At 40.1% G+C, this 131,466-nt stretch overlaps 4 protein-coding genes across 4 annotated transcripts; 3 read left to right on the top strand and 1 right to left on the bottom strand.

The window, feature by feature from the left end:
- The first annotated feature begins 6,532 nt into the window (after positions 1-6,532).
- On the top strand, positions 6,533-64,484 carry ccdc175 (coiled-coil domain containing 175). The gene is made up of 19 exons (XM_028821281.2): positions 6,533-6,714; positions 6,928-7,013; positions 7,108-7,219; positions 10,611-10,746; positions 16,157-16,385; positions 21,821-21,943; positions 25,716-25,825; positions 25,942-26,023; positions 42,413-42,549; positions 43,510-43,620; positions 44,423-44,494; positions 48,176-48,311; positions 52,261-52,392; positions 59,661-59,799; positions 60,196-60,275; positions 60,397-60,549; positions 63,744-63,846; positions 64,126-64,169; positions 64,260-64,484. Exons 1-19 carry the CDS (start codon positions 6,648-6,650, stop codon positions 64,431-64,433), a joined length of 2,226 nt encoding a protein of 741 aa, XP_028677114.1. The 5' UTR covers positions 6,533-6,647; the 3' UTR covers positions 64,434-64,484.
- A 177-nt stretch (positions 64,485-64,661) lies between these two features.
- On the bottom strand, positions 64,662-81,824 carry jkamp (jnk1/mapk8 associated membrane protein). The gene is made up of 7 exons (XM_028821283.2): positions 81,674-81,824; positions 79,474-79,565; positions 77,390-77,544; positions 74,967-75,173; positions 74,444-74,625; positions 72,989-73,065; positions 64,662-65,538 (listed from the first exon to the last, which is right to left on the bottom strand). Exons 1-7 carry the CDS (start codon positions 81,675-81,677, stop codon positions 65,320-65,322), a joined length of 936 nt encoding a protein of 311 aa, XP_028677116.1. The 5' UTR covers positions 81,678-81,824; the 3' UTR covers positions 64,662-65,319.
- A 112-nt stretch (positions 81,825-81,936) lies between these two features.
- Positions 81,937-100,308, top strand: LOC114666424 (trans-L-3-hydroxyproline dehydratase). The gene is made up of 5 exons (XM_028821282.2): positions 81,937-82,712; positions 89,689-89,858; positions 92,702-92,824; positions 94,902-95,039; positions 100,100-100,308. Exons 1-5 carry the CDS (start codon positions 82,232-82,234, stop codon positions 100,223-100,225), a joined length of 1,038 nt encoding a protein of 345 aa, XP_028677115.1. The 5' UTR covers positions 81,937-82,231; the 3' UTR covers positions 100,226-100,308.
- Positions 100,309-113,520: 13,212 nt separating this feature from the next.
- LOC114666630 (G-protein coupled receptor 135) lies at positions 113,521-116,163 on the top strand. Its single transcript, XM_028821556.2, has one exon. The coding sequence runs from the start codon at positions 114,061-114,063 to the stop codon at positions 115,453-115,455; it is 1,395 nt and encodes a 464-aa protein (XP_028677389.1). The 5' UTR covers positions 113,521-114,060; the 3' UTR covers positions 115,456-116,163.
- Positions 116,164-131,466: the final 15,303 nt, after the last annotated feature.

Here is a 131,466-nt window from a genome sequence, read left to right on the forward strand (position 1 = left end):
ACAGTTTTAATCGCGCCCCCCTAAGGTTTTTTTGAAAGGAGCCCACTAATACCAATTTGTCCTTTTTTAATTAATGATATATCATAGATGTATATTTTATTATACCTACTTAACTTTTATCAACATTTAACTAACTCTATATTTATTTTTCTAGTATCAGAATGTAGTTTAAGTTAATTTGTTTTGGTTTCAATAGATGTATTTTTCATATTTTCGATTCTTGTTTTCTTTTTTTCACATCTTTGCGCCCCGCTTTTTGTTACTTTGCGCCCCACTAGGTGGGCCCGCCCCACAGTTTGAGAACCACTGGTCTAGCGGCTGTTATATTTACAAAAGGAGGCTCATCTAAGTATTGATGTCATATCTCTGTTGGGGTGCCTAAATTTATGCACCTGTCTAATTTTGTTATGATGCATATTGCATATTTTCTGTTAATCCAATAAACTTAATGTCACTGCTGAAATACTACTGTTTCCATAAGGCATGCCATATATTAAAAGAAAGTTGCTACTTTGAAAGCTCAGACAATGATAAACAAAAATTCAAAGAATTAAGAGGGGTTTCCAAACTTTTTCATATGATTGTAACAAACTGATAAGAGCCAAATGTTATAACTCTCCTACAGATAATGAATATGACCAAAGGTGCCTCAGTCAGTTTTATAAAAATAGAAATATAAACCTGGTCAACCAGAATTGCCATTTTTGGTCAAACTACAGTGAAGTGATACACATTTAATATATTTAGTTCTTTCTTTATTTCACAAAAATATACAATTAATCAAATAGAGAGATGATTTTGTTTAACCTTGTTTTTCCACTGAACAGTCTGACTGTAAATTCACGTTGAGGTGGGAACGGTAAATGTCACAAGTTGCAGTAACATGTGAGTGCATCATTTGTGTTGCTGAATTCACAATGTGGTGAGCTGGTATTCACCTGAGAATAACGGCAAAGCCAGCGTTATTTCAGATACACAGAAGTCCATCCATCCATCCATTATCCAACCCGCTATATCCTAACACAGGGTTACGGGGGTCTGCTGGAGCCAATCCCAGGGCACAAGGCAGAAACAAATCCCAGGTAGGGTGCCAGCCCACCGCAGGGCACACGCACACACTAGGGACAATTTAGAAGTTCCAATGCACCTAAACTGCATGTCTTTGTACTGTGGGAGGAAACGCACGGGGAGAACATGCAAACTCCATGCAGGGAGGACCCGGGGAGCGAACCCGGGTCTCCTGACTGCAAGGCAGCAGCGCTACCACTGGTGCCACCATGACACAGAAGTGTAAATTGTAACTCTCAGCATCATTATCTGGAATAATTAAAAAACAAAATAAAACCCAAATAATGAAATGTTAGACTCCTATGTGTTATATAGCATGGGGAAGGCACTATATAATTAAAATGTATTATTTATTATTACAATGTATGAAACAAGTGCTCAAATTTTTTAACGTCTTGGAAAGGTAAAGCATACCCTGCTCTGTTCAGTATCACTGACTCTTAAGACTGAGATCAAGAATGAGGTCATTAATTTAATTAAATCTAACTGCAATAAGTAAAAAATCAGTGAATAGCTCAGTTAAATGAATTAACTCAGTTCTTGATGGTGTTGTGAAAGTCTGAAATGTTAAAAGCACTTCATAGAGTAAAGATTGGAGTCACTGACTAACACTGACTGATTGATAACTGTGACTCTTGTGTTTCTAAGAAGCGGTACAAATAGAATACAATATCACTAAATAAGATTTGAACTAGAATTTGGACAAAGCAGTTTTTGAATAAATGACATGTCATTTTTCTAAGAGCTCACTAGAGGGCAGTGTCGCCTTTCTTCCACTAACACCAACGCTTCGTTCCAAATTCTTTGTCATTTTTTTTAAGTTACCTTTCAAAAACTGACATTTTAAAACGTTTACTGTGAGATTTTATTAGTTAATAACGCTTAGCATGCCCATTACCATATTAAACACCTGGCTAATTCCTACTGCTGTTATATGAGAGTTTATTACCACAGGGCACCATGGGGCTACAATGACAACTTTGCATAAGTCTGATGTGCAGTTTCAAAAGTGAAAAATATGAGTATTGAAAGTAAAAAAAAAAAAAAAACTTTAAAGATTTTAAAACTCTAACTCCGACTTTATTTTATACTGACTTCCAAAGGTCAGAGTCAATCCAAATAACACCAAAGCATCACAGAGGTAACATGCAGTAACGTAACAGAACATTTTCAAAGTGGCTTAATACAGTTCAGGGTTACAGGGGTGGGAGTCAAACCCAGCAAGATCAGGTGCAAGACTGAGACCCTCATCGAGATGGGACACCAGTACATGACAGGGTACCGATGAGTGGTCAGCTTTATTAAACAGAGACTGGCGCCCCATCTAGGGATAGTTCCTGTGTCACAAGCAGTTCCTGCAATACAGGCCAAAGATGTCCAAACAGCACAGAAAAGGGTGGCTTACTTACAAAGATAAAGCACACAAGGAGTGAGCAGTGCAAAAAATAACAAGAAGAAAACAATAAAACTTCTGCCTGTCTTGGTGTTACTAACAGGTCCTGAGCCCCGGGCTGTGGAGTGGGCTGTCTTGAGAACTTACTGTTCTGAATATTCAGCTTCTTCACAGGTCTTCTGCTGAGATTGAAAGAACCTGTTGGAAGGCCAACCATCTCAGCAGCATTCCATCAATCAGGCGTTTATGGTATAGTGGCTACGTCCCGCTTGGGGTTTCATTCATTCATCCATTATCCAACCCGCTATATCCTAACTACAGGGTCACAGGGGTCTGTTGGAGCCAATCCCAGCCAACACAGGGCACAACGCAGGAAACAAACCCTGGGCAGGGCGCCAGCCCACCACAGGGCGCATACACACACACCAAGCACACACTAGGGACAAGTTAGGATCACCAATGCACCTAACCTGCATGTCTTTGGACTGTGGGAGGAAACCGGAGTACCCGGAGGAAATCCACACAAAAACGGGGAGAACATGCAAACTCCACACAGGGAGGACCCAGGAAGCGAACCCAGGTCTCCTAACTGCGAGGCAGCAGCATTACCCACTGTGCCACCATGCCACCCCACTTGGAGTTTGCCAAACTGAATTTTAAAAGGCTCTGAGAGCATGAAGAAAACGGTTCTCAAGTCTGATGAGACAAAAATTGAATTCTCTGGGCAAAACTCCAAGTATACGAGAAACAGCTCATCACCTGCTGAAGGCCTGTGCATCGGAGCTGGGGAGTCCTCTACAGCGCATCTTAAACCTTAGCCTGGAACAGGGGAGAGTCCCGAGGTTTTGGGAAACATCTTGCATCACCCCCATCCCAAAGGTATCGCGTCCTAGTGAGCTGAACAACTTCCAGCCTGTCGCTCTGACGTCACATGTGATGAAGACCATGGAGCGGCTGCTGCTTCACCACCTGAGGCCACAGGTCCGCCATGCCCTCGACCCTCTGCAGTTCGCATACCAGGAGAAGGTGGGAGCGGAGGATGCCATCATCTACATGCTACACCGATCCCTCTCCCACTTGGACAGAGGCAGTGGTGCTGTAAGAATTATGTTTCTGGACTTCTCTAGCGCCTTCAACACAATCCAACCTCTGTTCCTTAGGGACAAGCTGGCAGAGATGGGAGTAGATGCATACCTGGTAGCATAGATCGTGGACTATCTTACAGACAGACCTCAGTATATGCATCTTGGGAACTGCAGGTCTGACATTGTGGTCAGCAACACAGGAGCGCCGCAGGGGACTGTACTTTCTCCGGTCCTGTTCAGCCTGTATACATCGGACTTCCAATATAACTCGGAGTCCTGCCACGTGCAAAAGTTCGCTGACGACACTGCTATCGTGGGCTGCATCAGGAGTGGGCTGGAGGAGGAGTATAGGAACCTAATCAAGGACTTTGTTAAATGGTGCGACTCAAACCACCTACACCTGAACACCCGCAAAACCAAGGAGCTGGTGGTGGATTTTAGGAGGACAAGGCCCCTCATGGACCCCATGATCATCAGAGGTGACTGTGTGCAGAGGGTGCAAACCTATAAATACCTGGGAGTGCAGCTGGATGATAAATTGGACTGGACTGCCAATACTGATTCTCTGTGTAAGAAAGAACAGAGCCGACTATACTTCTTTAGAAGGCTGGTGTCCTTCAACATCTGCAATAAGATGCTGCAGATGTTCTATCAGACAGTTGTGGCGAGCGCCCTCTTCTACGCAGTGGTGTGCTGGGGAAGCAGCATCAAGAAGAGGGACGCCTCACGCCTGGACAAACTGGTGAGGAAGGCAGGCTCTATTGTAGGCATGGAGCTGGACAGTTTGACATCTGTGGCAGAGCGACGGGCGCTGAGCAGACTCCTGTCAATCATGGAGAATCCACTGCATCCACAGAACAGGATCATCTCCAGACAGAGGAGCAGCTTCAGTGACAGACTGCTGTCACCGTCCTGCTCCACTGCGACTCTTCAATTCCACCTGGGGGGTAAACGTTAAAATTATACAAAGATATTGTCTGTCTGTATACCTGCATTGTTATCACTCTTTAATTTAATATTGTTCTTTATCAGTATGCTGCTGCTAGAGTATGTGAATTTCCCCTTGGGATTAATAAAGTATCTATCTATCTATCTATCTATCTATCTATCTATCTATCTATCTATCTATCTATCTAATACCATCCCCGTGGGAAAGCATGGTGGTGACAGCATCATACTATAAAGGGGATGCTTCACAGCAAGAGGGACCAGGAGACTGGTCAGAACTGAGTGAAGTATGAATGCAGCCAAGTACAGAGAGGTCCTTGAAGAACACCTGTTTCGGAGTGCACACAACCTCAGATTGGGGTGATGGTTCGCCATTCAGTGCATCAATAACATGAAGTATACAGCCAAGACAACACTGGAGTGACTTTGGGACAAGTCTCAAATGGTTCTTGCATGGCTCAGTCAAACCTCAGGCTGAAACCCAACAGGACATCTGTGGAGGGATCTGAAGATGGCAGTTTACAGATGCACTCCATCTATTCTAATGGAGCTGGAGAGGATCTGCCAGGAAGAATGGGATAAACTGTCCAAATCTAGGCGTGCAAAGCTTGTAGAGACTTAAGAATCCTTAAAGCTGGCCAAAAGGGTTTCTACAAAGGACAGAAGAAAAGGTCTGAATATTTATATGAATGAGGGCATTTGATTTTTGATAAATGTGCATGCCTTTCTGAAAACGTTTTTACTTTGTTATTTGGGAAGTGTAGATTAATGGGCAAAAAAATCAGATTTATCCATTTCTAATTAAATCTACAACACAATAAAGAGTAAAGAAAATGAGGTGTGAATACTTTCTGAATCCACTGTATTCCTCATATATTGGAGCTTTGCTATCAAGGGGTGGGCAGTCCTGGTGGTATAGGCAGGGCAGGTGCCACCATTAAGGTGAATTAGGCCTTCATCTAGAGCATAGATCATATGGGGGCAAAAACCCAGCCACACGGGTTAACTACCGAACAAAATAACCTAGCACCAGCACTGGGTACATGATGTCCACACATTTAAAATAATTTCTTACTTTAATGTCGATCCGGATGTTAACTGAGTACTTAGAATAATTAAAGAGTTTGTTATAGCTCTTCTGTCTCAGACTTTGAAATTCAGAAAGACGCTTGTTCTGGCTGTGTTTTATTATTCATGTGGGTGTCAAAATTGACTTTGCTTTTACAACTTTGTAAGAATTTTAGGTCTTTATTGCCTTTTTTCTTTAAAGAAAATTAATCTCAGGATAGAAATTTTAAGGAAGGAATGCCACCAGAATGTGTGTTTATTACAAAAAAGACAACACTTTAGAACAGCAGCTGTCTGAGTTCATTATTAGTCGGTTATGCTGCGTTTTGGTCTTATTAGGACATAATTAAGACACCAATGACAACTTTAAAACGGAGCTACCTATAAAACATCCATTAGTTGGTTACTTAAAATTGTGTTAAGCAGCAGTAAGTGAGTAATAAACGTACTAGATCAAGTCCTTTAACGCCAATGACCTAAAGTGTATAAAATAATAATAATAACAACAACAACAATGAGGGCTGTGAGCTTTCTCATTACATTTTGTTTGTTGTGCTCATGTGAAAAAGTATAACATACCTGGGGAGAAATGTTGATACTACAGAATGACAAAGAGGAATTGAATTTCTAAATATTGTACACGTGATGTTCCATAAACCAGAAGGTCTCGTTTCTAATTGAGAATCTGGTGTTGAAAAATGCGTGCAGCACAAGCTGGCCCTCTCGAACAAGCACTCAGTAATCTAACTCCATAAATGAACGGTAACGTAAAACGTGACTAATTTGAGCGGGCAGTGAAGCGAGTCCGAGTGCCTACACCAATCACCAACTTAACGCATACAATGGCTTTCTTTGGAAACGTGTTAACTGATTGCGCCGCTCCATCGCAGTCACTCCACTCGTCTCTGTCGCCGTCTCAGCCCTGCGCGTCAGAATGCGTCGCGGTTGCCAAGACAACCGTTCAGTTCCGGTTTGGGAAACGCCGCTGGACGGCCATAATCTCCGTGGAACTGATTAGAAGTTTTAAATTGTGTCGTTTACTGTTATGATTTCTTAAATAGCAGGTTATATACACTTCCTAAGGTATGACTTCTTGCATCGTTCCCGATTTTCCAGCCGTTTTAGTGGCATTGGAACATCTACACGAGATTGGTAAGCCGATAAAGTGAATTCGTCTGACGTTTTCCCTACTTCATTTCATAAAATGACTTAAAGTTGTAGGTTGCACTCGTGTTCCAAAAGCTATCTTGTCAAGAAGTTTTTGCGATCCCGACGTTTCAATCCTCTAAGCGATGGTAGAATTTACATGTCTACTAAAATGACAATAACACGATAGTGCTTCTGTATTTATTGTCATATTTGCAGAGAAACAACTTCAACTTGAAAGAGTCGGCTTGAGCGACGATGCGTCCCAGAGCTTCGCGCAAATCGCGGCGGCGATCGACGAGCTGGTGAGTGGAGGTGTTGTGTCGGCACTCTGCAGCTGCTCAGTTCACAGTATCATCATCATCATCATTCTCATCATACTCTGTTCATTTTGTGCAGGAGCGATCCAGGAGAAGTGTGCGCGAAGAACTGGAAGTGGAGACAATTGAGACGAGCAAGTTAAGACATGGCCTGCAGAGCCACCCCAGTATGATAAAGGCAGAGTTGGCAGGTATTGTTAGTAATGAAGGGCTCATGTCCACCCTCGCACTGACCATGAATGTCTTATGGTTGCCATTTTGTTTGGTGAACTCCCAAAGACTGAGTGTGTTTGTCTTTCTGACTGAAGGACTCCTGGTCCACACACAGTGTGAATGCCTGATGGAGGATATCCTTCAAGAATCAGACCTGCTAAATCCATTTCAGGTCCGCAGAACCTGGAAGTATTGGGAAAAGACAGGAAAGGGGTGGCACTACACTCGCACCAAGTCAAGGCAGACCACAATTAACCATCCCATCTATTAAGTTTCCAAATCTGCTTATCCTGAGCCTGGTCCCGGGAGAACTAGAGCCTATCCCAGAAAGCATTGGGTGCAAGACAGGGATAATCTATGGACAGGGTGAATACACACACACACAATAAGGCCAAATGAGCATCACCAATTTACCTAACCTGCATGTCTTTGGACTATGGGAAGAAATGAGAACACCCCTACGAAACCCAGAAAATCACCATGAGAACATGTAAACCCCACACAGGGAGCCCTCGGGATGTGAACCCCAGCAGTTCTACCTCCGCAGCACAGCTCCCCAAATTAATCCATCCATCCATCCATTTTCCAACCCGCTGAATCTGAACACAGGGTCACGGGGGTCTGCTGGAGCCAATCCCAGCCAACACAGGGCACAAGGCAGCAACCAATCCTGGGCAGGGTGCCAACCCACCGCAGCCCTAATTAATCCAATACACAAATTCTGGAGTACCAGGAGAAATCTTGATAGGCACATAGGGAGAACATGCAAACTCTACACAGGCAATGCCCGGGTCATGCTGTGAGCCTACAAGTCTGGAACTGTTAACCACTGTGCCACTCCTTTGTTATTTGTTGAATAATATTTCCACCATTTTATTAATCCCTAGTAAGATAGTTTAATAGGTTATCCCAGGGGTCTCCAACCTTTTTTCCCCAGAGAGCTACTTTTACAAAATGAAAATGGCAGAGAGCTACTCCTGTTTTCTAACGTTTATTCTCATAGCTTATTTCAACCAAAACTAACTGAATATGCTTATTTTGCCTGAACATTTACAAAATGTTGGTGTCTACAACTCACATTCTGCATTAAAACATCACAAAAAATATTTAGTTCACCTGCAAGTGCATTTTGTATGTCTGTATCTCATACTATTGAATTAAAACATGAATGCTGTCAAAACAAAACAATGCAATTCCAAATACACAGATATGACTTATTCATTTGTCATTTTGTTCCATGTCACTGTGTCACTTTATTCACATGTCCAGTTGCATGTGTGATGTGTTTTTTAGTTAGTGAGACGACTGGCACTGCATGGAGTCAACTAGAGAGGCAGGTATCTGGTGGAGTGGAGCCACTGAGGTTCACTCTTATGGAGTCATTTAAATGTTTGTCTGTCAGTCTTGTTCTGACATTCACGTCAGACTCACAGAGGTATGGAGACCCAAACAAAGCAGACATTTTCATTGCAGCTTGGTGAAGATCCTTATAGTTATCTCACTCTACTAAGCAAAAGAAATGCTGAGAATGCTGTTGAGACTTTAACTGCACATTATTTTGAAGGTTTACTAACATATAACATACTAGTTGATTACCCAGTAGCTTCGCTCACTGAGTGCAAGGGAAAAAAATAAAATGTAGTCTATAAGTTATTATACAGTAAAACATTAACATTTAAGAAATAAAGATACATTGAGCACTACTGGAGTGGTTTCAGGTAAACTACATTTTAAAGGCGCTATAACACAACAGGTAAGTAGCAGATCCCTTGTGAAAGGCGCTACACGACCGCTGTGGTATAGAAATTACATTTTCTATGTGATCATCCAAATTTTTGCCTGACAACCTTGCACTACGTGCCTGTGATTTACTTGTTAAAATAATTAATCACAAAAGCAACCTTGAATGTTGTGGGGTTTTAGTGACCCGAACTTACCTTAAGGGACAGTAAGTAGTTGTGCAGGGCAATTTACAAACCGAGTCCTGCTTCGATGGTGCCGATTACACTCATTCGCAAAGATTTCCACTCTCCCAGGAGCCGACGGGGGACCTGAAGTGTCACAAACAGTGCGAGAAGAGAGGACGCTGCCCGAAACTATGAAGCTCTCGACTTGGCGGAGCAGCCCGACATTCCGCGCCTCCCAGCGTCCACTTTGTTCTCACGACCCCTCGCCGCTGAAGGCGGTCTCGTCTTCACATTGTTTACAGCTCAGCGCAGTTAAAAAGTAGAAAGACGCAAAGCTGTTTTCCTCATCTCTTCTACTATCAAGTACTGCCAACTAAAAAAAAAGTTACAATGTGGCAGTTTCAGCGACAGTCACGTGGACGAATAAATAAAACTTCTCTGTCAGAACGTGCCTGGCTAGTTCCTGTATTATAATATGTTCTGTGGTCATAGGTAATTTCCATATCGCGTGGTCATACGTAATTTCCATTTCATACGTAATTTCCATATCACGTGGTCATACGCAATTTCCGTTTCAAACGCGAAAAGAATTTTATATATATAGATAAAATCTAATGTCTGTCTGTCTGTCCACTTTTCACGAGAGAACTACTTAATGGATTTAGATCATTTTTTTTTCTATAAATTGCTTGAACATTCCGGTTGATTTTGCGACTTCTCTCATTTCGCTATGTATCGTAGTTCACTTGCGGTACCAATTTATTAATGCAAATCCAAGATCCACGCAACGAGCTGAGCTCTCCTCACTCACTCACCAGCTTCGGGGCATGGTCCTTAACTCCTCTTAGCTAGCGAACGAGAGAACAATTGAATTCAACTTTGTTTGGTATTTAAAATAAAGTGTTACTTAGGTCTTGATGAGTATGAGTCCGGATAGTCTCTTAAGTGTATGCCACATTGAAAAGATAGCTTGCAATTCAGATTGTGGTTCGTGATTTTGTGTTAAAAGATTGTGATATGATTTTTTGGAAAGATCCCCCACCCCTAATTTCACTAATCAAGTTTTCAAATTTATGTAGGATTCATTAACCCTTTACCGAGCTACATGGAAAGGGGTTGTGAGCTACCAGTCGCTCACGAGCGACGTGTTGGAGACCCCTTGGTTAGCCTAATCAGCGAATTCAAGTTAGCACCTGCCGATGTGTACCTAAGTGGACCCTGCTGGGACTGGCATCCAGCCTTGGTCTGTTTCTTACCTTAAATCCAGTTCTGCTGATAGACTGTGCCCGGCACATACCATCCTGAATTGGTGGAAGATGATGAAGTTGGTTTTATTTCATACTGTCCAGCTTGTTGCCACCCTGACACTCAACAGTGCAAGTGCTAAAGGCGATGGATGGTGTAAGTGAGTGGGAACATCCGTGTGACCATGAAGGGTCATGGACTGTCTCTTCTGTTACAGATGCTCTGGCTGCTGTGCGGGATTCAAACGCAGCTCAGTTGAATCAGTTAAAGCTGGACTTGCAGCGGGTCACGGAGGAGGTGGACATCGCTGAGAAAAGCCTACGTTTTTTAGCAATGCAGAACTCTTCTCTTTTGTAAGTAGCTCTTGATTCTGTTCCCAGTTCCCCTCCTAATTATTAAAATTCCCTATGAACCCATCATCCAGTGCCAGGGGTACAATGCAAGTTGAAAAAGGTCCGTTTTCCAAAGGTGTATGAGCCATCCTGTGAGTCCAAACTCCTTCTCACCTTCCCATCACGGGATGCTGGCATTTTCTTTTTCTTTTTTTAGCCTTTTATTTAAACTGCTTCATCATTACCGTATGCCTCTGCAAACTGATTGTTTCAACAGTTAATGACGTTAGAAGCCTGTTAGTTCATACTGTTGCATTTATGTTATATAACTCTTTTCATGGTGTTTTATTTTTTCTGATTATCTTTATGTAATATTGGACAGAACCTGAAGTTAGTAATTTGTTTAAAAATATTATAGGTTTGGGTTTTTTTGTATCTTTTGGCAATATATGATAGAACTTATTTACAAATGCTATAGTTTTGTTATTTTTTTATCCTGTGCAGCATTTGACAGAACTTTGGGTTTTTACACTATTGTACAGTATGTTAGGTTTTTGTTCTTGCTTGTAGGCCGCACGATTAACCTTACAGCAGAGCAGTTTATGTTTATCCAGACTGTAATGTTCAGGCCCTGTATTTCAATTTTGATTAGTATTTTATTCCCTTTGGAGTCATAGCTTGCATACATTAAGGGTAAGTGCCTGTTTGAAATGTTATCATTATAATAATTTTGTTGGTGTTTTAAGTAAATCCTGCAGGCCACTTTGAAATGGTTTACTCATAATTACACTGTTTGATCTCACTAATACTTTGACTGGTGAATTAAATGTTTTTATGTTGTTTTACTTCAGTTTTAAGTAAATAAATAAGACCTGTTTTCTTTAACTGTTGTTTCCATTAATTTCATTAATAAGCTACAATTAATATCCTATTAACAAGACCAAGCTAGATCAATAAGACTTTTACAAACATGTTTTTAAAGTATGCAAAATATCATCTATCCATCCATCCATTATCTAACCCGCTGTATCCTAACTACAGGGTCACGGGGGTCTGCTGGAGCCAATCCCAGGGTGCAAGGCAGGAAACAAACCCCGGGCAGGGCGCCAGCACACACAGCCACACACACACACGCGCACACACACACTAGGGACAATTTAGAATCACCAATGCACCTCACCTGCATGTGTTTGGACTGTGAGAGGAAACCCACGCAGACACGGGGAGAACATGCAAACTCCACGCAGGTTCAGGAACGTTTTGGAATGGTTCAGAAATGTTAAGTGAATAGTAACGATTTAAGATGTAACAAGATTAAGCTTAGAACTGAACTTTTCTTATTATAAATGTTTCCATTTTTGCTATTTTAATTTTCTTTTTTTTGTGAACTGTTTTACTTTGAAACTTAACTAAACTTTTAAAAACGAAGATATTTTGCCTGTGGAATCATTTCTGCAAAGTCAGGCTTCTGTTGAATCCCATTTTTTAAGTTAGAGCTGCTGAAGTTTGGTACTTTGGGAAAACGCAGCTACATTTTCGTCAGAACCCAGGTCTCTGAACTGCAAGGCAGCAGCACTACCCACTGTGCCACCGTGCCACCCAAAATATCATCTAATTATCATTATTATCAAAGTCCTAGAAAATTCTGAGGAGTAAATTTTGGCTAATATTGCATGCCCCAAACACACACAAACACATACAGGTTTGGTGCCAGATGTTGATGTTGTTGTACAGTCACATCCACATTGCAGACAAGAATCTCATTGTGCTGTGTGTGACTATAAACTTGAACTCCATATAACATAATGCTGTGAAGCCCACTTAGTCCATTTCATGTCGAAGGCTATTGTGGAAGTACTGGATGCAAGGGCAGGAGCCCATTCTGGGCAGGGTTCAGTTCATTGCAGGACTCACTCACAGTTAAGAATGGCCAGTTAGCCCAAAATTCAAGTCTTTGGGGGACGTGGGAAGAAAATTGTAGTACCTGGAGAAAAAGTCAAGGACATATGGGGAATGTGTGCAAACTCTGCACTTACAACAACCAAATGAAGGATTTGAATATGAAATTAAACTGCAAATTCAATATGGATATATAATGATGTCAGTCAGTCAACCCGCTATATCCTAACACAGGGTCACGGGGGTCTGCTGGATCCAATCCCAGCCAGCACAGGGCGCAAGGCAGGAACAAACCCTGGGCAGGGCGCCATCCCATTGCAGCACACACACACACCAAGCACACACTAGGGACAACTTAGGATCGCCAATGCACCTAACCTGCATGTCTTTGGACTGTGGGAGGAAACCCACGCAGACACGGGGAGAACATGCAAGCTCCACGCAAGGAGGATCCAGGAAGCGAACCCGGGTCTCCTTACCGTGAGGCAGTAGCGCTACCATGCCACCCAATATAATGATGTGACTGGTTTAAAACTATGTAATCCAATTCGGTGTCAATGTGTCCTGGCAGCATAGGGCACACGGTAGGAGCCAGCTTTGGATAGGGCACCAGTGTATCACAGGGACCATTCATCTGCACATTGACATGTTAACCACACATGCACCAGCTGTGCATAGCAGTTAAGAAAAATGCACTTCTAACCTGGAGACTTGTTCACAAGTGATGATGGAGAAATATGGTGCCCTGTCATGTCACAAGTAGTACTAGGCCTTAGGACTTGAACAAGAAATCATAAAGTTTTGACGGCTGAGGTTGATTCATTTTATGGCCAATAACATGTGCTTAGCATGCCTTTGTATTTGCAGTATAGAGAGGAGAGAGGTTAGGAGCTGGCACCGATACAGTGTGTTGCTGCACCCACCACATGACGAACCACCTCAGGATCCCAAATTAGGACCTTAGTGCCGCCATGCAATGGGTGACACCTCAGCACCACACTAGTTTGATTGGAATGGAAGATGGTGAGGTTTTGTTACAGTGGCTGGAATGCCAATTCTATCCCAACCCCCAAGTTTTCCCTTGCAAGTTGGAGGACCTGTTTACAGGGCTGGATGAAGGTTAACATCATACCCAAAAAGAAACAATTGCAGATGAAGGGCCTTGCTCGTTTATGGGATTTGAACCGGGAACTCTCTGATTGCCGATATGGATCCCAATCTCACAGCAGCCACTCCACCTAATGCTGTATATACTGTACCTCTGTTAAATATTATACAATTTCTGCTGGGTAGCACAGTGGCACAGTGGTAGCACTGCTGCCTCGCAGTAAGAACATCAGGGTCAGTGTCCCGGGTCCTTCCTGCGTGCAATTTGCACATTCTCTCTGTGTCTGTGTGGGTTTACTCCAGGTGCTCCGGTGTCCTCCCACAGTCCAAAGACATGAAGGTTAGGTGGATTGGCGATATTCAATTGGCACTACACTGCAAAAAATGAAATCTTAACAAGCCAGAAAATCTTGAAAAGAAATAATAGATCTTGTTTTTTTTTATTTTAAGAATAACTGACTTGAGTAGATTTGTATGTATAAGATATATAATCTCATTTTTAGAAAATTTAACAAGTTAAACTTTCTCACTATATTGGCAGATAATTTTGCTTGATTCTAATACCTTTTTCTTGTTTTTCTTGTTAAATCTATTATTTCTTTTCAAGATTTTCTGGCTTGTTAAGATTTCATTTTTTGCAGTGTAGTGTGTGGTTGGTGTGTGTGTGTGTGTGTGTGTGTGTGTTCATACTGCGATGGACTTGCAGCCTGTCCAGGCTTTGATCCTACCTTGCGCCCTATGCCAGCTGGAATAGGCTCCAGCATCCCCCATGACCCTGATCAGGGCTAAGCAGGTTAGAAAATGACTGACAATGTGTGCTTTTGAGATTGTGATGACCGATTGGCATGCATGCTCCAAGAAAAAAAAAGATTAATATGCTCTTTATATTAAGGTTGGTGAGCGTTTCTGCGCATTCCATTAGTAAAGCAAGGCAGTAATGGCCATTAACACCAAAGATGCTATGACTCTCTGTGTGACTTAGAGCAATCATTTAAACCTTAAATGAGTTTTATTTCAAACTTCTAAGTCGCTTTGAATAAAGGTGCCAGCCACTTGTATGCCTTTCCTGAAAGCATCGGGCACAAGGCTAAAACCAATCCTGGACAAAGTTCCAGTTCACAAGCATTCCTAGTCATATGCATACCCTCACTGACTCCTGCTGGGCCAGTTTAAAGTCACCTGTTAGCCTAAAGTCCATGTCACATTACACATCATCTAGTCACTCGCAGTTAGGAGACCCGGGTTCGCTTCCCGGGTCCTCCGTGCATGGAGTTTGCATGTTCTCCCCGTGTCTACGTGGATTTCCTCCGGGTGCTCCAGTTTCCTCCCACAGTCCAAAGACATGCAGGTTAGGTGCATTGGCGATTCTAAATTGTCCCTAGTGTGTGCTTGGTGTGTGTGTGTGTGTGTGTGCCCTGTGGTGGGCTGGCGCCCTGCCCGGGGTTTGTTTCCTGCCTTGCGCCCTGTGTTGGCTGGGATTGGCTCCAGCAGACCCCTGTGACCCTGTAGTTAGGATATAGCGGGTTGGATAATGGATGGATGGATGGATAGTCACTTGCTGATCTTATCACTGGAGTATGTCACATTATCTGACTGGATTATAGGCCAATTCAAATCATGTAACTTTGTGACAACTTTCCAGTGCAGTTTCACATTCCCAAAGTATCTCAAGCTCCCAACTTTTTCTGACAGCCAATTACGTGCTGCATGATGGAGCTGGTGCCCATCCACAGTCTTACTTGTATGGCGAGTTCGGCTACATTCTCAGCCTTTTCTTTTTTCTTCTCCCATTCTGTCGTGTTACGTAAAACATTCAGCATCAGACAGACAAGCCTCTCTTCTGCTTGCAGGATCCAAAACACCCATTTTTCTTATTCCTTGTAGCTACATAATATGCATTGTACTCCTGGGTGAGTGCTCACTGGTTGTGGTCTGTTGCGCAGCACAGAGCCCACGACTTTTTAATTTTGTTGGGGTGAGACGTAGATTAGTTGGGCTGAGTCACTGGTCAATAGGTAGATGAAGTCTATGATTGAAAATAGCCAGAAACGACATGTAATGCAACATGGCCTTAAGCTGAATGGAAAGTCAAAGAAAAATCTGTAATGGTGATGAGAATGTTGTGCAAAGCTGGAACAGAGCACCACGTGAGGCCAATTTAGGGTCACTAATTAACCCTAGCATCTAAATCTGAGGAGAAAACCTGAGAAAACCCACCATGGCGTGGAAAAATGTGCAGACAATACAGAGCCCAGGCCTTGAACTGAGTCCAAGTCTCTGGAGCTGCTGTCCAGTGGAGTAATAATAAAACTGACACAATGACAGACTTTGAGACAGAGAGAGGTAGATGTGCAGTCTTTGAGAACCTTGCATGTATGGTAAATGTGGAAAGATCTCACACGTTATCACTTTCTCTCCATTTCAGCCCGGAAAGAGAGCAAGTCCGAGCTGAACATGAAGGTGTTATTGAACAACTGAATAATCACCTGACAGAAAAAGCCAATAAAAGGATTGTGGTCAATGAGATATACATCAAAATACGGGACACTGAAAAACACACAGCTGGATTGAGAAAAGCTCTGGAAAATTTGGAAAAAGAGATGATGGAGGAAAGAAAGCGTTTTGGAGAGAGCAAGGACACGCTTGAAATCAAAGTCAGTATTCACTGCAGTGTTACTTCCTGATAAAGAGTAGAGTTAAGCTCACGTTTAAAATGAAGGGATTCATATCTAGATGGCATATTAACGTATAATATATTACTCATTTGGATGATTGCTTGCAATTTAATTCAAACTGTGGTTAAATTGTACAAATATTTAGGCTGTCAGATAAGATTACATTGAAGTGTACTCAAAAATAACGAGAATTTTTTTTTAAAAAAATCATATATTTCTCAGAACATTTCCAAAATTTAACCACCTTCAAAATGCAATACAGTTGTCCCACTGCTTTTTCCATTGTTCAAAACTGTTCTGAAGCTCTTGCAAAGTGATAGCCTTCAGTACCTCTGTCATTTGCTTCTTGACCTCCTCTACATCCTGAAAACGCTTTCCTTTCAGGTTCCTCTTCATTCTCGGAAATAAGGAAAAAATTGCAGGGTGCAAGGTCCAGGGAATAGGGGGGATTGGAAACCGTTGTCATCCCGATTTTTGTGAGAAACTCCTGCACACTCAATGCTGTGTGGGTGGGAGTGTTGTCGTGATGCAGAAGCCACTCGCATGATCGCCATAATTCGGGTGGTTTTCCCTGCAACTCATCACGCAATCGCTTGAGCACTTCAAAGGTGCCACTTGGCCAAATGATGCAGAGGGCACTCTAGTACACGCTCCTAGCGGCAAACATCGGGAACTAACGCCCCTCCAGTCTCCAGAAAAAAATTCTCGTTATTTTTGGGCCTCCCCTCGTATACATTTTTCCCTTTTTCTCTCACTGATGTTTAATTACTAAAAGAATTCCAAGAATGGATAAGGCACACCAGAGTCTATAGACACTAACCAGGACCGTAGCATATTGTAGAATATTCAGGGAGAGGTTGATGGCAAGACAGCCGGGGTCATGTAGAATATGACTTGCCAAAGGCCCTTGAGGTTTAATTTCTCTGGAATTTGTGAAAGCTGACATTTAGTTTTGTTCTTATACATCGTCAGCAGCACCAAACTTAATGTATGTGTACATTACTGATTCTGCGTTGGGTTGGCGCCCTGCCTGGGATTGGTTCCTGCCTTGTGCCCTGTGTTGGCTGGGATTGGCTCCAGCAGACCCCCGTGACCCTGTGTTCGGATTCAGCGGGTTGGAAAATGGATGGATGAATGGATAGATGGACATTACTGATTAAATATATTCTCAGTATTAGGAACTTCAAGACACTAAAAGCAAAGGAAAAAAGATGAGAGTGCATGTGTACATACAGTATATACGGTGAATTTGCATCCATCAGTTCATTTTCTGAACTCGTGTTTTCCAGTACAACGCTATGGGTATAAAAGGGGCCCCATTTATAAATCTTTACGTGGATTTGAGTGTGAAAATATGCATACGCCTAAAAAAAACAGATTCATAAAACCTGGCATACGCACATGTTTACGCAATTTTCCCTTTACAAATCACAATAACCTTGTAATAGTGTAGGCATATGCGAATGTGCCTCGACCGCCACCCTTCCATATGTGGATCATGCTAATCAACGTTATGCATATGCAATCACAGTACGGCAGATCTTTATTGGCTGGTAGAGCAGCTTCCCACCTGACTCGCTGAGAATCTGCCACCTGAATTCAAGAGAATCTGGCTGCGCCACATCGGAGAGTAAGATCATATGTGGCATTATAGCGCTTCTCCTCTGCATTTTGATGGTTAGGGTACTGGGCACAGGGCGCAAGGCAGGAACAAACCCTGGACAGGGCGCCAGTCCACTGCAGTGTATGAAGAGTTTCATTCACAAAATGCTATGTAAACATTTTAGCTCTTTCACTTTTTTCAGCTGTTGCTTAATTTCCAATAACTGACAATTTAAGCACACTGTAAGTCTGTTGCAAATTCAGTAAACGTTTGTCGTTAAATACATGCATGTACAGTGTGCCTGTTTCAGGATACACTATGCTAGTGGGAGTTAAGGCTTGCATTCTCTCAGCCATTTCATTTTTATAGAGGAATGGATTACACAGTTGTCATGACAGTACAGGCGTAGAGGAGCAGAGAAAGCTATGGAACACTAATGGCGGGCTTCTGAACTAAAACCAGTTAGTGAGCAGGAGCAAGTCAGACAAGTGAAGTAATTAAGAACAATTCAGGAGTGATGGAGACGGTGGTGGTTCTGATTTCTTAAGAGGCATTGGTAATGGAATCAGTTTAAATTACATGATACAGAAAATGGCAATGAAATATAATAAAGAAATCAACATCTTATTATATTTCTACACAAATTCCCCTTCCCACAATTTCCCCTAATCAATCAATCTATCTATCTATCTATCTATCTATCTATCTATCTATCTATCTATCTATCTATCTATCTATCTATCTATCTATCTATCTATCTATCTATCTATCTGAAACAATGCAAAAGAAATGCACATCTTACTGCATAAGAGATGGATAGAAGTAAAGATCAAATATTTTTAATTTTTTGGAACATTATGGGAAAATGTTTTTCCCATGATTTAATATAATTTTATAGTAGTAAAAAATTCAGATGTAAGTGTCAGTAGGCTTTGTGCACTAGTTACCCGAACTATTCTATAACATTTCAGTAAGTACTTATTGCTCTGATGCTGATCTTTCTGATCATAAAATAGGTCTTTTCAACAGCAATTGACGATGAGAATTAAGAATTAATTGCAGAATTACTGCAGTTGGGGGTTCCTCTAGAGTGCCTCTTTCTCTTGCACAATTTGGCTCAAATACTAATCAGCACATCGTCATCTCATAACATGCTTAAATTTCAAGTTTGGTATTTTCCCATCCAGCCGTTTTAGCTCTAGACCGTCCTCAAGAACGTGACACACAGAGACACACACACACTCCCTTCATCGAGATATTGATGTGCTTGGTATCAGGGGACCCTAAACTGTCGAGATCCATCGAAAAATGAAGATCAAAATTTTTGACGAATTTAAAGCTTTTGCTGCTCTCCCATAGACGAGAGGTAATGGTCGGGGAAGGCGCAAAGCAAAAATATTCCATTTATGGCATCTTTTACCTAGTGTTGATTATTCTCCTTCATATATTTACTGTATATATACATGAATATAAATTGATTCACTCACTCACTCATCAACAAAAACACTATTTTCCTTTTATTAAAAAGTTGAAATTTGGTAGGGTGGTGAATCTAGAGCAGTAGGTATCTACTAAGGAAGGGCATTTTGCTATATAAATGTTTAGGGTTAAACTCCACTCATAGTATAAAAATACCACAAAATGTTAAAAAAAAGTCTGACTGATGTTTCAAAATTTGGTAACTTTTGGTAACAAAAAAAAATAAATTAGCAAATATTTGTCCGTATTAAAGCTGTAGCAAGTGAGGTATTTTTTTTTCTGCCGTGTTCACATGGAGAAATGGGAAGTGCTGCACATGCAAATACGCTGCAAGTATAGAAAATTGTATTCTTAAAATTGGTAATTTACACCTGCTAGAAAAGTATTATAAGCACATGAGAAAGTAAGCATTGTTTTATACTAAGCATTAAGATGTAAGAGTTAGGATTAAAAAGACTTATGCCTACATATTCTTTATTATTTTTATATGAGCTAGAAAACACCAGTTTTGCATAAGCCAAATGTCAGACATGCTAGATAGCCAAAGAATGGACCCCTCGCATAGAGAAGGGAATGTGAACTCTTTGGTTGTAAGTCATGGTAGCAAGCGCTGAGATGATAGGGGGAGAGAATATCCCTTATCAAACAGATAAGACGGACAGAGCAGGGTTTGACACCCCCTCAACTAAGAATTATTGGTGGAATTAATTAGAGGCAGGACTAGAGCAATGGAATGCTAGAAGTCAGATGAGGAAAAATAATGGCTGAAATAATAAGAATTGTAATAAAAGTAAAAGGTGCCCATTGCTGGGGGCTTATTATTCCATCTGAGTTGAGTCTGTATGTGCGTCATACAATAAATCTTGATTCTGCTGTCTGTCCTGAGTCTCCGAACGCCTTCATTGGGGCTAAGGGTGCCTGCCCCAGTCTGTTTCAACACAAGCAGAACAGCGCCTCTGTAAAAGCCGAGGCTGTACAAATGGGGTTAGTACCGAGCAGAGAAGGGCAGCTGCCCTGTAGAGGAAAGAGAATCGAGGTGGCAAGCTGCATGGAAAATGAGATGTGAAATCAATGAAGAAAAGTGAGGCGAAACTGAAAGAAGATGTGGTTTTCAAGTGGCCTCCTTGGGTACACGTAATTCTCCCTATTCTGTCGGGTTCTTCTTACTTCTCACAAGGTGATATAAAGTACATAGAAACTCATGCTGGATTGGATTGTTGAGCACTCTTATATACGTAAACTTCAAAGAGCGTGTTTTGGCAGTAAAATACATGCAATTTTGTGGAGAGCTAAGGTCTGCACATCCAAGGTGCATACATTTTAACATGGTGTAGAGCAGGATATGTCAGGTTTTTCTAAATTATGACTTCACTGTGACATTGGACTCTAAGTCAATAATCTTTCTACACTAGTGCTTCTAAAAATTCAAGTATGGAGGTTATCATATATCTGAAATGTAGAGTTTCACATACTGACATGTTTGTCTCTGCATGTTGCATTATATCTTACTTTAGTTGCACATACTTTGTCATGGGCGGCATCCCAAATGGGATTGAACAATGATCCTTACCCGGCTGGTGGGCTGGTACAATGGAGAACTGGGGGAGATTAGCCCTGCTAAATACTTTTTCCCCCAATGCGCTAGGTGGCAGCCACCTTCGTTTAGGATTCCCACATGGATGCCTGCAGAGCATGCTGGTACTTGTAGTCCCGTGAGGCAGCCAGATGGGTACTGTTGGGGTTTTTGGGGGTTCAGTGATGCCCAGGGGAGTTGATGGTATTCATAATCCCTACTTTGTAGGACCTCTGATTGACCCAGAAGTACTTCCATTGGGCTATGCTCTCCCAGGTCCAAGATAAAGAGACCACTCAACCTCACCTAAGGGGAATAAAATTTGGGAGAAATAGCACAAAACTCACCTGGAAGGAGTGGAGGTGAAGAAAGAAAGAAAGAAAGAAAGAAAGAAAGAAAGAAAGAAAGAAAGAAAGAAAGAAAGAAAGAATTGTGATTGGTTTATGACATTTGTGAAGCCTTTCTGCACATTATTCTGTGTTAATTAACCTTTTATTTTTACCAGAACTTGTGTATATGAGGTTGTGTCTGGGATTTTGAGTGCTGCAACACCCCCTGGTGGGCACAATTGGTAAATGTGGACAGTCCATAGAATCTGTCGATTGTAAATTTTCTGTATAGGAAGATCTTAAATAACAGAATAAACGCAGTTATGATTAATACTCGTATTTTAAATTCGGGACGCTGTCAATTTTTTTTTTGCTGTTTGAATAATGCAAAGAGAACATAGTCATGTTTTTACTTGTGTATTTAAAACAGATAGGTGAACTGCAAATTAAACTGCAGCATCGGAATGAAGAAAAAGAAAAACTCAAAAAAAGAATGGATGACTTGACTTCAGAACTATGTGATATCGAGGACCAAATAAGTGACCAGCAAAAGGTGAGGCTAAAACATTTACAGATTCATTGAAATGTTTGTTTGCCATTGACATCAGCTTGTTTCAGAAGAACTAGAGTACTCTAGAACATGGTCCACTCACTGTATTTTATAATGTGTCCTCCATTTTGGATATCATTTCCATATCTCATATTTTAATGAGTGTGAGTGTAGGTACTGTATGTGTGTAATTGGCCTCCTTATCTACCATGTGGCCAGTGCTACCAGGATAGACTTCATCTCCTTCATGACCCTGAGTTAGATGAAGCAGTTTTAAAAATGTGATGCTATGTTATACCAATTCTGCATATGGATTGCATTTTTGATTTTAGTGAAATGTATATCTAGAATACAGGTAATTGTTAAACTTACGACCTATGTGTCTTTTGACTATTTGACTTATGACTGCTACCACATCTCACAAGCGAATGACAGTTTTTGCCACGCTAGTTCCGTTATCCGTGACTCATTCATTTCAATCTCAGTTTATTACCTGGTGCGGTTTTCACTACGTTCAGTTACATTTCTCCTACAATTACAGGAAAAAAGGCAATTGATTTCAACACAAGAATGAAGGTGATCAAGCAGTACGAGGGTAGAAAGTAAGTGAATGTGATTGTATGTGAGTTTAAGTCGTCCCACTGTAACTGGTGTTCCCCGAACGCACTGTACTGCTGTGCTTTGGCTTTGAATCCAGTTAACCTCCAAAGCTTCGTTGTTGTGACTCACAATGTGCCACTTTGTGCAAACTACCATGAAGGGGTAATGCAACCACGCTGAAATCCTTTATCCGTTAATGCTTATTGTTAATAGGTGAAATGCTAAAAAAAAAATATGAGTGCTCAGACTCTGCCGGTACAATTCCTAATCACCCAGTTAAGACAATGGACACTGGGAAAGGCTCACATGGATGACGTAACATAACACCGACAAAAAAAGAATTTGTGAAGCTCTTAAAGGTTCGGCACTCATGCGAGCCTACAGTAATAATGAAACAAAATATTAAAATAAAAAATCGGGAGTGGTCTCTCCTCGACTTACTCGTATACTCAGATAGGGGGATGGATATTTGAGGAGTAAACCGCAAGTCAATGATTATATTTGATTATTATGTACAGGGTGCGCACAAAGTCCGTATACCCCTATCTTTGGGAGGATTTTGAAAGCTAAAGGTTACCTCTTAGGAATCCAAAACATCTGTATGGGTCCCTCCATGATCTCTGCATAGCCGAATGCGCCGCCAGGTTCTCCTGCTCATGTTCTGCAACATTTGCAGGGTGACTTTCTGGAACGCTGCGCGAACGGCATGTTTCAGTTTATCGTTCAATGAATAATGGCGCTTCCGCACGTCTTCTTTGATAAACACACCCAGAGTGCATTATCTGGAGTTGTGAGATCAGGGCTTCTCGGAGGCCACGGAAGAGGAGCGGGATTGTTATTTGACCCTCGTCTGATCCAACGATTCCCAAAAATATCAGTGAGGTGATCACGCACGGTGATTGCGAAATGGGCAGGTGCCCCATCTTGTTGAAATCAAACACTGTCAAGGACGCCCTGGTTTCTCAGTTGCGGGATGAGACAGCCATTCAGCATTTCCAGATAACTGATTTGGTTAACAGAACCATCAAAAAAATAAGGGCCAAACAAATGCTGTGCTGTCATTCTGGCCCAGAGCATCACGTGTGGTGGGCTATGCTCAATTTCTTCAAAGAAATGTGGATTTTCTTTTCCCCAGAAAAACACGTTTCGATTGCGGGAGCTGCGATAAATCGCACACTCGTCAGAGAACATTACCTTTTCCTTCTCAGCATTTGTTGGAAATTGGTGTAGCATCAGATCACAAGCTTCCTGACGTCTGGCCAAGTCGGCATCTGATAACTTGTTAATGGGCAATGGACACCAACATTTCATTTGCAAGTCCTGTCTGATTTGTTTTCGCATTGTCAATTCCGCTGTTCCCAACTCAGCAGCACGTTTACGAGTGGATTTCATTGGGGATCGTTGGACAGACTCTGCCACATCTGCACACTTTTCATGCCTTGTGGATGGTTTTCCACTTTGCGGCGCATCTCGGACGCTGCCTGCTGCAAAAGCCTTCTTCTCCCACTGCAACAACGTCCTCTTTGTCGGTAATGCCTTCCCAAAACACACAACAAAGTCATCCATGACATTTTTGATCGATTTCCCAGTAACAGGCCGATCATGAACCCACACAGTGGTCACCAAACGCTCCTCGATCGTGAAAACACCTTTGTCACCCATCGCTTCGTCTTGGAACAACCGCCACATTGTTGCGATTTCTTGAGCGGCAGCAGGTGGCAGCACCAGACGGGATGTCAGAAACACACCTCGAAATACCGGGAAGACTTGGGCTGATGTCCACAGGAACCAAATTGTCATGGTTATTCCTGTAAATGCTACTGAAGATAGGGGTATATGGACTTTGTGCGCACCCTGTACATTAAAGAACCATCAACAACAAATCAAATCAAATTAATAATATATTGGACAATTATTATAAAAGTAAAGTTGAATAAGTCAGACTTTGCAGTTGCATGAATAAAAGGTAAAGTACCACTTTCCAGTTAGCGGAAATATCTCCAGAGTTGATAGAAATGTATGTTTTGTACCTAATACTTGTATGCAAAATTTGGTTGACCTAAGTAAAAGCGTACTCAAGTCATCGTGTTTACACACACACACACACACGCACACGCACACACAGACAAACACACAGACAAACACACAGACAAACACACAGGCATAATTCCAAAAATTGTATTTTCAGACTCGGGGAGGTCTAAAACGTTGAGATTCATCAAAATCTTCACATTGAATTTCTGGATGATTACAATAGTTTGAGAATGTGAATTTCCCCTTGGGATTAATAAAGTATCTATCTATCTATCTATCTATCTATCTATCTATCTATCTATCTATCTATCTATCTATCTATCTATCTAACTATCTATCTATCTATCTTATACGAGAGAGTAAAAACAATTTACACAAAAAGAAAATATAGAAAATCTACACAATGTCCTAAGAATGATGATAAAAAAAGATAGAAACAATACAGTATGTCTTAAGAGACTTACTAAACAGTAATATACAGTACATACCGTCAGGTCTGAATACATATACCAATCAGTCTTACGTCCAGATAGAATTACGATGGGTCCGTCGGAACACGAACGTGGTCGTAAGTCAATGACTACCTGTATTTCTTTCTATAAGTAAATATTTTAAAAAGCCTGTGCAATACATTTATGACATAATTCTAAGATCTGACTTAGTTTTCAGCTTACGTCTAACTAGGGTAATCCAAAAAAATATATTTGCAGACAAATTTAATGTCCTCTGTCAGATCAATATGACTGAAGTGAAAGAAATATTATTGCAGCACCAGTGATGGGAGTGTGAATCAAATCATCCAGAATATACTTGCATGTTTTATCAAATCCAGCTGAATTTTTACAAATTAACAGTGAATCATGTAGTCGAGTACACCAAAGGAAATAAATGAGAAGTGCATGTAGGCCAGAAGTCAGGAAGCACTTCTTTACACAAAGAGCTGTGAGAATCTGGAACAAACTACTGAGACATGGAGTTGAAGCAGAAACCTTCACAATGTTTAACAAGAATCTGGATGAGATATTGGGACAACGTAGCTATTGGCAAAACAAATGAGCATGACAGGCTCAATGGTCTCTCGTTGGTCAAATTTCTTATGTACTATACTTTTTTTATCATTATTTTTTCCCCTTTCTTTCAGTGTGTTAAAATTTTAGAAAAATCTATTTCCTTATTAAAATCTTCTCGCAGCAACCAAAATGAAGAACTAAGCAATGCTCAGAGGAAGATGCAAGATCTGTTACAACAAAAGTAGGTTTGATTTTCTAAAAATACAAATATATATTAAATATGTATTTACTATGTATATATAATTTAGTACATTGCAAGAGAATAATAAAAATCTTAAAAATTCTATGTCTGAACAGAGTACACCTTACAAATGAAATCGCTTCAATGACTGAAAGGTTTAAAAAAGAAGCACAGAACCTCCGAGACAAAAACTTAAAGGTAACACGCTATTTGCATATTCAACTTTTTTTCCCCGTCTTTTCTTTTTTTTATGTTTTTTTTTTTTTATTTTGGCTGAAGGCTGGATTGTCTATGAGTTGCTGGGGATTATTTCAAACATCTTAAAAAAAGACTTGCACAGTTTAGTTACCGACATTCTCTACATCTGCTGTAATGTGGTGATGATATTTGAACTGCTGTACAGGGGATCCTGGACTGGCCGCCACTACATCCACCAGTCTTTTAGTTAAGGAGTCAGTGATTTATATAGCAACATGAAAAGACACATTACAAAAAAAACAAGAGCATATTTCAGTGTAACATGATACGATACAATATCATTCAATTCATGATCAGTTACTAGGGAGTGAACTTTGAAGAGCCTACACAGGTAAAAATGAGCTGACAGAAGCAGACTTACTGTGTAAGGTGATTGTAGAATTGGGCAGGCTCAGTGTAATTGGTAAAAAGGAATGAAATCAACAGAATGTAGCAGTTCTGTTTGGGACAAAGACACATTATTTCTTAATTTACCCCTCTTCCCCACAGTTTAAAATTACAAATCAAACAATTCAGGCGTGGTTAAAGTGCACATTGCAGACTTTCATGTAAGGGGATTTGCATACATTTTCATCTCACCAAGTAGAAACGACAACACTTCTACTATATGGTCTCCCCCATTTCAGGGCACCATAATGTTTGGGACAATTGGCATCACATGGGTTTGTGATTCCTCAGTTGTGCTTCATAAGATACCACAGCTTGCTTCTATTCTTTGGAGTCTGTAGTTGCCATTGTTCAGCATGAGGACAAAAGCTGTGCCAATGGAAAGTCAAAGAAGCCATTATAATGCCTCAGAAACAAGTAGGAAACCATTCAAGACTTTGGTAAAACCTTACGGTTAGCTAAATCAACTGTCTGAATAACATTAAAGAGAGAATACACTAGTGAGCTCAGTAATCGCAAACGGAGTGGTAGGCCAAGGAAGACCTCCACTGCTGAAGACAGAAGAATCCTCATTATGGTCAAGAAAAAGTTTCAAACATCTGTCTGACAAATCAGAAACAGTCTTCAGGGGGCAGATGTATATGTGTCAGAGACAACTATCCACAGAAGACTTCATGAACAAAATACAGAGGTCACACTGCAAGATGCAAACCACTAGCCACAAAAACAGGATGGACAGATTACAGTCTGTGAGAAAGTCCTTAAAAGAGCCTACAGAATTCTGGAAAAAGGTCTTGTGGACAGACAAGACAAAGACGAACCTACATCAGAGTGACGGCAAGAACAAAGTGTGGAGACAAAAAGGAATTACCCAAGATCCAAAGCATACCACCTCATCTGTTAAACATGGCGGTGGGTGTGTAACAGGTTGGACATGTATGGCTGCTTCAGGCCTTGTCACACTTCTCTTCATTGATGGTGGAACTGCTCAGGTTCAAGTAAATGCCTCTAAACTCATTGGACAGCGCTTCCTCCTACAACAAGGTAATTTTCTCAAACATACTTCTAAATCAACACAGGAGTCTGTCAAAGATTAAAAAAAATGAAAACTTCTCGAATGGCCAAGCTAGTCACTCCATTTAAATCCAATTGAGCAAGCTTTCCATATACTGAAGGGAAAACATAAGGCGACATGCCTCTGAAACAAGCCAGAGCTGAAGATGGCTTCATTAGAGGTTTGGTAGAGCACCAGCAGAGTAGATCCTCAGCATCTGGTAATGTCTATGAATCACAAACTTCAAGCAGTCATTGCGTGCAAGGGCTATAAGAAAAAGTACTGAATATGACTGCTTTAATAGATCTGCCATTGCCAAACATTATGGTGCCTAGAAATGGTGGGAGTGTGTAAAAAAAGTGTCATCTCTACATGGTCTGACCGAAATGTATGCGAATCCCCCTGAACGAAAGTCTGCAATGTGCATTTGTATCACATCTGAATTGTTTAATTTGTAATTTTAAACTGTGGAACAGAGGGAGAAATCAACGAAAAATGTCTCTTTGTCCCAAACATTATGGAGTGCACTGTAGCTAAAGGAAAAACCAAGTCATTTGTACGTTTTCCCTCTTTATAACAAAAGATGTAAGGAAAAAAAAAACATTTCTCTCTTTTTGTAAACTGAAGATTAATTGTTCAGCTTTCTCTAATCAATGTTTCCAAGATGATTTTAAATAGTAAAATCAACTTTTCAGAGTATATTTGCAGAAAACTGCAAAATGATATTTCAGTCCAACATCAAATACAAATTTAATATTGTCCTTACTACCTCGTGATATGCTGTATATAAAGAAATATTTCCCTTTGGGATTAATAAAGTATCTATCTATCTATCTATCTATCTATCTATCTATCTATCTATCTATCTATCTATCTATCTATCTATCTATCTATCTATCTATCTATCTAATAAAGAACTCTGTTAGTTCCTGTCACATGACTCCAATTTGTAGTTTGAGTGCTGGGAGTTGTAGTTCCCCTAGGATGTACAGTATTTAATGCTGTGTTCACATGCTAATCATACAGACAGTAAATCTGAGTTTCTGAGTCTGAAATTTCACATGAATGCCCAACAAACTCAAGGCTACAAGTCAGAGACAATGCAGCGAAAACAAAGGTATCCTAATTCTCCAAGTTGTAATGCTGACCTTTCACCTTTAGTCCATTGTATAAAATAAAAAATGTAACTTGGTCAGCCAGAAATACCATTTTTGTGTTCTAATTGCATTTGGAGCAAAGTGGTAAACATTTAATACATTAGTATAGCCTCTTAGTCATGCACTTCATTTCTATAAAAACATACGGTTTATCTTTAATTGCCTTTCTTAACAGACCAAGTAACAAATCAACAGCCACCATGCATTTCTCCAAACCAAAAATTCAAATAACCACACTGATGTTTAAAAGTGAAACATCGCAACTTTGACTTGACATATAACATAACATGGACGCAGCACAAGACTGTGCAGCCAAAGTGTATATGATATGGTATTTTTTTGACCAGTCCATTCAGTGTAGTAGATACACTACTTTTGGCTTTGCCGCAGATCATCTCCAGTACCAATATGTGTGTTTAAATGAAAGTTTGGTACAATTGTGTCCTGACGAAATTCAGGAATATTAGGAATGGGCAAAAGCAGAGTACCTGCTCTACACTAGTGAATTCTCAATCTGTCATTGAGTTTTCACTTTGCCATAGAGCACAGCAAAACACAAGCAGGGTTCTTCAAAGGTTTCAAGTTCAAGCTGATTGTCATGTGTAGAGGATTATGCATAATGTAGAGAATGGCAGTAAAAACAAATGGAGGTAACCAGGAGAAGGAACAACTTAAACCAAATTTCAGTAATCAAGGTCCATGCTGTTTTTCACCAAACCTGAAGGAAGAACACAAAATTGTAGTCGTCAACCATAAATCTTAAGTCTAATAATCAAAAAGATGATTTGAAACATAAACCATTCATTTGCAAGAAGTCTTTCCTTCTTTTTATCCATGAATCCGGATGAAGATGGATCTGTGGCGCTTGCTTTTAAAGTGTTATGCTACACAGTTGCTGCACCCTGGCAATGGAGCTTCAAGATGGTGACATCCAGGAACAAAAAAAAGATAGGCCCAGAAAAGATCTAATTTAAATTGACATCCAAGCAAAATTTCAATGACAGAACTGGATTCAGTGACCCACAAACTTATAATGGGAAGTAAGCATTGACAAAAAGGGCTCAGAAACACATGGACAAAATGATTACACCAGCACTGATTGTCTATCTAAAATTTCTACACTGCAGAACAGCACCAGAATTAACCATTTCAGTTTTCACTTTTACTTTCATTTCTTCTTCCTGATTTGACGCTTCATAATCAGATACAGTGATCCCTCGCTATATCACGCTTCGACTTTCGCGGCTTCACTCTATCGTGATTTTTTCTCATACACGCTTACGTCACTACGCATGCGCTTTCTGAGAACTTTTATCTAAGCCCCACGATGGCTCCTAAACATGCTGCTTTTTCTAAGCCTTCTGACAATAAAACTAAGCGCCGGAGGAAGATGCTTACCATCCAGGAGAAGGTGCAACTCTTGAATATGATCAAAGATGGCAATACCCTACAAAAGCCTCCTCACGCATATGAAAAGACAACGCCAGCAACTGCCTATCAAGATGTTCTTCAGCCGCGCACCCTGACACCCACTGCCTACTCCTAGTACTGCTTCAGCAGAAGAAGACAACGACGCACCTGCTGAAGATACTGCACCACCCGAAGACTCTCCTACTGAGCTTGTGCTTTCATAGGTTAGTGGTTGTGTGTAAGAACTGTGTGTAATTAAATGTACAGTACAATAATAATATGATATTTGTAATGTCTAATATGTCTTATTTTCTCTTATTTTGTCTAATATATTGGATAATACGAGTGTAATGGTGAATAAAGGGTGTTATTTCATGTCTAGAGGGCTCTAACAATGTTAGAAAATGCATTTAGAAGGTCGTAAACAGGTTTTCTATACTCTAACTGCGAAAATATTCGATTTATAAATAAAGAATCCTACTTCGCGAAAATTCATTTATCACGGTAGAGTGTGGAACGGATTAACCGTGATAAACGAGGGTTCAGTGTATTACCTTTTTAATTCAGAGATGGACTTACCTTGTAAACAAATCTTCTTTTGGTGGTGTAAATTTTGATGTGCTTAGCTGAAATTTTCTGCTCTTTATTTCGCCTCTAAAGCTCACATTACATATTATAGAAGATTCTTCCAATTTGTTCAGTACATATTTAACTATTGCTATTCTAAAGAATTTCCTGAAATTGATATGCACACATACATTCACTGTTGGTATCTTCTTTATCCAAATCAGGGTTTACTGTGACTGTAGCCTATCCCAACATTTGGTGTAGAGCAGTAGTCAGCTCTGAGCAAGATGTCAGTCCATGACACTCTCTCACACTCCACCTATGCTGGTTTTAAGTCACCAGTTAACCTAACCTGGACATCTTCTGGGTTCTATCAAAGAGTTCTCCCTTTGATACAGGATTTTGTTAACTCTGGGGAACTGGACCAGGATTCAGATCAAGACTGCTGAAGCTGGTGTTATAACCTTTTTATTTTTAATTTTATATGATGCGTTTTTCCATTTCAAACATAAAGACTATTTTGTATGTATTCTCTGAGGATGGTGTTGCAGCTTAAGCCTGCAGACATGAAATTCACAGCCTATCAATTTCTTCTGCCTTCAAAAGACTGTTTCTGAGCGCATTCTTTTTTTGACAGCAATTTCATGTGAACGTTCTGCACAAACTGCCCATTTGTTCATTTTACCAGCGATGGTATCATTTTGCTTATCCAGGTCCAGCTGAGATAGGCCACAGTCTTAAAATCCACGACATCACTCCATGGTGATTTCTGAAGGCATTTTCCTCTCTCATTATTGTGATGTTTCATTTAATATGTCAATGGAGGTTTGACATTCATTTTGAATGTATGCCCCTCTGGCAACCTTTAGTCAATTACTTGTACCTCCATTCATCCATTATCCAACCCGCTATATCCTAACTACAGGGTCACAGATGGCAAGGCAGGAAACAAACCCCGGGCAGGGCGCCAGACCACTGCAGGGCGCGCACACACACACAAACACACACCCACACACCCAGCACACACTAGGGACAATTTAGGATCGCCAATGTACCTAACCTGCATGTCTTTGGACTGTGGGAGGAAACCGGAGTACCCGGAGGAAACCCAAGCGAACCTGGGTCTCCTAACTGTGAGGCAGCAGCGCTACCACTGCGCCACCGTACCGCCTTTACCTTAAACCTGTACATTGTAAATAATAACACCTCCATGTCAGAGCATATTTCCTTGTTGCGGCATCTGCAGCTCTTATAAATGTTCATTGTCTGTCCAGAATTTTAGAGTGAATTTTATTTTTGTTACTTGAAGCCCACTTTATGCTCAAATGTACGTGACACAAATGGATTCCAGCACAGTTAGTCTGAAAATGAATGGTTAGAGGACAAGTGATCAGATGAGAGTCGAGGAAAGTAGAATGGTGTCTTTTGGGTGCAAATAAATAATCCAGAAATAATCTAAAAAAATAAAATCACAAACAGTGTACAGGTAAAACCTTTACATCCTTTCATTTCCTCTCTTTGTCCTAGTCAGGACAGCGGGAGACTTCACTGTTTGAACTCTTGGCATTCCTGACCAATCACACAGATCCAAACTGCACTGCTAATGACTTCCTTGGTTCCCGGGGGGCCTTACCCTCTGGGTATTCAGAAGACCAAATCCTAGCTCTCTCACACCCTCTCCTCAGTTGTGCAGCTCAACCAATGAGAGTTCAGCCACTGCACAGAGCATTCGCAGCACTTGGTCTGGTGCTTTAATAGGTGGTCAGCCAAACCAATGCTTCCCTTTCCTTTATCCTGCTATCTCTCCCACCAGTGATCACTTTCTCTCAGTTTCCTTCTCCAGAATGGAACACAACACTTTTTCAGCGCTAGCCTGCTATTTCATACCCGATTCAACTCCAGCTGGTGCCAGCTGCTTACCGCATCTGCCGCTTCTCCAGCAATCTAATTAAGCTGGTGTATGCCTCCACGTGTGGACCTTGCACAGGTATGGGCTAAAAAATAAGTTGTAATAACAATCAAGTTAAATCATTAAATAAATAAAGCAATCGATACACCCCCCCAAGTCATTTTTCCACCACCCACACCCTGCCATTGCCTGTGAGGTTTTTTCCTTTAACATTCCAAAGATTTGTGTGTCATGGTAACTGGCGATTCTAAATTAGCCCATTGTGAGTGTGAGCATGGTACGTGAGTGGACCTTGCGTGGAATGGCAAGTCATCCATTGTTAGTACCCACCTCGTGCCCAGTGTTGCATTGATAGCTGTCAGCTTCCTGCAACTCTGAATTGAATGAGGAGTTTTTAAAAAGGAGAATTAGCGAATGTTTTGTCTTGATAGAGTAATATTTTACTCTACTTTCCCCTTTTGTATTATTAATATGTAGCCTCCGTCAGAATGCCTCAAATCTCACAGACTTACCACTGTTTATAAGGTATTGTAGTATATACAGAGGGACTGTACTTTCTCTGGTCCTGTTCAGCCTATATACATTGGACTTCCAATACAACTCGGAGTCCTGCCACGTGCAAACGTTCGCTGATGACACTGCTATCGTGGGCTGCATCAGGAATGGGCTGGAGGAGGAGTATAGGAACCTAATCAATGACTTTGTTAAATGGTGCGACTCAAACCACCTACAACTGAACACCAGCAAAACCAAGGAGCTGATGGTGGATTTTAGGAGGCCCAGACCCCTCATAGACCCCGTGATCATCAAAGGTGACTGTGTGCAGATGGTGCAGACCTATAAATATCTGGGAGTGCAGCTGGATGATAAATTAGACTGGACTGCCAATACTGATGCGCTGTGCAAGAAAGGACAGAGCCGGTTATACTACCTTAGAAGGCTGGCGTCCAACATCTGCAATAAGATGCTGCAGATGTTCTATCAGACAGTTGTGGTGAGCGCCCTCTTTTACGCGGTGGTGTGCTGGGGAGGCAGCATTAAGAGGAAAGACGCCTCACGCCTGGACAAACTGGTGAGGAAGGCAAGCTCTATTGTTGGCATGGAGCTGGACAATTTAACATCTGTGGCAGAGCGAAGGGCGCTGAGCAGGCTCCTATCAATTATGGAGAATCCACTGCATCCACTGAACAGGATCATCTCCAGACAGAAGAGCAGCTTCAGCGACAGACTGCTGTCACTGTCCTGCTCCACTAACAGATTGAGGAGATCGTTCCTCCCCCAAACTATGCGACTCTTTAATTCCACCCGGGGGGGTAAACGTTAACATTTAACATTATACATAGTTATTGTCTGTTTTTCACCTGCATTATTATCATTCTTTAATTTAATATTATTTATTGTATCAGTATGCTGCTGCTGAAGAATGTGAATTTCCCATTGGGATTAATAAAGTATCTATCTATCTATCTATCTATCTATCTATCTATCTATCTATCTATCTATCTATCTATCTATCTATCTATCTATCTATCTATCTATCTATCTATCTATCACTTCTCCCCAACTTTCCTTCTACATCTGTAACTTCAGGCAATTAGGTGTAGTAAAAAACAAGCAGGAGTTAAGTTACACATAAAATAATGTATTATTGATAATATTCATAAATGATAACAATATGCAAAGTACATTTGAATATTGGCAACCATACAACCTGATTAAATGGTGATGTGTAGTTTCAGGCGGCACACAGACTTGTTAGTTATTTAATGTCTCTAGTTAAGGCATCATTTGTGGTCAGCTGGCCACATGCCTGTTTCAATATGGCTGCCGAGCTGTGCTCTCCATTGTGTTGTCCTTTCAGTTCACCAGTTTGGTAAGAGAGAGAGAGATGCTTCTTCATCAGATGTTAGTAAGAGAGAGAGAGTGAGGTTAACCAAGTAAATTTATAGATTTTTTTATAGATTTATTTATAGATTTATAATTTATAGTCTGTCCAACCCCTACAGCCAATAGGGCGTTGTGGTACTTAAGGCTTCTGACACAAGCCAATTCCAAACAGCCATACTTCAGACCAATGGGGAAATAAAACATCTTAACACCTGCCACCCCCCAAGACCATATGTTAATGTAAAGCGTGGCAGTTAGGCAGCCCGGCTTTTTTGCGGGGGTTGAAGGGAGAGACTTCAGAGAAACATTAGCCAAACTTGTTTCAGGAACTTCTCCCCCAACTCTGTCGTAAAATTCAAAGAGACTCAGTCGTAAAGTGGGGGGTAAACATGAATGCTTCTCACTAATGTAACACTAAATTATATTGCTTTGCCTAACATTCAAATAAAGATATACAAAATACTTATCAAGTTATATGCAAAATCCAACATCGAGTATACGGAATGTTTTTCTCATGTTTGTGGTGAGATAAAGTCTGCACATTTTGTCAGATACCTAATAGCAATTCAGTTGTTCACTCATGCATAGAAATGGAAGTAGTCAGACACATAAACTGATTCATTCTGTCGTCAGTATGCCTTGTGAATGCATGTAGAGTGGCTGTACAATCCAGTAACCATGAAATATGGATTCATTTGCACATAACTGCAGCGTTCATTAGGATATTTGCTGCACAGACTAGAGCTAATGACACCATCATGTAAGATGTTTTTCAAAGTGGCTGTTTTAAAAGGTAATGGCTGTCAATATCCCTTCACTACTACCTTTTTTTTTACAATCTCAGATTGTTTTGTACCAAGAGCTTTTATTGACCCAATATGAACTTTCAAAATGCTCATCAAAGACAAGCTGACCTTTTGCCTAACTGGGGGGATTTGAAACTCCTTAGAAGTGCCGTACTTCACATATGAGGGAAATGGTCACTGGGAGTGGGAATGGTTCATGAGTAGCTTTTTAGACCACATAAAAGCATGAAGAAAAAAAAAACAGAAAACTTCAATTTGAGTGTTTTTATATACCACACATACACAGGCGATCCTCACTTAGCACATTTGGCAACAGTGTAAGTGAAATTCTAATTCTGCAGATGTTATGCCAGAGGGGACTAGGTGGAAAAAATAAAATGATCTGGAGAAAAGATGTAGTCAATAAACAAAGCAAGAGATGAAGCTGTGAAAATCAAAGGGATCGATAAAGACAAAACCACAGCGATATGCAAAAATTGTAGTTGAAAATACAAATGAAGCATTCAAAAGCATGTCCTCACAGGTGGAGCAGTGGTAGTGCTGCTGCTTTGCAGTAAGGAGACTGTGGAAGACTGTGGGTTCGCTTTCCGGTTCCTCCCTGTGTGGATAGCGCTTTGAGTACTGAGAAAAGTGCTATATAAATGTAATGAATTATTATTATTAAAACCAGAAAGATATTTTTAGAAAGCAAAATCGTTCTTGAAGGTTTGTGTTATCAGCAAACTCAGTTGAGGAGACAATGTTAATTGTTGACCTTTTAACCCACGGGTGTCAAACTCCAGGCCTGGTGGGCTACAGTGGCTACAGGTTTTTATTCTCACCCTTTTCCTAATCAGTGACCAGTTTTCACTGCTAATTCACTTTTTTCCCCTTTATTTTAACAGCCATGTTAGAAGAATTCAGTCCTCTGAATTGATTCGTTTCCTCATTAAATGACAGCCAAACAGAAATGAGATGTGAAACGAGCCAACAGATGACCAGCTTAACCTGGGGCTTCAAACTCCAACCAGTTTCTTAATGAGAAGCCGAGGATTGCTGTTAATTAAACCCGTTATTTAATTATTCATTCTGCCACAGCAGACATTTCCAAAACTGATGATTTTATGTTTTTTTCTAAGAACACCATCAAGATGTTTTGATGACCTGAGAGATCAGCCTTACTGAGACCTCCACCTTTCTCTATTTTCAGATTCTGTGTGATGGGCACAGGTGAGCTGCTCATGTGGCCGCTTGTTTTGTGTCTCATTATTGTTTGGCCGCTAATTAAGGAAAAAGAAACAACTAAGGGGCCTGAGTCAAGCTAATTAAAAGAAATAATTAGCAGCAAAAACTGATCACTAATTAAGAAGATGGTTAGAATGAAAACCTGCAGCCACCGCGGCCCTCCAGGAATGGATTTCGACACCCCTGTTTTAGCCCATTGTGTTTGGGCACATTAACACTATCAATTGAATCTTTAATCTTCAAAACCCCAATTGGGTACAACAAATATATAAAAATAAACAAACAAGCCCACAGTAATGGAGATCTGATTATGATGATAAAAGCAGGCCGTTCAGAAAGGTAGTTCTTGTCATTTTTAAAACCATCAAAACCTTTCATTGGGTTGGCTGTGTGATGTTTGTGCTTACTGAAAGGGGCAGGGATCGCTCTTTAAAGTATTTCTTAAATGTATGAGAGTCTTTGTATTAATATCTTATTTTATGTGGAAAGGAACTACTGTACAGTATATAGACTACTGGTCAAAGGTTTTAGAACACCCCTTTTTTTCCAGTTTGTATTGAAATTTAAGCAGTTCAAGTCCAACTATTCTGAAATGGCAAAATGTTAAGCAGTAAACAACCACAGGTTAAAAAAGAGTTTAGGCTACCAAATACTTACAAGTAATTTAATTACAAATTATAATTCAGGTAAACAAATAGTGAGTTTAACAACTTGCAGCATTTCTACAGCAATGGAAGTTAATTAAGCCTTGAAAGTTGAGACAAGCAATTGCTAAAGATGTCCCAACCTTTGGCGATTACTTCCAGACCTTTGTCTGTATAAAAACACTGAGTTGCTACACATTCTGAAGCATTATTTAGACAACATTTCATTTGTACTGCTATCATAATGGAATAAAATGACAATTAACAAAAGGAAGACTGACAGAGCATTATAACACTTAAAAATGAAGGTCTTTCCTTTAGAGGATTTGGAAAGAATGCCAAGGAGTCAGTGAGTACAGTTTCCTACACAACTAACGGAATATCCAACGGGAACAGATCTGGAAGACCCAAAGCCACAGCAGAATCAGAAGACAAGCCTCTGAGAGACAGCAGCTAGGCGCCTCACAGGACAGTGGTTTCATATTGGGTATTGGTCTGAATTTGCATAGGCCAGTCCAGAAGTTTAATTTTGCTATTTTCTGCCATTGTGATGTGATCTTGCTTTTGTATTTTTATCAGTGTCTTGCTGCACGTCTCAACTATAATACTGTATAGTTTTAGATCACAGATAGGTTACTGAACTTTTCCTTATGATTTATGATACAAAATTGAATGGCTCCTTTAATTATAGTAAGTTATCCAGGTCCTGAGGAAGCAAAGTATCCCCACAATATTAAACCACCACAACCATGTTTCACTGTTTGTATGATGTTTGTAATATGGAATGCCGTGTTTGCTTTCTGCCAGACATAATGGGACACATGTTATTCAAAAATTTCCAGTGAAGCCCATTTTCCCAGTGATTGTGAGGTAATGGACACTGGCCATTATTAAGGCAAGATAGACATGCAGTGTGATTAATGTTTTTTAGGCTGCTATGTCCTTGGAGTAATTTTGGCAGGCCAACCTCTCCTGGGAAAAATCCCTTCCTTTCCCATTGTAATTTGGTGGAGTTCCAAAGCCTTAGAGATGGCTTTCCAGAATCATTTATATCAACAGTGTCTGTTTGTGTTCTTCTTGGTAAGGGTTGGGTTAATATTGAGGATGGAGCAGAGGGTTTCGGTGTGGTGACTTCAGCTGTTTCTAGATTGGCTGGGTTCTTCTTGCCTGGGGACTGAAGTAAAAACAGTTATAATGAGGAGTGGCACACATATCCTTCCCATAGTTTTGTTAACTCCAGACCCAAAAAAAGACAAGCCCTATTCATTCATGAGACAGCACAAAATACCTTATTATGGTGGTAATGCAAGATGATCAGCATCTCTAATCCAAACAGAGGCATTTGAATGCATACAGAAGGGAAAACATCTGTGTGACTGTCACAGTAAATACTCTAAATCAGAGGTGTCCAACTCCAGTACTGGAGGGCCGCAGTGGCTGCAGGTTTTCATTCTAACCCTTTTCTTAATTCGTGGCCTGTTTTTGCTGCTAAAACAGGAGAAAAGGTTAGAGGACAGCAGCAACCTCTGGTCTAGCGAGGAAATACAAGTATTTGAGCCTGTAAACTGTGTCCGGTGTGCATGTGTGTGACACCGTACGTGAAAACATTGATTTGCACAACTTTTCAATACCCAGAGACCAAAAACACTGACCACTAATGGAAGGGATTTTTTCTTTTCTGAAAACTGAGTTAACTGTATAGCAAAGACAGCCACGTTATACCAACAGCTTTCCCTCACCGGGGGTCTTATGTATAAACAGGTGCGTACACACAAAAATGCTGCATACGCCCGCTCCCACACTCATATCACGATATGTAAAAATTAAACTTGGCGTAAAGCCACGCACATTCTCACACCAGCTCAAACCATTGCATATGCATGTTTTTGGTTCAGTTTTGCAAACTGGCGGCTCCCAGCGTCAAAGCAGTACTAACTGTCCTGTGTGGCTTCCCTTTACATTTTAGATTCACGTCCCTGACACATCTTCATCAAATACACTGAAATTAACCACATACCATTTTTTAGTTGAAGGTATCTAATTGTAATCAACCTGTAAAAATATAATGATGCGCAGAATGGCCAAACTGTTCCAAATACCATAGCTCCTTTAGCATTGTTACTCTCAGTGCACCACTCAGAGTATTTTAACCCACTATATCTGAGTGTGGAATTACAGCTATGCAGCAGCTGATCGGAAAGCTCTACAACAGATTGTGTCGAGAGGGGAGATAATTATCGGAATACAGCTTCTAGCACATGCTGCCTCAGCCATGCCCACAGTCTATTTGAACCTCACCTATACAGCAAATGCTTCAGAGCCTTTCCTGTAGGGTCCTCATCGTTTAGAAACAGTTTCATCCCAAGAGATATAAATGCACTCATTCAGTCCTTCAAGTGCTCCCGGTAGAACTGTTTGTACTTATAAGTAAGAAATTAAGTACCTCACTGTAAACTTGCACTACAGTTGTAATATTGCACAACTTGAGCCACTGATGCTGTCATATTGTATATTTTTCATTGTTTTTTATCGTATTATTATTATTATTACTGTTATTTTATCATTGTATAGGATTGTATAGGAAAATAAGTTTATGGAGCATTTGCATATTGAATCCCATTGTACCATACAATAACAATAAAGGAATTCAATTCAATTCAATTCAATAGAAGAGAGTGCATATTTACAGATGATGATGACTGGCTTCTAATTTGATTTAGATTTCCAGGCACTATCTTCTTGGAGCTCTTGATATCATTTTTAAGATGAAATTCAGTAAATTATGTATATTACATTATACAGATACATTTTTAACTTCATTTAAATAATGTATACTGTTAATAATTAAACGTGTGGCTATGGTAGACAGCGGTAGTGATAAGCTGGTGCCCCATCCAGGGGTTTTTCATGCCTTGTGCTGTATGCTTGCTGGGACTGGTGCAACCCTGGATGGATAGATGGATGGAATAATTAAACATGTACTATGAAGATATTTCAATGTTCCTTAAAAGCTTTGAAGAATCGGAGTTCTAAGCTTAGAGATGGTTTTACATTTATTGAAGAACTTATTGTGTGGCAATTGGTTACTTGGAGAAAGAAAAGGAAGGACAGGAATTGAGGGTTAGTACGTTTGAAAGAGACAGTATTGCTGCAATAAACTATTTTGAGGGTCACGCATGGCGCAGAAAGCATCTTGCGGGAGGCAGGAACAATCTCTGAACGGGTCACCAGCTTGTCGTTACCACTGGGCCACTGTGGCCCCATTTTTAATACATGCTTTAATTCCTGTCATCATGAAAATGATATCAAGTATACATCTTAGTATTTAATTTGTTCAGAAAGCTGTAATATCATGAATGTAATGTATTCTGTGTCCTGTCGGCGTAAGAGAAATCCCGTTTAAGAACCATGTAGTAATTCACATACTTAGAGTGAATAGAAGAATACATACAAAACAAAGGATTTAACGTGCTACTTTACTTATGATGGGATTTGAGAAACTAGTAAATTAAACAATTTTAAGATGACAAAATAAACTATGTGATTAAAGTGGAAATTTCGACATTAAAGTTGACATTTTGAGCTTTTTTTCCACTGTGTCCCTATTTTTTTTCTTTTCTTTGTACCCTAATAAGCTTCCATATGACACTCAGATGGTAGACTACACTTGCCTTTTGACAGAAACTTTGATATCTGACCACTTTCGATCAACTTCTTTTGTTGTTTATTAAACTGCTTAAACCAACAAATAGTACGTTTTTCCTTGCCTCCACTTGGCATTCGCTGAAATTCTTCTTTTTTCCCCGTGCTGTTGCCATTGTCTTTTCACAGAACGCTGAACTTAAGGGAATATTTATATTGATTTGCATATTCAAAGAGGCGTAATTCTGGGAGGAGTCTAGGAGGGGCGGCAGGTGCATGTATGAGCGTTACATTTCACGCAGACCGAGATTTATGTAGCGGAAGTACGTGGAAGTTGGCTTACGCACAGTTTTCTGCATCTGAATTTTTTGTGCATACGCACATTTCAACTTTTGTCCGTACGCCATGTTTTAGTGTGAATTCTATGCACGGCGTTAGCATGAGGCCCCAGGTCTCACCCTAGCAGCTTTAGCTGTGGACATATCTAAATAATATCTAAATAAATCTAAAGATACTTACTGCAGGATAATGATAAGAAAACCATTGGAAGTTATTAGAAGCAAGAAATTACTTGCTGTGGGAAAACATGCTATTTAGACCCAATAGCACCAGCGGGACCCCCTGCATCGACCTTTCCACTGCTGCTCAATGTGAGAAATCCATGATCACAAATTTAGGTGTGAAAATGGTTTCCACTTTAAAACTTGATAGCCATGTGAACGCAGTGGTAAAATCTTGCTTTTTCCAGTTGAGGCAGCTATCAAAAATCAAGCCTGTTTTGTCTAAGCGCAACCTTGAAACAGTGATACATGCTTTTATAACATCTCGTCTAGATTACAGCAATGTGCTTCTTTTTGGAATTAGCCAGGCCTCCATTGCTTGCCTACAGCTGGTGCAAAACGCTGCTGCTTGATTTTTAACTGACACAAGAAAGCATGAGCACATTACCCCGATTTTGGCTTCCAATTCGTGCCCCTCTTATTTGTTGGAACTGCTGCACCCTTACGTACCATCTCACTCTCTCAGGTCAGCAGACCAGATGCTTTTACGCGTTCCCAAGGCACAATGAAAACTCCGAGGTGATCGAGCTTTTTCAGTTGCAGCCCCAAAACTCTGGAAGTATTTGCTATTGCACGTTAGGCAGACTCCTTCACTAGCTGCCTTTAAATCCTATTTAAAAACTAATTTTTACTCTCTGTCTTTTAACCCAGTATGATATGTTGGCTATCTGTATACTTTTTATTAAGAATCTCTTCAGGTTTTATGTGTTTCTGTTTCATTTACCCTTTGGTTTTGTGTGTCTGATATGTTGGGGTTTTTTTTTTTTTTTTTTTATTGTACGGCACTTTGGTCAGCCTTGATGTTGTTTTTAAAGTGCTTTATAAATAAATAAATAAATAAAATATTTTGGGATAAAGGTTTAAGATGGCGATTATTACTAACATTAATTAAATAGCATATACAGTATACTGTAGTTCTCTATATGACATTTAAATTACTAATAATAATGTGCTTGTTTAATGTAATAAAATAAAAACAGTTTTTTTAAAGCTTTATACTGTTATTCATCTACAACCCTAAATTGGATTTAGTGGTATGAGAATGTTATGTTATGTACTGTATGTCATATTATTATGTGCAGGCTGAAAGAGACATTAAAGAAGCTGAGGAAAAGAATCTTGAATATCAACAATCCATGGCAAAACTAAGTGGCATCTATGAAGACAGAAGAGAAAAAGAAAACAATTTGTCAAAGATACACTTGGATATAAGTAACCAGTAATACATTTCTTTATTTGTATTTCCCCCCAAATAAAAAAACGAACCTAAAGTATTGACTTAAAAAGGCTGAACTTTTAATGCATTTACTGTAAAAGCAATGGCTAATTGTTCAGGTATTGTTAAAACGTTTTTAAGTAAATGGATTTTCTTTATTTTTTTTCACTCTTGCGGCTTTCCTACAGTTTCTGTAGAAGCTTATTCCGGGGCAGAGTGGTGGTTCTGAGGCTAGGGATTTGCACTGATAATCGGAAGGTTGCTGGTTTGAATCCCATAAACGCCATGTAGGCCCTCCAACCTGCAGGGAAAAACCTGGGGGTTGGTGGTAGAATTGGCACTCCAGCCACCATTAAAAACCTTACACTGGTTCCATTTCATCTGAACTTGTGTGGTGCTGAGGTGTCACCCATTGCATGGCTACACTTGGGTCCCAATCTGGGATCCTGAGTTGATTCATCATGTAGTTGGTGCAGCAATGCGCTGTATCAGCGAGTGCTCCTAACCTCTTATTCCTACCTAAAAAAGAAATTTGTACCAATGACATTTGTTCAGTTCTTGTCATGTGACTGAAGGTGGTGTGTGTGTGTGTAAGCTCTACCTCAATAGCTGTCACCAGACAAGCGAAACAGACACCTGCCTCATGATACTGGCAACAGCAGGCAATATCTCTGCAATGTAATGCTATAATTATTAAGAAATAATGAAATAATTATTTTGAAATAACATGAACATTTTGTGAAATACTGCAATAAATATTGTGAAGTAACATAATACTTTTGTGAAATAACTCGATAAAGTTTTTGAGCAGTAGAAATAAGCTTCCATAAGTTTCTCTTCTAAAGATCCTAATTTATTTATTTAAACACAACAATGTTATGCCCCATTACTTTTACAATGAGTAAAACTGTCAAGCTAAAAGTCTTTACAATCTTTTCATGATTTCATTTTGTCTTATCTTAGGCTTGAAATGTCTAGACGCTGCAGAGAAGACAATATGGAAAACATTGCCAAGCTTAAGATGGACACCAAAGCATTACAGAATGAAATTGCAGAACTAACTGAAAACAGACTGTAAGTTATTTTCTTGTTGTAATCAATTTCCTTATTTATCTAAAAATAACATGACACCTGAAGTACTTTTGTTTGTTCAGGGAACAATATCCATCTGTCGTTTCTCTAACCTGACAATCTAGTTCAGGATCTTGAGGTAGAGTCTCTCTTGGAAACACTGGGCACAAGGTGGAAACCTGTAAAGGGTTCAGTCATTAGTACAGGATCAATTAGAAGTCAACAGTTAATGTGACGTGAAAGTCTTTAGGAGGTGCCAAGAAAACTTACAGTAGTAGCATTCAAACTCTGGAACATTTGAAATTAGAATCATTCGAATTACGACGCACCACTGTATACATAATAAACCTACATTCTGACATGACAAATAACACAACAATACCATTCTCAGACCCTCTTTATCTAGTTCAGGGTCACAGGGAGCTCAAGCCTACCCTGGACATACTGGGCACAAAGCAGGATGCAACACTGGACAGGGCACCAGACACACATGCACACACGTACACTCGTACACACGTACACATACAGAGCTAATTTGGAGTCACCAGTTAATTTAACCAGCATGTTTTTGAGGATGAAGGTGGAAATCTGAGGTACGGGGAGTAGAAGCCACACATCCATGGCATGAACTTCTGAACATTATGATGTAATACCAACTATACACAGTATATTTATTTGCTTATTTATTTCCTTAGTTTTAAGGCTTTTACCTTTACATTAAAAAGTGTGGATTCAACTTGTCTGATGTAGCACTAATACACGTTTACAGTATTTCTAAGTCTGTTGTAATATTTCTTCTTTTTAGGGTGAACATTGAAAAGCATAAACGTAATCTTCAAGAACTTAATGAGCAACTAAGGACTGAAAGACAAGCAAGGTAAGCAGTAATATTCTGAAAAGGCACAATTATTCCAATTTCTGCCATTTTGTTTTCTTACATAGTTTTTTTTTTTCTAGTTTGTTCCAAACATTTTTCTGTTTGTTGTACCTACCATTGTATATATGAATATCCATCCCTCCATTTATTGAAACCTCACCTCCTTCTCTCTCATGCAAGTCTGTGACCCACACATCACAATATATGTATATGTACAGTATATATCTATATACAGTATATAAAATTCTTTTCGCGTTTAAAACGGAAATTACGTATGACCACGTGATATGGAAATTACGTATGAAACGGAAATCCCATAGAAGTGCGCCCCACGTCGCCATCTCCCAGCCCTCATCTCTGGACTACAGCGCTAAGCCGTCCGCCGCCAGGCGCGTTCTGACAGAGAAGTTTTATTTATTCGTCCACGTGACTGTCGCGGAAACTGCCACATTGTAACTTTTTTTTAGTTGGCAGTACTTGATAGTAGAAGAGATGAGGAAAACAGCTTTGCGTCTTTCTACTTTTTAACTGCGCTGTACTTTTTTGCGTTTGAAATGGAAATTATGTATGACCACGTGATATGGAAATTACATATGAAACGGAAATCCCATAGAAGTGCGCCCCGCGTCACCCTTTCCCAGCCCTCCTGTCTGGACTACAGCGCTGAGCCGTCCGCCACCAGGCACATTCTGACAGAGAAGTTTTATTTATTCGTCGACGTGACTGTCACTGATACTGCCACATTGTAACTTTTTTTTAGTTGGCAGGACTTGATAGTAGAAGAGATGAGGAAAACAGCTTTGCGTCTTTCTACTTTTTAACTGCGCCAAGGCTGTAAACAATGTGAAGACGAGACCGCCTTCAATGGCGAGGGGTAGTGAGAACAAAGTGGATGCTGGGAAGCGCGGAATGTCGGGCTGCTCCGCCGAGTCGAGAGCTTCGCAATTTTGGGCAGCGTCCTCTCTTCTCGCACTGTTTGTGACACTTCAAGTCCCCCGTCAGCTCCTGGGAGAGTGGAGATCTTTGCAAATGAATGTAATCGGTGCCATCGAAGCAGGACTCTGTTTGTAAATTGCCCTGCACGACTACTTACTGTCCCTTAAGGCAAGTTCGGGTCACTAAAACCCCACAACATTCAAGGTTGCTTTTGTGATTAATTATTTTAACAAGTAAATCACAGGCATGTAGTGTAAGGTTGTCAGGCAAAAATTTGGACAATCACATAGAAAATGTAATTTCTATACCACAGCGGTCGTGTAGCGCCTTTCACAAGGGATCTGCTACTTACCTGTTGTGTTATAGCGCCTTTAAAATGTAGTTTACCCAAAACCACTCCAGTAGTGCTCAATGTATCTTTACTTCTTAAATGTTAATGTTTTACTGTTTAATAACTTATAGACTACATTTTATTTTTTTCCCTTGCAATCAGTGAGCGAAGCCACTGGGTAATCCGCTAGTATATATATAAAATTCAATACAGGGTGTCTATAAAGTCCATGTGCAGTTTAAAATAGTTGTAACTTTGTAAGTATATGTGATAGAAAGAATTCATAAACAGGATTAGAAAGCTTGATGTATATAGTTTTTTTTTCTTTAGAAGTTTTTTTTTGCCGTATTTGGGGAATTGAAAATCCACACGAGTCTGTTGAACATGAAAGAGAATCTCCCAAAGTTAATGTGTGGTGTGCTTTGGGGAAAAAAACGAGTCATAGGGCCTTTCTTTTTTGAAGGGTGATAGCTATTTAGAAATGCTGCAAAATTACTTTATTCCTCAACTTGAATGAACAATTAGGACTGGTAGAGAATACAGTGTTTCAAGATGGTGCTCCTTGTCACTTTGCTTTGCATGTTAGACAGTTTCTACATTAGAAATTCCCTAACAGATGGATTGGAAGAGGTGGACCATTTACTTGGCCTCCACGTTCGCCAGATTTGGCTCCACTGGATTTCTTTTTATGGGGACATGTGAAAACGAATGTTTATTCAACCAAACCTTGATCTTTAGAAGACTTGCAAACTAGGATAACTGATGTGATTGCTGATTGATTTGAATACACAATAGACGGTTGGAAAATCGAAAGTACACCTTATGAGAAGGATTTACGAGTCATAGTGGACTCTAAGCTATCGACTTTCCGACAGTGTTCAGAAGCCATTAAGAAGGCTAACAGAATGTTAGGCTATATAGTGCCTTGATGTGTGGAGTACAAGTCCCAGGAGGTTCTGCTCAAGCTTTATAACACACTAGCGAGGCCTCATCATGAGTACTGTGTGCAGTTTTGGTCTCTAGGCTACAAAAAGGACACAGCAGCACTACAAAAGGTCCAGAGAACAGCGACTATGCTGATTCCAGGGCTTCAGTGGATGAATGATCAGGAAAGATTAAAAGAGCTGAGCCTTTACAGTTTAAGCAAAAGAAGATTAAGATGAGACATGATTGAAGTGTTTAAAATTATGAAGGGAATTAGTACAGTGGATCAAAACTGTTATTTTAAAATGAGTCATAAAGAACACGGGGACACAGTGGGCAACTTGTTAAGGGTAAGTATTGCACAGACATTAGGAAGTTTTTCTTTACACAAAGAACGATAGACACTTGGAATAAGCGACCAAGTAGTGTGGTAGACAGTAAGACGTTGGGGTCTTTCAAAACTCGACTTGATGTTTTTTTGGAAGAAATAAGTGGATAGGACTGGCGAGCTTTGTTGGGCTGAATGGCCTGTTCTCGCCTAGAGTGTTCTAATGTTCTAATGGTATTACTGAAAATCACCTTGAAAATGTTTTCCGAGAACTACAGAATCATATTACCCTTTGTATAAGTAATGATGGCGGACACTTTGAAAATTAACAAGAACGATAAAAAATGTAGGTGTTTCTTCTTTCTAATCCTTTTTACAGATTCTTTCTATCACATTATACTTACAAAGTTACAACTATTTTAAATTGCCCACGGACTTTATGGACACCCTGTATTTTACCCTTCCCTAGTAACACAAAAGAAAGGATACACTTAGCTTCTTTTAATATCGGCTGGACACTCACAATAATAACAATTTTGAAGGAAAGCTCTTCACCAAGTGTGCAGTGGTGGGGTTCCTGAAGTCGGCTCTGGCCACATCGAGAGAGTGCAGGAGGCATGGTTCTTAGGTACAGGCAAGAGTGATGTCTTCCATCCTAATATTCAGTGTAGTCGCCAAAGCTTTATACTTTTCTCACATCATTGTTTCCAAAATAAGAACATGCACTTGCCAAACATTAGCTAAAATCAGAATGCTGGCATTAAGATAGATGGAAATAACACACAGTAACTGTTGACCATACTCTGATCATCGGGCCATGGGATACTCCTCTTCTGCCTGATTTGTCTCCACTTGTCTCTTTCCATCTCCTTGTCAGGTTGCTTACATGGCGATGACATTTTCTCCATAGTAGCTGGCCTCAGCTCTGTTTATTCATGGCTCCAGTCACCCATCTTCAGTAAAACAATATAAGGTGGAGTAAAACTCACAGATCACAGTGACACACTTAAAATCTTGGGCTGCAACATCTCCATTGGTTGACAGAAATCCCAGCAAGCTGGCCCAAGTCTGGATCATCTGACAGTTGGATGTTATTTGGTTTAACTTTAAAAGTGAGTATGAAAAGATGTTGGCTGATCTTGAATTTTGATTGGCTTGACAGGTTATCACTGCAGGCTAAACACGATGAAATTAACACTGAACTGGACAGACTGAAGGAAGGACACATGGCATACATGAAAGAAAAAGAGAGAGAAATTTTGCTGAACAGGAACCAGCATGCTGAACTTTCCAAAGAAGTAAATATCTCCTTTTTTCTTATTATTTTTCTCATTACTGTCACATAGTTTATGCTGTTGTACAATGCAGCGAGTCTCACATACGGGCATGCAAATACTGTTTTGGGGTATTTGTTGTTTTAAATGTAAAGAAGGCTACAATTAATCTAAAGGGTCAATGTTAAAGGAAAATGTTTGAGTCTGAACATTGCTTTGTAAAAAAAATACATACACAACACAATCTTTCTTACGTAGGCCTTTTATGGTGAACAATTTTATGAAGAGGGTGGCATGCTTTTCCCATTTGTACACTGTGAACAGGCTGGAAGGGTGCAGATTCAAGATTTGGGGTAATGCCTGGCAACCTGTTTACAGTTAGGTCCATAAATATTTGGACAGAGACAAACTTTTTTCTCATTTTGGTTCTGTACATTACCACAATGAATTTTAAATGAAACAACTCAGATGCAGTTGAAGTGTAGACTTTCAGCTTTAATTCAGTGGGTGAACAAAACGATTGCATAAAAATGTGAGGCAACTAAAGCATTTTTTAACAGAATCCCTTCATTTCAGGGGATCAAAAGTAATTGGACAATTGACTCAAAGGCTATTTCATGGGCAGGTGTGGGCAAATCCGTCGTTATGTCATTATCAATTAAGCAGATAAAAGGCCTGGAGTTGATTTGAGGTGTGGTGCTTGCATGTGGAAGATTTTGCTGTGAACAGACAACATGCGGTCAAAGGAGCTCTCCATGGAGGTGAAAGAAGCCATCCTTAAGGTGCGAAAACAGAAAAAACCAATCCGAGAAATTACTACAATATTACGAGTGGCAGAATCTACAGTTTGGTACATCCTGAGAAAGAAAGCAAGTACTGGTGAACTCAGCAACGCAAAAAGACCTGGACGTCCACAGAAGACAACAGTGGCGGATGATTGCAGAATCATTTCCTTGGTGAAGAGAAACCCCTTCACAACAGCCAGCCAAGTGAACAACACTCTCCAGGGGGTAGGCGTATCGATATCCAAGTCTACCATGAAGAGAAGACTGCATGAAAGTAAATACAGAGGGTGCACTGCAAGGTGCAAGCCACTCATAAGCCTCAAGAATAGAAAGGCTAGATTGGACTTTGCTAAAGAACATCTAAAAAATCCAGCACCGTTCTGGAAAAACATTCTTTGGACAGATGAAACCAAGATCAACCTCTACCAGAATGATGGCAAGAAAAAAGTATGGAGAAGGCGTGGAACAGCTCATTATCCAAAGCATACCACATCATCTGTAAAACACGGTGGAGGCAGTGTGATGGCTTGGGCGTGCATGGCTGCCAGTGGCACTGGGACACTCGTGTTTATTGATGATGTGACACAGGACAGAAGCAGCCGAATGAATTCTGAGGTGTTCAGAGACATACTGTCTGCTCAAATCCAGCTAAATGCAGTCAAATTGATTGGGCGGCGTTTCATGATACAGATGGACAATGACCCAAAACATACAGCCAAAGCAACCCAGGAGTTTATTAAAGCAAAGAAGTGGAAAATTCTTGAATGGTCAAGTCAGTCACCTGATCTTAACCCAATTGAGCAGGCATTTCATTTGTTGAAGACTAAACTTCAGACAGAAAGGCCCAGAAACAAACAGCAACTGAAAGCCACTGCAGTAAAGGCCTGGCAGAGCATTAAAAAGGAGGAAACCCAGCATCTGGTGATGTCCAGGAGTTCAAGACTTCAGGCTGTCATTGCCAGCAAAGGGTTTTCAACCAGGTATTAGAAATGAACATTTTATTTCCAGTTATTTAATTTGTCCAATTACTTTTGATCCCCTGAAAAGAAGGGATTGTTTTAAAAAATGCTTTAGTTGCCTCACATTTTTATGCAATCGTTTTGTTCACCCCACTGAATTAAAGCTGAAAGTCTGCACTTCAACTGCATCTGAGTTGTTTCATTTACAATTCATTGTGGTAATGTACAGAACCAAAATTAGAAAAAAGTTGTCTGTCCAAATATTTATGGACCTAACTGTAAATGTCATGAAAAAGGCAACAAAATATACAAAAGCAGAGAATCGGCTTCTGCCAGCAACAATAGCCACTAATGCTCGGAATTGCTGGCCAAAGATCGTGTCCCATCGATTCCGTTGAGTCAGGGGTATACACATCTCTGAGCCCAGAATGGACGTGGCGTGGTCAGGCATCGCCTGGCTGTGGTCATTTGGATTGCAGATGGAAAGACTATGTTGTAAGCAACAGCGCCCCCTTTTGTTACAGGATGGTAGTGCTTACCTTATCAGACTCCCTTATGCACACCATCAAAAACAGAGCAACAGAGCTGAATTCAACTTAAAGAGTTTATTTAACAAAATAAATCTTTATTGGCTGTACAAAAAGGAGTGAGACAAATTTAAAATGATGCAACATCCAGCCATGCAGCTATATAACATTTCTATATTTCCCCATAACTATTATAAATGTAAACAGTACTAGGGTGTTGTACCATGTTAGCCATTATGGATATAATGAGAAGTCAAGCAAAATTACACCTTTTATTGGCTAACTAAAAAGATTATAATATGGAAGCTTTTGAGGCAACTCTTGCCTGAAGAAGGGGCCTGAGGTCCCTCGAAAGCTTGCATATTGTAATAAATTAAATTTCTTACAATAAAAGGTATCATTTTGCTTGACATCTGATAACATTAAACATATTCAGTTGACTTTTTTTCTTAGTAATAATAATAATAATCATCATCATCTTATATAATACGCTACCATAGCCGTTTGTTTGTCTGTCCAGGATTTTAAATCACCTGTAGCTCACCTGTAGGCCTATTGACCTGAAATTTGGTACACATATACTGTGTGACATCTACTATCCGCTTTCACGGTGATGATTGACCTCCAAGGTTATTCCTCTTTTTATTTTTATTTTATTTTTTTGTAGAATTAACTCTCTGCATCGGCCAGCAGGGCAGCCGTGTGGCGCATGTGTACGGGCACTGTTCTCATTCCCTACCACCTTCACCTTCGCCGTGACTTCCTCTACCACTTCATATCTTAAATCATTCTTGAGGCAGATTGAACACCAAAGTGCCAGCTTAAGTGAAAAATTAAGGAGAACGTACTAAGTAATTGCAACACAAACACTAACTTAATCAGTTTTAACGTGAAAAGATGTCGACAGAAGAAGAGAAGAAGTGGGCTGCTAGGGTGGTGAAATCAAGAGCTGCTCACGAAGCAGCAAGCGCATCAACCTCTGAGTAAATGAATGGTAAACATACAGAGAAAGTGGATGAAAACTAGGAATGCTCAAGTCAAGTGTATTCACTGCACGTTATCGTGATGTGCACCGTTACTGGTAATAATAATAATTCTTTACATTTCTGTAGTGCTTTTCTCACTACTCAAAGTGAGTGAGGAGCCACTGCAACCACCACTAATGTGTAGCATCCACCAGGATAATGCAACAGTAGCCATTTTAGCGCCAGTACACTCACCACACGTTAACTGTTAGGTGGCAAAGTGGTGAGATAGCCAATTAGAGATATTGGATGATTAGTGATATAAAGAATAAAAACATTCTCAGATTCACTTAATCCAGCTCATGGGCACAGCAGCCAAAGCCAGTCCCAAAAGCACTGGGTGCAAGGCAAGATACATTCCTGCTTAGGGTCCAATTTACTCACACAGAGCCTAAGCAGGAATTGCCAGATGCAGAACGGAGAAAGAATGTGCAAATTCCACAGGGTGTGGGATTTGATCCCAAGACACTGGATCCATGAGGCAGCATCACTTACCACAGGGCCACCAAATTAAGGCTGCAATATGAATAAAGGGAACTTGGACTTGTTATTTGATATGAACAGTGTGAGAATTCTATTGAAATTTCAGTATCAGTATATATAAAATGTTTTGACATCAATGAAAATCAACACATTTGAAACACAACTAACCTTTCTTTGTAATCCTTACTCTCCAGCATGATGCTCTTCAGATTGCCAATATGAATTTGTATGGAGAAATTGAAGCTCTCAGCCAGCAGCACAGAGAGGCAGAGGAGGCATACAGATTAATGGAGCAGTCATTAACCGCTGATGTTCAAGAGCTGGAGGTTAGTCTTTTGGTTTTAACCCAACATGTCCCTGTCTCCAAAAAACTTTCGCTCACAATCCAGTTACAGTATGCCTTTAAAGTGCATACAATATAATGATTAAATAATTAAGGCCTTAAAGATAGGGTGAGAAGCTCAGTCATCCGGTAGGGGCTCAGAGTAGAGCCGCTGCTCCTCCGCATCGAGAGGAGTCAAATGAGGTGGCTCGGGCATCTGATCAGATCCTGGACGCCTCCCTGGTGAGGTGTTCCGGGTACGTCCAACCGGGAGGAGGCCCCGGGGAAGACCCAGGACACGCTGGAGGGACTATGTCTCCTGGCTGGCCTGGGAATGCCTTGGGATTCTCCTGAAAGAGTTAGAAGAAGTGGCTGGGGAGAGGGAAGTCTGGGCATCTCTGCTCAAGCTGCTGCCCCCGCGACCCGACCTCGGATAAGCGGAAGAGGATGGATGGATGAAGGCTCACCATCCCTGGCTATAGGCCATTTATCAACCAATGATGTCATACTTTACATACTGTTCCTGCTCCCCGCCTCAGTCTGATAAAGCCCGCTGATTGGAGCGTATGGCAAGCTCCTACTGCTCCAGGTGCACTTAATATTTACTTTATTACTTCAATCACTCTAGATATAAAGAACAAGTATAGAAATTTAAAAGCAACATTGTATTTATTAAAGAATAATAATACCAGTAGAAGACAGTGTAAAAGAAAATAGATGGCATAGTCTGGATATACTGCATATAGTCTTTAGAAAAAGCTTACGAAGAACGTCAAGGATTGGATGTTGTCCTGGGATGGCTTTTGATCTAGCGATCAGTGTTATTCTTAAGATGCTTTTGTTGATGTTCAGATGAAACAGCCACACATCTCTCGGTGTCTTCTTCTGACGTTCCTTCACCCTCTCCTGTTGTCTTTTTGGTCATTGCTGTTTCTTTTTCTTCTCTTTTTTTGGTCCACTTGACAAGCCATATTTATATTAAAATTCCACATGGGGCTTCGTGACATGGGATTTTACACACCATTGATTAGCTGACTGTCGAAGTTCTGTTTCCAAATAAGATAACCAACATGTACTGAGACAAACCATCAAAACAGTTGTTTTAAGGTAACAGATTACTGGAATTCAAGAAGAGAAGATGCTTTGATGTTAATTGCCCCTGTAAGTGTGTTGTAAAGTTAGTTCATCTTATTTGTCTGAGGAAAATATAATACAAAATTGAAGATCTGGCATTCCAGGACACGCATCAACACTTTTGTTTGCCATGATAAACAAGAATGCATTAAAAAGCAGATCTTCAGTGTAGTACATGTAGTTCATAGAGAATGTGTAACTGCTACACCAAGACTGACATCCTTCTTCTACCCCTTCATGTTCATGCAATCCAGTTTTCAATGTTTGAGACCTATGTTTAGTGTGCCTCACAAAGTCATTTTTATTTTAAAAATGATATTAAATGGACAGCTTTCCCTGTCTTTGTGTGTTTTTATTAGTTTTTCTTCTTGTGTACTCAGATTTTCCTCTCACATCCTCTCCTGAAGATGATGACATTAAACTGGTCTGTTGTACCCCATCCACATTGGGTTTGCTGCCAGTTGCTGCAGCCCTGAAGGTGGATTAAGTGAGCTTAGTGACAGGATCAATGTCTTTACTCTCGGCCACTTTGTGACGTTACAACTATCTTCTCATTTTTAACACATTTATGATTTCAAACCAGTTCAATGAGGTACACAACAGAAAAAGGCATGGAGTTTCTGCATGGCTGATGTATTTGTAATCAATATTGTACATCATCACCACATCATAATAACATTATAAGGACAATTTTTTTTAGTTTTACAAAAAAGTATTTTCAGTAGGCATCAATCTCCTTTTAACACAGTTGGTTTTTACACAAATGTAAATCAATTAACCAGTAAACAAATACAGAAAAGGTCCCCATTCCCGGTGGCTGCTGCACGTTATGATACAGAGCAAGCCATCAGAATATTTACTAATGTATAATTGACATGTACTCTTCAGCTGCTCAATAGAAGAGAAGTGTGAGTACCGTGTAGAAGAGATTCACATGGTGTGAGGAAACTTGAAAAATTAAGGGAGACCATAGAAACAAGGTTGCAAAAATACACACTGGGGCTTATTTTAGGCAAATGCTAAGTGTTTATCGACAAAAGGGTCATTGATACAGAAAATACTTAGTAAATATAGAATAGTCTTGAGCCATCATTATTAAATGAACTTCAAACATGGATCTCCTTTATTTACACCTACATGAGTCCCACATGCTTTTGTTAATGCAGCTTGGTAGACTGAAGAAATCATACAGAGCTTTTTCTTTTATCAGCTAGATTCATTTACATAACAGATTTTCACCAAACAGTTTGAGATAAATGGTATACTTCAAAAACACACTTCTGAATTAAGTACACATAAAGTCTCAAACATAGTTAAACATATTAACGTTTTAAGTATAAGAAATAAGATTTCTTGTATTTAAACTGTTAACAAAAAACAAAACACAAAGTTAAATTTTATATGCCATCTCCTAGAAATTTGATTCTGTTCATCTGGACAAAGTTTTTAAGTGGGAGAAATATTTCGGGACTTATCCAAGTCTCTTCCTCAGTCTCAATTGACTGCAGGTTTCCCCAACCTTATAAACAGTACCTTTGCTTAATCACAGAAACTAGCACCTTTGACAAAGGGCCAGTTGAACAGTCAGTTGCACATCCTGGACAGGGAGGAGCGCTGGTTTGAAAGAGGAATCAAGGAGGCCATTTACGTGAAAAAGGAACGACCATCTCTGAACAGAGGAGGGGGCCTAAGGGTACATCTGTCGCCATCTTACAATGCTGTGATTGCAGCCATTCCTCAATCCTCTATGAATGGTTCACACGTCTACTAATCAGTGGACAATTTGCATATCACTGATCAACTGGCCCTTTGTCAAAGGTGCTAGTCTCTGTGATTAAGCAAAGGTACTGTTTATAAGGTTGGGGAAACCTGCAGTCAATTGAGACTGAGGAAGAGACTTGGATAAGTCTCGAAATATTTCTCCCACTTAAAAACTTTGTCCAGATGAACAGAATCAAATTTCTAGGATTTCCTTACCTGGATTATTGAGCATGCATCGAGACATATACCATCTCATTTTATCAAAAAAAAATGTGCTGGTACAAGTGAAATCAGGATGTCCTAGTTTAACAGGCAGGCCATTTCAAGCAGTGGATTTAAATCCATGACATGTTACTAGTCCTGGAAATAAGCAAACTTTGAAAAGGGTAACATGTTCATTTTGATGCAGAATTCTTATCCTTAATAAAGTCTGGTATTATTTCAGAAAACATCGAACACTAGACATATTGTATGAAAAAATAACATTTCTTAGTAACCTGTGAGTGCTATTTTTAAAGACAACTATTAGAATTCTAACCACATGTTGACATTTTAGTGCAGCTTTTGGAAAAAAGGGTACAGAAATTAAACATGTTTGAATGTAAGAAATCTGAAGCAATTTAAGGCTATATCCACACTACTACACTTTCATTTTAAAAAAAGTTTTTAAACGATAATGATCTCTAGTCACACTAGCATTTTCACTTTGTTTACGAAAGTATACACACTAAAATGACCGAAAATGCATATGACATAGCCTGGCATGCAGACATAGGTGGAAACAGGAAGAGGAAGTGTCCTCCACTTAGACATGCATTTGCAGCTTGTGTTCACATACTGAGAATAGCAATAGCAAATACGAAAAAAAAACAAAATAAAAACAGATTGCTGTGTTTGGACTAATTATGAGGTAAAATTGCTTTCGAAAGTAATGCACGAGTATAAGGTGAGCAAAGCAGCCAAGAAAATATAACGAGCAAGATCCATTTGTGGACGGGCCACATAATAAGCATGAACCATTTAGAACGCAGTTAGTTTCTGGGTTTTCAAAACTCCACAATGCAACTGATGTTTTCAAAAATACACAGCTCTGGAGAGGATATTCAAAAGTCTCTGTTTTCAGGAGTTAAAAATTCCGAAGTAAGAATGTACTGCCTTAAATTATATGAAATTGACTACAAAATGTCAGCAAAAGTTCAAAAGTCTTTATGACCCAAGTGAACTTTGTAAGGACGAATGTCAAAGGTCTCAATCATGAATTAAACAGAAAGAACATAATCTTTCACTTACCAGGTCTAAATGCCAAGAGGTATTTTTACAGTAGACTCACTTAATAAGCAAGGAACAGTTTCAGTTGCAAAGAGATTGGATTGGGCAAATATTCCACACCAGATATACAAAGAAAACTAGAGGTGTGGGAATCTTAATACATAGAACAGTTTCATTTGTAGTATCAGATGTAGTATCTGATCCTGAAGGGTGACATGTGATGGTGGTGGGTAATTTTTTTTAATAGTAAAGTTATTTTGATAAATATCTACCCACCCAATGTGGATGATAGAAATTTCATCCAAAATGTATTTGCATCCATTCCTAATGTGAACACTCATAAAATTCTGAGTGACTTTAATTGTGTTTTAAATCCAGACCTGGATATGTCCTCAGCTATAGTGGTGATAGCATCTAACACTGCAAAAACAATTACACAGTTTGTAATCACTCATAACTTATGAGACCAATGGAGATTTCTACATCCAACCTTAAAAGCATATTCCTTTTTCTCACCCCAGTACATCACTGTTACTCAAAAACTGATTATTTCTTTATAGATAAAATAATTTTTTTGCCCACAATCAAATCTTGTAAGTACAACGCTATTGTTGTCTCTAACCATGCCCCACTGATCATGGAGCTGAAATCACTCTGCCCCACATACTCATCTTGCAGATGGTGTCTTAACCCCTGTTATTATTATCCTCAGAGGTCTCTGCAGGAATACTCTGGGAAACTCTGAAGGCATTTTTAAGGGGACAGATTATCTCGTATCGCTCCTGCAAAAATAAATTGGAAACCAAGAAAGCGTCAGAGTTAATCAGTGAAATAACCAGAATAGATCAAGAACACACCAGGTTCTCAAATGAGGCACTATATAGGAAAAGACATTGTTTGCATTCAGAAGTCTACCTCTTGAAAACAAAAGAAACTGAACAATTTATTTTTAAATTGCAGCATAATTACTAATGAACACATAGAGAAGGTTAATAAGATCTTAGCTCAACAATATTATTCCACAAACAGGAAGTTCGCAAAGCAATATCAGTAATAACCAACACAGACGGAGATAGAATCATTGGCCATAAAAATATAATGCACACATTTGGAGAGTACTATAAGTCCTTATATTCCAGTGAACTCTCTAGCACACAGTATTAGTTTGGACACATTCCAATATCATTGCAGGTCAGTAAATATAAAGCTCTTTTTCAACAAAATATTGATGACTGCATTGAAAAAATTAAACAAGATGGTCTACCCTCCATCTCAATTTGGCAGGAAGAACCAACACTGTCAAGATAAGTATCCTTCCTAGGCTTCTTTTTCTATTTCAAAGTACTGTATCCCCATATACATTAACAAATCATTTTTAAAGAAATTAGATTAAATCATAACCTCATTTATTTGGAATTCGAAACATCCACACATCCAAAGGGTGACCCTACAAAGACCTAAGGCAGAAGGTGGCATGGCACTACCTAGCCTTCAGTTTTATTACTTGGTGGAAAATATACAAGCTATGAAAACCTGGACATTGACACAAATTGATAAACACATACAAGCTTGTTCAGCAATAGAAATAAACTCCTGCAGTATTTGTTTATATCCCTTGCTTTGTACCCCAATAAATACAAGTTATTGGTAATTTAACAACAACCCAATTGTCCTTTATTCAGTCAGAATATGGAACTAATATAGGAAGCACTTCAAGATACAGAAGCTTTTATCTGTCAAAACGATAACCACCTCTTTCCACACTCTCAAACTTACATAGTTTTTATTATTTGGAAAACGAATGGGACTAAATCATTTAGACAACTGTATAGAGATAATGTCTTTGCATTCTATGGACAATTACACTTCAAATTTAACTTCCCATCAACACCATTTTTCCACTAGTTTCAAATTAGAAACTTTGCTAAATGGAATCTGCCCCATTTTTCTTCCCTCCCAGCTATTTTTTATTCCAGAATAAATATTGATCAGTCTTGAAGGCTCAGGCAGCGGTTCTATAATATATAAAAACATTTTAAAATCCCTTTCTTTTAAAGATCCCAGAGTACAGTGGGAAAAGAATCTCTTACTCAGCATTTCAGAAAAGGAGTGGAAGGCAGCCATGCACAGAATTCACTCGAGCTCCATATGTGCTAAGCATACAATTATTCAAATTAAAATCTTTTATTGAGCACATCTCTCTTGTTTAAAATTATCCAAAATGTTTCCAGGGCAAGATCCAACCTGTGAATGTTGCAATCAAGTTCTGACCCCACTGGGCCACATGTTTTAGGGGTACACCAAATTAACATCATTCTGGACCAAAATCTTTAAATGCCTCTCAGACAGCCGTAGTGTCACAGTCTCTCCTAATCCACTAACAGCTGTGTGTGGTAGGCTCCCAGATGGGCTTAAAGTGCAGAAGGACAAACAAACTGTAATTGCCTTTAACTCATTATTAGCACATAGACTTATTTTGCTCATCCCGCCTCTTTTAAGCCAGTGGGTAACTGATGTTATATACTATTTAAAATTGGAAAAAAATCAAATTCTTACTTACAGGATCTGTTCAAAACTCTTTTAAAACCTGGAAGGATTTAATCAATAACATTTTAGAGTAAGCATTTATATTGGAGAAAAGGATTCTCTCCCCTCTTTTCTACTTTTAAGGTTTTACTGCGGCTGTTGGCCTTCCTCTCTTTCTTTGGGTGGAGGTTGAACTTAGCTCTGTTAACCTTTACTTGATTGCATGGAATGTTACTTGCTTTTAATGAAATTAATAAAAATAAAACTTCTAAGGTGGTGTGGATGAAACACAAAAATGGAGACTAACATCTGTGTAGTCTAATTTAAGCCAACAAGTTCTTTATCTATGATGTTTTAATCAAAGTGATACGCATTCTATTTGAGAAAATAAAATACAATTATTCACAAATCGTATACTTTACGAAAAGAGCAAAAGACTGCACTAACACTGAAAATAAATGTTTATGATGTGAGCTACCATTTACTCACGAGAACTCCGTTTAAAATGTTTTGTAATATTCATCTATCATCTTTATAGATATGTGTGAACTATTATTAGCATTGTTTATCTTGAATCTCCAGAACCGCACAGAAGCCTTATCACAAAATCAACTGAAAAATGAAGAGCAACTAAAGACAAGCCGTCCTATTCTGCAGGAGGCCATTGCAGATTTGGAAGCAGCCCAACTAAACTATGAAGATAAAAAGAAACAATCTGTTGGTAATAGAAAACAGAGACCTTCAATAAAAATATAGTATTTATATAATTGAGAATACGTCGACTAAAAGATCACTTTTTTAAAATTACTGTTTTGGAATATGGGAATCAAAAACAGGTTGATGTTAGCCAATACTTACTTTTGAATTTTTGGCACAGATACCAAAAGATGAAGTGGAATAAACAAAAATATAAATGGTAGATACAATATATACAGTATAAAGATAATCTCGCTCGTCACAGAGGTGAAGATCATTTATCACACAAGTATTTCAAACTTCAGTATGAAAATCTAATTCATAAATTATGCCAGGGTTTACACAATACTTAATTGTCTTCTTTTTGCATACTAATATGATTAGTTAGGTTGAACTTTAACTTGAATTTCTTATTTTTCAGCTTTAAAAATCCAGGTGAAAAATTTGGAACAATTAATTTGTAAATTTAACAATGATACAATGGCAACTTTAAAAGGAAAGGTAATACAAACAGATTTTAATTAAGATAATACATTTCATCAGATTATATGCTGATGTAGGAAGCAAAATGTCTTAAATTATGTTGTTCTAGATTTTAATCTGTGTTCTAAATATCTTGCAGAAAGCCCTAAAAATGGAACTCGATACGCTGAATGCATTAAGGATGGAACAACTAAAGAATCAGGCTGCTGTAATAAACAGTACCGAACGAAGTATTTATGAGCATGGTTCAAGACTGGAGCTGGTGAACTTGGAGAACTCCCGATTACATCTGGTAAATTAAAATTGCACAATGCTTAACCGTGAGAGCTTTTCATTTCAGAGAATAACTTCTTTTAAGATGCCATATGTATTAATAACTTTTATTTGGCAATACCAGGGAAGTCTTAACAGATATTTGCTCCTTTACCACTGTAGAACTTGAACCCAAACGTTGCTTGTGCATCTGCTGTACTTTTTAAGTGGGTGCTACAAACGCCACAGATTGGTCTGATTCATAAATACAGTACACAGCTGGAATTTATTTCATTTTTGCCCATTTTAGTGTTTGTCTGTATACACAGTCCCGTTTTTCGAACATACAGCACATGATTCTCCATATATTTTGCCTCATATTTTCATCTTAAAAATATTATTTAGTATTTGTCTTTGTTATAACGTTATCACAAAATCATTTTGTTACCTGAAATGTCAGGTAATTGAAAGGAACGACTCTGGGTGTCTCTCTCCTAGGAGGTTTCGTTTTGCCGTCGTGCTCACATTGTTTGTGTATTAGCGGTGGAAGGAAAAGTAAAAGGGATACCGTTTTGCCGATGTGCTCACCTCGCTTGTGTTATTAGTGGCTAAGTGACTTTGTCTTTCTTTGGAGGTTTCATTTTACTGACATGCTGGCCTCGCTTGTGTTATTTGTGGCTAAGCGACTTTGTCTTTCTTTTGAGGTTTCGTTTTGCCAATGTGCTCGCCTCGATTCTGTATTAGCGACTAAGCGAGTGACTCTTTCTTCAGAGGATTCATTTTTGCCAATGTGCTCGCTTCGCTTGTGTTATTAGCAGCTAAGCGACTTTGTCTTTCTTTGGAGGTTTCATTTAGCTGATGTGCTCGCCTCGCTTGTGTTATTTGTGGCTAAGCGACTTTGTCTTGCTTCAGAGGTTTCGTTTTGCCAATGTGCTCGCCTCGCTTGTGTTATTAGCGGCTGAGTAACTTTGTCTTTCTTTTGAGGTTTCGTTTTGCCAAATTGCTCGCCTCGCTTCTGTATTAGCGACTAAGCGAGTGACTCTTTCTTCAGAGGATTCATTTTTGCCAATGTGCTCGCTTCACTTGTGTTATTAGCAGCTAAGCGACTTTGTCTTTCTTTGGAGGTTTCATTTAGCTGATGTGCTCGCCTCGCTTGTGTTATTAGTGGCTAAGTGACTTTGTCTTTCTTTGGAGGTTTCATTTTACTGACATGCTGGCCTCGCTTGTGTTATTTGTGGCTAAGCGACTTTGTCTTTCTTTGGAGGTTTCGTTTTGCCGATGTGCTCGCCTCACTTGTGTTATTAGCGGCCAAGTGAGTTTTCTGTTTCCTCGGAGGTGGAGCCCTTACCCTGACTACACCTCTCACTTCCGGGCCGGACAGACAGACATACACACTTCCACCCGTAGACATTTATATACAATGTGCAGTGAAATGTAAGCCTGATTAGTTCTACAGACTGTATGTTAGAAGAATAATATAAGTAATAGATAATGTAGATACAGATACATAGATAGAGAACATGATAGGGATATTATGCCAATAAGTGAATAAAAAAGATTACTTCAATAAATAAGGGTTGAGCAGCAGTGGCATGTCCCAAATAAGAAGTTGCATGGCCTGAGGGTAGAAGCCCCCTTTAAGTCTCCCTGATTTCAGTAGGCTGAACAGGCAGTTCATGGCGTGTGAAGGATCTTTAAGAATTTTGATTGCTCTGGTTCTACATCTCCTATTGTAAATGTCCTGTGGGGGGCACAGAGCACAACTGGTGGGATGTTTTGCTGTTTTAATCACTCTCTGTAGAGCTTTACTGTCTTGTGCTGAGCAGCTGCCATACCAGGTTGTGATGCTCTGGGTTAATATGCTTTTTATAAGCCCCTGTGTAGAAAGTATTAAGTACCACTATGGATACCCTAAATTTCCTCAACTGCCTCAAATGATACAAACTGCAGTCTTGCCTTTGTGACCAGTGCTTGAGCGTGTTCAAGTCCTCGGAATATTCTCCAAGGTATATGAAGGTGTCTTCCCTGGGATCCCATTGATGGTTAGCAGGGTGTAAGACCACTGCTGTTGCTTCCTGCTGAAGCCCACCACCAGCTCCTTGGTTTTACTGACATTTAGCAGGAGGCTGTTTCCTTCATGTATGCTGCCTCATCATTATTTTTGACACCCACTGCACGCCCAACCTACCTGGAAAGGGGTCTCTTTTTGAACTGCCTTTCCGGAGGTTTCTTCCATTTTTCCCTACAAGGTTTTTTTGGGAGTTTTTCCTTGACTTCTTAAGAGAGTCAAGACTGGGGGGCTGTCAAGAGGCAGGGCCTGTTAAAGCCCACTGCAGCACTTCTTGTGTGATTTTGGGCTATACAAAAATAAATTGTATTGTATTGTGCTATCTACATATTCATGCATGTTGCACACTGCATTCCCTTCCAGATGCTGCATGGCTTTATACTCGGGAATCTATGCACAAGATTTAAAGTCATTAAATGTAAAGTGTTATCCATGAGCTGTACATAACAACTATAAGGCCAATTACTATATCCTCAATGAAAACTGGCAACAGCAATATCAGATATTTTACAACAGCTTTTGCTGTGCTGTATCTTGTCTGCAACTGTGAAAAGAATATGCAAAAAACATTTACCGTAGAAAGCTTCCAACTTCCAGTTATGTGTATTGAAAATCCAGTGAGGACACGTATAAACACAAGTGTAGCCGAAGTAAAATCAAATATTAAAAATTCAAATAAAAATCAAAATGCATATAATGCTACACAAAGGAAAGCGTTTTCTAAAATATGTATGTTATCAGCTTATATGAGAAGCTAATATATGCTGTAACTGAAGCACTTAAAGAAGAAGAGTGAGACGTTAACACAAAACACTTAAAATGAGCAGCGGCAGCAGTACAGCAGGCCAGCCAGTGCTCAGCTGATCATATCCTGCATGAAAGTGAATGGTAGTGTCACTCTGCAGACACGTTTTATAAAGTGTGCCTCTGTATGACCTTGTCTGATTGGAGGAAGTGGAGTTGACGCTTCAGCCATTGTGTGACTGTGGTGTGTGAGCAGAGTAAAAGATAAAGCCCTGGGAGAAACACCATAAATGTTTCAGAAGTTCTGAAAAACAAATAGTTGTAACATTCAGTTAGCCCTGAAACATTAACAAAGAGTTTCTGAAAAATACAAACTAAAGATATGCTTGTCTGTTTTTTTTTTTTTTTTTTATAATTTACAGTGTAACTGTCAACTAAACAATGATATCGATAACTTGAGAGTGGAGGCAGAAGATCATACCAGAAACATTAAAAAGATTCAAGATGAGATAACTAAGGTGTTTGGTAAGATGTGCTAATTATTGTTTTACCTTTCTTGCTTATTGATTCACACTTCAGATGTTTAAAATGTGAAATACACACTTTTGCTTAATACTAGTGAAATGGTTAGAAATGGCTGAATTGTCAAGGAATTTTACAGTTTAACAAAAAAAAATACACCAGTGACTTAAGTGGGACCACCTTACCTAAAGTAATTAAAACCAGGTATTTGTGAAATGATGAAAGGACATCTAATATACAGTTCACTGTACACAGTTTCACTTATTTTAATGTCCCTTACAGGGCTTCTAATAAATGCATGGCTTGGAGATGTCTCAGTTCAAGAGGTAAGCATTAAGCAAATTCAAATTCATTGATCCATTTTCAGTGTTTATGACATAATCGCAACTACATTGCTTTATATTTATTCTTGGCAGGAGTATTCTGAGAGTGACCAGGCTATCCTAGATGGAATATACAAACTTCTAAAACAAATTGAACAAAGACAAAAGAAAATTGGAGGAATCAACGTCAAATTTCAGGATGAGCTTAGTGGAATTGCTTCTGTTTTTGGACATAAAACAGCACTCCCGAGAAACACCACAATGTAATGGTTTATAATGCATATGGACTGTAAATAAATTCAGTAAATTAACAGTAAATGTACCTGTTTCTTATTTGAACAGTGTACTTGAGAAGTTTTTTTGCATAAATAATCATAGACCGTTAATGTATTATCTAACACTTTGCAAAAATGCAAATTTTAAAGCAGTCTTGGAACTTGTACTGAACAGTTTTATTGTAATTGTCAAGTAAGAGTAAAACAATACCATACAAAGTAAAACATATGAGATTTTTAATGCATGTTATGGTAGATTTCCTTCAGAAACACATATTGCCTGTCTCAACACTGGTGATGGCAAAATAACTTTTGATAAGTGGAGTAAAAATTGGTTTACAGTGTTGTCTGATGTGCTTTAAAGTTCATTTTGTTTTAGGGCAATAGGCTGGTTAGAAACCAAACCTGCAGCTGTGCCACTTCCTCATCTAAACAACAGTAAACTGTGGCTTGTCCCCGCTCAGGTGGTGCAACTACAGCATAGACAGAACCCTAATCCATAGTGGGACAGAGAACCGTACAAGTCCAAAATAACTTGGCAAGTTGGCCAGCCTGCTAAAATGACTTAATGTTGATATGTTTAAAGATCACAGTGTTAAGTATTTGTCGTAACGTCTCTATAAACGTTTAAATGTATATCAGAGAAATAACATTTTTACATCTGCTAGAGTCACAACATTTATATTTGGAAACATCTGTACATATATACAAATATTTACAAAAGAATACACTTGTAACACTTTTAACTTTCAAAAAAGCTGAATTGTGTGGAAAAACAAGTTCAGGGTCAGGATATAAATTATCTTTGTACATTTTTGTACTACAAACATAAATACGGACTCTTTCTTTTTGCTATTCTTTTTTCCTGTAAATTTCATTTAATGACCATTTCCTCCTTCTGATAATATTCTGTTTGGTTCAGTAAATTTAGCAGTGATCAGGTAAAATATCGCAGGTGCAGGTACCAGGGCTAAAAGGGGAAGAGACTGTTCTAGTTTGTCTAATCTAGAGATAGAAATAATTCCATATCCATGAAGCAACCAATGACTGAAGAGAACAACCAGACGCTTCTTCTTAGCCACAAGGTTCTTTAAAGACTGGTGAAAGAAAGAAAATAATAGAAATTAATGTTACATTGTAAGCTAAAAATGGGTACTTTTTCAGTATGCAAAAGGAAAACATTAGCATTTCATTTTCAACTCCTTCTCAGAATGTCACAGAAAATAAAATAGAGGTGCACAATAAGTCAGTGCCAATCAGTGTCCGCAGATAATGCAACATTCTTAGACCTACTTAAGATAATGGCTAAAAAAATGCAACTTCAAGACATTTTGTCTAATTGACATTTTAATAATGTATGGTCATGATATTGGTAATATAAAGGATAGCACAAGGTTCCCTCAGAGAATATCTGCAGGTCTGTATGAAAACAAACACCACATCTTTAGTTTCTGTACTTTTGCTTGGAGAATAGGTGTGAATAAATCCAGAAGGCAGGAAGGTGACAATCTGCTGGTGTAACAAATGCACAGCACAGGTGAAGAGATGTACCTGCCCTAGTGCTGGGAGGTATACCGGTTCATACCGAAAACCGTTTTTTATTTTTGTTATGATATGGATTTTTCTTATACCGCAATACCGGTTTAAATAGCCTAAACAACGTTCAGAACGTGGCGCAGCGGGAAACTGTTTAAGGGGGGAATTTTTTCACTGCTACACCGCTAAACACGCATGCAACAGAGTACATGCGTTAGTGGAGGTATTGAGCGGTGAAAATGGACAGAGAACATTCCAAAACTGAAGCTGTAGCAGACAATAAAGTTGAACATGATGACACAGAAGAACTTTTGCAGAAAAAAGGAGCCACGTCTGTTGTCTGGAGATTTTGGTTTTAAAAGGTCGGATGTGGACCAAACAACTATTTACTGCAAATGCTGTTGAGTTAAAGTTGTTGCCAGAGGTGGTAAAATGAGCAATTTGCTGCACCACCTTAGCAGCAAACATGCTTTGGAGTACTATGAATGTATGGAACTAAGATCGGCACCCTTCACATCCTCAGGTAAAACTGAAAAAGCTAGAGGACACTCGAGTCAGAGGTCACTTATAGACGCGTTTGCTAGAGGTACTGCCTACGACAAAAAAAGCAAGCGGTGGATCAAGACAACCAACACCATTACAATCCATTTAGATAACGTGTCAGTGGACAGAGATTGATAACATTAACAGAAAGTGCAGTTGGTTTACAAAAAATATTTACTCTTTATTTCTTTTCTAAGACATGTTCAGTGCAATACAACTTTTAACAAGCACCTCTGCATATTTTACTAAGTCTAAATGCCTCTTTGGATGGTTGAAAATATGTTGTCAAAATTATAGTTTTAAGTTGTTTGCAAAATTTGTTCAATAAAATGGTTCTAAATTTTGACTGCAACTGTAATGCAATGTGATTCCTTCTCTTCATTAGTGCCACCCCCTTGAAAACTATCACTTTATGGGGCCATGCAAACCTGTATTAATACTTGTGTGCACATTAAAATGTGTTTTTGTACAATGTACAATTCTCATGACAGTGGAATAGGTTATTCTTAGCCAGTCTACTGCAGTAATTGAAGTGGAAAATGTGGTTAACATCCACTCATGCATGGGAAACAAAACACTATTGAATACCGTGAAACTGGTATAATTTTGAAAAATACCGTGATATAGAATTTTGGTCATACCGCACAGCCCTAACCTGCCCTATGGGATTTTCTGAAATATGCGAAGACTAATTGTATTCTATCAATAGAGATGCTCAATCCCACCAACTGCTGATCAAACACAATCAACAGTTCATGGCACCCTTCTATCATAAGCATTATGAATAACACCACATGCTTTCATACGTTTTATGCCAATCATGAACTAAATTACTTGAAGAGGTCGGTCTGTGGTAAAATGGCACAGTGAGGTACTGGCTTTTCAATACAGCCTCATGGGTAACAAAACTAGCTGACATATTGGCAATAAACTTGACATGCAGCTTTTGAAAATAACCCCCTCCGAATCCTATGTGATTTTAATTAAGTTCATAGTTACATAAGCACTACTAAAGTTCTTAATGATTTTAAGATCTGGTTTGCTGCCGAGACTGGGTTTCTAACATACATTATAATGTAAGAAGATTCTTAAAAATCAGCATAGTTTGCCATTACAGTAACATACTAGCTACCTGGTTAACAGAAGTCTTTAAGCTCATTTAAAATACGGTGATATTTATATTCTGGTTAATGATGTTTTCCGGTTCAAAGATTAAAAACTAAATTAATAATTTTCTGTTTCATTTGCAGTAAAATTAATGTTTGAAGACAAATGCATAAATAAAATGTTTAACTTATTCAGAATTCAAATTAGGTTTCTTATTTTTAGTTTTGGTTTTATGTACAGGTGGTACCCCACAATTCGACCCTAATCCGTTGCTGGACTAGGGTTGAATTGTGAAACGGTCGAATTGCGAGACACCATTTCCCATACAAGTCTATGGGAATTCAATTAATTGGTTGCAGGGCCAAGAAAAAACCCCACTTAATTGTAGCAAAAAGATTTGAAGATTTTTGTGCGACGCACAGAGAGATAGAGGAGTTACACGAAAAGCTTCTATCTACTTTAAATAAGGAGGGAACAATTAAGAAACAGAAAAAGACATTCGCAGAAAAGTCTAAGAAATGGAATGTATTTGCTGTCGCTACTAAGGCATGGCTGAAAGATGCAAATAGACTGCTAACACACACATCTGATGAACAGCTAGTTAATCAATTAGAAGAGATGCAATTACAAGAACCAGATCGCTCATTAACCAACTCACCACCAACTCAAAACCATGAGTGGTAGACCTGCTTTTGTCCACAACTTTTTTTGCTCCCACAGAAACCTTTGCACCCAGAATCTGTTCCCTGTTTTTCCAAAAAGTTGACACAGTTGTCCTGGGAACACCATACTCCTTCGCAACATCCACGATTCTGGCACCTTTCTTAAGAACAGCACAAAAACACTAGAAAAGTGGCTGAAGGGAGCAAAAACGCGAGTCGACTCTCTCAGTACGGCACAGACATGTTTTCTACATCGCATTTGACGTTTTGCATCTCTCAACCTGCACGCTGCACAGAGCGCGTGCAGGTCAAATTGCGGGGTAGAGGTCGAATTGCGAGTCGACCTCCCAGCAAATTCGACTGTCGAATTACAGGACGGATGTATTGCGGGAGGTCGAATTGCGAGGTACCACCTGTATCTATACTAATTAATAAAAGGCAAAGCCCTCACTGACTCACTGACTGACTGACTGACTCATCACTAATTCTCCAACTTCCCGTGTAGGTGGAAGGCTGAAATTTGGCAGGCTCATTCCTTACAGCTTACTTACAAAAGGTAGTCAGGTTTCATTTCGAAATTCTACGCGTAATGATCATAACTGGAACCTGTTTTTTGCCCATATACTCTAATGGAGGAGGCGGAGTCACGTATCGCGTCATCACACCTCCTACGTAATCACGTGAACTAAAAACAAGGAAGAGATTAACAGCACGAGTCAAACGCGGCAACGAAGGTAAATGACGTTAATTTTTGAGTGTCTTTTAATACTGTGTAAGCATACATATTAACACATGTGCAATTAAACGTGTGCATTTACGGGGTGATTTCTCAGGCTTAAAAGCTCGCCTTTTATCAAATGCGGGAACAAAGGTAAATGACGTTGTTGAGTGTCTTTTAATACTGTGTAAGCATACATATTAACACATGTGCAATTAAACGTGTGCATTTACGGGGTGATTTCTCAGGCTTAAAAGCTTGCCTTTTATTAAAAAGGTAAATGCAAACTGTTTTCATTCTGAAGGGCACAAACCACGTTAGATTTCAGACGTTAAACACGCAAAAATGTCGGTACACCAGATAAATAAGCACAACATATTATCAGTTGTATTGTATGCTTACAATACATATAGAAATGTGTTAATCGTTAACTAATATTATGGGATGGTGTTTTTCGACTCGCGCCTTGAGTTAAACGATTGCATTTCTTGGTGGGTTTGCGTAGCTTATTGTCAATATCTTTACACGTCTTTTTAAGACTTAATTTAAAAAGGTTTTCTTTTCTTCTTAATTAAAATTTAAAAGCAAAATTTCACCGCTGCAAAGCCCGTCTAGCGCTGACGTCCGAGGTTCGATTACCGTAAGCGAGTGCAGTGAGTGTGTACACCTGATGAGCCAAGAATAAGGGGGAAAGACGTGTCGCGTACTCTTTGCATTATTTGACAGTAAACTATTTTCAACCATTCTATGATCTGCTTTTCATAACTGAAGGCACCGTGGCTGATGTTACCTCACTTGCTGGCCAACCATAAGCATTACCTGGTAGGTAACCAGCCACTCACTTCACTCCCTTACGGGAATCGAACCTCGGACGTCAGCGCTACAGGTGAAGCCCCTAAAATTGCGCCACGGCGTGTGGTTCGTTTATTTGACAACATGTAGATCGGGGTAATTACATTCATGGCATTCGTAGTCTGATTCACAATCTGATTGTATGGGTGGTTACCTACCAGGTAACGCTTATAGTTGGCCAGCAAGTCAGCTCGAAGTGATCACTCGAGTGGAGGCAGCTTCACAAAAAAACAGATCCTTAACAAACTGTTATTAGTATATTTTCCCTCAATTTAAAAAGGTTTTCTTTTCTTCTTAATAAAAATTTAAAAGCGGTACTTCGCCGGTGCGAAGCGTGTGGATTTGACCGACTGACACATACAGACATATTCATGAGTGCAGTTACTTCGGAAAGAAAGCACCGTGTAAACCTGAAGTTTAAATTAAGTTCATAGACCTACAAAAGGTTGCCATTGATTTGAGGCAAGATTGCTTTTGTCCTGTACAACTATACGTTGCATTCTCAAGAGTGTGCTTGCACGGCTTTGGATATATATATATATATATATATATATATATATATATATATATATATATATATATATATATATGTATGTATGTCTATATATATATATGTAAGCTTATAAGTACTGCCTTACTTCTCTTTAAGAAAGGAAGATGTAATGATACTTGATTTAAACGACAGATCATACAATGGTTGAAAACAGTTTACTGTCAAATAATGCAAAGAGTACGCGACACGTCTTTCCCCCTTATTCTTGGCTCATCAGGCGTACACACTCACTGCACTCGCTTACGGTAATAGAACCTCGGACGTCAGCGCTAGAGGGGCTTCGCAGCAGTGAAGTATTGCTTTTAAATTTTAATTAAGAAGAAAACCTTTTTAAATTAAGTCTTAAAAAGAGGTGTAAAGATATTGACAATAAGCTACGCAAACCCACCAAGAAATGCAATCGTTTAACTCAAGGCGCGAGTCGAAAAACACCATCCCATAATATTAGTTAACGATTAACACATTTCTATATGTATTGTACGCATACAATACAACTGATAATATGTTGTGCTTATTTATCTGGTGTACCGACATTTTTGCGCGTTTAATGTCTGAAATCTAACGTGGTTTGTGCCCTTCAGAATGAAAACAGTTTGCATTTACCTTTTTAATAAAAGGCGAGCTTTTAAGCCTGAGAAATCACCCCGTAAATACACACATTTAATTGCACATGTGTTAATATGTATGCTTACACAGTATTAAAAGACACTCAAAAATTAACGTCATTTACCTTCGTTGCCGCGTTTGACTCGTGCTGTTAATCTCTTCCTTGTTTTTAGTTCACGTGATTACGTAGGAGGCGTGATGACGCGATACGTGACTCCGCCTCCTCCATTAAAGTATATGGACAAAAAACAGGTTCCAGTTATGACCATTACGCGTAGAATTTCGAAATGAAACCTGACTAACTTTTGTAAGTAAGCTGTAAGGAATGAGCCTGCCAAATTTCAGCCTTCCACCTACACGGGAAGTTGGAGAATTAGTGATGAGTGAGTCAGTCAGTCAGTGAGGGTTTTGCCTTTTATTAATTAGTATAGATAAAGGACTGTGTTTTTGTGATCGTGTTGGGGTTTGGGGCTCACGGATGCCCTGGGTTTATCACAAGATATATCAGCTGGTGTGAATCAACAGTCTCAACCAGACTATTCTGAAAGCAGTGGTAATGGTTATACATCTTAAGGGACATGCTCCATCTTCTACACCAATGGTTATAAATAGTCAACACAACAGGATGGAATCATTGCAACTTTCTTGGCACCGCTAACACTTGCAGTCTGAATCGGGATGATAACATTACTTCCTTTCCAAAAAAGTCATTAAATTCTTTTTTCTCTCCACCAGGTTTGAAAGTTTAACTTGTCCTAATTAGTTCTGATTTGGCATTATAGAGCAGTAATCTTGAAATTCTTCATAACAGTCTGGGGTAGCAGTTCCTCTTGAAAACAATCTATAGCAGGTCATTTGGAGAGCAAAAAGGATTATAGGCCTGAAACTGCACTATACTGAAAACCAGTATACATGACGAGATCAGGAAAATGGAGAAAATATAAACAAAGCCTACACTCACCCAGGTAACCATCTCTTTGAGTTATTACTGTCACCGAAATGTTACCACTCACTAAAAGCAAGAACCACTTGGCACATAGTTTCTTTTCTACTGGTTAAACACAGCCTCTGTTTCATCTGTCTCTTCCTGACCTCCAATCTCATCCATTCAACCTAAATTACTTATTTCATATATTATATGACTGCAATTCTGCAGTATCAAATTGTTTTACATATTTGTGTTTCTTTGCAATATATTACCATTCACTACTGCTGTATATAATGTTGTGACGGTGTTATATATTGTATATTATGTTGTTAGTTATATTTACAGTTTGTTAAATTTATGTATGTAACAACATGAAAAATTTCTAGAAGCTAAATTGCCTGGCAACAAAGTTCAAGCTCAGAAAATGCCATGCAGCAGAGAGGCCTAAAGCCACCTGAAAGATTAATCTGCAAATGAGAAGAATAAAAAAATAATATTTGAATAACCATCCATTTACTAGACAATACCAAGACGCTTAAGGTAGAGAATACTGGTTTTCCTCTTATATCAAAAAGACACATCTGTTAGAATTACTGACAGCTATAAACTGGTCTGGTACACCATTTAGGGATGGTTTCTACTTTGCAAGAAATCCTCCTGGGATAAGTAAGCTCTGGCTCCCCACAATCATGAAACTGGTTAATGGATCACACTACTTAATGGTGCTGCCTTATGATTCCAAATCTGTTGGGTACAAATCTTGTCCTGTACATTCTGTGTGTTTAATTCGCATGCTCCAATATCCGAGTTGGCTTCCTTCTACAACCCATACGCATACAGATCAGGTTGACTCTGTGTTGGCCCTGTATGAATGGGTGCAGGTGGGTCAGCAAGTGTACCCTGTAATTAATGGGAACCTTCCCAGAGTCAGTTAATGCCTTTTGTCTTATTCAGCCAGGATATACTTTGTCCCTGTACTAACAAAAGTAGATCTGAAAATGAACAGAAGTTTAAAATACACACAGACATTTAAAGCACTTACTTGGATTTCTGAAGCTGACATATATACAGCCAGTGTAATCAACGAGAGCACAAGGATTATATATGGGAATGCATAATCTAAAACAACAAAAATATAAATGTGTTTGGCAACCTATCCATTAAATTTTAAACATATTCAGTAATACCTTTAATAGCATCATTTTCACTTTTTACACTTTCAATTTTACATTGCATGCAGAATTTATTTTTCAAGCAAAAAAATGTGTATTTCTAAACTTTACTAACCTATTTTCAGGATGTTAATTCCCAGAGGTATATGGTGTTATAATCTACCTAACGGACATACATTTGCTTTATATGGCGTAGATTCTAAAGTTAGCTGACATCGCTAATATACAAATACTCTTTTAAAATGATTACTACAGCCATCACATTTTACTGATACATTCACAGTAGAATAACCAATTTTAGACAATTTTTTAAAATGAAGACATTTTCTGCTACCCTATACTTCTAAAAATTCACTTTTTAAACCTGAGAAATTATACTTAATTGTGTGTCCGTATCTACTGTATATGTTTTTAACTGTTTGTCAGTGATATATAAAATACACATCAGCCATACTTAAGTAAAAGTGGAGATATTTTTCTGGAAAGTGACTCAAATAAAAGTTCCCAGTGAGAAAATTATTAAAGCAGAAGTATTCTCAAAACATAACCACGTACAGTAAAAGTATTTCTGCTTTGTTACTATAAAACACTGCTATCTGCCAAAATTTTTTTTTTAAAACCATACAAACGTTCAAGAGTCTAATATCCAACACAAAATTAAAGTGTTGTGTTGCTGTCTTTGAGAAAAACACACCTAATACCAAGAGCACGTAAAAGCTTTCCAGGGTTCAACAATATATTTTTTATAATGAGCTAAACATACTGTGCAAACGCATTTAGATCTATCAAGCTCAAATAGAGAATGCATTAAATATAATAACTAATCAACCAGAGGCAGTTTAAAAGTCTGCTGTATCACCACCTATGCAAAGACAAGCTATTGTTACAGTATGGGTATTTTAAATGAAAATGTAAGTAGCAGACATTTTTATATACCAATGAATAGCAGATCAATTAAATGTCACTCTGTACTGAAAGTATATTGTTTGACCCATGCGACTACCATGAAAGTAGAAATTAATTATTGTTAAACACGTGAAAGTGTTCTTCAGAAATAATTCAAACTAGTAAACAATCAGTTAACTTGAGAGAGCAGAATGCCATTAGCTAAAAACTGTAATATCCACACTAAAAGTCTAATAAGGAGGCACTATATTATTCAAGCAGAATAAAATGCATCCTTCTAAATCAAACTTCTTTTCAGTCAAATTTTGAACTTGAACATTTAAGATTAAGAACTGACCAGTGTAACAAATATTTTTAAAAAATCATCTGACAAAGCAAGAACAAGTCAGTAGTAATTAATACAGCACAGCAATACTTACACAGCAAACCTCCTCCAACAGCCTGAAGGACAGTCAGAATAGGAAAGAAGTACAGAGCTGCATAAATGCTTTTAAATCTATCAGATTTTCCCAAGCCACAAGCAATCTTCTTCACAAGTAAAGGCCGCAGTAGCATCATAAATGCCAGACAGAAGGCATAGTAAATTAACACAATGGTGTACCTAGAATAAACATGAATGTAGTTAAAACACATATCACACATGCGAAGGGCTGGCACTCTGCTCGGGGTTTGTTTCCTGCCTTGCATCCTGTGTTGGCTGGGATTGGCTCCAGCAGACCCCCCGTGACCCTGTAGTTAGGATATAGCGGGTTGGATAATGAATGGATGGACATATCACACAAACAGCTTTTATTTATTTACTTAAAATGTTTACAATAATTAATGGAGGGAAGTGCATGCAAGATAATCTGTCATTAAGTATATCTAAAAACACAACTGTTGGCTTCACATGAGGGAAAAAGAGGTTAGTATTTACTAGGCCAAAAACACTCGATTACTTACAGGGGATAAACTGCTTCCTGAGTACAATGTAGTGTGTTAACATAATCCGGACTTGGGTTATACAGCATTGTGTACCAGTCTGACAGCATTTTCACTTTGCAGGATCGGACCGCCAATGAACCAAGAGGGTCATTTACAAGCAGAGTGACGACAGCTGCAGCACTGCACTCAAACAATGCAGTAATGTGTTGGAAAAGGGCACTAGAACTAAGCACATACAATTATAAAGATAAATGACGCATGCACAAAAAATGTTTTAATAATAATCATAAACAAATTTCAACAACTTAAAACACATTCAGCATGGTGTCCTAGAATGCAGAAAGAATATTAGTTATGCACACTGTCCTCCGTAAGAAGCCCCCGATTCTGTATTCTTCAAAATTACACTTCATTAGCAATATACACTGCACTGCTTTAACAGTTAACATTGCTAAAGTTCTAATGGCTAATTAAACTGAGACTTCACCTGTGATGGTAATTAAACCAATTTTCAAAATTCTAACTAAATACATTAACTAATTAAAGATTTATTTTTTTTACTGTTGGGAAATCTGTTAGTAGACAAAAGCACCATACATTATACATGCTGCCTATGATTTTCGAAGAATCATCCAAAACATGCAAGCTTTCGAGGCAACTCAGGCCCCTTCTTCAGGCAAAACGTAATGTAAATTAAAACAAATATACACTTAATCCGGAAAGTATTTACAGCGCTTCATCACTTTTTCCACATTTTGTTATGTTACAGCCTTATTCCAAAATGGGTTAAATTCATTTTTTTCCTCAGAATTCTATACACAACACCCCATAATGACAATGTGAAAAAAGTTTACTTGAGGTTTTTGCAAATTTATTAAAAATAAAAAAACTGAGAAATCACATGTACATAAGTATTCACAGCCTTTGCCGTGAAGCTCGAAATTGAGGCTCAGGTGCATCCTGTTTCCCCTGATCATCCTTGAGATGTTTCTGCAGCTTCATTGGAGTCCACCTTGTGGTAAATTCAGTTGACTGGACATGATTTGGAAAGGCACACACCTGTCTATATAAGGTCTCACAGTTGACAGTTCATGTCAGAGCACAAACCAAGCATGAAGTCAAAGTAATTGTCTGTAGACCTCCGAGACAGGATTGTCTCGAGGCACAAATCTGGGGAAGGTTACAGAAACATTTCTGCTGCTTTGAAGGTCCCAATGAACACAGTGGCCTCCATCATCCATAAGTGGAAGAAGTTCGAAACCACCAGGACTCTTCCTAGAGCTGGCCAGCCATCTACACTGAGCGATCGGGGGAGAAGGGCCTTAGTCAGGGAGGTGACCAAGAACCTGATGGTCACTCTGTCAGAGCTCCAGAGGTCCTCTGTGGAGAGAGGAGAACCTTCCAGAAGGACAACCATCTCTGCAGCAATCCACCAATCAGGCCTGTATGGTAGAGTGGCCAGACGGAAGCCACTCCTTAGTAAAAGGCACATGGCAGCCCGCCTGCAGTTTGCCAAAAGGCACCTGAAGGACTCTCAGACCATGAGAAAGAAAATTCTCTGGTTGGATGAGACAAAGATTGAACTCTTTGGTGTGAATGCCAGACGTCACGTTTGGAGGAAACCTGGCACCATCCCTACAGTGAAGCATGGTGGTGGCAGCATCATGCTGTGGGGATGTTTTTCAGCGGCAGGAACTGGGAGACTAGTCAGGATAAAGGGAAAGATGACTGCAGCAATGTACAGAGACATTCTGGATGAAAACCTGCTCCAGAGCGCTCTTGATCTCAGACTGGGGCGACGGTCCATCTTTCAGCAGGACAACAACCCTAAGCACACAGCCAAGATATCAAAGGAGTGGCTTCAGGACAACTCTGTGAATGTCCTTGAGTGGCCCAGCCAGAGCCCAGACTTGAATCCGATTGAACATCTCTGGAGAGATCTTAAAATGGCTGTGCACCGACGCTTCCCATCCAACCTGATGGAGCTTGAGAGGTGCTGCAAAGAGGAATGGGCGAAACTGGCCAAGGATAGGTGTGCCAAGCTTGTGGCATCATATTCAAAAAGACTTGTGGCTGTAATTGCTGCCAAAGGTGCATCGACAAAGTATTGAGCAAAGGCTGTGAATACTTATGTACATGGGATTTCTCAGTTTTTTTATTTTTAATAAATTTGCAAAAATCTCAAGTAAACTTTTTTCACGTTGTCATTGTTGTGTGTAGAATTCTGAGGAAAAAAATGAATTTAATCCATTTTGGAATAAGGCTGTAACATAACAAAATGTGGAAAAAGTGATGCGCTGTGAATACTTTCCAGATGCACTGTAAAATAAAAGATGAGGAAAATAAACTGGCAGCAGTATTTTTCAGTCAATAAAGTTAATGTTGACTTCAGTATAATTACTTCATTTAAGAGACAGCTACATATCACACATTAAACAAACCTTTTCTTTCCTGTATACCATTCAATAAAAAACCAGTGAAGAACCAAAGGAAGCATTGCCATGAAGCCCAGAAAAAGCCAATCATAGAGTTCAGGGGAATCCTCACACTTTTGACAGATCTTTTCGACATCTGTTTTTTCTCCTCGAGGGCACACCTTGAAAAGTGGTGAAAAAAGTATATCAATATGTACATCTTTAAATATGACAACAGACTAAATCTTTATTTGCAATGAAAAACCATCTGGTGAAATTGGCTAAATTTTGATTAAAATACTTCTGTTTACTGATTGCTGAGAGAAAGAGGTCTATGTACATACCACACTCTCACAAACAAACACACACACAACATGCACACTTTTGAAATTTGTGATTATTAGAAGTCACTGACAAACTCCTAAGGGCAGAGAAATAATTTTGATGATCTTTCAGCTTTGCTTCCCCTTCCAAGCAAAAACTGTCAATTTATTCTACAGACTCGCTATGTATTTTTTGGCTGTTCCCAAGTAAACTACTTTTCATGCTTATGGGCTTCAGTGATATGTAAGGTTTACTGGGGTCTGTGGTTTTTATCATTTTTTTTTCTTTTTTCGGATGAGACATAACAACACAGATCTTTTGTGTAGAGATCCTAAAATGAAACAGTGTTCTTGCCATTCAAAAGTTACTGGTTACACTCTTTTTAAGTACTTGACTAGAAGCATCACTTTCGCAGACTGCAGAGATACTATTCTTTGAGGCACTGTAACTTGTGTAGCTGGTCTTTGATCATTTCAGAGCAGCCCTATGTCAGAAAGAAGGAATGTTGAGTGCTGTGACATAACACAGTCTCAATGGTGTCTGAAAGGAGCATGCCTTTTAAATGGAACAAAATGTTTTTGACATACAAACACATTATAATACAGTAAGAGAGGGCAACCTGCAAGGATCTAGGTGATGGATCAGGTTGGGGAATGCCACTGCAGGTCCTAACTGTAAACCTACTTCCAATGCATTCATTGCATAATAAACAGTTTTGCACTTAAAACTGTACACAGTGATACTGTATTACCACCAAAACTGCACCTCTTCCCACAAATCAGCTAGTATTTCAAATAGCACAATTATGCCACAGTGGCGCAGTGGTAGTGCTGCTGCCTCGCAGTTAGGAGACCCGGGTTCGTTTCCCGGGTCCTCCCTCTGTGGAGTTTACATGTTCTCCCCGTGTCTGTGTGGGTTTCCTCCAGGTGCTCCGGTTTCCTCCCACAGTCCAAAGTCATGCTGGTTAGGTGCACTGGCATTCCTAAATTGTCCCTAGAGTGTGCTGTGCTTGGTGTGTGTGTGTGTGTGTGCCCTATGGTGGGCTGGCTCCCTGCCCGGGATTTGTTCCTGCCTTGCGCCCTGTGTAGGCTGGGATTGGCTCCAGCAGAACCCCGTGACCCTGTGTTAGGATATAGCGGTTTTGACAATGACTGACTGAATACATATAGACATTGTATCCTTCAATCAACTTAATATTATGTCATAGAGCTCTTATCACAATGATCAATAACACAAAAATGACAGAATCAAAGGTTAATGAAGTTGCACCCAGCAGCCTTTGAAGATTGCCAGGTCACAGATAACCCTGCCATCTTCTGTAATTAAATGTTGTAGCAGGCAATACGTTTGCCATATCTATTTTATTGTATCTTTTAAAGTAATATTTTTCATGCACATAATGTACAAAAATAAAAATGAAAATGATTTTATATTTGTTTTCATATAACATAACCTAACAAGCCCACTTAATCCAATTCCGGTCCTGGAGCCTTTCCCAGCAACATCAGGCACATCACAAGGTGCTTACATGGCCTCAATTTGGAATCACCAATTCACCTCACAAGCATGTCTATGGAATATTGAGAAATAAAGACTACTCAGACATAGAGAGAAGATACTGTATGAACTCGATATGGATAATGATTTGGAGCACAGTTCAAACCTAGAAAACTAGATATGTTAAGCAGAAGTACTAACCACCCATTGTAACAAATCATATAAGCCACTGGCCATATTACAAGTAATATAAGTGTACAAATATTTGATATGCGATATAGTGCACTTACACCACATTCTCCAAGCAGTACGTATGTAGAGTTTTCAAAAATCTTTGGTTTTCCACAGTACAGACCAGGACAGGCTGGAAACATCTCCACACCTAACAAGAATAAAAACAAATATATACATAAACAGTCCCTTACACAATTATTGGCACCCCTGGTAAAGATGAAGTAAAAAAAAAAAACAAATTGGTGAATTACGTTAATCACACCCTAAAAGAATAAGATAAACAAAACCTTTAACTGAAGTGAATTTATTCTGAGAAAAAATAAATACTTCAAGAAATAACGTAATTATTTTTTACAAAACCACACATAAAAAAAATACTGCAACCCCTGCATTTAATACTTTGTAAAACCTCCCTTTGCCAATAAAACAGCACCGAGTCTACTCCTATAGCAGATTATAAGGTAAAAATATAGAGCAGGGAATCTGAGACAATTTAACTTTACAGGATCTCTCCAGAGCATCCAGGTTTCTAGGTCCTCACCTGAGCACTCTCCTTTTCAGCTTAACCCACAGGTTTTTCAAAGGGATTTAAGTCCAGGGACTGAGATGACCATTGATTTTTGTGCTCCTTTAACCATTTTTTGTGTTGATTAACATATGTTTCAGATCATTGTCCCGCTGGAATATCCAACGACGACCCAGTTTTAGTTCCTTAGCAGAGGTGGCCAGAAATTTAAAATCTCCTGGTATTTCATGGAGTCCATGATGCCATGTACTGTACCCTAAGGAAATTCTCAGGACCTCTGGAGAAAAAAAAAAAAACAGCCACACAACATCATAGAATATCCACCATACTTGAGTGTTGGGGGGGATCAGGTACTTTTCGATACAGCCATCCTTCTTTTTATGGCAAAACCACCTTTAGTGTTGTCAAAAAGCGCCAATTTTCATTTCATTAGACCACAGAACAAGGTCAATATTAAAATTCCAGTAGCATTGGGCAAACTCCAGGAGCTTACATTTGTGGTAAATGACAGAAAAAAGGTCTTTTCTAGCAAGACTTCAAATAATCTGTTGGCATGGAGGTGGCGTCTGGTGGTAGTTTTGTAGACTTGCTACCCCAAAATGCTATGTTTACCTGTATTTCTCCATCAGTGATCCTCAAGGTCTTTTTTTAGCTACTCTTATCATCTTACTGTGCATGGGTTCAAAATAAACTTACTTGGGTCCTCTTCCAGGCAAAGTGGTAACAGTTCCAGATACATCTAACTTTATAAATTATTGCTGTGACTGTAGACACCAGCATTTTCGGGCAAATAATTTTTCAACAGTCATATCTAGGTTAATGAAGGTCAATACACATTTCTCTAATTTGAATTTGAGTGTTCTCTTATCTTTCCCATACTGATGAATGAATAAAGAAATTTGGCCTCTGTGACACTTCATATTTATACCCCAGTAAAACTGGAAATCAAGGATTATGGCTTGGAAATTTCTGAACACTCTGGTAAACTTAAAACGTCAGATCTAAATGGAAAAAATGCTTCAGTTACGCTTTGTTCATTAAAATGTGTAGGAGTACCAATAATCGTTGCACATGTGGTTTTGTTAAAAATAATTATTTCCGGAAGACCATTTTTTCTCCGAATAACATTAATCAAATTGAAGAGTGGCCTTCTCTCACATTTTCAATGAGCGATTAAGCTAATTGACCAAAACGTAATTTTTTTACAACCCTTTTTTACTCACCTTTACCAAGGGGGGCAATAATTGTAAATGGGAAATGGCAACGAGAAAAAGAACACAAATAGACAACATCTACAAGAAGAACCCACGCACCTTCTGATTTCGTGGCTTAATTTTTTAAATTAAATTATCTTTTTGTATTTTTACGGCACTTCAAAGCCATCAGGAATGCAGACAGCAATCTAAACAACTTCCACTTTATTCAGAAGTAATTATTAATACAAGCACATGTACATTGTGTACGGTTCTGATTTGTGTCAAACGTGCCGTCTTTAAATTTATTCAATAACCAAAATAACAAAAATAAACCCACTCTCGTAGATCATTTATACAAAAGTACTCTTGAAAGAAAAAAAGTGACTAAATCTAACTGCTTTTTTAGTAAAGAGCTAATTGTTGACATCAGCTAGTAATACAAATACACTCAAGACCTGTAATGCCAATCCGCTATACCTACTGATTGCCAGTACGCGATATGAAAATGACAAGAAACGACAATGGTAACCTTACCCATTACTCCTTAAAGCGTCCTTTTATAATGAAAAAATAGCACATATGTCGTGAGATCGATCTTCACTGATACAGCATTCTTCCTATGAAAGTATTTTACGTTGACTTCAGTACGTAAGAAAGCGCTATTGTTATTGCAGTCCTTCCTTAAACAGTTTCAAGAATACTAAGTTGCGCACCGTGCTTCTGCATATGACGCAACTGACAGCCTTAAGACGGAAAGCGTAGAAGGACAATCTTCCTGTAAACGACGTAAGAAAGTAGTTTCGCTCTGTGGTGTTTCGATCCAGTACATTCGTCCATTCGCTAAATCTGAATACTAGTTGAAAAGAATTACGGGGGAAACTCGTGTAATTATAACTATTGGGGGATAATAAATAGTCTTTAAAGGGAACTTGCACAATCAATAAGTGTTGGAGAGGGAGACATTATTCTTTTTGTTTTGCACTTTGGACTTCCACACGTCAGCAGATTTATCCACATGGGAAAAGTTCTTAACTGAAGAAGCTACTTGTATCCTTATCGAGTTACTGTTGTGAACGAGTTCAGAGCGCTGAAATGCAAGCGGCCAAGCTTCCACCTCACGACGGTCCGGTTCTTTCGGTAGTCGATATGCACACTGGCGGAGAGCCGCTGAGAATAGTCGTTAGCGGTTACCCAGACATTGCTGGCAAGACTGTCCTGGAAAAGCGACGTTACGTGCAAGAGAAGCTGGATCACCTCCGACGCCTGCTGATGCACGAGCCGCGGGGCCACTATGATATGTACGGGGCGCTGCTGGTCCAAAGCGAGCTGCCCGAGGCGCACCTGGGTGTTCTCTTCATGCACAACGAAGGCTACAGCACCATGTGCGGACACGCGGTCATCGCGCTCGGCCGCTACGCTGTAGACTATGGGCTGGTAGGAAAGCCGCAAACTTCCGAGGCGCAGGTTAACATTCACTGTCCGTGTGGGTTGGTGAAAGCATTTGTCGAAATCAACGACGGACGAACTGGAAAAGTTCGATTTCACAGCGTGCCAGCTTTTGCATTTGCCACGGGTGAGTCTTCTTCCACAAAAAACATGTTCGGAGATTTTGAAGTCATAATGACAATGTAGTGCAAAAAGATGGGTTCTGGTCTATGGATTAAATAGCTCTAATAATATGTTAAAATAATCTTGACGAGTTAATGAAAAAAATAGCTTTCAGGGCGGACACATGTAGAAAATACCATTGGGTGGAAACCGCAGTGATGAAATAAGGTTTCAGCCTAAATTACCATGCATCAGGATTTGGTGATTTCGAAAGATCTCAGCAGTCAGACCTAAGAACTTTTTGGTAAGTAGTAAATAGTTGATACTGAAAGGGAGTTGAATCCAGTACACTGTCATCATTTGAGGAATTTTGTGGGCTTGTAATAATCTTCTTCATCTTTTCCCATTTCTATATGGGGTCAAGATGCCTGATCAACCTTCTCCATAGAGTTCAGTCCTGCACATCCTCTCCAGTCAAGCCCATTTCCTTCAGATTTTCTTTCACTTTATCCCCGTGTCCATCACTCTTCAAGTTCAAGGTTTATTGTCCTGTGCACAGTAAGGAAACACGTGTCCCTGTACAATTAAATTCTTTCTTTGCTGTTCACACCAAATGACAAAACCAAGGTATAAAGATAAACATAAATAATAAGTAGCAGATAGATAATAATTAACAGGCAGCATAAAGTATTAAAATAGAATGTGCAGGTAGTTGTGTGATGGACAAGTCAAATACAGTTGTGTTAGGTAGATAGAATGAGATGAACCGCGGTTATAAACTCCAGTCAGTTATTTAGAAGTCTAATGGCCTTGGGAAAGAAAGAGTTCTTTAGCCCAGAGGTCCTGCATTTCATACTTCTAGATAGATAGGTACTTTATTAATCCCCAAGGGGAAATTCACATACCTATACCTCCTGCCTGAGGGTAGAAGTGTGAACAGTTCGTGTTGGGGTTTGGTGGGGTCCCTGAGGATCGAGGCAGTTCTCCTGCGGACTCTGCAGTTGTAGATGCTCTATAGAGAGGGCAGTGGGGTCCTGGTGATCTTCTCAGCAGTCTTTACCACTCTCTGCAGGCGTTTGCGGTCCATAGCGGTAGTGTTGCTGTACCACACGGTGATGTAGCTTTTGCCCACGTTTGTTGTCTGTCCTCATCACTTGTCCATAACAACCTACTTTCCTATACTTTCTTAGATATTTGTCCCACATTTGTTGTACCTCTGATTGTCTCATTTCTTATTCTGTCCCTTTTTGTAACTCCACACATGTGTCATTACGTTTAGAATGCATTCTGACATCCGTTTAGATTTTTTTTAAAGTGCTGTGAAGAATGGATGGCAATGAAGAGGTAAGGTAATGTATCCAAGGAGCCAAGATGCTGGGCCGCTCTCACACTTTACCAAGGTTTCATCCTGGAGTTCTAAGTAAAATCTTAAAATTGAATGTATTGCTAATGTAAAATAAACATCTTGTAAGTACTGTTTGTTGGACATATTTTTACAAGTATAGGTTCATAGTGGATGTATTGCATAAGCAGTGATTGACTATAGGCTGTTTTCATTCAGCACAGTGTCTAGTAGAATGGCAGCATTTGTACCATTTAAAAATGTGCCTGTTATAGCGTACAGGAGAATGGGCAGGAATAGGCAGGACATCTCGGGTGCCACTGTGAACAATGTTCTGCATCAACACAAGGTCATTAACTTAGTGCTATTTAAAAGCTGATTTCATTCATTCAAGGATTAATATCACATATGACATTAAATTCCAGGAACATCATCTAAAGTGCCAAATTAAATATTTTTAGGAGCAAATTTCATCTCAACCATTTTCTTTCTGCCGCGAAGAAATCGAATGTGTTGAATCGTTATAGACACAAGCATTTGCACCATCCAAAATTATGTTTATCCTGAATAATATTAATGTTCCCTGTAATAGCTAAAAAGCTAACCTGATCTGATTAATTTGTCATGGAGCTTGAAGGCTACTCCAGCAACAATGGGCATACAACAGGCACCAATTCTGGTTCCATCACCCAGAGATACTCAAACTCATACACACAGATAACATTCTCAAACCTACTTAATTAAGGCAATCCCAGCAGAATTAGGCACAGGACAGGACACCAGTCCATTGAAGGGCCCACTCCTCTACAGTACGCGTCTCAACTGCAACAGTTAATTTAAGGATTTAAATTATGAAAGTCATTGTTCATAGTAAGCAGCTTTCTCTATGCTGCAACATAATTTCTCCTACCCTTTATTTAAAAATACATATATCTGCTCACTCCAAGCTGTAATTTGCACTATAATGATGCCACTTACCCCGTGACCCTGTAGTTAGGATATAGCGGGATGGATGATGCCACTTAAGAAACTGACATTAGTAGTCCTTTTCGCACTTCCATATATTTTCTTCTGGGATTCGTCATCGAGAGGTAAACTCTTTTCCAGCTATCCAAAGCAATGACAAATTCATGAAACAAGAGCGTTTGTGGTGTCTCAGTGTTCAAATTCAAAACAAAAACAACCTTATCTAATTTTTCACCTTTTTGACTTATAAAGCATAGAGAAGAAAGAGGACTCAGACCATGGAAAGACACCAAGGACCACATTTTGTTTTATGCTGCAACACTATGTATATTTGTAGCTGGCCTTTTCAAATCCGATGAGTATATAAAGTGTATGCGATACCTTAAGATTGACGCTTTGCTGGTTTGGTGTTGTCCTGACAGATGAATTGGGGTTCTAAAGGGCAAATGTTTACCTTGGAATTAATATGTGAGAGGCTGCACTGAATGCAGCGCCAATCTAAGCCCATTTGGAGCCCTAGGTGGAGTGGACAGACCTCCCCCCTCATTGTCCATAGTTTGGTAGTTGGCATTATTGGACTTCAACCCCCGGGGTGTGGGGGGGGGGAGGTGTGTTCCCTTTGGTGTCCAGAGTAAGCACCCCTTAACTTTCATGAATGGCACCCTTTCCGATGACAGGTCTCTAGGCGTCTGCCTTTTTCACCTAACGGATTGACTGGTTCTGACTGAATAAAAATAACACTCTGGGTGGAAACACAATTAATTTATAAGATTACTTATATTATCCTAATCTGGGATTCAGAGGTGGTTTGTCATGTGGTGGGTGCGACAACGTGCTGTATCAGTGCATGCTCCCAACCTTATTCTATATAGGCCGAGTGGTGGTTCTGAGGTTGGGTTTCTGCTCTGGCAATTGGAAGGTTGCTGGTTTGAATCCTGTAAATGCCAGAAGTGATTGCACACCATTGGGCCCTTGAGCATGGACCTTAACCTGCAATTGCTCCATCCTTGGTATGACATTTACCTGCATCCAGCCCTGTAAGCTGGTCCTCCAACTTGCAGGGAAAACTCAGGGGTTTGGTGGCAGGATTGGCACTCCAGCCACTGTAAAATTCTTCACCTCATTCAAACTAGTGTGGTGCTGAGGTGTCACCTGTTGTACGGCTGTGCTCAGGCCCTAATTTGGGATCCTGAGGTGGTTTGTCTGTGTGGTGGGTGCAGTAACACACTGTATCAATGCATACTTCCAGCCTTTCTCTTTCTATATTGAGATATACTGATGTCTGACAAAGCAAAGTGAGCTACCATTAAATATAAAAAAATGGGATAGCTGAAACTGTCACCATATTGGCACAAAAAAGCTAACAAATTTACATGGTTAATTATAAAGGAATTCCTCCACAACAAAATTGTACCCTTTGTCCACTTTTGATACTTTTGTGTGAAGTGCTGTTCAACAATACTTTGTTCATTGCAAAAATCAGGTTTTGGAAGTGAAAGGAGAGAGGCAGAATAAATGCAAATCATTGCTGGCTTAAAAATAGGAAGAAGGTTTTCCCATCTCTGGGTCACTTGTACAAGTTTGTGGAACGGGCTAATTAGAGTTTTGGATCAGCAAGAAAAAAAATCCATCCTTCCTGGCACCTGCTTAAGCACAGCACAGGGGATGACAAAGTTGACTCAGCATATTACTGGCAAATAAGTGCCATCTGTTCAGGACATTATAAAGGCAAACAGGATTATTAAAGACCTCAGCCATCCTGCCTGGCCTCCTTTCTCCCTCCTAGGCAGGATGGGGCCAAGAAGTCGCACCGGTCACAAGGTTACTCAACAGCCACTCAAACAGATAAATGTGAGACTGGATCAAATGTGTGTTCTTGCATAGTTCATCTGGTTTTGTGTTCATTGCCTGTTGGTTTTATTAACCTGCTTTAACTAGTCTGTGTGATACGTGCAAATAAGGATCTTGTGCTGTGCATACGTAATACAGCTGAACATTGTAATATCAGTTTGGACAGGATAATCCCAGTAAACACTGCTTGACTCTTAGCATGCCAAGGTACAGTCTGGAGTCTCTGATTACATTTGATTTATTTTTTCCTATACTAGGGGGCTCTGCCCCCTGCTCGCTTCGCTCGCACATCCCCGGGTTTGGTTTACCAGATATACGAGGTGTGATCCAAAAGTTCCCGGAATGCATTTATTTAAAAGCATACACACCAAATAACAATTAATGGTGAACAGTTTCTTCAAACTAGTCACCCGCTGAGTTGATACACCAATCCCAGCGAGATTTCAACCTTTCGAAGCACCTCTGGAAGTCGTTTTTTGTCAGTGTGTTCAAGACGTCGGTTGTTACCGCTTGGATCTCCTCCACCGTCTTCAAATCTGCGTCCCTTGAGCCTCATCTTCATCTTAGGAAATAAAAAAAAAATCAGACGGTGCTAAATCAGGGGAGTACGGAGGGTGGGGAATGGCAGTAAAGTTTGTAGAAGTCAAAAATTCGTGCACAATCAAAGATGTGTGAGCTGGTGCATTGTCGTGATGCAAAAGAAATGACTTGTCAGCTCACATCGGAGGACGTGTTCGGTGAATTCGATTTCGCAAACGCCTTAGAACATCCCTGTAGAATGCTTGTTGCAACATTTCATGGCTTTCTTTTGCTGTTTGTCTCAGTTTAAAACAGAATTTAACACACACTCTTTGCTCTTTGAAATCACTCATTTTCACGAACAACCCTTCACAGACACAACCGAAGTTTAAACGAGAACTGCAACTTGAAAAACAAATGCACTGACGTTCTAACGCGTGATAACAGCTCTCAAAGACAACTTGAACTGCTATCTAGTGGTGATTGATATAACCAAACCCTTCTGGCTGCAGAATAAATGCATTCCGAGAACTTTTGGATCGCACCTCGTACAATTAAAGAGATTGTTATTTTCATGGGAATTGTTACATATGCATTATTTTCACTTTTACTTTACAACTTTTGTAAAAACAATACTTGTTCTTTATTTCTGGCCCTGGGCGTGGTTAAATCTCTTTCTCGCAGGACGTATAACACTGCTCGCGTTGTGAAGGCGGGGCTGAGCGCACGCTAAGGAGATGCAGTCGGATCATCTGCTGGCTTGTTGCTGCTGCCGAGCTGTGTTTTCTGCTTGTCGCACTTTGCTTCGATCATTTCAAAGCCTGTATAGGCGTGGGTTGGGGGTTGGGAGTGGGGTGCTGAACACACATTAAGGAGAAGTGGTCGGATCATCTGCTGGCTTCCTGCTGCTGCTGGTAAGCTGCATGTTCTGCTTGTCGTTGTTTTAAGAGCTGGGAGCACATGATGTCTGTCTGCCAAAAGCATTCCAACAACTGCTTGGTTAGATGTCCGTGAACTTGTTTAAAATGTTGTCTCACTGCCTTGTCTCACGGGACGTCAAATTGCAATCTCTTGGCACCAAGTCTCATGTTTAAGGTCCCCGTGAGACGCTCCGTGGCCAAACTCTTTCATCTTGCGGGTCTTTAAAGTGTCTTCTGAGAAGATCACGTCTCGTCTCCCTGGTCTCCCTTCCACCAAGGTTTTTTTTTATAATAGAGAGACAGAAATAGAAATAACAGAAGAATGTTTTTATTTATTTTTTTGTAATATAATTTGGCTTTTTTTTTTTTTTTTTTTAAATAAAAACACCATCATAAAAATCGTTGCCAAGACATTGTTTTAATTATATTTTGCCCAGTAGTGCTAATCCTATCAAACAAAAAGTGCTTTCATGCCCGAGGCTGTTGGTTAAGTTTCCACTCACAGACTCCTTTTTAGGGATTCTCCTTTATCTCCTTCATTGTCTTTGAAGAGAACTGTTAGCCCTGACAAAGCAGGTTACTAGAGAGTAATGCCGCAGACACGGTTTTCAGAGAATGACTTTTTGTTAATTAGATAAAAATGTGCTTAGGCGGAGTACACAATGAAATATTTTGTAGATCAAATGGTAACTTGTGTCATTCTTTGTCTTAGTCTGTGGTTTACATTTATAGCCCGTCTTTTGGTAAATGAAGACTAGCTTCCTGTTGTCATTGCTGGTCGAAACTCATGTGGAGTTCTAGAGTTTCCCCCTCGGTGTCCATAGTGGTTGCTACTAAATGGAGCCCCTCAGTTTTGGTCGCCCTAATGGATGTCCATCTCTAGTCTTAACACCAGAAGCAGCATTGTCTATTTCAGTGTGTCTGTTTTTCTCAGTGAGTGTTATGTGTCATTGCACAGTTTTGTCCTGCTGGATCTAGCCTCCAATAAGTATTCATAAGTTGTTAATGAATACTTAAATCCAACAGTTGTGTTTTCTTAACAGAATTAAGTTTTATATGGAGCCATACTGATCATAACATGTGTTAACTCCGTATTGAATACTTAACTGTGGTCATCCTGCAAGTTTAAAATCAAGCACAATCTGAGTGTCAGTTTAAGTAAATTGTTTTTTACTTTCCATATTTGATTTACTTCAATTGTGTTAACTAGGCAAGAACCTAAAGTGGTTTAAGTGCATTTGTATTATTTCTGAGCTGTCATGACTCCAGTGAAATATGGAATGCAGCATCATTACTCACTTAGTTATTAAAAGTCTTATTTTTTCAGGCTGTTAGGAGTTTATGCAGTGTTTTTCTGTAACTAAAATGGCATCACTAATTATTTCTATGCAATATACTCACAGATATCTCTGTTGATGTACCGGGATATGGCCAAGTGATTTTGGATATTGGATATGGTGGAGCTTTCTATGCCTTTGTGAGTGCAGAGAGATTTGGGCTGAATGTCACTCAGTCAAAAACCAGAGACCTTGTGGATGCTGCTACTGCAGTCACAAATGCCGTTAAAGCACAGGTAGGCATATGCACTCTAACTGACCATTATTTGTGTTAAACCTTTTAAAATGTATGAATGATTTTAGAGCAGTCGGGTGGGGTGGAATAAAACCAGAAACACTGATTAGAAACAGTGAAGTTAATATTAGTGACACAAGTGGGTGTATCACTACAGATATGATACAGTATCAGTCACCCAGAAGGAATTTTATGGTAACTATATTAACAGATGAGAAATAAATACACATATAAAAGTATGTCATATATTATTTTAGATATTGGGAGGGTTACAGCAGTGTACGACTTGCCCTGCAATCTTCATGGAATTGTAAGAGAATTACTGCATTCAGTATGATGTCTTACTTAAATGTACTTTTTGGTGTTCTGTTTCTGTAAATGGTGGGCAGATGTAGAATTAACTATTTATATGTACTTAAGCAAATATTTATCTTAATGTGGTTATTTTGAGTACAAATGACTGCATTGACTATCTAACTTGTTTGCTTATTTATTAGTTATTCCTTCATTTGCCAAGAATTTTGCAACGTGCAGTGAACCAGAACATGATAGACGGACAATGAATCACTGTATTTGCTTGCAGGACACCCTGTAGTTTGCACAACTCTTTTCCAAACTATGTAGTCAGAAGCTTATAGCATTATGGAGATATGATTTAAAATGTTTGAAAGTGGCTCATTTTTTTTACAGTATGCTTTTAGGGGAAGCAAAATAGAAATTGTAGCATTATGTTAAACTGAGAAGCTTTACTGCCTCTAATAAAAATAAGTATTACAAATTCAGGAGCATAAAATGTAACATAGATGTTTTTTTTAGCAGAGACATTCGGTCAATATGGCCCTCAAATTGGTTCACCCCTGGAATCCTGTTTGTAGTCTCCTGTTCACTTTTCCAAATACACTTCACCTTTCATTTACTCATCCTTGTGAGGGTCTAAGTTGAAATATGCTGAGCTGTTCAAACTATGCCACCTATCCTAGGCACAAGTCTTTAGCTCCTGCTGAGGAATTCTCATGCACTCTGGACATTCGGAAAGCACAATACCACCTTGACGCCCCAGGTCGTTTCCTAGTTGGCCACGCTTGGCATTTTAACCCCCCATCCGTTTGCTAAGACATATATAGTACTACCTAGGTTAATTGTAAAAAAAAAAAAGAATCTGTCCTTTTGAAAAATCTAGTAAAAAATAATTATATTTACAGTCTAATGACATGAAATAAATGCATATTCTGTTGAAATAAGCATATTACTGACATTAGTACAAAACATGTAAGTGTGACCATTGAATACATTTGTCCGTAAACAGTGAAGATTTTTTTTACAGCTTGAGTAGCAGAGATTTTCTGGGAGCCCTAACCAGAATTATAAGTAATAATCTGCAAGGTTAAACTAACAGGTGTTTCTAGGAAAATTAAGAACAAAAACAAAACTGACACCAGACACAAGCAAACTCACAGAGCTTGAAAATGAAGTGTTTAACTTCAGATTAAAGCTCTGTCTAACTTATTTTCTTAAAAAAGATGGTAGTGGCTTAATGATGTATGTGTGGCGACCACTTTGTGTCATTAAGCATGCAGCACTATAACCAGGCCTTTAATGACCTCTTGGGCGTAGCCATCAGCAGTGCGTCTGTCTGCAGAGAGAGTGTCGACTTTGTCGAGAGGTTTACTTACCTTGGCAGTGACATTCATGTCTATGGTGACTCTTCCTATGAGGGTCATGAGGTCACTGGAAAGGGGTGTGTGGCGCCCCTGTTATCTTTGCAGAAGGAGAAAGGTCCAAGTCTTTACAGTCCTGGTGTTTCCTGTCTTGCTATATGGTTGCGAGACATGGATGCTATCAAGTGACCTGAGACAAAGAGTGGGCTCATTCGGTACTGTGTCTCCTAGGAGAATCCTTGGGTATCGCTGGTTTGACTTTGTGTCAAACGAGCGGTTGTTCATGGAGTCACAAATGAGGCACATTGCCTGCATTGTGAAGGATCATCAGTGACGGCACTACAGCTATGTAGCGAGATTCCCCAAGGGTGATCCGGCTCAAAGGATCTTCATTGCTGAGGACCCAAGCGGCTGGACCAGGCCAAGGGGACACCTATGTAACCCCTGACTGCGGCAGACAGAGGGTGGGACTGGACCATGTCTCTGCCGTTACCAACTAGGATCCCAAAGTGTTTTGTCATGTAGTCAATGCAGCACTGAGCTGTACCCGTGTATGCTCCCCAACCTGACCTGACTATAACCTGGAAGAAAATTATGAAATTTCACATAATAGGTAAACCATAAAATATAAGCAAAGATTAAGCACAATTCATTAGTAAAGAACAGTAGTGCTAATGAAACATTTAGGAGAATGAGTGACATCTGATAACAAGTTATTGAGGAAAAAGAGCTATCCTAGAGTTATGCATGTGTTCTTAAAGAAGAAAATGAAGAAACCTTTAGCTGCTGATGTGGCATGGTGGCACACTAATTAGTGCTGCTGCCTCACAGGTTCAGGAGGCTTGGTTCAAAACCTGGCCTAGGCACTACCTGGATGGATTGTGCATTTTTCTCCATGTCTGCATAGGCTTTAATCCCACATCTCAAAGATGTTTGTGTTAATCCACAGCTGTAGATTAGCCTGATGTCAGTGACTGTGGTGTGGGTGTTTGTGCATAAGTGTGCTGCGCAGTAGACTGAGGACTTGTCCCAGACCTTTGAGAAGAGGCTGTGGACTCCAGCAACCCTATAACTGGACTGCGTGGATGAATATTTTGCATATACCAAATATATCATAATGAGAAAAATGAAAATTGTGTAATACAGCAGTTTCTTCTTACTTTATTTTTTTAATGTTTTATTTTAGGTTGCACTACACCATCCCAAAAGCCCAGATCTGGCTTTCCTTTATGGAACAATTCTCACTGATGGAAAAGACAATTACTCTGAAGAGCCTACTGCCAACATCTGTGTTTTTGCAGATGCACAGGTTAGAGGATATTGCATTAAAGTAACCAGGAGATTAAAAATAAATTTGATTATGTATTAGATAATATAGTGATTACAATTCTTTATCTTATTTCATACTGTCGAAGTACCCTGTGTTGCCTGGGTGTATTTGTATAATGGATTAAGGTACTAAAGCAAATATTTAGTTTGTTTAAATGTTAATCCTTTTGTTATTGCTGGCTGAAATACAAGTGTCCTGTCTGTCATTTACACTACATATCTATTGGTTCTCTGCTGTCATGAGTAGAGAATTTATTCTTTTTTTTTTTTTTTTTTTTGTATGATTAGGCTGCATAATTGAGATACAGTAACTCCTTGCTGGGTTGGAATCAGGGCTGTGGAGTCGGTAGATAAATCCTTCGACTCCAACTCCTTAGTTTCCGGTACTTCTGACTCCGACTCCTCAGTATTTAATATGCTAATGTATTTTCCATGTTGATTGAAGGAAGGCAACATACACTTCATTTAACCACAGAACTACTGGCTAGGAAGCTGACTGTCTACGGTATTGGCCAGTTTAAACAAACGACAAGAACTGCTGAAGCCACATCAGGCCATAGCACGCACCTACTCCTACATCATTACACTTGTTTAAACTCAAATGAACTTGTTAAACACATCATATCTGAAATAAAATGAAACACTTTTTGTAATGTACCATAATCCGTATTACAATATGTGAATGTCAGGTTTTATAATAGCTCAGCTGAACTTCACACTATTAGTAACACAGCTATGCACTGGGCTTTATTCTTACATCAGAGAAGTACATAATTATGACTATTGTTTGTGAAATGGGACATTTGAACTTGCTGTATTTTTTTTCTCATTACAATTTAAATTTATTAGGAGTCAGAGTTGGTACATTTTTGCCGACTCCGACCCTGACTCCAGGTACCCAAAATTGTCTCTGACTCCTAGACTCCAACTCCACAGCCCTGGTTGGAACCCTGAACACTTCTTCTTTGTATGTCCTTGCCTACTGTGGTTTCACAGAACAGATGTATAATCCCACATTATTAAACTGGATGGCTTGTTGAATAATTGAATCCATGGACCATGGAAAGCGTTTATAGTGTTTGGGGTGTTTGCACGTCTTTGTATTATTACAGAAGTCATCACCAGTGGCAGTATTCAATAATGTTATGAAGGTGATTCAAAGTTGATTTAAAATTGCTACAAATCAGAACACTGTATTGGCTTTAAAACCTCAAATTAATACTCCACTCAAAAATAATATTTATTGTATGTTACTTACATCATATACTTTGTAGTGGTGGTCAAGAAAAACAATTTAGTCTCATGTTTTCATGCAGAATGGAGAGGGAAAAGTTCATTTTATAATAGAAGCCAATAGTGCTGTAGAATAGTAAACAATGTAAATGTGCATAACCCCTGTTTTGTCTAAAATAATGTTAAATATATACTTCCGAAATAATCATAAACAAAAACTAAAGCTTCATTTGAGTGACGTTTTGAATTTAAGACCCGCCTCTCCTCCTCATTCATTGGTCAAGAGTCTTGTTCATGAGAATTTCATGCCAAAGAGAAGGAGAACTGAGAGTTTGCCTGTTTTGTACTTAAAGAAACTTAACATGTGGAAATGTTTTTGATGAGCCTGCATATACTATATAAGAAGAGTCTGAACATTCAGTATGTCATATTTATTTTAGGATCATAACATATATGCTCTAACAAAACACTTTGTACTCCATTCACCAAGACAAAGTTTTTACAGCACCTATGATTTTTTGAGGAAACTGAGTCAGAAGTAATTTGCATTGCCAGCATGATGTAAGAAAAAGAACTTCTACACTTGGCCATATGACAATTATAACTTGACTTTTGTCTCCTCTACAAGACTCTGTGCATTTCTTAATGTTAAATTATTGCCCAGTAGATTATACAAAACTTGCCAAATGAATATTGCATGACTTAAGTGACACCTTTGTGTGAAAACTGTTCAGTGACCATAATGCTCTATTTTCTTAAAATATACAGTACATAATCTTGTCTGTTCCTGTTTACTATTTGTAGATTCTTCTATTTTTAATTAGGTTGACAGAAGTCCAACTGGTTCTGGAGTGACTGCACGTATTGCTTTACAGCATCATAAAGGACTTGTTCAGCTGAACCAAACTCGAGTTTTCCAAAGTGGAGCAACAGACTCTTTGTTCACTGGAACAGCCATAGAGGTACTACTTTGTATAAAAGTAACACATAAGAGCTAACAATGATTTCTCGACACGTCAGCATTTCTTTATTCCATTGGTTTGGTTGAGGGGAATTGGTTTTCTTCACTTAGTCACAATTTCCAAAAACATGTAACCTACACTATCAACTAAAAGACAACTATATCTGTTCAGCCAGGAGTAACGTGTGTGCAGTACAGTATATTAGCGGTTGCAAGTAATTATCTCAAAGTCTTAAATCCTATGTACCACATTTTGTGGCTCTTTAATAAGCCACAACGTATCTTTTTGCAACCTAAAAAAACATGAAAATTACTACATAAACAATACTGACTAAAAAGATAAAATCCCAATAAATCTTAAATGGGCTTGAAAATGAAGGCGATATCAATAAATATAACTTAAAAACAATTGAATTATGCAGTCAAAAGCTTTATTAAATTTTCACAATCTAGAAAGTTCTGCACAATGTATGTAACATAGTATGAATAAGCCAATTAATCTTCATGTATTAACGCTGCAGACATACAGTATGAGTAATTGAAATAAGAGTACCGAAACAATTTGGGATATGCAAAAAAATGTTTATAATGCTGAGCCATATCAGTCCCAATTACTGAAAGTCACAAAATTGACAAAAAAACATAAGAAAATAGGGCCAGCTTGAGTGTGCCATGTCTTAGCCACTGCAGTGTGCTGTACCTCAAGTCTTTTTTTAATGTGCACTAATTAAAACGTACTTGCATTGTTTTAATCATCAGGTGACAACTGTAAATTCAAACAAAGATACATGCATAGTCTTCTATTGAAATACATGAAAGCAAAAATAGCTCACAGATAGCCCACTTGACTGTGACATCCTAAAACAAAACAAAATCTGTTGTGGAAAGTTTCTTTTTTTCCCCATTGCATTTTAGCTACTTTCGGGAGCCTGGGAGTTCAGATGACATGGAGGTACCACATCTTTGAAGGACGTACATATGAATAGGTGGCATATTACATGCAGAGCATCATATTGCTGTAGCACCAGTGAAATGTAGTGCTTAAGTTAAAATGTTCTACTTTAAACAACTACAAAATGTTCCAAAAAAAAGAGTGCTGCATTACCATATAGAACCAAATGAAAACAACTGAATAGGCAGGCTTTCATCAGTGCCAAAAACCGAAGTGCAGTCCAGTGAATAGAAGGTGCAGCTTTCACCTAAAAACTAGTATGCAGTAAAGTAATACTCATTCTGTCCATGTGTCTTGATAAGTCTTCTGTTGATTGTGTAACACCAATGCAACCTAAATGGAGAGTGAAATAGATCCTTGTTTCAAGAAGAAGCCTTAGCGACAAACGTTTAAGTGGAAAACAGCTACATCACAGATTACTACAGGTTACTACAGAACTAATCACAGTTTCTCTCACAGAAGTATCTGAATACAAGGCAAAGACCCTGCCAGCCAATACAAGCTGAGAAAGACAGGCCGAGAGAAAACAAGTCAGCATAAACCCGAATACACCTTTCTACAACATGAGAGCTCACTTGAACCCAAAGCAAAGAATATTAATCTACAGAACATCTGACTTAGCACAGAAAACTTGAGCATTGTTAGTTGAATTAAGCAAGTTTGAGAATGATATTTTTTGCTGCTTTCATGCTATTTGATTTGCCAGACATTTTGTTCTAGTGAAAGTAGTCAAAATACCTTCAGATTAAAAAAAAAAGGACAGATTGCTTGAGTTTATCAAGTAGCACATACTGTGTCCTTAGACCATGCTGATTTCCTAGTAGATGCAACACCACCTGCAGATAGACTTTCACAATTAGATGCCCCCTCACCTCAGCTTCACCTTTAAGCCGTATCTTTCAGTTATTGAGAAAACAAGAATAAAAACTCCATCTTCCCAAATTTCTACTTTATCATCGTTACTAGCAAAATACCCGCGCTTCGCAGCGGAGAAGTAGTGTGTTAAAGAGGTTATGTAAACATATATATACATACAGTAATCCCTCCTCCATCACGGGGGCTGCATTCCAGAGCCACCCGCGAAATAAGAAAATCCGCGAAGTAGAAACCATATGTTTATATGGTTATTTTTATATTGTCATGCTTGGGTCACAGATTTGCGCAGAAACACAGGAGGTCGTAGAGAGACAGGAACGTTATTCAAACACTGCAAACAAACATTTGTCTCTTTTTCAAAAGTTTAAACTGTGCTCCATGACAAGACAGAGATGGCTGTTCTGTCTCACAATTAAAAGAATGCAAACATATCTTCCTCTTCAAAGGAGTGCGCATCAGGAGCAGAGTCTGTCAGAAAGAGAGGGGAAAGCAAACAAATCAATAGGACTGTTTGGCTTTTAAGTATGCGAAGCACCGCCGCACAAAGCTGTTGAAGGCGGCAGCTCACACCCCCTCCGTCAGGAGCAGAGAGAGAGACAGAGACAGAGAAAAACAAACAAGCAAAAATCAATACGTGCCCTTCAAGCTTTTAAGTTTGCGAAGCACTGTGCAGCATGTCGCTTCACGAAGCAGCTGCACAGAAGGTAGCAACGTGAAGATAATCTTTCAGCATTTTTAGACGAGCGTCCTTATCGTCTAGGTGTGCAAACAGCCCCCCTGCTCAATCCCCCTACGTCAGGATCAGAGAAAGTCAGCGCAAGAGAGAGAGAGAGAAAAGTAAGTTGGGTAGCTTCTCAGCCATCTGCCAATAGTGTCCCTTGTATGAAATCAACTGGGCAAACCAACTGAGGAAGCATGTACCAGAAATTAAAAGACCCATTGTCCGCAGAAATCCGCGAACCAGCAAAAAATCCGCGATATATATTTAAATATGCTTACATATAAAATCCGCGATAGAGTGAAGCCGCGAAAGGCGAAGCGCGATATAGCGAGGGATTATATATATATATACACGGCATTCGTAGTCTGAATCACAATCTGATTGTATGGGTGGTTACCTACCAGGTAATGCTTATGGTTGGCCAGCAAGTCCGCTAACATCCGCCACGGTGCCTTCAGTTGTGAGAAGCAGATCATAGAATGGTTGAAAATAGTTTTCTGTCAAATAATGCAAAGAGTATGCGACACGTGTTTCGCCCTAATTCTTGGCTCATCAGGCGTACACACTCACTGCACTCGCTTACGGGAATCGAACCTCGGACGTCAGCGCTAGAGGCGAAGCCCCTAACATTGCGCCACTGCGTGTGGTTCGTTTATTTGACAGCATGTAGATCGGGGTAATTACATTCACAGCATTCGTAGTCTGAATCACAATCTGATTGTATGGGTGGTTATCTACCAGGTAACGCTTATGGTTGGCCAGCAAGTCAGCTAACATCAGCCACGGTGCCTTCAGTTGTGAGAAGCAGATCATAGAATGGTTGAAAATAGTTTACTGTCAAATAATGCAAAGAGTACGCGACACGTGTTTTGCCCTAATTCTGGGCTCATCAGGCGTACACACTCACTGCATTCCCTTACGGGAATCGAACCTCGGACGTCAGCGCTAGAGGGGCTTCGCAGCGGTGAAGTATTGCTTTTAAATTTTAATTAAGAAGAAAAGAAAACCTTTTTAAATTGAGGGAAAATATACCAATAACAATTTAAGGATCTGTTTTTTGTGAAGCTGCCTTTACACAGCCTGTCCGCTGTTTTATAAACGAACGCCATATAAGGCCGTCCTTTCTCCTTCACAGTCAGTTCACGTGATTACGTGGGAGGCGTGATGACGTGATATGCAACCCCGCCTCCCACGGCCAGCGAGCTACAGTCCATTACAGTATATGGACAAAAAAGAGGTTCCAGTTATGACCATTACGCGTAGAATTTCGAAATGAAACCTGCCTAACTTTTGTAAGTAAGCTGTAAGGAATGACCCTGCCAAATTTCAGCCTTCTACCTACACGGGAAGTTGGAGAATTAGTGATGAGTGAGTGAGTCAGTCAGTGAGGGCTTTGCCTTTTATTAGTATAGATTAAAACAAATACGAACCAGCATGGACTCCTTATTGTGCTTGACCACACATAGTAACATTATTTAAAAAAAAAAAAAAATGGGAGTGGTCTCCCCTCGACTTTCTCGTATACTCAGATAGGGGTATGGAAATTTGACAATGATTATATTTTAATATTCTGTACATTAAAGAACCATCAACAACAAATTAAATCAAATTAATAATATATTGAACAATTATTAGAAAAGTAAAGTTGAGTAAATCGGACTCTGCAGCTGCGTGAATAAAAAAAAAAAAAATTGAGTATGTGTTCAGGTAAAGTAGCACTTCTGGTTAATGGAAATAGCCCAAAAGTTGATAGAAATCTACGTTTTATACCTAATACTTGTATGCAAAATGTGGTTGACCTAAGTGAAAGCGTACTCAAGTTATCATGTTTATACACACAGACATACAGTAATTCCAGAAATGGTGTTTTCGGACTCAGGGAAGTCTAAAACGTCAACATTCATCAAAATCTCAAAATGGAATTTTTAGAGGATTTCAAGGCGTTGCCTATACTTTGTATACAAGAAAGTCAGGGAGGTCTAAAAGGTAGAGATTCATCAAAATTTCTTCATCGAATTTTTGGATGATTGCAATACTTTCCCCATACTTTGTATACGTGTGCTTTTTCTCATTGATGATGTTTGGAATGTCTTGTTTATGGGACACTATTCAATTTTTTATTTAGATACAATCCTACTTCTCTTCATTTACAAACTCTGGATGCAAGAAATCATACAGAAAATATACAGTATTCTTTATGTGTCTAAAATATGGCCACTTTTACAAGTAAAATGCAGGTCAGCTTTGAACTACTGTCTAATATTGATGTAAATGCTTTTGATGTTCTACACAGTTAACATTATTTACTTGGGTCAGAAATATAAAAAAAAATACTGCATGTTATAATACATTCACATTCTATTATAATAAAATGTGGAGGCCTTAAATTGTTGTCCATTACACTTGAAAGGAATTGTCAAAGAGTGATTTTAAGCAAGATGCCTAAAACTGTTTTTCCCTGTGCGGTTGATTTAAGTCGAATATTGATGTGTTTTCTTTTCATTTTAAACAGAGAACGAAGTGTGGAGAATTTGACGGCGTCATTGTGGAAGTTGCTGGGCATGCATATTATACAGGAACTGCCTGCTTTACACTGGAAGCAGAGGACAGTTTGAAAGATGGGTTTCTTCTGAAGTAGTGTGGAGGAGTACCCAGCTGCTTTTGAAGTTTGCCTGTTGCATGTATACTGAATTTTTAAAATAAATTTCAGTTCAGAAATCAGCTGCCTGAAATCTGATTTGTAGCAGATTAGTTGGGAATAACTCCATAAATTAACAACTACACGTTTTTCACTTTGAAGAAGGCACAGCAGACATTATTTCCACCTGACTTCTTCAGACCCTCACAAGCCATTTCAAAAATGTAATGCATCAAGTGTGTCCCAGGACTGCCCTGGGTCATCTCTCAATATGGCATTTGGGAATATTTTTATTTAGGTACCAAGAAGGAGTATCAGCTCTACTCCAATGTCTCCCCAGCTCATTAAGGTCATCATTTTATCATAGCCTGCTAGGCCTGTGCAAGAGTATCATTTTAGTTGCTTGTTCATTCGGTAAGTATGCAAAGATAAAAGGGAGAATGTCCATGTAATATGAATTAGGAACCAGCAAGTGTGAACCCAAGGTTTAGCCTCTGTTTCTGCACCAGGATCTGAGTTCTAGCAGCAGAGCAGCAATCCTTTGGTCATTCTTGTTACTGCTTGATCCCTTATTCATATACAAGGATCCTGCATATTTAAACTCCACCACCTTGAGCAGTTGTGGGTTCTCACCTACTGATTGCACGGCCGTTGACTTCAAGAAGATAATCAAGACCTCTGATATGGAGGTGCGGATTCTCATCCTGAATATGGGACAGTCTGTTCTACCCCACTCCAGTTTAACAGCTAAGTGTTAGTGTATGTGTGATCATTTTCTGAACCATGTACCCTTAAAGCAACTTCTACAAGATGCCATGAAGTGCTTGGTTCCATGCCTTCTCCAACACATTTCTGAAAAAGATCTGCAAACTTTTTGTGGTGCTTCAAATATTGTTTCATGAGGAGTATTATGTAAGTATTATATACTTTAGATAATAATTTAAAAACGGAGTAAGAATCTGAAAATCTAACAACATCTCATTAAAGTTTGATAAATTCTGAAAAGAATGATACCAAACATATATATGTAGGCTTTAAAATAAGTCAGATTTAAAACGTGACATGAAAACGTCACATAAAATCGTTGCACTTTTAGGATTAGGATTTTATATATAAAGTAGATATAACACATATATTATACAATATATTGTTGTTATCATGGTGTTATATTCCAACTTTGGTATCTTTGAAGCTGAATTTTTTTCACACAGTCACGATGTGCTTCGTTAAATAAATCTGTATTTAGTAATTTTATAAAAACACAAAATGTGTCCCCCTAAGCAACATCCAGTGCTAGCCTGAAGGGCGCCTGACCAAACGTGAACCGTATCCAGTTCAAAGTCACAACACATGTCATCCGCATTTCAGGCAGCTCAATGAAATGTGCTTATGTGTCAGATTTGGTTTTAGAATAAGGAGAAAGTCAAAGATTAAAGTTGTAGCAAGAGACCAGCACTAATGAACTGCACTTGGTCAGTGTGTAGACCCTGTGTCGTTGTATACTGTACAATATTAATATCTATCACTTTTATAAATGTGAGGATAAAGAAATATGAGTTCATCTAGCAGGGCACCATTCATGATTCAAGTAAGCTGGAGAGAGGCAGAGTAGGAGAAGTGTGCAAGCGAAGAGCGGCCAACTGTTAAATGAATCTGTGATTGAGCACAGAGGAGGAACTGACTGCCGGACATTTTAATAGACTTGAACAGGGGGAGAACTTCAAAAGGGTGTTGATATGAAGAGACAATTCAGCCAGATAGAGCTTGTCTATGTCTGTTTACCTAACTTTGACGCGGGTGTGGAGTGCAGCTTTCTGTGGCCTCCCTCGACTTGTACTCAACACCTTGTGGGAGTCAATGGGCTACATTATGTAAGCCAGCTGACAGGAAGTCAAGGGAATGCTTAGCATTTCAAGTTTATTAGTTTCCTTTTTCTAGATGTTGAGTAGTGCGTCTGTGATGTCTGGAAGCAGGGAGGCCACATTTGTTGAGGACATGGCCTACATGCTGTATGTGTGTATGGGATCAACTTCACAGAGTAGTCCTATTGTGTTAGGGGACATTTTATGGCCAGAAGCAGCTCTGCAGTTTGTGAAAATAAAGAAAGGACTCTTCAATGCAAGAAAACTTTGTTTCTCAAAGAATACAACTTAAAAAATTGTTTTGGTTTTTGACTTTTGTACGGCTAGTCAGTTCAAGTTTATTTGGTCCCTTTTTTTATTTTTGATTCTTAGTACTTTGCTATCATGATCCCTTTCTTGTTTAAGCCATTCTCGCATTAGTTTCTGACACCATTTTGAACAGTTCCTGTGGCTGGAATTGTCCCAAATGTGCACATCACCAACTTTGTGTTAGCTTCCTAATTGTTTCAGTAGACTGTCCAGAAGTGGAGAGTGACAATTCTACTATGGCTTTTATCATAAGAAGTACTTTGTCAGCTTCAGACAGATTGTGTAAATATACAGTATGTAATCATTTCACTGCCTATGTATACAGTCATATGAAAAAGTTTGGGAACCCCTCTCAGCCTGCATAATAATTGACTCTACTTTCAACAAAAAAGATAACAGTGGTATGTCTTTCATTTCCTAGGAGTACTGCGGTGTTTTCCGAACAAAGATTTTTAGTGAAGCAGTATTTAGTTGTATGAAATTAAATCAAATGTGAAAAACTGGCTGTGCAAAAAATGTGCGTCCCCTTGTAATTGTGCTGATTTGAATGCCTGTCACTGCTCAATGCTGATTACTTACAACACCAAATTGGTTGGATGAGCTCATTAAGCCTTGAACTTCATAGACAGTTGTGTCCAATCATGAGATATAAAGGTATTTAAGGTGGTCAATTGCAAGTTGGGCTTCCCTTTGACTCTCCTCTGAAGAGTGACAGCATGGGATCCTCAAAGCAACTCTCCAAAGATCTGAAAACAAAGATTGTTGAGTCTCCTGGTTTAGGGAAAGGCTACAAAAAGCCATCTCAGAGGTTTAAACTGTCAGTTTCAGCTGTAAGGAATGGAATCAGGAAATGGAAGGCCACAGGCACAGTTGCTGTTAAACCCAGCAGGTCTGGCAGGCCAAGACAAATACAGGAGCGGCATATGTGCAGGATTGTGAGAATGGTGACAGACAACCCACAGATCACCTCCAAAGACCTGCAAGAACATCTTGCTGCAGATGGTGTATCTGTACATCATTCTACAATTCAGCACAATTTGCACAAAGAACATCTGTATGGCAGGGTGCTGAGAAAGAAGCCCTTTCTGCACTCACGCCACAAACAGAGTCGCTTGTTGTATGCAAATGCTCATTTAGACAAGCCAGATTCATTTTAGAACAAAGTGCTTTGGACTGATGAGACACAAATTGAGTTATTTGGTCATAACAAAAAGCGCTTTGCATGGTGGAAGAAGAACACCGCATTCCAGGAAAAATACCTTCTACCTACTGTCAAATTTAGTGGAGGTTCCATCAGGCTGTGTGGCTAGTTCAGGGACTGGGGCCCTTGTTAAAGTCGAGGGTCGCATGAATTCAACCCAGTGTCAACAAATTCTTTAGGATAATGTTCAAGCATCAGTCACAAAGCTGAAGTTACGGAGGGGTTGGATATTCCAACAAGACAATGACCCAAAACACAGTTCAAAATCTACAAAGGCATTCATGCAGAGGGAGAAGTACAATGTTCTGGAATGGCCGTCACAATCCTCTGACTTGAATATCATTGAAAATCTGTGGGATGATTTGAAGAAGGCTGTCCATGCTCGGCAGCCATCAAATTTAAGTGAACTGAAGAATGGTCAGAAATACCTCCATCCAGAATCCAGACACTCATCAAAGGCTACAGGAGGACGGCGTCTAGAGGCTGTTAGATTTGAAAAGGAGGCTCAACAAAGTATTGATGTAATATCTCTGAATGATACATATTACATATTTTCTGTTAATCCAATAAACTTAATGTCACTGCTGAAATACTACTGTTTCCATAAGGCATGTCAGATATTAAAAGGAAGTTGCTACTTTGAAAGCTCAGCCAATGATAAACAAAAATCCAAAGAATTAAGAGGGGTTCCCAAACTTTTTCATATGACTGTAGATATTTACACTTTCACATATCTGGCCAAGTCTGCATTCTGTCCATGTCCGTCTGTAATGATTATACTAATTAAAGGGAAGGGGCGTTAGACTAGAGGACCAATGCCACTGTAGGCCTTCACTCTAACCACTTTCTTAATTATTAACCAAATATGTCTGCTAATGGCTCAGACTTCCCATGCCTTCAATTTAATGGCCTTGCTTTTTAAGATTCAGAACTTTTAGATCAGTGAACTTGACCCAGTTTGTATCAGTATCTGTTACAAAAAAATATTTCAAAAGAAAAAAGTGAAAGTTTGAGAATACTGATCTGCTCGGCTGATGCTGCTCCCAAATAAGGAAAATCAAGAATTTTTAGGAAAGTCCATTGTGGCAGAATGAGAGTACTGTATTTGGAAACCATGAAGTTTACTAAGGTTTCATTAAAATTAAAAATAAATGGCTTCTAAGTAGGAAACTGGATGGAGTGAAACTGGTAATCCTTCTGAAAATGCGGTTTGACTCCCCCGAGTCAGCTGGTCATTGGTTGGCGCTCTTTATATCTCATTATAGTTTGGGTTCTGGTCAAAAGAAAAAAGAAACAATTTAGGGCTCTAAATCTTTAAAAGCAAAGCCTTTAAAATGAATATGAAAAAATTCTGTTCTTTGAGCGTTGCTTATATATTAAGAAAATGGATGAAAGGAAACCTGCAGCCACAGCAGGCCTTCTGCGTCCAAATTTGACACCCCTGGTTATGTTGTCTGTATTGTCACATACAAAGTACGGTGAAATTCTCACTTGCAAGTACTAATCAACATGATACACTTTGCCATTCTCCAGCACCCTGATTAACGAGTCTCCCTAAAAATGGGGAGACTCTGCAGCTATTTGCATGATGAAAACCAAACAGTTCAGAGTCTCTACGGTTAGAAATCAGAGCTTTAATTAAACTTCGTCCTGGCAACTGCGTTCTCGATTGGCACACAAATATGTTACCACCCAAAGATATTCATAGTTGTGAATGAGCTACTGACCTTGCGGTTTACTTAATTTTGTAAATGTGCCAATTCTTGTTTATCCTCTTTTAGCACACACTTCAGTCCAGTAACAAGAAGACCATTACACCCACAGTTTATTCTTTTAATTTGACATATTCAGTTGGTTAAGTTAAACGTTTATCAGGCATATTGATATAAACTGAAAGAAGTGCAGGCCCAAGGACTGACCCCTGACAGATACCATTTCTCTGTTGTCTGATTTATAGAAGGTTCACCATAGCGCCCCTGTCTTCTACATTTAGGCCAGTTTTGCTTCTGTCTGCACCTTGAGCTCCCATGTTCTCCTATTTTGATCTCTAGGCCCTTGTGTGGCACATAATTAAATGTTTTTGCAAAATCAAGATAAATGATAGTGTGCTTTTGTTGCTTCTTTATAATACCCAGGCAAATCAGAGAAACACACTATCCCTATTTAGACCAGTTTCTTCTTTCTTTGTTTAATATGTGTTGCTTGATCTTTGCTTTAGCTAATTTTTCCTGGTAATTTTCCCATACATGCTAAGCTAACGGACTCACGTTACTAGGATTGGCCTGGTCAGGTTTTTTACATAATGGGAGAACTTTTGCTAGATTCTGCTGTTCAGCAATGTCCCCAGAAAGCAGGGATTGCTGAAAAATCTACATATATAATTCACTAAGCCGACAGAACAGGCAAGACAACCATGGGATACGCACGATATAGCCACGCCCGCCAACGCTAAGACGATGGGATACGCTGACAACTCACAGAGCCATGCCCACCAACTCTAAGACCATGGGACGAGAACGCCTGCCCGCCCGCCTGACTGTTACCAACGTGTAAAACCGTCGCAGCTTTTAACTCACAAACTGCAACAACTCACCAAACAAGGACACCCTGTCTCTCGAGGCATTCACACTGCTGGAAGACAACCATGGGATACGCAAAAAATAGCCATGTCAGTCAACTCACAAAGCCCAGCCCACCAACTCACGCCCACCAACTCGAGCACGCGTCTACCCACGCTCTCAAGGCATTCACAGTGCCTGCTCATGTGCCCAGACGCAACAACTCACCAACTCGCTTTCGTCTCTACTACATTACAAATGCACCACTGAGCCTCGTTGACTTTTCATTATTCTTTTCGGCTTCGGCTGCATTTCTATATATAATCCACCAAGTCGTCCGACCATGGGATACAAATGACAGAGCACCGCCCAACAACTCGAACCGATACAGAGACACGCCCAACAACTCTAAGAGCATGGGACGAGAACGCCTGCCCGCCTGACTGTTACCAGCGTTCACCGCAATGTACTGGAGTGTAAAACCATCACAACTGCTAACTCACAAACTGCAACAATTCACCAAACATCGCATCTGACACTGTCTATATCTAAGAAGATATATAGATACCCCGGCACGCGTCCACCCACGCTCTCAAGGCATTCACAGTGCCTGCTCATGTGCCCGGACGCAACAACTCGCCACACACAAATTTTGCTTAATTTGACTCAACACGGGAAACCTCACCCGGCCCGGACAAGGAGAGGATTGACAGATTGATAGCTCTTTCTCGATTCTGTGCGTGGTGTTGCATGGCCGTACTTAGTTAGTGGAGCGATTTGTCTGGTTAATTCTGAAAACGAATGAGACTCCCTACTGCTAAATAGTTACATGATCGTCGGGCGATCGGCGTCCAACTTCTTAGAGGGACAAGTGGCTTTCAGCCACGTGAGATTGAGCATTAACAGGTCTGTGATGCCCTTGGATGTCCGGTACTGCAGGCACGCTACACTGAATGGATCAACGTGTGTCTACCCTGCGCCAACAGGCGTGGGTAAGCTGTTGAACCCCATTCATGATGGGGACGGGGGCTTGCAATTGTTCCCCACGAACGAGGAATACCCAGTAAGTGCGGGTCATACGCTCGCACTGATTAAGTCTCTGCCTTTTGTACACACCCCCCCGTCACTACTACCATGGTCGGGTGACTTGGTGGATTATATACAGAAAAGCAGCTGGAACCGCAAAGAACAATGAAAAGACAACGTGGCTCAGAGGTGCATGTGGACTGTAGCAGAGACAATGGTGGGCACATGAGCAGGCAGTGCGTACTCAACGATGATTGTATGCTGGTTCGTAGCGTGCATTGTTGCAATGTTACTTTTCTTGTTGGTTTATTAAATTACAGATTTTGCAAATGTTCATTTTTTCCCCTGTGCTTAAAAATCATTAAAAAAGTGGCGTGATTATGCGGCGTATGCTACGCCGCAGGTTGGCTGGTACGTATTAACCTTCTTGGAGTTATTTAACCCTGAGCATTACCTGAGCTAAGAATTCTATTTAACTACGGTTATGCCCAAGTCAGACTCGGGATGATGTGTAAGGATTCGCTTCACGTTGTTAAACCCTGAAATAACTCTTGGGACAGTATTCTGCTGACATCTACTGAATGAAATAACATAATGCTGCAGATAAAGCATGAATACTTCTATGTGTTCTGCCACTTTATGGTAATGGTAACACTACATGTTGCTGCATTTGTCCCAAATTACTAAAGTTCTACAGCTTTTAGTTTGCTCCATAGGATGGCTCTGGCAATAGTGTGACACGTGTTCAAATAATTCCAACAACCAGGTATTTTCGTTTTAAAAGTTTTAGGAAAATTCAAAGCAAAACAGGTCACACAAAAAATAAAGAAAAAAATTGATATTAAAGAAAAATTCAAGAAAGGTTCTGTTTAAGGCTTATATATATGTCTTGTTTCATTTTTTTAGTTTGTCACACAGTTGTAATTGAGTCACGTTAAGCAAATTAGACATGCTAAGAAGACTGTACGCCACCTCCTGTATGCAAACGTATCGAACAGTCCATGCTAGCAATAAGATTTTTACCTAACTGGCTTACTTAACACTCTGTTCTTCAGCTATAGCTAAGAACGTTCTCTTTCATGATAACTTACAGGTGGGCACAATGCCCATACCATAGTCTAAGTAGCTATGAGAAAATCTTACTGTATCAAAATTAAGCGAGCACTTATATGAATTTAACATTAATTTTCTAGGATTGACTCTTACACTATGGGAACTCATCAATATTTTTGAGTGTGGCAAAGCCTTCAACCATAACCACAATGGCAAATGAAAAGCTGTAAAGCCAGTTTTAGAACAAACTGAAACTGAACCATTGCTCAAATTGAGCGACAGTGATGATGATGATGATGATGATGATGATGTGAAACTGATGCCTGTTCGGTAGAGTCTGACCTGCCAAGTTTCATTGATATTCATGTTTGTTGATCATGATTATTTGGACAATTTACTATTTGTCAATGATGGTCTGGTGCAGAAAATAGTTCTTGAAACAAACCTCTGTGTCAGTCTCCTCAAATAGAAGGGCATTGTGAGTAAACCAATCCAGATATGGTACTGATCCACAAACAGATTGTTTCATACACCCATTTTTGATAAAATTACTCATGAATGTCATTTTTGATTATTATGAAATACCCGTATTTCACTAATAACAATGACTATGATAAAGCCAATCACCCAGTACAAAAGCTGTACAAACTGTTGGATGTGTATCAGGTGATTATCTAAAATTTGCAGAAGTTGTATGTTCCCAATCGTGAGTATTGGCGAAGGTCTCATGGGTTTCAAGGGAAGGCTGTCGTGGATACAGTATATCAGAACCAAATGCACACGATTCAATTCCAAGTTTTACATACTCTGCAAAGTAAGCTCTGGGTACATCTGGAGCTCGATACTTTACACCGGTAGAGGGGCCAAGTAGAATGGCAACTACAGTCAATATGCCATTGCTGCATCATCTGTACTGTCACTGGTGGGCTCCTTGCTTGACCAAGGTTACTATAAAACGATGGACAGTTTCTATAAAACTCCTTGAGATTTTGCCTCAAAAGTAAAACAGATGCATACGACCAAACTGACGTCATCTGCCTGGCGACTCCGGTCACTTGAACGTGTCAAGATGCAGCATTTTGCAGTAGCTGCATGACAAAAAGGCAAAATAATTGCAATCAAGTGGAAGGAGAAGAAAAAAGGATATCTGGAGTTCTTTGAGGGACAAGACTGATGCGGAGTTAAGACGTCTGTTGAATTTGAAGCAGCCATTATGTCTGTCGCCCTATTCTTTTGTCATCTAATTACTATCCACTGTACTGTCCTACATTTTTCATCCTAATCCTCTGTTTCATTAGCTCTTGTTTCCTTACGTGGATTTTCATTTGAATGTGATATCACACTGTAACTAGTTACTATGACCTGCTCTCATTTCTTTTTTTTAACACATATTGAGTTAAAGCCCCCTTCAGTGATGCCTCTGCCTATAAGATTGATTAGTGACGTAGTGAGCAGCCAGTCAGGGAGAACCACTGGGCAAAGAGGGTGCACTCTCATGGCAGAGTGAGCAATGAGGAAGGGGGGGACTTTGGCATATTGTGGTCTTAATGCTAGCAGAGCCAAAGAATGAAAAACATGGAAGAGGAGAATTTAAGGGTCAGCTAGGCAATTAGATAATGACAGTTACACCAAATGAGTATTGCGCCCTGCCGAGGCTGCAGGGAATCAACAGATGAGCATTACTAGGTTAAGTACCGTTCATGGCTCACTCCACTCTGAACTCTCTGATTGCCATCTGCTTTTACTTATTTAAAGAACAAGACCCAATCTAATAAGAAAATAGTAAATACAATAAAATATTCCGGAGAGAATCCGTCAAACTCAACACTCTGCCCGAGTCAGAATGCTATATGCCAAGAGTCCTACCTGACGCAATTCTTCATATACAGTAGATTAAAACCGCAAATAAAAAGGATCAGCACAAGCATGCTTAATTTATAATTACTTTATCGAATTCTTGACAAATTCCAAAAATATTCTTAGTAGATGGTCACAAAAAGAATATGATTATTTTTTTTTTCCAATTTGTGATGATACAGCACAACAAGTTCACACTAAGTCATAATGGTGGATTGGGCTTATCCCAGTTAAGCAGAATAAGTCTGTGTGTGCAAGCAGTGTGCTGTACAGGGAGAGGGATGCCAGGCTGTGCTGGGAGGGACCACAGCAATCCTGGCAAAGTTAATGCTCCTAAAAAAAATAAATATATATAAAGACAATACCGTAATTCCTGTATTAAATATTTTCTGTAAATTGTCTCGTAATTTGAAATAAACATAACTCAGAATGCTCTTCAATCATTACCTAAACTACTCCAACATCAACGGAGTTATTGAATGAAGCTGCAGTTCTCAACCTGTGCGGTTCAGGAGAAGAAGCTATTAAGTGTTACACGATGAAACGCAGTAAATAAATAAGCAAACAAACAAACAAATAAATAAATACGTGACTCGTAAAATCTGATATCAGCTTTTAAAACGTTGATATCTGGCTTATAAAATTTGATATTGCATTTTTGAATTTTGATATGATAGCTTAAATGCTAATATACCTGTATACGCATTTTAAACTCTCGCATCATATTTTGTCATTTTGATATCATGTTTATGAAATTTGATATCAGGCTGATAAAATGTGATATCACGCTTTTAAAGTTTGATATCAAGATTTGGGAAATTTGATATCAAGTTTTTAAAAATGGATATCAGCTCTGTAATGTTTGAAATCAAGCTTTTAAATTTGATATCGAACTTTTGAAACTTAATATTTTGAAAACTTTTTTTTAATATTTTGAAAGCTTTTGAAACTTTTAAAATGTGATATCGACTTCTTGAAATTTGATTTCAAGGTTTTAAAATCTGATATCACGCTTTTGATCTTTGATTCCAAGTTTTTGAACTATGATATCAAGTTTTTAAAATTCCATATGAGACCTTAAATGCTAATATTTGTGCATTTTAAACTCGCACGTCATATTTTGTCATTTTGATATCATGTTTATGAAATTTGATATCAGGCTTATACAATTTGATATCATGCTTTTAAAATTTGATACCGAGCTTTGGAAATTTGATATCAAGTTTTTCAAAATGGATATCAGCTCTATAATGTTTGATATCAAACTTTTAAAATTTGACATCATGTTTTTGAAATTTGATATCAAGTTTTTAAAATTTCGTATGAAAGCTTACATGCTAATATATACTGTCACAAACTCGACACAGAGTCATAGAAAGGTTTGGGGCAGCCACCCATATAATTGGTTTCCTGGCTACAAAAGTCGTTTTTAAATGAAATACTGCACTGATGTGCATACAACCGAGTTCAAGACGGAACTGAGGGAATAGGGAAAAGGTGCAGGCTTTTAAAGGGGAAGACAGGAAGTGAGGTCATAGGGATCAGGCTCATGTTCTTCAGCCATTGGTTCGAGCCCGGACGTGACATCACAGGGGCCGGAGCCGACAAAGTCTTCTTCCATTGGCTCGGTCCCGGAAGTGACGTCAAGAGGATCAGGTGGAATCTCTCATGAATGGTCTGCAGGCGAGGGAGAAAAAGACTCAGTGCACTCTGCCACATCCCGGCATGCCTCAGAATTGCCTTTACTCAAGCCCTTTAGCTGCCTCCCATGAGCATGTGTGTGACAATATGCATTTTAAACTCTCACTTTATATTTTGTCATTTTGATATCATGTTTAATAAAATTGATATCAAGGTTTTGAAATCTGATATCAAGTTTGCAGATGTTGATATTTTGGTGACTCTCTAAAAATAAGCTACATAATCGACTTACACATGATTGTTAATCATACACCTGAGACAAAAAACAAGACAGAAAATGCAAATATTTATCTGCTTGTTTTGGCGTATATATATAAAACGCCTAAAATTAAGGTTAGGTTAGGGTTAGGGTTAGCCTAATCTATCCATCTATTTAGTGCCATTCACATCTATCTATCTATTATATAGTGCCCTTTATATCTATTATATAGTACCTTTCACATCAATCTATTATATAGTGCCTTTCATATCTATCTATCTATGTATCTATCTATTATATAGTGACTTTTATATCTATCTATTATATAGTGCCTTTCATATCTATCCCAGCTAGCATAGAGCGCAAGGCAGGAACAAACCCTGGACAGAGCACCAATCCACCGCAGGGCAAACACACACACACGTTCAGCGCAGCCTGATCGCCTGACCAGCATGTCTTTGGACTGTCGGAGGAAGCCCAATCAGACACGGGGAGAACATGCTAAGTCCATGCAGGGAGGAACCGAGACACAAACCTTGTTCTCCTTCTGGCGAGGGACAGCGCCATTGTGCCACACTGTCTAATTATTATTATCCATCCATCCATCCATCCATTTTCCAACCCGCTGAATCCAAACACAGGGTCACGGGGGGTCTGCCGGAGCCAATCCCAGCCAACACAGGGCACAAGGCAGGAACCAATCCTGGGCAGGGTGCCAACCCACCGCAGGACACACACAAACACCAAGCACACACTAGGGCCAATTTAGAATCGCCAATCCACCTAACCTGCATGTCTTTGGACTGTGGGAGGAAACCCACGCAGACACGGGGAGAACATGCAAACTCCACGCAGGGAGGACCCGGGAAGCGAACCCGGGTCCTCAGGTCTCCCAACTGCGAGGCAGCAGCGCTACCCACTGCGCCACCGTCCCGCCTAATTATTATTATTCATTTATATTTATTTCAGTGACCCAGCTCACAACATGAAATATGCTTTGCAATGAAATCCATCATTTCCACCTGTCACAGTTGAAAGGGTGAGCTCTAGTGAGTACTGTTTTTCCTTAAAGGCATATTTCATGTTGTATGTTGTGTCATTTAAATAAATAAATGAAGAAACAAGAAATACATAAACGAGTGATATAAACATATTTCAGGAAATGTTTCATTATTTATGATCGCCTATCGTTGTGTTTTTATTTATTGTCACATTGCACAGTACATTTCACCGTTTGCCCTGTGCTGGGTAATTCCTGCCATGAAGCTATGGATGCTAGAATATTTTGCACATCAAGAAGCCCTTAAAACTGAGAACCAATAAGACGGCAGACTGAATGGATGGATGAATGGATGTTGAAAACTGCTCATTAAAATGGGATGGATAGCTTGGTGCGATTTTTTCGAATACAAAGACGAGAAGTGAAATGGAAGTGGAAGAGCGAATGGAGATCAGCCTACTAAATTGAATTATGTTTTTGCTCATGGATTCTTTTTAATAAAAAAAAAAATGAGGTAGAATGGGGGGTGGGGGGAGTGATTATGCATTTAACGTGTCAAGCACGCCCGATGCCTTTCAAAGGCCCAATTATCCCGGCTCTTGCCACCTTTTATTATAAGAGTAGCGATTACGTATGAGCGGCTCCTCTTTATCACATCGTGCGTAACAGTTAAAAAAAAAGGTAAATAAAAAATCACCGCTGCCTTGGTAACGATCAAAACGTCACGTCGCTGAGATCAGAGGCAGCGCAATTTATGCTGGGAATGAGCAAGAGAGAAAAGGGGGGGGGGGGGGGGGGGGGAGTCAGCGAGGGAGGGACCGATGAATGAACGAGCGTAGCGGCACGAATCGCAGGCAGGACTCGCACAAAGCCGGCTCGCTCGACTGTCGGATGGCTCTTGTGAAATGTCAAGGCAAGGATCGGCCAGGGCGATGAAGTAACTAAAGGGGGTACGCTTCTCGGGGATTCAGTCCTGCAAAAAAAAAAAAGAAAGAAAGAAAAGAAAAGAAAAAAAATCCCAAAGTGATGAATCCGCCTGGCGGCCGTGGATGCCCCCCAGTCGAGCCCGATGGATTTGTCTGTGAACATCGCGCTCCCCGGCAACAGCAGCAGCTACAGGGCGGCCGACAACGGCTCGGATCGGGACTGGCCACTGGACCTCTTCAGTACGACCCCTTTGCTCAGCTCGGTGAGAAATTATCTAAACGCCGGCAATCAGTCGGCAGGCGGCGGTGGTGGGGGTGGAGGCGCCGGGGGAGAGCGAGCCGGGACGAAGGCGGTGGAAGCAAACACGCTGCTGCACGGCATCGCGGTGGCGTCCCAGGCGCTCATCCTGCTTGTCATCTTCCTCTTGTCCAGCCTGGGCAACTCGGCGGTCATTGTGGTGATCATCAAGCACAGGCAGCTGCGGACGGTCACTAACGCCTTCATCATGTCCCTGTCCCTGTCGGATTTCTTGACGGCCATTCTCTGTTTGCCTTTTTCTTTCGTCATGCTCTTCAGCAAGGACGGGCTTTGGATTTTCGGGGACCGCTTCTGCGTGGCCAACGGCTTCTTCAACTCCTGCTTCGGCATCATCTCCACGCTGACCATGACTCTGATTTCTTTCGACCGCTACTATGCCATCGTGAGGCAGCCCCAGGAGAAGATCGGCCGGCGGAGAGCGACGCAGCTGCTGGTGGCCGTCTGGCTGGCGGCCGTGCTCTTCTCTTTCCCTTGGTACTTAGTGGCGCAGTCCGCCGGACGCCTGCAGGTGCACAAGAAGGGCTTCTACCATTGCATGTACATCTTTCACTCCGTCACCTCCAGGATGGGCACGGCGTATAGCGTCGCGCTCATCGTCGCCTGCTACCTCCTGCCTTTCGCCCTGATGTGCTTCTGCCACTACAACATCTGCAAGACCGTGCGGCTCTCAGAAATCCGGGTGAGGCCGGTCACCACGTACGCGCACCTGCTGCGCTTCTACAGCGAGATGAGGACGGCCACCACGGTGCTCATCATGATCGTCTTCATCATCGTGTGCTGGGGACCGTACTGCGTGATGGGCTTGATCACCGCCGCGGGCGACTTGTCTTTTAACTCTGCCATGGACACGGTGGCCATATGGATGGCGTGGGCAAACGGGGCCATCAACCCGCTCATTTACGCCATACGGAACCCCAATATCTCCATGCTGCTGGGCCGCAACCGCGAGGAGGGTTACAGGACTCGAAACATCGCCGCCTACCTGTCCACCCAAAACCAGAGCCGGGAGGCCAGGAGTCGCGCCAATCGCATCCGGGACCGCTACGTGAACCGGCACGGGGCCGGCAGCAGGATGTCCTCGTCTAGCCCGGCCAACGGAGGGGACGTCGCCATGTGGGCTTGCAAAAATCCAGCCGTGCTTTTCTGCCGGGACGGCCAGCCTGACACGCTGTCCGAGCCGGCGCTGCCCAAGTCCGAGACGGCGGACACCAGCCTGTGACAGAGAGGTGGATAGGGGGGACAGGGGAACGGCCGGTGGGCAGAGTGATCTGGGAGAAGCCCAAAGGAGATACCTGTCAAGTGCCAATGAAGAAAAAAGTAACACTGTGGGGCGAGGGGCCACTTTTCTTATGTTTTATACCGGTTTATTGTGTTAATGACATGGATGCATGCGGGTTGACTTTATGTCACACTTTTGGAAAGTCTGGCCGCCATTCTGGGTGTACACATTCGGAATGGCTTCATTTCCAGTCAGTGGTGTTATTTATTCATTGCGGGTTTACTTAAAGTTGCGTGCCTCAGGGTTAAGTGATCAGCAGTTACCCCCTCCCATAATTATGTCAGAATTCATTTCTGAATACTAAAAAAAAAATCAAAATTACTGTGTTTATATGAAAGAAAAGCCACCTTTCTGTTTTAACAAATGTGCAGCCTTGGAATTTGAACACGTTTTCAGTCCATGGTCAAGACTGCATAATAAATGGACAGTGACAGCAGAGGATTATCCGATGGATTGGGAGCCATGAGAGAATTTTGGGGAATAAAAAAGTGTAGAAAAAGGAATAGCCTGACCTTCTTTGAGATCTGTTTGAGGCAGCACTAGGTAGCAGTGTGTGTGTGTGTGTGTCACTCAAAAAATAATTTATTGGAGGAACGTCTAAAAATTACACCGTCCATGCTAACGAATCGAGTAATGCACATTAGCCCACTGTGTAAGGAGGAATATTTTGGATTAAATGAATAAAGTACTATAAAATGTAACATTAAATAAACAACAACATGCAATGCGAGTCTAAATAATAAAATGTGTCATGAAATATCCTTTTTATTGCTTATTTCCTCATTTATTTATTTCAGTGATAAGTACACAATATAAAAGAAAACCTGAAATGAAAACTGTGGCTTTCACTCCTCGAAGGTGGGCGGGTCCTAGCCAGTACTGTGTTTTGATTGGTAGTAAACCTTTAGGCCACATGTGCAGCAGACACTTAAGATACGAAACTCCTGATCACACGGAGCTTCTTAAATTAAAAGTAGCAAAGTAATTGTGGCAAAATTACGACACGCGCAGGAACCGCAGGATTACCAAGTCAAGCGAAACGCAATGCGTCCACACCGCCTGACGATTCACCAATCAAAAAAGAGTACTTGCTGGGGACCGCCCTGTCAACTTTAACGTGTGAAGGTGACAGTTTTCATTTCGGGGCTTATTTCATGTTGTGTGCACGTCATCGAAATAAATTAGTGAAGAAACACTCAAGCAAAAATATTTTGAGACACATTATTTATACTTAGGGCGGCACGGTGGCGCAATGATAGCGCTGCTGCCTCGCAGTTAGGAGACCCGGGAAGTGAACCCCTGCATGGAGTTTGCATGTTCTCCCCGTGTCTGCGTGGGTTTCCTCCGGGCGCTCCGGTTTCGTCCCACAGTCCAAAGACATGCAGGTTAGATGGATTGGCGATTCTAAATTGGCCCGAGTGTGTGCTTGGTGTGTGTTTGTGTGTGTCCTGCGGTGGGTTGGCACCCTGCCTGGGATTGGTTCCTGCCTTGTGCCCTGTGTTGGCTGGGATTGGCTCCAACAGACCCCTGTGTTTGGATTCAGCGGGTTGGAAAATGGATGGATTATTTATACTTGATATTCATGTTGGCATCATTTATTTATTATCCTATTTAATAGTTTATTTAACTTTGGCTGGAATGTGCCTCCATAACTGTGGTTCATCTAACGATACCCAAATTATTTACTTTGGCCCTGTGCGGAGGGAATTAGATTTACAACAGGAATTGGGCTAAAGTAATTATTACTGGAGGACCTCTGTCATGTCAGGCACATCGAAATAATGTAAAGTAAAGCAGCGTTTCCCAAACTCGGTCCTGGGACCCCCTGTGGCTGCAGGTTTTTGTTCCAACCAGCTTCTGTTTTTAATTGGACTCCTGGGCTAATTAAGTGAACTGTTATTTCCCAAGTTCTGTGTTTTGGGAACAATATAGAAATTTGAAAACTAAGTTTGGTAAAACTATATATATATATATATTTATTAAAATGTACCAAGCAGTTATATGGGAATAATGTATTTTTTTTTCTGTTTAACAATATTTTTATCTTGATTTTCCTTCTACTTTTCCAGGTGTTCTAATTGTTTAATTAATCCATTATTTACTACTTAGTGGGTCTGACGCTAAAGTACTTGCAGCCTTTGGTGATTCCGTGTTGTGTGCCTGGGTGTCCGCTCTGCTTGTTTTTAATTGTCATTAATAAGATACAACAAAGGGGAAAAACTGCACAGAGAAAGGGCAAAATAGAATGAAACCCACAAAAGAGAGTTAAGCATTTAAATCTATGGCAAAAGCAGAAATATTTCTAAATGTCTTATAAATGTAAAAAATCATACCGCTGTGCTTTTCTGAATGTACAATAAAAGAAAAATAATCGCAGCTAATTAAATGAGATCAGTGCTATCAGGCGTTGTCACTGATTAGGAATCTGGGTGGAACAAAAACCAGCAGCCATAGTGGGGCCACAGGACCGAGTTTGGGAAACACTGATGTAAACGACGGAACTTTACTGATACGTCAATTCACACGGCCCTAGTTTTACCTGTGGTAACGGTTTACAGAACTTTTGTAGAAGGTAAATGGCTCTGTACCCTTAATAATGATAATTCTTTGCATTTATATAGCGCTTTTCTCACTACTCAAAGCAGGTTAAGGGCCTTCCTTGCTCAAGGGCCCAACAGAGCAGAGTCCCTACTGGCATTTACGGGATTCGAACCAGCAACCTTCCGATTGCCAGTGCAGATCCCTAGCCTCAGAGCCACCACTCCGCCGTTACTCACATGTGAGCTTGCAGTCCATAAACAGTTACAGAAATGAGCGATTTGAACACGATTAAAATGTCAGGGGTCCTACGGTAATAATTACTTTAGCCCACCTCCTGTTGTAAAAGTATTCCTGACCTAGTAGGGCTTTAGACTGCAGCAGAACAAAACAAATAGGTAATATATCTTATTGGGGTTACCCAAACTCAAGTTCATTGATAATTCTTTTGTTATATTAAATTACTACTTAATGTTAACTAAGCAAACTTATCTTATGTTGATGGCATATTCTCAATTCCGTGACTTGCCATGAATTAACTTCACTCAAAACAAAAAAACTTTTAAACCAATGCATTTCTTCATATTAATGGAGTTGTCAAATCATCTGTCTTTTGACAGCAAACTGTCCACTCACATTATTATTAAATAAAATAAATTACATTGATTACTGAATTAAGCATGAATAAGGGACAAATCACATCAGACAGATAAATCGATATGTCCGTGTGGTACGCCTGGCACTCCAGCCGCTGTTTAAACCCTCACACTCTTCCTCTCCTTTCCATCTGAACTCGTGTGCTGCTGAGGTGTCACCCATTGCACGGCTGCACTTGGGTCCTAATCTGGGGACCTCAGGTGGTCCGTCGTGTGCTGGCTGTGCCAGTGTGCTTGTATCAGTGCAGGTGCCCAACCTCTCAACCCTCTTGTATGACGAGTGGATGTCTTAAAATAAATTTCAGATGTCTTGAAACGTATTTCACATTTTCCGACATCTAAAATTTATTTTGAGATATCGCTCAGCATATTTTAAGTTTTCTCAAATAAGTGGCTTGCTGTACCGACCGATGAAATTCTTGGCTATTTAGAGACAACCAAAGGGGAAGCTAATGGATTGATCTCACGGCCTGGAGGTCCTGAAAAATCCAATTCAATGGAAAAGTTCATTTAGTTTTAACAGTCGGACGGCTGGCCTGCAGTGGTTAGCGAATAGCGTAGTTGGTAAGATGTCTCACTACAAGTTGTCAGCATCAAGATTCCTGCCTGTGTGTTTTCGTGTTATTTTGATCTTATTCACGTTTCATACGTGAAAATATATGCAGCAGAAGAATTATCAGCACTACAGTATGCAAATGATAGCAAACATTGTTTATCACTGTAAAACGGTTTCTGGTCGCAGAAGCAAGTATTGTCCCATATTGTCCTAAACAACATTCACTCCATTCCAGGATTACTTCTGTCCAGTTCTCAAGTATTAAGACGTGCATTTATTTTATTCTCTGAGCGCACGATGACAGCTTTCGATTTCCTCTAAATTTCGTATTGCCATCTTCTGTATTCAGTAATTTAAAATGGTTCCATTCTCCGTCTCCCTCCTGCATTGTTTTTTTACTGGTTCACATGTATGACTTGCTCCTGCTCGGTTATTTAGCTGGGAGTTCAAAATTATCACCCAGATCGGTTATTAGTATTCTACGTATAGTTCTCCTTTCTTACAAGCACTGTCATGGTGTCTGCCTTTATTGTCTGTTCCACGTGAAGAGCCTTTCAGAATGCAGGCCTTAACTCCTACTAGAATAGTGGAGTGTATGGCTGCTGCTTGCCAGATGGAGATGTAAAGCGCCCTCTTTGACCGATCACCGTAGGCCAGGGGTCTCCAACTCCGGTCCTGGAGCATCACTCTGGCTGCAGGTTTTCATTCTAATCCTTTTCTTAAATTGTGAGCAGTTTTTGCTGCTAATTACCATCTTTTGCCCTAACTGTAATTGACTTGCTGTTGACTCCCGTCCCTTAACTGCTTCTGATTTTTCCTTAATTAGCAGCCAAATAATAATGAGACACAAAAACGAGCCAACACATAACCAGCTAACCTGGCGTCCATCGTACAGTATCTGAAAATAAAGAAAGGTGATGGTTGCAGTAATGTTGATCTGCTCAGGTCCCCGTAACAAAAAAAGAAAAGCAACAGGTTTGGAAAAGGCACAATAAATTAAATAACGGGTTTAATTATAAGTAATGGGTTAAATAACGGGTTTAATTAACAACAAGAATTGGCTTCTAATTAAGAAATTGGGTGGATTTGAGTGGAAGTTAGCTGGTCATCTGTTTAGCTCACTTCACATCTCATTACTGTTTAGCTGCTGTTTAAGGAAAAAATGAAGCAATTCAAAGGACTGAATCTTAAGAAACAAGTCGATTAAAATGAAAGGAAAAAGAGTTAATTAGCAGCAAAAACTGGTCACTAATTAAGAAAAGGATTACAATGAAAACCTGCAGCCAGAGTTAGAGACCCCTGCCATAGACAAACGAGCCGCTTTTAATAACCACACAGATCTCTGGCACTTACTCTTAACTCTGCTCTTTATCTTTATCTGATGTTGCATAAATGCAAGAGTTTCCCACAATCCTTTGCTGCTTTGTTACAAAAAAGTGTCTCTTTAAGGCAAATTAATTGCATTTATGCTAATCAGGTCAAGAAAAATAGCTGAACAACAGCACAGACATTCTAAATAATAACCCAAAATTAGTGCTGTGCCCCGGCCACCTTTATCCAATTTAGAAAATGATAAAAAGAAATAAAATAACCCGATTTGGGAGGGAGAAACTTGCTTACATAGCAATACTGTGTGTGTGACGTGCTAGGATGTCTGGCGATTGAGTGCCAGTGAGATTCGTTTGGTTCACCATAGGTGAACCAGCGTAACGTGACATCTGAGACACAGGACAGACATGTGAAGCCTGCAATGACATACAATTTCAGTCGAACCAAATTAGAGCAGCAACGCAGTAGCAAATGTTCAAGCTTACCGGTAGAAGCGGCCACTTGGAGTCGAGTTTACCTGAGGCAGTTGGGTAACAAGTATAAAAGCAAAATGATTTGTGTGAGCGGTGCAGTGAGCTCCATTTCCATAAATGGCACTTCCTAACGGAACACCCCAGAAATTGACGTAAGCTATATGAGAACCAGATGCATAAGGCCTTAAACCATACTAACTTTGAGAAACAGCATTTAACTTAGCAGGTTTGAATTATCCCAGAAAGAGAATTTGTTTGCAGCAGTAAAGTGTAAAATATACAATAGGACAGGGGTCATCAGTCACAGTCCTGGAGGGCCGCAGTGACTGCAGGGTTTTGTTCTAACCTGGTTGCTTAATTAGAAAGCAATTCTTGCCAATAATTTAATTTCATGGCTTATTAGTTCCTTTAACTCTGCCATGTCAGGTTATTCTCATATCCTGGAGTTTCTTCCCCTTTCTAAGGATATCATCCAAATGATTTGAAGGCTAAAATGGAGGAGTAGTTCTCAGTCCTTCACGTTTTGTTCTTCACTTTCCTTCCAAGTATTTAATTAAACCCAATAGTGCATGATAAAGATAGATAGATAGATAGATAGATAGATAGATAGATAGATAGATAGATAGATAGATAGATAGATAGATAGATACTTTATTAATCCCAATGGGAAATTCACAATACACAGAGAGGTGTAAACGGTAACAAGCTAAATGGAGAAATGCGTGGTCTCTTTTGTTATTGCTAATTAGGAGCAATTTAAAAACCAAGAATACATCTGATTAAGACTAAAATAAGCAATAAGGGTTCAAAATCTTAACGAGCGAGACAACTAAAGTGAAGCAGAAGTGTTACTGGAGCAATAAGTGCTTCTTATTAAGCAATTGGGTTGGAGCAAAAACCTGCAGCCACTGCAGCCCTCCAGGATTGTGATTGAGGACCCCTGCAGTAGGACATGGGTACTGATATAAGAAAATAAGCAAAGAGACAATGTACACTCTTAAAAATGACAATCCTTTAAGGGCACTTTACTGGGTTGTAGACCCATTGCTTCACAAAGAACAATTGCATTCTGGGAAGGGTTCTTTGTATATGAAATTGATTTGGGATTTGAACAAGTCCCGTAAATAGAAATCTTTAATTTAATGTATAGTAGGTTACTTAGTAGGATACTAAAAGATCAAGAAAACTCTGCAGTTGTATGCAGCAAACGTCCTTTGAAAATCATAAAGGCATTGGTAGGAAACAAATCTGTTACCATCGATACACGGTTACTTATGGACAGTGTTAAAAATCGAAATAAGTAAAAATTCCTTCTGGAACCTTCATGTGGATGGTTCTTTAGAAAGCCCAAAAAAATTCCCTTACGGGATGGACAGACAGACAGACAGACAGATAGATACTTTATTAATCCCAAGGGGAAATTCACATACTCCAGCAACAGCATACTGATAAAGAACAATATTAAAGAGTGATAACAATGCCGATAACAATGTAGGTATACAGACACACAATAACTTTGTATAATGTTAACGTTTACCCCCCCCAGGTGGAACTGAAGAGTCACATAGTGTGGGGGAGGAACGATCTCCTCAGTCTGTCAGTGGAGCAGGACGGTGACAGCAGTCTGTCGCTGAAGCTGCTCCTCATCGCTCTGCAGATCCATTTTGGCACTTTTATTTTTAAGGGTGTACCGTATGACAACCATGGTTACAATCCGATTTCTACAAATCACAATAATGCAACGCAACAGTACAGAATCATCGTTCACAATCGAGAGGGATCCCCACGACTATTCTAATTTAAAACACTCTTAGCTCTGGCCCTAAAATAGTGTTTAAATCTGTTACTCCTAAACTTAAACATAAATCTGTAGCCTGATTGCAACAAATTCAATTTCGGAAACGGAGGATGGTTGCTATCTAACAGAATGAGTCAGTCGTCTGCAAACCAATTATTTGCTGCTCCTTTTGACAATTTCGTTTAGACAACTCGTAGTGCTCGGGTTAGCAAACAAAATATAAAAAGAAAACAATGTGACAACAGGTGCGATAAAAAAAGTCCTGTTAGAGTCTTGTCCTTGTTCTCTTGGACCCCCCCCCCCCCCCCCTTGCCATTCCAGATTTGTTTCGCTCTTCCGTCGCTACAGTCCCCGCTCTCGTTTATGGCTGCGACAGACAGCAGGCTACTCCAAGACTCATGTTTTTGAGTGTGTGCACTGGCTCTTCTAAACCGTCTCCTAGGTGTAAAACCCGAGTGACTTTTTATCTGCCCTGTCAGTAGCGTTGCTCTTACCCAAATCTTCAGTTTCTCCCCACCCACCCTCATCATTGTAACTCATTTTATACGAAATCTGCTTTCTTTGGATCTCCACTTTTGTGCGCCCAGTAGGCCGAGCGAGTGTCCATTACCACCTCCTAGTCAGCCTGTTTAGTTGATGTGGGGAATTCAAGCACAAATGTAAGCAAAGCCAAGGCCAAGGTGGCCTCTTCAGAGGAGCCGCGTCTCGCTCGCCTCAAGTCTTCTTGTTGCACTCTTGACTGCCTGTAGCTTCAAAGCCTTAAATCGTCTGTTGGAGGACCGAAGAACTCAAGGTCCAGTGGCCGGCTGGCGGATGGTTTCTCTCTTTATTTTTTTTCACTTTCAGTATTTGCCAATTTCTTAATGAACGAGTCCTGAATTTGATATTGTGCGGGACAAAGTGCAAATGTAAAGACATATTTTGTTAATGAAATTCAGGAAAAAAAAAAATAAATCAAATGCAGATTATGTAGTGTATCATTGATGCTATTATTTGTTTGATGGGGATTTGGGCTAAAGCGAAGGACTGTGATGTCCTGTTTGTGGGGTGGTGCAGCTCTCAGATGTTGGCTCAAGTTCATGGCTGGCTGTGTGTAGATTCTGTGTACTCCCTGTGAGCATTCAAGTACATGCCGTAGGTTACTCGCCAAATCAAAATGGACTGGCGACCCCACCAGGAAGGGATCCCTGAAGTGAATTAAACAGGTTTGGTACCTTTAAAGCCACAGCCTCCAAAAGCAGACTCAGAAATAGGAGGGGGGCCCATTCTTATTTTAAACATTATGTATGCAACGATAACTTTCACAAACAATGCTCATCAGACACCCAAAGGTTGGTGAAACTTGTGTCACCCAGGGTGCCGGAGCCAATAATGGCAGCCCTGGTCAGGACATTAACCCATCACACACTTACATCATTTACTCACAAGACACCCCAACCGACCCTTCTTTGGCGAGGTTGGAGGAAAACCAACACAAACACGTGGAGGACATGCAAACTGTGCATAGACAAGGCCAGGATGTGCGACTTGAACCCAGGGCACTGGATCTGACCACTTTGTTATCCATTAAATGTCTGCAAATCGTTCTGAAAAGCCACACAAGGCAGCAGTTGCTTCACTTATTTCTTTTCCCTTTAGTCTTTTTCAGGTCTTCTACTAGTACTAGGGCAGCATGGTGGCACAGTGATCATTGCCATAGCCCTACACTGGGCACTATACATAAGCAGTCTCTGTGGGTTCCTTCCTCTCAATAACAAACTTCATTATTCCAGGATTCAAGGCCCCTGGTGGGCCCTAGGTAATCATTACCCCTTTCCCCCCCACTACAACACCCAAGCCTACCGCTATAGTAATGTGGGTTCAAGTCCCTGCCCGATCACCCAATACATTCATCCATTTTGTTAACCTGCTCATTTCATCACAGGGAATTCAGGACCAGCATCAGTGCAAGGTAAGAGCACACCTACACACTCGGCACGCGAGGCTTTATAGGCCGTGTTACCCACCTCGCATGTCTTCAGGATGTGGAAAACCGGCAACCCCAATGAAATGAGAACATATCAACTCAATAGAGCAGGTGACGGGATTGGGACTAGAACTCGGGTCCCTGCTGGTGTGAGACATTCACCTGATGATACGAGCATTTGGTCACAGACCTATGTAATCCAAGTCAGAGTCACAGAAGGCCAAAGCCTATCCTGGCAGTACTGGGCGCAAGGTGGGAAAACAACCCTGGACAGGCTGCCAGTCTAGAATATACTACTATGCCCAAGGTGGGCTCAAATCCCAGCCCCGTCCCCATGAACTTGATCTCGCCAGCCCCCAAAACATAGCAGCTTAGATCGCACTGGTGTTCTCTCTGACAGGTTGGCCTCCCATCCCTGTTTGACCGTGTCCATCTGTCCAGGTCCTTGACTGGCACTTGTATCCCCAGCTCTAGCTTGGTAGCAGTTGTCCTCAGCAGCCAAGTAATCCTCTTAAGTAACCACTGAGCCTGAGAAATTGTCCTGGACCCAGCAAGACAGTAGGAGACCCGAGTTCAGGTCCAGCCGGACTTCACTGTGTTGGGCTTGCGAATGCAGATCAATGGGAACATCTCCTTTATACATTTATTAAAATTGTGCTTTGAAGAACTCCTGGAGGTGGGACACAGCCATTTGAAGGCTCTGAAGCTGCAACTTATTGTTTGTTGAAATCGGCACCTGAATGCTGATTGGCTGAATGATGCACTCCTGACCCAGTAAGGAGAGCAGGCCACACCCACATAGGGAGGGAGAGAGAGAGAAAACAAAGTGGAGGAAAAAAAATTAAACATCTTTCATCATCTTTCATCCTGGTGCCCCAGCTGTGTGGTCCCATGAAGGCTGCTGTTAACATCGAAGGCTCAAGCTTTCTTTCCAGTACGCCCATCTTTGAGAGTCGTACTTTTAATGGTGCATTAAAGCAGGAGACTCTGCAGTGGGCACACCAGTGGGCTCCGTCATAGTTTTATCAGTGTGTGCCAAAAGTTACAAACACCAGGTATGTTGGGTGCCAATGCTCCCATAGGGCTGTGCATCTACAGTATAAGTGGTACACGGGAGTCTCAATGAACTGGATTAAGCAGGTTTGAGAATGTGGCTAGCCGTGCCTTCACAGCTCTGGAGTTTAAGGTTTAAATGGCCATTTGTGGGTAGCTGTCACACATTCTCCCTGTGTCCATTTTCAGCTCGCTGCCTCCTTGGGATTTTACATCTGCTGTGGATGTGCAGTGCTCATTGAGTTGTTTTCTTCTTAAAACGGAACGGAAAAAATACAAAAGAAAAAAATAAAATATGGACATGAACAGCTGGAGTTAAAAATATAAAAGACGTTCTAAGGGGGCGGCCACTGTCGGCGAGTCTAAAGGAGCCCTAAAAGTCGAACATGGTCACACATCGGATCTGAAGAAGTCAAACAAGCATCATTTTTATATCCGTTATTCACCCGACGTTAAACTTTGTAATTGCATCTTTTAATGGAGAATTTCTGATACACTGATGCCCTCCGATCACTGTCCCACTTGGACAGAGGCAGTGGTGCTGTAAGAATTATGTTTCTGGACTTCTCTAGCGCCTTCAACACCATCCAACCTCCGCTCCTTAGGGACAAGCTGACAGAGATGGGAGTAGATTCATGCCTGGTGGCATGGATCGTGGACTATCTTAAAGACAGACCTCAGTATGTGCGTCTTGGGAACTGCACGTCTGACATTGTGGTCAGCAACACAGGAGCGCCACAAGGGACTGTACTTTCTCCGGTCCTGTTCAGCCTATATACATCGGACTTCCAACACAACTCGGAGTCCTGCCACATGCAAAAGTTCGCTGATGACACTGCTATCGTGGGCTGCATCAGGAGTGGGCAGGAGGAGGAGTATAGGGACCTAATCAAGGGCTTTGTTAAATGGTGTGACTCAAACCACCTACAACTGAACACCAGCAAAACCAAGGAGCTGGTGGTGGATTTTAGGAGGCCCAGACCCCTCATGGACCCCGTGATCATCAGAGGTGACTGTGTGCAGAAGGTGCAGACCTATAAATACCTGGGAGTGCAGCTGGATGATAAATTAGACTGGACTGCCAACACTGATGCTCTGTGTATGAGAGGACAGAGCCGACTATACTTCCTTAGAAGGCTGGTGTCCTTCAACATCTGCAATAAGATGCTGCAGATGTTCTATCAGACAGTTGTGGCGAGCGCCCTCTTCTACGCAGTGGTGTGCTGGGGAGGCAGCATAGGGAAGAGAGACGCCTCACGCCTGTACAAACTGGTGAGGAAGGCAGGCTCTATTGTAGGCACGGAGCTGGACAGTTTGACATCTGTGGCAGAGCGATGGGCGCTGAGCAGGCTCCTGTCAATCATGGAGAATCCACTGCATCCACTGAACAGGATCATCTCCAGACAGAGGAGCAGCTTCAGCGACAGACTGCTGTCACCATCCTGCTCCACTGACAGACTGAGGAGATCGTTCCTCCACCACACTATGCGACTCTTCAATTCCACCAGGGGGGGTAAACGTTAACATTATACAAAGTTACTGTCTGTTATACCTGCATTGTTATCACTCTTTAATTTAATATTGTTTTTATCAGTATGCTGCTGCTGGAGTATGTGAATTTCCCCTTGGGATTAATAAAGTATCTATCTATCTATCTATCTATCTAGAATGGGAAAAAAAAAAACACAACAAAAAAGGGGGAGACTGCAGTCGAACACACCATTGCTGTTAACACAAGTAGCCCACTATTGGCTGTGCTGGAAGGTCGTCACACAGTCAGTAAATCTGACATCCTCAGTTGTGTAACATGGTTAGGTGACGCCGATTGTAGTTGCTGATCTCAAGTCTGACATCCCCTACAAACTCGAATTCGAGCACTGTGACTCTGGCTTAAGTCAAACTTTAAATTTCATTACAAATTCCTTTTCGGGAGAATCGTTTTGTTCATCACTAACTGAAGAGCATGGCCTGAGAAACAGTGATACAATTAGGTTAGATTAGAGAAACTATTAATCCCATGAGGAAATGCAGATGCATACAGCAGCAGAAACATAACGAGGATACCGACTCACAGGACAAATAATACAAACCAATCAAACTGATAGATAAATAAATACACGTATACTGTGCACCGCAGCCCAAACCAGACACAGACAAATGTGGGGCAAGTTCAGACAACATGTTTTTTTTATTTTTCTTTATTTTACCCGTGGGAAACGCCTTCCCCTGTTTCCCACGTGTACAGCACAGTCCCAACAAAGGCACCTAACAGTTTGTTTTCTTTCGCTTTCTTTCTCTTTCACCTCCACTCCTCCTCCAGCAAACTTCGTCTGATCCCACCTGACTCTGACTCCTTTTATAAGGCACCCAGAAGTTCTCCAGGTGTTCCACTATCGGCAGCACTTCCAGGTGTGGTGGAATAGCTGTCTATAAGGGCTTCAGCAGCTGCAGCAGCACCCCCCTGGCGACGCCCACAGAACCCAACAGGGCTGCATCAAACTCCAGCCCCCATGGAGCCCTGTGGGAGTGTGAGGCACCACTGCAACCCAGGGGGCTGCCACCTAGACTCCATGGGAGGTAATACTCTGCATATGCTCCCTCCCCTGGTCCTTCCAGTGTAGTTGCATCCCAGCTCAATGGCCCCGGCTGTACGCCACAGCAGATATTTCAAAATGAACATAACAAGTACATTGGGAGAAAACACTGAATTGCCTGATAGCAGAGGGCAGTAAAGACCCCCAGAGGCACTTCTTAACCGTGGTGGAATGAATCTGAGGCTAAAAGTACTCCAAGACAGAGCCTCCTGGAGAGGATTTTTCATGATGGCATTCAATTTTGCCACCATCCCCTTTTCTACAACAGCTTCCAATGTGTCCAGGGTTCACCCCAATACGTTTGTTCAGGCATTGTGCTTCTTTTGAGCTCAAGTTGCTTCTCCAGTAGACTGAAGCTTAGAACACCACACTGGCTACTATGTGCTGATAGAACATTTCCAGCATCTTGCTGCAGACATCAGCATCAGAGTCTTCCTAGAAGTTAAAAGTAAAAGAAAAATGTGTGAAAACATTACCAGGTGGTAAGTCAGCCAGTTATTTGTGTTTCCAACAAGCAGGAGGTCAATTTAGGTTGATGAGCTGCCACTGAATGACCGTCCAGTACTGCAATTGTGGCCTTCTGACCAGTGCATGAGGGGGAAGGCAGGTCTGCAGATCCAAAGCTTGATTCCACGTTAGTGCACTTCACTGCTGTACACAAGAGGCTTTTCAGATGTGCGTGATGTACACAATTGAGACATCGTGAGCATGCAACTAGATTTCTGACATTAGGATTATGGAACACAATGATTTACAGATATTTTTTAATGGATGTTTTATGTCATCTGCGTCTGCTGCAGCCAAATTACTGTATATCAGGGACTTTGTTATCTCCTTTCTGGTTTTTCTCAGCCATTACTACAAACAACATCAGGTGAATCTCAAGATGCACAAGTGGTCACTCCTGGGTGGAGTATTGCTTTAACGATACCCGAGACATTCATTCATCCATTCCTCCCATTTTCGGAACCCACTTTATTCCAGGTGGGGTTTTGTGGAGTCAGTGACAATCCGAGTAGAATTCAACCCTTGACAAGACACTAGACCATCCCACACAGCCACCTTTGTCACCACTTTTCAACATAATGGACACATCACGGTGATAAGTGAGGACCAGTGTTACATGGTGACATTCGCCAATGTATGCTGTGTTTGTCAATATTTTCCCTGGAAATTCACTGTGCGGCTGGGTTAGACCATTCTTTTTCCCAGAACCCAATGATAATTTAGGTCTTTGTGACATCACAGAACTGTAGAAGCCATGCACAGAACTTTCACGCCTGCGTATTGGTAGCGTATTCAGTCCCACATTTGGTGTATGCATTACGTCACAATTCAGTCAGTACCCAGCGTGCATTAAAACAGAAAACAAATCCACCCCAAAAAACTCACAGCATCTTCACTCAATAGGTGTATAAGCCGAGCATAATGAAAATATTATGAAAATTCTTAGCTTTTCGCATTGATTCATTGTACATGGTGTCTTAACTGCTGGATCAAACATGTTATACTCATCAGTATGTAGCGCAGATCAGGCATTGACAAGAATAGCCCCCCCCGAGTAAATAATACTGACGGCTGGCATCACAAGCTCTGCTGCTACTCAGAAGCTCAGAGATACACCAGCATGGAGTAGCGTAGCTGTGCAAGCCGATCTTCAAGAGGGGGAAGCGGGCAAGGCCTGAGTGCATGCGCAATTAGCCACGAGCTGCTGCGGCAGTCAAACCTTAAAGGAGACCCACTTCCGCGTCAGAAAACACACAAGACCCAGTGAAATAAAGACAACAAAAGGTTTATTAGTATTTACAAGAAATTTCTATCTCTTAATGGAAGAAAAACGGGCAAAGCATCGGCACAAATAGATCTGAAACAAAAAGACTTGCCAGCAGCATGGATGGCGCCACACACCTTATGGCCTGCACATGCTGGCAGAAGGGAGACCTCAAAAAAGGCTGAGAGGTACAGCTAATCAGTGCCCTGGATTACAGAACTCTAGGAGCGCATATATTTTACTTCTTACGAGTTTGTGACCATTTCTTGTATTTTGTTTGTGGTTATTATTCCGTCTGTGTCTTTTGTTGTTGGAGGCATGATGGAGCATTGGTTAGCACTACTGCCTCACCCCTCAGGTCATTATTTGGTTCTGCACACATGGAAGACCTCAGGGACATGTAACAGCCCATTCCACCATTATGATCCAATCAAAACTAGTTTAGTTCTTCCTTCCCCATTGACGTCAATCAATTTCAGCAAGTTTGGCGAAGTTCCTGAATATTTCAGCAATTTCACCCGAAGTCACGATGTTAGGGCACTAGACTATCTGGGGAAACCTGCACAAAGACCGTGAGAAAGGGAAAACACCACACCGATTGAACCCTGGTTCCAGGTAGAAGTGGCATGTGTGTTCATCCAGTTATCAGTTAAGAGACCTGCTTAATCCAGTTCAGAGCCTCTTCAGAGTAGTCAACCCTGCCACAGATGCCAGTCTATTGGAAGGCAGACTTATTACACAGAGAACCATAGACACTTGGGATAAGCTACCAAGTAGTGTGGTAGGCAGGAAGACTTGAGGGACTTTCAAAACTCGACTTGATGGTTTTTTTTTAGAAGAATTAAGTGGATAGAGCTTTGTTGGGTTGAATGGCCTGTTCTCGTCTAGAATGTTCTAATGTTTGTACATAGCATTGTCATTCTGTTAAGTCCAAAAGATAGTGTCCATCATGAAGGGCACCATGTGAAACAGTGCTCATGTGTTTCTTTTAACATTTCTGAGCTTTCGTCACCATTATCGGTCACCATTAGGAAGTGACTCCACTACCCTACATTTTCTTCCACTTCTTTCTCGAGCTCCTTTTCATGAAAAACAAGAGCCAACACTGGATGGCTGGCACCTACTTATACTGTACAGACTCCAGTCAGCCATACATGCGTGAAAGAATGAGGCAGGCTGGGATTTGAACCCAGCATAATGGAGCTGCGACTGTTGAG

The sequence above is a fragment of the Erpetoichthys calabaricus genome, chromosome 16, assembly GCF_900747795.2.
Source record: "Erpetoichthys calabaricus chromosome 16, fErpCal1.3, whole genome shotgun sequence".
Taxonomy (NCBI): Eukaryota; Metazoa; Chordata; class Cladistia; order Polypteriformes; family Polypteridae; genus Erpetoichthys; species Erpetoichthys calabaricus.

Coding starts and splice junctions, on each gene's coding strand:
- ccdc175 (XM_028821281.2), top strand. CDS start 6,648: ATGACTTCTTGCATCGTTCCCGATTTTCCAGCCGTTTTAGTGGCATTG. Junction 16,386..21,820: donor AGGACACGCTTGAAATCAAA/GTCAGTATTCAC, acceptor TATTTAAAACAG/ATAGGTGAACTGCAAATTAA. Junction 43,621..44,422: donor GAACTAACTGAAAACAGACT/GTAAGTTATTTT, acceptor TCTTCTTTTTAG/GGTGAACATTGAAAAGCATA.
- jkamp (XM_028821283.2), bottom strand. Junction 74,626..74,966: donor CAGGAAGCAGTTTATCCCCT/GTAAGTAATCGA, acceptor TGTTTATTCTAG/GTACACCATTGTGTTAATTT. Junction 65,539..72,988: donor TGTCAGCTTCAGAAATCCAA/GTAAGTGCTTTA, acceptor TTCTTTCACCAG/TCTTTAAAGAACCTTGTGGC.
- LOC114666424 (XM_028821282.2), top strand. CDS start 82,232: ATGCAAGCGGCCAAGCTTCCACCTCACGACGGTCCGGTTCTTTCGGTA. Junction 82,713..89,688: donor AGCTTTTGCATTTGCCACGG/GTGAGTCTTCTT, acceptor ATATACTCACAG/ATATCTCTGTTGATGTACCG. Junction 95,040..100,099: donor TCACTGGAACAGCCATAGAG/GTACTACTTTGT, acceptor CATTTTAAACAG/AGAACGAAGTGTGGAGAATT.
- LOC114666630 (XM_028821556.2), top strand. CDS start 114,061: ATGGATTTGTCTGTGAACATCGCGCTCCCCGGCAACAGCAGCAGCTAC.